Consider the following 137770-nt stretch of genomic DNA (forward strand, 5'->3'; position numbering starts at 1 on the left):
CTGTTGGCCTCGACAGGCCGCCGCCCAGCACAAAGGCGGCCATTGAAAGATCCAATCGTATTAACCCGGGGCCTCCGTGGCCTGTGCAAACACGCGCTGCACGTGCAGTGTGCCCAAGCGTCCTCGCGGGACGGTGACGTCACACTGGTGTTGACCGTCCAGAAGCGAGTGTTGAGCTTCATGAGAAAAGTCAATGTTCGAAGGGGCTGGGACCTTAGGCCCTAACTTAATTTCCAATAATAAATCGGACAATTCAAAACGATATTTACATGCAGTCGCCACCTGAGGTCCAGACGACGAGGGAAAAATAGTTCATGCATGTGCACGTGTTTGACTTTTGGATAATACTGCAAGAACACTTTTCTAAAAATACATCACAGACTGCTTACATCGTTGATTTCTGGTTGTCGCTACATATATTTCAGCATATACACAGCTCAAGATGCACAGAGAAGATTTGTAATACAGTGATACCTCGGTTCTCGAACATAATTCGTTCCGGGAGGACGGTCGAGAACCAAATTGTTCGAGAACCGAAGCAATGAAACCCAAAGGAAATAATGGAAACTGGATTAATTCGTTCCAAGCCCCAGAAAATGCCTATTTACTGGCCTAATTTGTATATAATATGTAGAAAAACATGAGTCTCAACAAGAAATAAGAAATAAAAATTTATTAAAACAAAAACAAAAAAAAAAAAAAAACAAAAATGTACAGTACAGTAAATTGTGTTTCATTTACTGTACCTGTGTTTCATTTACTGTACCTGTACCAAACTTTATGGCAGGAGGGAATGAATGTGGAGGGAGGAGGGAAGGGGGATGGTTATTGTCACTGATGACGCAAGCAAGGCGCGCTGGGCCGAATGAACGCCATTCGGCTCAACTCGGCTCAACTCGGACGTTCGGATGTTCGAGTTCCAAATATTTGTTCGGATTCCAAGACAAAATTTTCTCGAATTTCCTGGTCGAATACCGATTTGGTCGAAAGTCAAGGCGTTCGAGAACCGAGGTATCACTGTATTATTGAAAGCTTCAAATTTTGAAAAGGCCAGGAGTTTGAAAAATTGTCCTGGGGCCGCATTCATGAAACGAGGGGAAGTCGTTGACCTGATGAAATCAAGGGAAAGTGTTTGTTTCCAAATTTATAAAGAGGCGTCCAGACTGTGCTGATGTTGGTTTGTCTCTTGGCCCTGAGCTATAAAGCGGTGGGAGAGAATCTCTGGTGTAAAGTAACATTAAAGGAATATGGAAAGAGGTATGTCCTCGAGCTGCACATTCTGCCCATTGGTAACGACTTACCCTGGATGTATAAGGCTCCTGGGACCTAATTTGTGAACCAGTATAAGTTGTTTTGTTTTCCTTTGTTTGCTTGTTTTTTTGTTTTTTTTTACAGATACCGAAGTTATTGAAATCTGAGGTTACAGAACGCAGTGCATGGACTCTGATATCAGTCCAGGATACAGATCATCTATTTTTCAATCTGGCAAATCCTAGCGACTATTCATGCTAGAGATGTACCATGGGAAGCGTGTCCGGTATAACTAACACCGAAAAAAAAAGTTTGTCTATAGGCTAGTTGTCTCCACAATGAGGAATCAATCACGAACCTAGCAAAAATAAAGACAAAACAAAAAGAGGAAATGGCTTCAGGGCGCTCCTTATTGCTGTCTTTGTTACAGAATAGAGATCTTGTATTGTGTGAGCGTGTTTGTTTGCTGTGTGTGTGTGTTTGTGAGTGCGCACTATGCATGCAAGAATGGATATGATCAAATGTTTAAATGTTTTAAGCTGCATGGTAAGTTTTAGTTCGTTTATTCCTTGTTACTCCTCGAGGAGCATAGGGCCCAACAACACCTCGGCAGCGGACCCTGTATAAGGCAGCGCCCTTTGTGGGGCCCATGTGGCCCGATGTCCTTTGCCTCGCTTTCTACTCTTCTTGTCCACGTCTGCTTTGGTCTCCAAACTCTCCTCTTCCCCTAAGGCCTAAGGGTTCCAGTCAAATATGGTAAGGACATCACAATAATGACATCATACCATCCTTAGATGCAGTCACTTGTTTTCCTCTGTTGGTGTGGAAGTTCAAACTCCAAAATTCTTAAACGTCTCGTTTTTTTTTTTTTTTTTTTTGGCAGTTCATCTTGTGATTCTTGTCGATATCTACATTTAACACTACACTAGCTATGCTTTGCTAAGACATTCATCCACAGGTTATACATTTCTTGGCTTACCTGCTTAGAGTCTTAATGTACAACAGTTCTTTTTGTTGTTTGTTTGTACGTCTGTTGCAATTACCCTCAGATACACCAAACGTTCAAGTTTTGGTTTCTACAAATTAATTTTTTTTACCTTGCAGACATAATAAAATATCAATCATTAGAAGCCTACCTTTATTTTATGTTATGACAGATGGCATGCTATATTATTTTGCATTTTTCTCCCTCTTCCCTATATACAGATTATTAAGAACATTTGTTGATACACCACCCATGTAATCATTTGAAACGTTTATTATGCTAAAAGTATTGAGCTGTGTCTATGTTTTGAAAACTTATTTGATTGGCAGAGAAAGACTGCCTTTTGAAGTAAAATAATAAACATTTCATGGTTGTTACATTATTGCAATAAATCTTTGTAGAAAGGGAAATGATTCTCTGAACACTTGAAGCACAGTTGAGTTGTAAAATGATGTATCGTTAAATGTCTAGCATAGAAGCGGATCACCTTGTTTCGTTCACATCATGGGGAAGTCGCAGACCTGCTTCCTTCCCGTGAGCCTGCACTTTCCAGAAAAATTAACTTTTCGTCCTAGACGTAGGATTAGATTACTGCTTCATACATCTGAAGCCTGTGTCTGATGTGACTGAGAATGACTGTCACATGCTTCTCACGAATTTGTACTATCTGGTTTTGTGTTTGTGGTGTGCAGCTTGTGGCTGGTTTCCTTACATCCGGGTCTCCCAGTTCCCAGACTTCGCTTGTTTGAGAAGAAAATGCAACAAAATTTTAGAAGGGTAAGATATTTTAAAGGCTGTGTTATAGCTACGAGAAAAAAAGTTTTTACAAAGACTATAAACAAAGAAAGAGAATGTGTGTGGGAGAGAGAGAGAAAGAGTTGCATACACAAGGTAGCGGCCATCTTGCGCCCAGCGGGAGGCAGGCGGAGGGCGTGCACTACTTGACCCTGTGCGCTAGTCACGGCGACTACCTGCGCCGGCAAATTTGCTCAAGTGTGTCGCTAAGTCTGGACTTGTCACAAAAGCCACGGGACGTCCCCTCCTGGCCCCCCCTAGAGCGCCGAGCGGACAGGAGGATGCGGGGAGTGGGGAGTATAAGGGCATGATGGGAGGGGGAGGGACTGGCTGCTGGAGACACTCTTCAAAGGGGAGACAAGAGTGAAAGGGGAGACCACGAGGTGCAAAGGGATGGGCAGGCGCAGTCAGTGTGAAGCTTTGACGGCGACGCGGCCTGGATGGAGGTTAAAGATGAAAGAACCGCGGGTAGCTGCAGACCGTTGCTCGCCTGCTCTTCATGCACACCAACCACACGTGCACGACAGAGGAGCATGCGTGCGTCACTCGCTTAAAATAAAAAAAAGACCCTGAACTTAGTGTTTTATAATACCACGTGACTCGTAACCATCTCTTTTCATCAATTCACTTTTCTTTCTTTCTTTTATATTTTTTCTTTGCGAAAGCGCTCACACCCACGTCACACCCACGGGCAGGTATTTGCTCCTCAGCATCACTCGCGTTCGTCTCGCACGGGAAGACCACGAAAAAAAAGAGCTGGTGTTATCCATGTTTGTCATTTTATTTCTTTTTCATCAAAACAAAACATCTAGCACATCTTCACAACTACATAGAACACATCTTAAATAGTTACAGAGGGACGTACGACAGCCGTAGAGGACAGGTCTTCTTAATAAACTCTTTATTATTTTCATTTGTTTCTCTCTTTTTCTCTCGTCTGACCTTAAACGTAGTGACACCATATAGCCGCTAGGCTATTGCCTTGTTTTAAGGGGGAAAAAAAAAACAAAAACAAAAACAAAACACCACAGCAACTTACTAGAACAGACACTTCGGTTGGAATCATAAGTCACACAGCTGACCTCTTGGGATACGAACCTGTCGAATTACTGGATTTCGTTTTGATCTAATAACTTAAATCTGAAAAAATAAGGTTATGTTTTGTTTGGCAAATAATCTTTCTTTCTCTCACAGCTACACACACAAATTCTCACCATTTTTTTCATCCCTATAAACTTCTTTTATCTCCGCCTCGCTCTCACTCTCCTGACTGACCACACCACTCACACACTAACCCTACGTCTGCCTGAGGCCCACATCGACACTGAACTGGACATGAACGTGCTCCAGTGACGTCTCGGTCACGTTACATGTCAATATATATATTCTCAACATGAAGCACGTACAATGGGAGCGAACAAATGAACAAGAAATATATACATCGATGATTATGCATGCATTCTCTTGAGAAGAGAGGAGGAAAAACATAGCAATCAGTGATTGAACCTGAGAATGAAATAAAAAAGGAATTGGCAACGACCACTGTATGATCCACAGAATACTCTATCCAACTGGGACTGACATCGCGGTAAGAGGACAAAGGAACGGTCACTAAGGACGTCTGGTAACCATGGCAATCCATAAATCCAAGTAGTCAGGTTGATGTACCTCATAATTAGAAAACATGATAGAATAATTAATAATGGCATGCTAGACATTTCTTTTTGTTTTTCTTCTTCTAGGCAGTTGTCCAGCAAAAGGTTATCTGCTCTTGTTACGCTGACGCCATATCTACGCTGACGTCACACTTGTACACTGACGTCACAAGGACAGGGCTTCCCGTCGGCCCCGAAGGGAGAGAAGCAAGGGGCATGCTTTTGTTCAAAGACAGATTTGGAACACGCAGCTCATTCGAAGGACTAACAACAGCTGACAACATAAAAAATAATAAATAGATGAGCGAGTTGATAACCAGAGATCACATCAAACAGCCTGATCTCTAACCTTTGACCTCACCAAGTCGCACTTTAATTATGGTGTTTGTGTGATGAGCCTTCAAGTAACTCACACACACACACAGACATTCCATTCACCCAGCCCCGCTCAGACATGTATCACAATGATCAACTCATGAAAATGAATTGGAGATTAGGACGAACACGTCACAGAAAAATCGTTCCAAGACACCTACGTCACACACATCTTCCAGACGGAAGTAGGCAAGAGTGACCCACCCTGGGACAGAGGCTGGTGGCGCGGCCTGTATGCACACAGTAGAGCAGTGATATGTTATAATGGCCTTTTGCACACGTTCCTAACACTCCGGGTCACAGGTCACCCGTGACAAACGCGCTTCAGCGGCACGAACATCGAAGTGTGCACATCGATCTTAGCATCCATCATAACTTTCTTTTTTAAAAAATAATGCCTATTTTTTAACATTTCAGTCAGGTTTCCTCTACAAGAAATTACCAATTACCTTGTGGGACTGGTCTGCAAAACAGAAACAAAAGCAACGAGGCAAACTGTATTTACTGCATTTCAAAAGCATTTGTTTCTTGCGAGGAAAAAAGAAAAAGGAAACGGATGGAGGGAATAAAAGAACTGACAGTCGTGATTGGTTTTAGATACCAAACAGGGATGATTGCAAGGACGATAATCGTTACACATCAAAGACCGAAAGATCATCCCGCTCGAACCTGATATTGGGGTACGGGTACTCCACATCGTGTTTAGAGAAATCAAAACATATTTCCACCCACGATTGCTAATAATGTAACCTGTTGTGTCCCAGTAGCTCCACTCTGAAAAGGAATCAGCAAACCACATGTGACACGTGGACAGGTATTTTAGCTGATTGTCTGAGAAACAAAATATAAGAAGCTCTAAGGTAGAATGTGCGAGCACAAGCGGGGGCTGCGAGGTCACGTGACAAGCGATTGTCTGCCTGCCTGTCCTCTTCTTTATCCCCACGATTATTTTCAAACATTTTTTTTTTTGTCTTTTTACATTTTAAAGGCTATATATGCCCTTATATATATATAGCGCACAGAAATGACTTGGGCTGTAAACAGCTGCAGAGCAGAACGAATGAAGACACTATCAGATGCCCACAACAAATTAAAATACAGACACGTCACTTCCGCAGGAAAGTCATCGTTGCGGCGCGAGTAAAGCGTGGTAGTGCCACTTTAATCGTGTGAATGCAGATCCAGCAGGACACAACAGTCGACACTACAAAAGTTCAATGTCATCGGAAAGGTTCATATGACAGTTAATAAGTCAGGATATAAACCTAACACCTTGTCCATTGTTTTTAGCCTTGTCCCCGATCTCGGGTATTTTGCACAAGAGCGTCAGTTAAGAAAAGCGTTGCAGCAGCCGACAGACACGAAGCGAGAGTCAGACACTGTCGTCTTGTGGTTGGTTGGTTGTCTTCCCCAGGAACTTGTAGCATCCTTAATAATGTCCTTTATCTTTCATCACCACCTGCCTTTCACTGTTGTTCTTTCTTTGAAAAGAAAGTCTCGGCAGTCCCATAGCCTTGTCAAAGAGGATCGTAGTACACCGTCCCCACCTCCACATACACCCACTTCGCCGCCAAGGATTCGAACCTCGTGTTGTTGGCGTTCACGTCCGTGTCCATCATTCCTTCTGACGTCATCAAACACTGGGAACCCCCGGGGTAGGTAGATACACTGATGTTGACGATCGAACAGATGAGAATGGAGGGGACAGGGTTTGTAACTACCTGACAAACATCCCGGAGTCGTCGAACGTTCTCGATGCCGTCACATAAATCTGTCCTCAGTGACCCTCGAACGGCGAGCCAGTCCTCTTCTTCCTTCTTCTTCCCCGCTTCCCACCTCCCCACAACCAACCGCTAGTGCTGATGAAGCTGCTGCTGCTGCAGGTACTGACGCTCTTGGGCTAACCGTCACCACACCTCGGAGGCCATTTCCTGAGAGTGGTGGTGCGGGTGGCCGCTGGCTGCGAGCGACTGAGAGAATTGCGCCAGTCCGAGCGACCGTGCCACCCCGAACGGTCCGTCGTGAGCCGACATCGGCGGCAAGGGCTCCGGGGTAGACGAGGGAGGCAAAGGGAGATCACCCGCCAGGAAATGATGCTCCGGACCCAGACCTGCAACGACAGAAGAAAGACAATATTAAGCAGTGGTTACAAGAATGTTTGTTACAATATTACAAAACATTTCGCTTCATTTCAAGATTTACAAAGTATATTACTACGCAGATTACAGCTCTTCAGAAGGTAAATAGCATCTTTGCTGAAAATGTGTCTGGTGATGTGCATGTAGACAAACGCTGCTTACATATCTAGCGCGGCATCTTCTTTGAGATTTTATAATTATTATCAACACAAACAATTCACCAAACTTTTCTACAAATTTCTCCCGATTCATATTTCTACAGCTGCATTCATTAATGGACTTTCGGCTCACGACCTCGACAGACCACAGCACACAGTCCCACCCCACGCCCACCTGGCAAAGGTAGGAAGGGACTAACAATGCCTGTCACACTCCAAGAAGGGAGGTAACAACAATGTTCGCACGGCGTGACATGGGCCAAGCACCCGCGCATGATCTTGACAGGAGGAAGACTTCGAGCTGGTTGTGGAGGATCACGATGGTGGTGGTGTTGTTTTAGGGGTGGGTGGGATCGGCTGTGAACCGTGAACAACGCACCAGTCGCCGGTCTCGTGACCACGTGACCAGGTGGTGTATAGCTTTACACAAAGCACGTGTATCGTTGTACCAGGGGCGAGGTTGTCGCTGGTCCACACGTGTGTGCCAGGCCCGTGGTAAGCGGATATCTGCGACTACGTGATAGCGGTGCGAAGCCCTCTACGTGATCAGGGGCCGGTCGAGGACACAACTGAACGAAAACGAGCGGCAGGAGAATCGTAAATCAAACCGTCGTCACAGCTTAGGTTAGGGTCACGGGTCAGAGGTTAATCGTGGGGGTCTCAGCTGCGAAAGTGCGATACGGTTGATGGCGACCCGGAGAGTCAAGGCAAGCGGATGGTCAGGTTGAACAAACTGTTTTCACACGCACACACACTCCCCTCCTTTTTTCCTAGGTTGGGGGCAGGACAGCGACAATAATAATAAAAACCAACGACGACTTGTTTTCATTCTTTTTTTCATTGTGTCTGGAAAACGTGGGGCAAAATCCATTTTCTCAGCAGCCTAATAATCATGGTAGATGTTATGACACAATAGTGTCACGAAATGTATAACGAACCCGTCTGAAGAAGCCCAGAATAAACCCACCCAGTGGCTCAGTGGTTCAGATCTTGTCTCACGACTCTCTGTAAGGTACCCGACCTGACCGCAGTTAAAGGAGAAGTACACACAAGATAAGGTTCTAAGCAATGAAAGCGACACAAAAATGCGGAGACCTCATGACATCACCACAGTTTTCACATAGAATCTTCGACGACCTTTCGGCTGCCTTAAAGAAAGTGAAAAAGAAGACGAGAAAATACAATATGAGTTTCGGGAAATATAGCAGCAAAGGCGACAATTATTCAGGTGATGCTGGTGGCATTTTTTACCCATCCCTTTAATCATGCAACGTATATTGGGGTTGGGGAATTAAGAAAAAAAAATTATACAGAGAAATGTGGAAACAATCAGCATCTCGAGGTTTGAGGTTGGTGGGCTGCCGAGCAAACATCATTCTGAGGCAAGAGGAATAAACTTTTGGACGAGCAAGCAGCATGAAGACTTTGGTAAAGGTTGTCGTCCATGATCAGGTCTCCCAACCTTCCTTCCAACCCTACTGTCACACGTACGTACACACAGACAGAGCATGTGAGCATGCACATGCAAGCCATCGGCACATTTCACGTGCCCGCCGCCCCTGGTTCTTGTCTGGGCTCATCTTGACATGCCAGTCTGCGAGCTCCAAACAAACGAGTTTTCGCCGCATTTTGTTCGTTCCTGCCTGCAACCGCTGGTCGCCATTCATCACCCCGTCCCCCTCTCTTCCTACCCCCTACCCCCGGACGTTACCAGCGTGCTGACGGGAACTCTGGGGTAGAAGCCGGGGCAAGTTTTTCGCCGACCAGAATCGAGCATAAACAAGAGTGGGTAGACAGTCAGAGACATGTTGCGACGTTGCTGTGCCGCGCCTTGTGTTGCGGAGCTAATTGTACCAAGATGTATCGCTCGCCTCTACTTGCAATGGGCTGGAAAGCCGGCACATACATTTGTACTGTGTGATTTCCAGCCAGCCATAAGGAGGCGGAGGCAGGGAAAAGAAGAAGAGAGAGGAAAAAAACAGCCTCGCTGTGGAATCGGTTGCGAACACTACGCCGCCAACCAGACCTTCCTTCTTCTTTACCTCCTTAACGATCGCGGATGCCCGGGTAGTTCTAACCGCTGGCTATGTATTCGCGAATATCTTATCCTACATGAGTGAGTGATCTAAACAGCGAGTGACAAAATGACTGTGGACTCCATGAAAGTACTCCACTCTCCCCTGTTTCGTTCAACAGGACCTCACACTTTCTTTACTCCATCATAACCGCCGTCTTAGAGATCTCTCGTAATCCAATTCACCCCTCCCCAACAATGGTGACATAACCTTACTCCCCCATTCCCCACACACACCTCCCCACACCTTCCCAAATCTGCGGCTGGCTGTTGTTGCGTGCAGTTGCCCCAGCTCCCGCAGTCGGGATACCAACCACGCGCACCACGCATATTGGAGTGGATGGGCTGACAGACGGGAAAGCTTGTTTGGAGAGCAAAAACTGTGGGGGACTACAGCAGCTAATTCGGACCTGTCACGGCTGGTTTTTGCTGATCAAAAGACAGACCACGCGGCATAGCGGGGAGCGCAGACCATCACTCAAGCGTGTCGGTGACGACTACCTTTTATCTCCCCCTCTCTCCTTCGCTCGCTCGTTCAAGACAGTGCATTCTACTCCTTTACCCTGCGTCTCGGCATCTGCTCCTGAAGCATATTCCAACCAACCCTTCATTATCACCCTTTCCCAATCGTTTAATTAAGCTTTTCTCTTGTGCTAGTGGTGCAGCCTCCGAAATATCAACCTTCCTCACCCAACTACGCGTTCATTACACACATCAAAGGATCGAAACGGTATCCAGTAGCACGTCTAGAAAAAAAAGTATATTAAAAACTGCCTTAAAAATGTAGAATAATAATTAAAAAAAATAAACGAAAAGATTGTTTTAGAACACACCTAGCTGCAAGAATCTCATCACGTGCCTGTGAGGCAGGTCGCCAGAACGTGTCTAAAACAGAACGGTACAAACGGTTCTGATTAAACAGGAACTTGTTTTTCTTACCGCTTTGTATGACTTGACATTTGATTCACGCGAGTTTACATTGATTTTAGTAGTCTGCAAAAACAAACAAAAGTCCACCTTTGTGCGCGCGCATCGCTGTCTGCGGTACGTCGCAATCACGTTGCCGGCACGGACCCAGTTTGCGCGTGCACTGGAGCGCCGCCTAACGGCCCCGAGCAGCGTCAGGAGCAGGTAACTCAACACTGCGCGACCCAAACAGAAACTTTGACGGCACTCGAAGATAATCTCGCTCGCTAAAACCGAAATCAAGTCACACTTGGCCAGCAAACGGTCAACAGACGATGACATGTCGTTTGCATAACAAACGAGTGGCAAACGCCAGGCGGAGGCCGAGAGGTGATACGCCGGAAGTGAAAGGCGGATCTCTCACTGTTGGATCAATACGCCAAAGTAACCTGCCGTAGTTGGTTTGGGGGGTGAGGGGAAGGGATGGATGATGATGATGACGAGGTAGAAGCAGTATAGCGAGATCGTTCTCGATGTCAACAGGCCAAACTGAATCACCCAACACGAGGTCTTCCATTGTGGATGGGGTGGTGGTGGTGGTAGTGGAGGAGGAGGGTTGAGGGGGCTGAGGGAACAAAGAACCGTTGGGATGGTTTGAAAGAAAAGCGCAAGCGGTTATCGCGAGGAGAATGTGGCTGCACTATATCGCCGGGATTTTTCCAATCACAGTCCGACTCTGCTAGCGGCAAGACGTCCATCGCAGAGGCTCCGCGGGCGGAGGATTATGGGACGTCACGGACCAGAAAGTCCGGCGGTGTTTAATCTGACGATTAGAGTGTTTTGGGGAGACACGAACCATTTGCATATGTCTATTGACAAAGGTCAGGTTCGGTGTGCCAATACATCGCACGCGCCGCTTGAAAAGCACCGGTGCCGCGCTCTTCCGGCCCACGTCACGTCTCGCGCACAGGTCTCTTTTTATTAAAGAATCCCGGGTATCAGTTATTTGCCTTTCGGGGTGTCTGATTAGGACGAGTGCAAAATGACTGTTTCTTGCAGAAACAATGGCCTCGTAGTACAGCTTTTGTCTTTGACAGAACTGGCAGTCAGCATCCCCTCTCACCTCCGTTCCTCCTCCCAGTTGCAAAGGGGTTAGTACTATAACAACAGGGTTAATGTGCTAACACGATGACGTCAGTCTGAGTTCCTGAAATTACGGTTCCAGTGCATTGTTATGTTAGAACCCGGAAAATAGTCTACATTTTCATTTACCTCGGTTATGAGCGAAAATCAAACAACAGACCGACCGACACAGCCACTGAATAAAACATTAAAATTAAAGAAAGAACGAATTAGTAATTTAATTGGCTAAGGTCATTTTTAATTTTAAACTTTCACGCATGGCTTTGTAACAAAAAGTTTTATGCAAGTCACACACGCAGTCACGGCCATTACAAAGCTTAGTCAGGCAAGCTGATGTTTAACATTGTCATGTTCAATATGTGTGACCTGAATATTGGAATTAACACCATATTCTGATCGGGTGCTTTGATTTTATTCAAGAACATGAATCTTGAGAGAACAAAAAATGCTTTGACATGCTGAGGCATAAAGCTTCAGATGTTGTTCATCTTTTATTTGAAACCGACTTGAAGACTCAGTGTGTTGAATGTTTGAGAGGGACCGACAGTCGGGTAATTGTCACTGTGAGAAAGCGAGAGGAAATGTGCAGCAACAGGCTTGACGACCAGTGCAGCATCCACAGACGGTTCAGTCTAGCGTGTGACGTACATCATCAACCCTTCTGTAATGCGGGTGGGGAAAGGGGGTAAATTGCCGCAGGCCCATCCCCAGAATGAAGGCGATCCGTTCTCAGGGCTCCGCTCTGTAAGGAAATGCCGTGAAATATCAAACTGCGAAACAGTCTCGGCAAGAAAATATCCAAATCCGCTATGTCCACATGCGAGGCGATTACAGGGCGATCTGTGGTCCTTGCCGCGTCCTCATCCAGCCTGATGCTTGCCCTCCGTCCCTTTTCATTCTCCTCCTCCCACCCGCTGTCTTTAGGAACCTGGCCTGCTATGCCTTCCGTATAGTCCCCCCAGCCCAACCTCCCAAATGGTTCGCTTCCCTAACGCCCCGATCGATAGAACAGAGAGCAGAGATCAAACCGATCAGTTTGCAGATGGCTAAATCGCACGGGCAGCGATCAGATTGTGTTCAGAATCCGACGAAAATTAAACTTGCCAATGGCAGCAGCATCCAAAACCCTTGTCCCTTTGCCGTGTCCTCGGGGGAGCTGGACTCTCGCAGGCATTCGGTGACGGAGTTCGCGCATGCGCAACTCTAAATCAAAGCCAGTGGAGGATCTTTTGTTGTCCCGTGCATCCGCTTCCCTCCACCTCCACTCCCCTCCCGCGCCTTAGCCCTATCACCAAGCCCTGAGGCGATTTCGCAACCGACCTTCGAAAGGCTTTGGTAGTGCATAGCCGCCCTCCCCTACTCCTCCCGCGCCAGGAGGGCGTGGCTAGGGCCTGGCGCGATGGTGGGGCCACAGGCTTAGCCTGCTCGCGGCTTGGGTTTACGGCGCACAATCTGCTGTCCATGTCTGGAACTATCTGCAATCTGCCATGGTAAATATGTGCTGGGATTCTAATGGTAATAGCATAGCACGCAGCCTTTAGCCTCACGTCATCGGATCCTGCTATTGACCTCTCTCTGTTTAACTTGTTCTCTCCCCTTCCGAACCAGCTATCGTTTACCTCCCTTCCACCCTCACCCCACCCCCCGACAACACACACTCACCTCCGACATAAAGGTTTTTCAGGCGCTTCGAATCCAAAGCGGAAACTCATAGGGCAAAACTAGAACCTCATTAAAGCGAATGTTGTTTTGATGGAACTGGGCACTGTCAATGCTAAATTTCACAAAAGATTCACACAATGCCCTATAATGGATTTGAGTTTGGCTTCATTTGCTCAGAAGAATTGTTTCATTACACGCAGAAAGATTTTGGGTCTAGCGCCATCAAATCGCGCCAGATATGGACAGTGCGCACTCTGGGAATTAATAAAAGTTTAGGGACAATCCATTTGTTGACAGGGATCTTCACTTTTAAATGAAAGACAAGCGGCGGCCGAGGCTTCTCCGAGCTCAGTGTTTCAGAAACCCTTGTGAACGCTTCCGTTGTCTCACAGGTTGCAGACGACCGAGTGCGTTGTCTGCTGATGGTCATCGCTGGGAGCCTGGCGACAACTAATTACTAGGGGAGGAGGAGATAGCATCCTTTGATCTGTTATGTACTCTACAGGTAGGCACACCTGTACTAACTTCCCATGAAATGGATGAAAATGAAGTACTTCAGTCGTCTGAATAGTTAACTTTGACTACTTTTTCGTCGACAAACAGTACCACAAGTCAACAGCTTTTCGCTGGAGTTCTTACCAAACAGTCCACAAATATCAGGATATGTTGTCGGTTAAAAAGGTGGCTGTTTGCGATGTAAGTTGCTCACTGGAACGGTCTACCCTGGGTGCTTGGAATACCTCACGGACCAACCTAATGATAGGCGGGGTCCTTCAATACAGCAACATACAACCGTGACGATGACAGCCCTTCTCCAAGACCAGGGTCGTCCAGCTGACATCTACACGTTATAGTGTTGTGATTTGAGCTGGCTGCAGTAAATACCTATTTAAAAATTCTTATCTTTAATGTTTTACTCAGAAAACCCACAGTCAGGTTATTCTTTTGTTGTTTGCCGGGCACAGGCCTCTGGGTTTGTTTTTTTGGGTTTTTTTTTTCAACTGTCCATCACTTGCCTCTCAGATCCTTTCGTCTATTTACCTTTGTTTAGCCGTTGGCAACCGTTTCACGCCAGCAAACGCGGAAGCTGTGAACTTTTTTGTCACAGGATATACGTCATGCGAGAGAAAGAATGAGATGAGGGCCGTACGCCCACGTCCCATCATGCCTCAGTGACAAGGCTGACGTAGCAGTGTTTTGACTGCCGTCGAGCGCGTCTGCCATCCCCGTGTCTGGCATTCCATTCGAGTGACTGGTATTTCAGTCGTGACCCTAGCATTCCCCTCCGCTGACCCATTAACATTCTGGGCAGTCCTCCGCTGGACAGAGTGGTGTCTGCTTAACGACCTCAACGACTATAATCATCCTCTGACACAGCGACTGCTGCCTTTGAAGCGGAAAAGCGATGTCCGTTATAACAATGTATAGAATGACGATGGATCCCCCATAATTACACTTTAAAAATTGCTTTAAATAAATGAGGAAGTGTATATCAAACTAAAAGCCACCAATTCGTGGTCAGTTAAAAGTAACTTATCTGGATTATTGCGATCGAGCAAGGTGCCTACAAATAAATGGTCGTCTAAGCTGCTTCCGGGGACACTGCAAAACGAAATGATCTGACAGCACTGCAGCTGTTAAGCTTAGTTCTAATTGCAGTTCTCGTTGTGAAGACAAAGAATACACGAAAATGCTTTTTAAACAGTAAAGGTGGGATCTCTCTGTCGCCAGAAGCAAACAATGGCAACAATAAAGCTGACATGTCATGTTGACTGGATGTCCCCTGGACATAAAACCTGTGATCCAGTGACAGCCAGTCCTGGACATTCGACTTCTTAGAATACTCGATCGGTTTGTTGCGAATGGTCAACTGTGACAAGTGTGGTCAGTTGTGTGATTCGTGGAAAATACGTTACAGTGATGTCAGAGTGATGTGACTGTGACTACCGAACCAACCATGAGACAAAACACTGGATATAGTCGACATCCGACATTTAGTCACTTGATCTTTAACTCAATACCGATTCACATTAAATACCCTGGGTGTGCTGATAATCAATATTCGTCGTGAGGTCAAACTAACGCTGTCACTTTTTTGCTCAAGTTTTCGGACTGATTTTGTCATTATCCGACTGAGCCATCGCCATGTTCGAGAACCATATCCCGCATCGACATCACTAACTCCGAAGCTTCCTACAAGACACGAACCGTCCCAGGGGACGCCACCGTTCTCAGCCTGCTGGATGCGAGTGACCTTTCACAGTCCCGCCCCTGACGATGTCCTTGGAGGCTTCCGTGACGAAGCTGCTCTTCCTGAAGCCAGGGAAGAAAGATGGCCGCTAGGTGCGACTCTCGCGGGACGGTGTGTGCCGAGCCAGGGCAACATGAGCGCGGGGAGTTCACATGCTGTGACGAGAGTTCGCGTGACTTGAAGGCGGCGAGTAACGAAAGGTAACGAAGGGCGCCCCCCTTCTACTCTCCCCCGACCCCCGGGTGGCAGCCGCCTACCGCCTTACGCCTGCGGCAGCGATGCGTCTTCCGCTCCACCTGCTGCAGCGCCATCCTTAAACAGACGACTACTCGTCAACCTTCGAGTGCCGGTCTGCTTTGAGACTTGAATGTTGTAACGGTACCTTCGGTGGGGGATGTGGTAGTCGTCGTGACAATGGAGACGAGAGAATGTCACGACGATCCAATAATTGACAATGCATGATGGGATGTTGATAATGCAATTAACCGATAGTGAAGTTTCAGTCGAGACATGTAATATCGCTTATATCTTAATTATTTTCATAAAAAGAAAACCCCCTTTTCCTTTTTTTTTTTTTTGTTTGTTGCGTGTTTCCGCGATCCGAGAGACGGATGAGAACCTCCCATCACCCGTCCCCCCTCCTCATCAGCCGTTGGTTGAAAACAAAACAAAAACTGAGGCGACTTGCACACAGGGGCAGTTTGACGGACGGCAACATGTGCATAAAATTTCCGGACTGGAAGAGCGCCGGCAGGAATTCTGAGAGCGAGGCGCGCGGCAGTTCGGCAGTGCGCGTGCTAGGGGCTCTTGGTCGCATCAAGGACCGCTACTCGACCACCGCGGTTGGCAGCGCTGGCTTGTCTGCCCCTTGCCGCTGTCGGCAGCCACTTGTAAACCTCCGCCAAGCTCTCGGCTCTTGGGCTTCTTCGTGCGTTTCTCTGCAAGTTCCCTCTCTGGTTCTCTCGCGACCTCCGTGATTAAAACCGAATTTTACAGCTCTTGTACCTACCATTTTAAGTGACTCCGCTCTCCACCCGTCCCCCAAACCTTCCCCAACCCCTGCCTCGGCTTTCAGTGTTTTCTACTTCTGATGAAGTGTAGGGGGGATGACTCAGTCCTTCCAGACAAAGACACCTGCAGCAAAACGGCCTAACCCATCCCAACGTTCATCTCCTCATACTTGGTAGCCAGATGAAGCTGTGGCTGTTGCATCATTTATTTTTCATGCTGTCTCATTCTGTCCGTCTCTCCCAATAACGCATATTAGTGGTCGAGTAAGTGCGTGGAGGCAGTCTCTGTGTTACATTACGGTTCTTTCTATCATTTTACACGCGGTGGTTGTATGGTAGACAGAATCAGTCACACTTGCCGAAGTTCGCACCGAACAGAAATTATTTTATCAACCCATTCAGTGAAAATAACATGATCACGTGACCGGAGCAAAATGACTTCGTGTGAAGAGGTCAAACTCATGTTCTAAGGTGGAAGTTGTGACCAGTGGGAGAGGTCTTTGCCAGAACATTCGCGGCTCCAAACTATCTCTGCCGGCTTTAACGCACATGCCGATCTGGACAACGAGAGACGAGCAAATGGTTGAACTGACTGAAGAGGAGGGAGAAGCTAAGCACGCACACAGCATGCACCATGAACGACTAGATGTCAACATTGCTGTCAACCTATGACCTGTTGGAGGGTGCTGTTGTCCTTCTATTGATATGTATAACTCTTTTTGTTTTTAGCAATACTGTATACTCTGTTCTTGAACAATGCGACATTCAGTCTTTACAATGCTTGGCATCGCCATGATGTATTGATGAAACGCCGCACTTATGTGTGAACAATATAATGCCCCATAGCTTTAATGTAATTGTAACATCCACCCGGAACAGACGCCTTACTCTTTTGTTTATCATGCACTCCAAGCACCTTTCATCACAACCCACACTCCAGTTTCGAAACCGCAAAGTTATGACTTCGACTATTATTCTGCTTGTACTTTAACAACAGCAAACAAAACACAAAAAACAAAAACAAACAAAACAAATAAAAAACAAACAATACCTGAAAACACAACAAACCAAATAAATAACCAAACAACACGAGAAACAGTCTTGAGACTTAGCCAGCGATGGCGAGAACCCGCAGGGCGGGGCAGGGCACAAAATGGCGGTAATTTCGGTTGCCGCCATCGCCAGAGGTCCGGTCTGGAGGTGGCGGTGCTGAGACGCGGGGGCTGGGAGTGGAGACCGATTCCGCTCGGTAATCGACAGATAATTATAAAAAAGGGGCTGTCAAAACAAAATGATGGCGCGCCCGGACCCCTTCTCGCCGCTGGCCGCTGGCGGCACGAGCTGGCCCCGGGATCAATACTCGTTGATCCCCCGGGAACGACGCGAGGCGAGCGGCAATGAAAAAACAATGGGAGGATCTGTGAGGAGGGAGAGGATGCGGAAGGGGAGATCTCATCGTTACCAAGACAGGAGTCAAAGGGGTGGTGGATGGGTGGGTGTAACAGAAGGGTTCCTCAAAACTCCAAATCTTGAAAAAAAAGTGTAATGATGGACCAAGAAGTTTGGGACATTTTTTTTTTTTTTTATCGTTTACTTAGTCACCATTTGTTTGAAATGAAATTTTGAAGGTTTATTTCCGGTTTATTTTTCGTTCGTTCGTTTGTTCCGGAACTCAAGAAAATGTGAATAGCTTGTTCATCAGTAATAACTTTCCATGATTGTTTTCAAAAGACAGTGTGATAGTAAAATTTTCCTGATTGTTGCAAAAGACAGTCAAATAGTAATAATTCTTACTGTTCCAAAAGACAGTGGGGATAATTCCAATCCTACTCTGTAATAAAAGACGGTTACCCGCTAACAAACCTCTGAGAATGTTTAAAGGACATAATATTAAGGGTTATGATAAACCCTCAGGACTGTTTCAAAAGGCGGTTGCACTATAACAGGTCCACGAGTGTTCACAAGACACAGCAAAAGGAGCTTTGAACGATCAGATCTGACGGTTAAATTCTTTGGTTCTTCCTAATACAATCACGACATTACATCGCTTTGGCAGTCAGCATTGCAACAGAGATGGCGCTGCAACAGTCCGGAAGTGTAGCCGGAAACTGCGCTATAGCCAAGGCATGGAGCAAATCGTAAACCTTTTCCATGTGGTTGTCTCCCGTCTTCCCTACAACTACCGTTGACTCCTTCACATCAGACTGGCACCGCAGACCAAACACGCCACCCCGATATCTCATCTGGACTGTGCTACCCGGAATACAGTAGCAGCACCAGACACAACACACCGCCATTCGTACCAACCATCTCGCCCCTCCTCTCGGCGAGCGGAGCTGTCATCGCCATCGCGTCTCCAAGGGCCGCTATCATGTACGATTATCGCGCTTGGGGCAGAGTGGTCGCTCCTGGCAGAAGTTTGCCACCTCCTGTTTCTTTCGGACGATGCACGTCCCTCATGGACCATGTTTCTGTCTCAACCTCACCCCACCCCTTAGTCCCCAACCTCCATCTCGACCTCGTGCAGACCTTCCCCACCCACCCTGGCGTTGCTTTCTACTCGGTGGCTCGAGCCGCGCTAATTAAGTCGTCGGGAGCAAAACTATCGCGTCATCGGTTCTGTCGTTAGACCATCAATTATTTTCGTCCGCTTTGCCAGACTCTAGCGCACCAAACGCTGGCCGGCGCTGACCCTTTAGTGTTGAACAGGGAGGTAATTTGGATGAAAAGGTGCTGTCGGGGGGATGTGGTGGGGGCCTTCGGAGACGCAAATGTATTAAGCGGAGTTCATTAGCACTGAAAACTTGTCAAGCGGTCAATGTAAGAGGGCAACTGAAGGAGGGACAACACCTAATCGCGAAAATGGAGCGGAAGTGTGCAGACAGGCGCCGCAAACAAAGACTATGGACGGTTGCACAGAAAAAAATCAAACTCCAGACGGAGGGATGCGTTGGTTGACGAGGATGGAGTGGATGGGTGTTAAAATGGAGTAACTGAGATAGGAATCTGTGAGGGGGGCAAAGGGTGCAAAAGATGTTTTGTTTGTTTAGTCTCCAAAGAATCATCTTTGCGTGAAAATATTTCAGTGTTTGGATATCTGGAATAGTGAGTCTCAAAATGTACCCTGACATCTTTGGCGTCCTCTATGCCTACCAGCACTATGACACTCGGTATACGATGCAATTATCCTGTATATATCCCTCTATATTATCATGCATGCCATTTGATCTATGATGCTCAGTGTACCCTGTACCCAGGAGACCAACTATATCCAATCAGACACTGTATCCGGTCTTGCCAGTCACTTGCTTACTACACACCCAGTATTCCCAAAGAGTACCCAGTGGACTCAAACAGCGTCCCCTGTAGACTGAGTCCCCTGGGCCCGATGTACCGCTTGCCAGGGCCAGTAACTCGGGCTGGTGTCTTTGATTTATGCGATCATTTCCCTGGGCCTCTGCCTGCCTCAGCCTCCTCCGTGTCGCAGATCTTTAATTACAAATGGCTGATTGCAGAGATGGCTCTGGGTGATACCTCGCCGGCACCAAGCTAGGCAGCGACCCCACCGCCTGCTGACCTTGCCACTAGCGCCGCTTATCTGACGTCTGCTTCCACAAACGAACTCACGATCCTCCGCAAGTCTGTCTTTGTGCTGCCTTCAAATCACTCACGTGACTTGGAAGGTCACCATCATGGCAACTTGCTCCGGCTGCTCCTTGACGCACATTGTCAGCCATTGACTAGTTTGGTGGAAACCATCGGGTCAAACCAGGAGGTCGTTTGGTGCTGTCTTAGAGACAGAATGGGAAGAGACAGACTGACAGACAACATGGCGTCACGATGTTTGTGCTACTTGTGACAAAATCACTTTCAAGATGGATGAGCGATTGGACATTAGGCTCTTAAGCAAACAGACAACACTTGGACAAGTTTGGTCAATACTTGATTCTTGAAATCCTAGAATCCTTCTTTCTGACAAGGAGATAACCCCTGTTTGCCAGTCTTGGTCGCCAGGTTTGTGTTTGCCGGGTGGATGGCTTTGGGGGCCTCGTGCCCTCTGATGCTCAGTGTCACTACCTGGCTGGGAACGAGTTACAAACAACAGAAAACGTACCTGGTTGGTGTATTCCTTGCTCTAGGACTGGTGGAGTACCCTGGGTAGGCGGCAGAAAGTTGATAGCACCCGGACCATCCGCACCTTGTCCCATGAAAAATTCGCCATAAGGCTGAGGGTAGCCTGGATAGAAGTCTTGGCCGTTTTCTGCGGAAAAAAAGAAGACATTTGAGCATGACACAAGCAGTTAAACTGGACTTCGGTGTAATGAACTCAAGTAGAAATGATGTATGTACTTCTACTGACACTGGGATGGTGTGTGTGTGAATAGGTGAGGTGTGATGAGTGTCGAGTACCCTGAGTTCACACAGCAAGCGACAATGAATCAAGAACTACTAAATAATTGTTCTCAACCCCTCCTCCCCCAAGAAACAAACATCAACACCTGAAACAGAAACAACAATCCCCATCCCTCCCCTAAAAAAAAATGTTTTGTCCCGTCATGCTTTCTTGAACCATGATAACTATCGCCGGAAGCGCTGTGCAGATCCGAACACGCATGCGCGCTTGCACTCGGTTTGTCAGGATATAGATGTTTTATGCACATGTAAACTCCAGGACTGGCGATGAGGGGAAGTAACCAGGCACAGCATGAAGTTACTGCCGCTGATGGTACAACGAAGCACGAGCTCTAGTCCGTTTGACGACTGACGACGGGCAAAGATAACTGCTTTGTAAAGGGGCACAACTCACGCTGACAATTATGGAATTCATTTTCTCCTTCTCTCTCTCACTTGCTCACTCTCTCTTGCGAAATATTAGAGAGAAAATGGGTGTTGTCCCATGTCGCAACAGTACATTAGACAGAATTCTGGGTGTTTCAGGACCTAACCCTCTACTATATACGGGTGCGCGCATGCGCGTGTGTGTGATAGAAAGAGAGAGCAAACACTAAAAACCAATTTGCATGAGGTAAAAATTTGCCAAACTCCGTAGCTTAATATAAATCTTGCCTCATGCAAGAAAACAAAAGATGCGAAGTTGGGGTTTGGGGGAGGTGGGGTGGGTGGGTAACAGCGGGTGGCTGGAAGGAAACAGACGCTGGTTTCACGGTGACTCGGTGGGTTTAGGCACAGCGGTGCCCCCGTTCGTTAGCATCTAAAAGTCATTAGACGAACCGCTTCTGTCAGACAGGGGAATTAATACACCCCGCTTTTCTGACCAGACCCATTCGCATGCAAATGCCCTTGTCTTTCCCAGACTGAATACCCTGGGGAGGCGTCTCTGTGTGCGTCAGTCAGTGGTGGCGGTGCAAGAGGAGGTGGTGGGTGGCTGGGTGGTTATCGTTGTAGGAGACGTAGCAGGGGGTTAGAATAGCCTCGAGATCACACCGTCTTCTCCCTCGTCGAACTTAGTATTCTGACCTTTTGTCATCGCATCGAGCCCGCCCATGTTTGCTAACACTGTCAACGACATTTCAGATTCACTCTGTGAAAAAGTTGACATCAGGAAAATCGGCTTATAGGGCTAGGCGAGACTAGGGTGGGTGAGACGGCGTCGGCGACAGCTCGGGTACGTTTATTTATTTATTTTTCCTTGCGGACTTGACAGTGGCTGCACTGAATCATACCACTCCACCCCGATTTCTCCTCTCGTGTGATGCAGAGCCAGCGAGGAACAGTGCCGCGGGTAGTTTATGAAGAAACTTGGGTAGGAGAGGAATAGTTTGGGGTGGGACAAGGCTTATCAAGGATTTGAAATACAATGGGACAGTTGACTGGGGTGCGTTTCACAAGCTTATTGTTATGTTTTTTAGGTAGTTTATTTGATAACTTATGATATGGCCAACTTACATTATGTGCCCTCACTATCAGTATCAGGCGTATCACGTGACTACAGTGGGAGATGTCCTGTTAAACAGAGACTGTAAGATAAGGTGGCAGTTCCTTCAACAACATTTCGCCGAGTGTTCACGGCTGAGCATGTTCACAATTCCACCCCTAGGGCGCTGAAAATCCCAGCGTATGTAACACTGGGGTAGGTGTTAGGAACTCACAATGGATCATGTGGAGGTCACACCCAAATCACAACAGACCTTTACACTGGTACATACAAACGCTGGGTGAACTGCGCTCAAAGTGTCCAGACTGACATCTTTAGGATGGGAAAGGTCTGTCAGGTTTATTTATTGCGATCATTTCGCGCCATGATGGTAGAGGAGTCATTGGAAGTGGAAGAAACTGAAACACCCTGACCCCTGTCCCCGTCAACCACCCAGGCCACCCCAGAGAACAAGTTTCCTGAGAAGATTTCTGAACCGATGGCCACAATCGACTGGCGATGAGCGCTGTACCACTGCGCCATGGAGGTTACCGCTTGCGATGAGACTTGATGAGGGTCTGCCTTGAGGTCAGTCCGGAATCGGATACCACGGACGACAAACGTTTGTACGCACCCGGACTGTGCCCATCAAGGGGCACGCAAGCCAAATTCGGTCGCCACCAGAGTAGCCTCCCATGCGATGTTTTTTCTCTCTTCGTCCCCCCTCCTCTCTCACCTCCCTTTTTCCTCCATCTTTTCTTGGACTGAGTCCCTCCTTCAAAAGTCTCACAGCGCCGACCATCTCGCTTGCCATTGAAGTGTAATCAAGGATTCTCTAGCTTCCACTTCCTGCTCGTTGGGGCGTTACAGCGGTAATCGAAATCAGATGAACTGGGAGGTTTGCTGTTTCTTCTCCCCTCCCCCCAGTACCCCACAATCCCCTCCCACCCTGCCGCCCCGAGGTCTTCTCGACCCTCCTTCCGGGTACGGACTGAACTCTAAACTTTCTATTCCTACTTTTTCTTTGACATTTTGTCTTGACGATGCACTAGCTCGTGCGGGAGTCCCACCTGTCCTGCGACAAGTGATGACGCTGCAGATCATCTTTCTCGGCGACGGTTGAGGCAACGTGCAGGGTGTCAGGTCATGCATTGACGTAATTGTTGATCAACAATGCACACATCCTGTCAGTCACGTGGTCTGCCGCAACGCGTTCTCGTACTTTCCGAAATCCTTCCCATCAATCATTACTTTCATAAGCATGAAAGTTAAAGCTTTTATTTATTTCTCTTTGATATATTCGATTTATTGAGTTTGTGGATAGCCATTCTTGGATTCACACAACCATAAGATTATATTTTTTACATAAAAGTTTAAATCGAGGGTATATGGTAGATATTTTAAGATAAATTTATTTTCTATACAGGGAAGATCATGTCCAAGTAAAGAAGTAGATTACTCTGTAATATGTCAGCTCAACTATTTGACAAACCAGCGAGCACTAAACAAGCATGCACACAGACAAATACAAATACGACGGCTCATCGGTTGAAACATCTACCTCTCTACATGCATTTTCTCTTCCCACCCCATGTGTGGTGGTGAGTCTACTATTACCCTGTGACCCCCGTGCAATGACCTAAGACAACAAACGCGGTGAAACAAGAGTTGCTGACGTGTGAACTGTACAGGAAGTGCCGTGCAGGACTTGCAACATCCTGGTTACACCTGAGACTCCGCAACACGTGTAAAGCAGCAGCAGGGCGTTACGCCACCCGATGCACGTGATGCACGCTCGTGTTCCATCTAAAAACATCACTGCAAGACCCGGGTATCTGCGTGTGTTATGTGTTCGTACACGGGGTGGGGTAGGTGGCCACCACTGTCTTCACGCAGGTGAAAGGGGTGATTGTGTGTGTGTGTGGGGGTGATGTGGTGGTGGTGGTGGTGGTATTTGTCTTCACGCACAAACAAGGCGTAGGGGTCCCGTGTCGTGTCGCGCTGGCGGAAAGGTAGTAAAAACCTGAAACGCGGGGGTCAGCACCCTCCTTCCCCATTTCCTCGATAACACCTGCAGATGCGCCCCTCGCCGCCATCGCGCGCCCTCCCGGGCGAGCACGTGCTGCAAACAACGGGGCGCCCAGCCCTATAAACGAGCCGACACCAACGCTTACGCTGGCGACTCCGCCGAGAGAGGAGGAAACATGCGCGCGCATCAGAGCATAAAATTGGCCTGTGAGGGCGATGGTGAGCACCGATAACTCACTCGGCAGCTTTTGATAACGGCACTAAACTGGAGCTCCTGGGATGTTCCATGTCACAAAAGAGGCTCACAACTTTTTTTTTATTACTATTACTTCTACTCTGACGTGCGCCATCGGCTTGGGGTGGATGTGTAGGGTGGTGGTGGTGGTGGTGGCAGGCATTTCACTTACAACCGAGATTCCAGACACTGTGCAATGCAGCGCTAACAAAGGCGGTAATGGCATGATGATGAGGATGATGATAACAAAGGCGGTAATGGCATGACGATGAGGATGACGATAATGAAAGTCATACTTGTCTCCTAACATTTTTGTGTGTGTGCAGGTTTCTCATTTTATCTGCCAGGACAATCTGCTCGCAGACAAGGATGTTCCTCCACGTGCTCTATAGCCAAGCCCACAATGCAGTCTTCAGCACAACAACTGCGTTCAATGAGCAGAAGAGTCGCCACCCTCTGGAAGTGATATCAATCCCATCATCATTCGTCGAGGAACCAAATCACAAATTTGATTGGAAAGTTGATTGGATTGGATTTTGAAATGCGTTTTCTTCCCCGCTTCCAGGTAAAAACCGTCCGCACCTTGCTTGGAAGGATGGGTAGAGGAAGGTGTGGAGCACTTCACACCATGGGAACCTCTCTCAGCCAAACTAAAGCTGGCAGGCATGGCGGAGTTCTCTTTCTCTTGGAATCTTCATCCTAGCCCCTACACACCTATTGTGGAGGCCGGCCACTTTGTACACCTGACACGAGTCTATCCGCAGTCAGTGAAACAAAAAAGCCGGAATCTGAGTCATGAACAACAAAATTCACATGTTGCGAGCAGGAGCATGAATAAAAAATTCCCCAGCAATCCACTTGGAACACTTGGATCACTTTTAATGTTTTCAAGCATTCATAGCGCTATTGTGTTCATTAATCTACCCGTTTAATCTTTATTAACGTTTCTGTCAATACAAACATTGTTTATTTATGTTTACTATGCCCTAACCGAAAGCCATCTTAGTGAATGTCTTGGGCTCGGAAATGACATCCACTGATCTCGGGGTATAAATATATAAATTGTTGAGATTAGTTTATTCAATTATTTGTTATCGCCATGAAATGTTGTGTCTCTGAGAGAACTGAGACTCTAGAGAAAACAGAGTGCCAGGTGCCACAGCGGCTTCACCAACTACCTGCCAGGTGTGTTGACTGACAGTCGCAGCCTCATCTATAAGTCATGTCACGTAATGCCATTGCCAAGTGTGGTGTCAAGACTGGTGTCACACGAACACGTGACAATCCAGAATTGTTTTCCCAGTCCTGCTTCTCTAACACGCCAGTTACTTTGTGACGTGTAACGTTGTTGTTTACGTTGTCACGTAGTTGCTGCTGTTTACTACGTTGAAACAACGTTAGGAATGAGCTGCAAGAGAAAAACTGACCTTTGCCTGACTTTCACCCTCACCTTGCCGTTACCCGTGTTCAGTATACAGGTGACCGAGTCCAGAGTCCAGTCCCGTGTCGTAGTCATCCACCCACCCCCACACCACCCCTGTTCTGTTCGAACGGTCGTCTCCTCACCTGTAAAGGTATCCCCAGCTCTTTTCTTTGCCGCTCAGGTGTATGTCGGCTCACAAGCCCTGTTTGATCCTAACACCACATGTCCCTCCACCGCTGTTGACTTCGAGCCTTTGCCCTTAGTCGAGGGTGCAACGATTAATTGCAGGGGTACCCAGGTGTACCAGCGATTTGACGAGGCAAAGAGCCAGCCCGTGTTTTTCTTCTTAAATTTTTAATTTCACAGATCGCAATAGTGGCCAACACTGCACTTCAAGACAATCACAGTAAATTCGTTGCAAAAGCAGAGGTCATGGTGGTGAAGGTTGTGATGGTGGTGACGATGGTGACCTGTAATACTCGCGGTGATACTGTCTCGTTGCTTCATAGGTAAACCCGAACGTTTGGGTGATCTATCGTTCCACCTCTATCGAAGAAATACATTCCAGGGACTAGGGTTTCTATTGTTTACGAGGAAGCCCTGCCGGTCGTCTGCTAGCCGCGATATGTTTGTATATGCCGTAAGCGGCTGTTTTCATTGCTGTGACGACGCGGTCCCCAGCCTCTGCGTCCAAAGGAGCTGCGTCAATGCCCGGATGAATTCGAGCGACCTTTCAACCCAGTGCGTTGCCTTTGAAGTTTTTTTAAACCGACGCTACAGGTGAGACGAGAGAAAAGGGTGTAGGCGGGGAGGCAGATACCTGGATATACCTGACATACCGCGTTGTACATAACCAGCTAACAAGAGCTGCCGTGAGCGTGAAAAAACATTTGAGAAAACCTAGAAAGCCAGACTAATGTAAGCTGATCATGGATGAAAATGTCGCCCGACAAAACTATGAATTTTGGGAAGAGAATTTTGCCAGCGTAGGACGTGCGGGCCTACAAAAGCATTTTGGTTTATTTTGTTTAGTTCTTCGGTTCAAACGACAGATCGTGCCTCTGATGATTTGTAAAGCCAAATTTTCGTTGAGTCAATTTTCCTGTTGCTATGAAAATGCAGACAACCTGTTTGCTCGGGAGAGTGAATAGCAGCTGGGAAATATAACTTTCATGACGATGAAAATAATGATGATGATCGCACATGCAAGGGAGTCAAGAGATGAGGTGTGAGAAGACATTCTGAACACTTGTAATGTACCCTCCCCCAGAAACAACAAAACAGCAAAAACCTGGGGCACGTAGTGTGATTTCCGTGGCAACTCTCGTGTCCCTAGCAACTCACTTTTCTAGTAACCGACACCGCCGTTTCACCTGTCTGGTTGAGCAAACAGCTGTATCGGATCTAGGGGTACCCCTCTCCCTTTCCCGGTATCCCCGCCGCCTCCCCGACACGCCAGCCCTTAAGTGCGCTTCCTACTCGGGCCGGCCAACTCATAAAATACCCGTTTGTCGGTTCCGGAGCAGTGGTCAGGTAATCCGAGACATTTGTCACCTCGTAGGGCGACAATTTTGCGGGCAATTTGCTGCTTGTAAATAGGCGTTTTCGCCCGCGGTACCCCTCGGGTTGCAGGTGGGCGTCTATACCTCACGTGGGGCTTGTACCACATTCACGAGAGGAAGTACCCTCTACCCTCACCGACACAGCATTCTGCTACATAAATCTCTTTTGTGGAGGAAAGTGTCCGGCAGACATTAGGAGAATCAAGTTTCCTTTCAATGATCCTTCACGGCCCTGGAAGGACTCCCAAGTTGACAACAAGGTAGACTTTAGGAAAAACCCAGAGAAATCAACAAATTGATACAGCGACTCCCAACGACAACGACACATGAAGACAAAGAAAATCCCTAGGGAATCTCGACATATCGTTACCAGAAACCTTACAGAATTTTCTGTCGCGTCTCACCAGCCTTACAAACCGTGTAGAAAGCAATAGTGCAAGTAGACAAGTAGACATTACGACTCACACGACACGTCACAGCGACGCACGTGACAGTGACACAAGGGGAAGCCACTCGCGCCGCAGGGTGAAGATCGCCGCCCCTCTATAATATGGTTTGTCAGGAGGCCAAGCTGGGATGTACGTGCGAACTGATTTTACGTGCGTGCAATGGCCACTAACGTCTGTTGCTCCAAAGTGAGACGTCACAAGCCGCCATTTTATGCTGGCGTTTGTGGCCCGGTCCTGAAAGGCGAGAAGCGGGGAACTTCTTGGGGCCCACTTTTTTTGTTCTTTTGCTCGCAGGAGAGGCGCTGGGACAGGCGCGGGTGTCTGTTAACGGCTGGGTGCGCGGGATGACTGGAAGAAACCCAGGTCGGGGTGGTTAGAATAGCAGCGAAGCCATTAAATCAGCTGCTGACATTTGAAGATGCGGCATGTTGTCATGACGGCCGGTATTTTTTGAAAGAAACCCAGACCGGATTTGCTGATGACTTTAGAATATCGTAGGGCTTGTTTTTTTCCTTCTTTTAAAATTTAGGACAGTGACGCCGAATACCGTCCAAAACAAGGATGTCGATCTTGTTTTATGGTTTGTCGAGTAGTTTACCGTTTCCCGGAACTAGTCTTGCTTGCAGCACGTGCGGGTACAGCCTGTCAGGTGCTAAATGTAGAGTTAAATCGTTAATAGCCGAAGTCCTTAAACTCGGTGACCTTAGAATTCTGTTTATGCCCAACCACCCTGCCTTGAGTACACTTCACTGAAATCACGGTACTGTCAACGTTTCAATGGGAAATTATTATATTTGAACAATAATTATAACATTATTCAATGAAATGAATTATTATATTAGAATGCGGCATTTTCCTGGGTGACCTGACAACTAGTTTCTTCTAACGGATGAGGATGCCAACAGCGACCACTGCACACATTAAACAGCCGTGGAAGTGTTGACCTAGAGGTTGTCACAAATATTCTATTTTAAAACTTTCGGATGTCCTGAACATCCAGGTACACAGGGACCAATGGTCGCAAACCGAGAGGGCTGCCCCAAGTCACACGGGGGGACGGGTGCACAACAGGAGGATCAGTGGTGACATTGAGGCCCGTCGTGCTGGTCCTGGCTCAATCCCCAGACCCTCCTTACGGGCCTCGCTAGACACACACCGAGATGCTAATCCGCTGCCTTTCACCTGTCCCCAGGTGTGAGACAGCCGCGTAAATCTGTTGCCTGCGGCTACGCGAAGAGCCGGCTTTCCTTAGCCCTGTAATCAGAACAGAGGATGTGGGCAGGTTGGCCTTAGCCTTGTAGTCAAAATACAGACACGACCAGTCAGTCCATACCTCGAATGCGGATTTTGCTAAAGCAGATCTCTTTCAACCGAGAAACACTCAACAGAGCTTTTTTATTTGTTTATCAGTAAGCTCGAGATGTGATCCAAAACATCTCACAATCTAAGCAGTTGAAGGCGTTATGACAACTGGCGCAGGTCTCAACGACTCCGCAGCTCCGATTCTGTAGGGAACAGAAATCTTTGTAATCAGACCGCCTTTCTTTCGTGAAATATCAAGAGTTCGCCGAAGTCCTTGTAGTAGGAAAGACGATTTTCGTGACCTCCAGTGATGGTGAGGTCAGCCTCAGCAGCCCTACCTGCTGGACACTAGAAGTGAGAAAGTAGATGTTGGCTTCTCTCTCAGGTCAGGTCTCATACTGCTGTACCACCAACAGGACCACTAGCAACATCGCCATCACAAACAATAGCAAAGTCTAGGACAGGTTTCCGATGGACAAACTACAGAAACACTATCATCACCACCAGCAGCAGCAACCAGACAGCACTAGCAAGTGTAGCGACTTGTTTGAGCTGCCGGCCAGCGCCATGTTGACCGGACGTGCTGCAGGACAGGCTGCTGTGCTTCACGTGGTTTGCAGAACCTTAACGTGGGGGACAGGGGAGATAAATGCAACGGCTGACATGCCCGTATGTTCAGCCGCAAAGCCTCGTGTGACGTGTTTGGGCTTGTATGGGATGCGAAGGGAGGAATATCAAAGAAAAAAAATGTCCCCGGTGGAGTTGCTCGCTTCCAAGACTTTTACAGGTGCGCGTGCACATGCCTTTGCGTGCATTCCTCTTAAAGAGAGAGAGACAGAGAAGTCCATGTTTACGTGTCTTGTTCTGTGTTGACTGGGAGGCCAAAACTTCAGTCGGAATGTATAAAGCTGATTTGATTTTAGACAACTAGGAAATAAAGCTGACAGATTGTGATCTGTTGTGGCTGACTGACCAGTTGGTTTGCACGAGAAGAAAGTGCTTTCGCCCAGCGGCGATTTCGCACTATGGAAGAAAGGAAAGCTTAATGAACATGAACAAGTCAAGAGAAATGCTTGTGTCTGAACACGAGACTCATCATGTAAGACAATAGGATCCCCGCTGCGGTGACGACAAGCGAGTCTTGCCACTGCGCCATCGGGCATCCCTCACATCCTTCTTGGACAAGCGGGATGAGGGGACAGCTAGGGTTACACATCAGTGAGACCGCGAGAGTTTGATCAGAACAAACAGACCTGCTGCAGCCTGGAAGCTTGGGACGATGGTGGTTGTATAGCTCGCTGAGAACAGCCCCGCGACCCGTAACCGTGAGAAGTCCTCAAAAATGTGCTTGGAGAACCCAGACCTACCTCTCTGCCTAACTTTCTCTTAACTAATAAAAGCATACCTACTATCTTGTAGACCTAGTGCCTGTTCGAGACCTTTTCATCACAGAGTAAAAAAAAAAATGGAATTGAGCCACTAAAGCTTTTTTTTCTAAAAGGAATAATAACCTCATACCAAGGCTCGCATCTAGATACGCCATCAGGTTATGATAGTTCTTCAGGAGGCCTCTAGTCTCTTCCTGTAGGTCAAAAGGTCAACAATGCCACCCAGCACGACCCTGGATGAACCTAGAGGCGGAAATAAGACAAAAGACTGCCGTATCCCACCAAATAGTTTCTTCTCCTATTCCCCCTCCCCCAAATAATCCCCCAAAACCCCAGACTAATCTTTTAACTTTTTTGCACGAGAAGAAGCCAATGTGACTTGATAACGTACATTGAAATAAAACATCACCCCTCCCCAAAAAATGGTGTTTCTTTGTCGTTAAAGATAAGCAGTCAACCGTTGATCAATCGCCACAGGTTCATGTGAGAGACGCAGTCTTTGGCTGTTTTCCTTGGTCTGACGACAGAGGATTACTTCCTGGGCTCAAAGCTGGGGAGGCACATTCCTAAGTGACTAATAAATTATGATAATTGTGACAGTTATCATGAAATTATCAGCTTCTGCGGAAACTTTTGTTGACTTTGGCAGTGGCAAGACAATTTCAACCCTCGTAGTGAAAGACCAACATTCTCCTGTGTTTTTAAAAATTATTTTTCAAATGAAATAAAAACCCACCACAAGCACCCAGGGTGTATTACGAGGACTACGGCAGCCCAGGCGGGGCCTCGCTACAAGACAGGCCCCAACGCGATGGGGAGCGACACGCTCGCCCTCTGGTGTGTGGCGCTGGAAGCTCCAGCCCCTCGCGACGCGTTCGCCCCAAGCGTGACAGGTCGCGGGGAAGACAACCCCAGTTCAAACAGCGAGCGTAACCCGATACAGTCCGCAGCACAGCTCATCCACGAGGCGCACAGCAGCACCTGTGGGGGGCAGCACTACCTGCAGCTGCACGTGCATACCGTACAGGGAGGGTAGGACGCGAGTGTGTGCATGTTTGAAAGGACCCGCGTCTACGTCTGAACTACTTCACAGTGGGGAAAACTACGTGACGATCACGTAAAAAAAACGGAAAAAAGGAAACACAGTCGCTTTCTTTCAAAATAAAGAAAAAAAAATCACGCACACACAAACACGCTCGCGAACGCAATGATGCACACGTAAATATAACGTCCCCTTTTTTCAATGGAAAGATACGCACGATGAGAGACTGTGGGAAGTAATCGTTACATCTCTTAACCATTAAGTCGAGATTGCAGCCAAGGGTTGAGGGTAACCCATCTGATATCCCACAGTACACTGCGCTCTCCTACAGAAAGAAACGGAGCAAGCAACAGATTGCAGATCTGCACGCAGACACACAAACACACTGACATACCAGCGCAAGAAAAGCTTCCCAGTATTCATGGCTTGTGAAAACAGAAAAATGTTTTTAATCAGTTTTTCTTGGAATCGCTGCACCTTGACTTCGTGTTTGAGGTTTCTCGAGAAAATAAAGATAGTGCTCATTGGGAGCAGTTCCCGCTATGCGAGCGATGACCTGTGTGTCGAGACACGAGGAGGCACAATGACCACCGAGGTAGGGCGCAGCAGCAGCAGCAGCAGCAGACGCGATGGTCTGTTGGAGCCAAAATTAGTATATCTCGGCCGCCTCGGGATTCCAGCACACAGCTCGTTCTTTGTGTGCCGATGAGAAGGGTGATAACCACTTATCGCTGATGACAGATGGGGATCGTGTCAGAATAGAGACGCTCAAGCAAGGCCTGGGGTCGGCGTGCACGAGGGAGGCCTTAAGACTGGCGAAGTGTCCCAGGGCAACAATGTTTGATTCAGATATGCATCTCTACGACAGTGCGTCGACATCACGCGGCTCGAGTTTAAAAGCAGCATATCCTGTCTCTCTCATGTAATATGCATGTCGGATGGCTTCTACTTAGCCTAAATATAGGTCCAAGTGCGCAGTTTCTTGTCTGCTTCCCGAAACGATAAAGCCAATCGGAATTTAGTTCTTCGGTTTTCATCAGACTTTTTCCCGGACAGGCATATTCAGTTGTGTTAAATGCTTTATTTTACTTACCTCTTAACACTGGAAGCTAATAGGGCCACAGTCTATTGTTATTAGCCGACAGGGGCCAAGTGTAGAATCGTACCACCTACATCTGCACGCCTAGCTAAGCTACAGATGTTTCATAGTGTGAACTAGCTGCCAGTGTGTAAGCCAGATACTGCGACTGTCCACCAGAATGTGAACTTCGTCATCATCGCCAGCTGCTACTACACATACTTTGCAACGCAGGCATGACGATGGCGGGTACTGCTCCAAGGGGAGTGTACAAGGTCCAGAGACTTCCGTCCGAGTCCAGCTTTGAGCTGACATGAGTGGAGGAGGGAGGAGCAGGGGTAGGAGGTTTGCCAGCAGTGAGGGAGGCTGAATCAGCGAATCTCGATGATAGGGCAAAGTCCCATGAAACAGATACGTCAGCATGAGCCACCCATCGATCGCCGAGCTCACAACTGCCTTACTCGCATCACCATCACAAAATCGCTTTCCAAGAGTCAACCTGACCCTAGACTAGGATCAAGAAGACCAGCGCCAGGCCGTGAATAGAACTTACTTGAATGACATATCCAGCACCATGTGTCTCAATACAGTTAACCCCCTCCCCACCCCTCCCCAACATCCAACGCACACCCGTATAACGACTAGAAAAGCCTTTTTCAGAGGTGTGCGCGTCAAGGGACAACAGCCCCACCCTAAAGCCCCACTCGTTCTCCTGGCATGGGCGCCCACTGCCGCGTACCCGGATACGTGTGGTTGGCAGTCTGTACCCAAAGATAACCCAGGCTGTCTGTGGGGACTCCCCGCCAGCAGCATTCAGCGTGCGCCAGACTAGGAATAACACTGGCATTGTCCTGGCCGCACAATGGGCCCAGCGGGCCACGCAGCAGGGCCTCTGGCCTGCGGCCGCAGGAACCAATTGTTAAGACGAAGAACAACGGCGAGGCACCAGCTGAGCTCTCGGGGACCTTGGCCGAGGTTTGGAAAAAAGTTACAAGTTGGTACAGCGACATCTGGGGAGGGGACTGCTTCTGCGATTCTCGCAACCACCCTCCGTCCTTCTATATTCAATGGCTTCTATCTTTTTTCTGTCTCTATTTCTCTCTCACCCTTCAAAAAACCACTGCCGTTAAAACAGTAAATTTTTAAAAGGGTGCCGAAGAGAGTCTTTCATGAATTTTTCATTTCGCCCGCGGTGAAGGAAGTACGGGTAAAAAAGAAAAAAAATCTACAGTAAATATACCCGAAAGGCCGTGAATAAGATACGAACGGCTTTCAAGTAGTTTCATATAGGAGCTCTTCAGACATTTTCTTCTGGGTAACAGAAATTGAGATTGTCTTCCTTTACTTTCTTTTTAGGTTTTAACGTACGGTGTTCGTGGGGTGCGGACGGGGCAGAGGTCATCAAGATTCCTGCTGCAACACAACACGGGTGACTGCAGCACGACGTGAAGTGCTCTTGCGAACCAGGCTTCGGGTGAATCGTCTCTTGTAGAGATTCGTCGCCTCGCCTTGTTGTCTGGTTCATTGTCAAGCTTATTTTCTAGCTTAATGCCAACGCACCCACTAACTCACGACGGGTAGAGAGAATGAGAGAGAAATAAAAGGAGACGGAGGAAGCCGGACAAGTAAGGATCTTCATCTCGGCGACGTAGAAACGACGTAGCTTGGAGTGTCAGCTGGCGTGGCGAAAAGTTGGACCGTAGACAGCACAAACATTAGGTGTCAATGGCGTGAAGAGTCAACACAGGGCTGAGATGTTACAAGGCCAGCCACGGAATGTGGGCAACAATCAGGTACGTGACAACGGCAGCCATGGAATGTAACAGTCAGAGACACGTGACAAGGACCCCCCTTTAGAATGTGTAGGAACTGTTTGAGACGTGACAAGAACCTCCCAAACAATGGGGGAGAGGAGGGTGGCAGTTACAGGATGATTCAGGTCCACAGTCACCAATGTCCGCCACCTGTGTACTCACCAAAGTCAGCCCCCATGTATCCAAACCCAGGACCGAGCATGTCGGGACTGTCCTCCTCGCCAGGCCGCAGCGCCCTCATGCGGCGAGGGTTGCGGAAGAAGTGTCGGCGCGCGCCCAGAGCGCTCAACTGTTTCATCCTCCTCTCCTTGGATCTGCGGTTCTGGAACCACACCTGAAACAAACGGACTTTCCGTTAGTCATCGGCATGTGTCAGTACTCATCGCTGCTGGCAGCTGCTCATTGAAATGAGTTTTGAGTTTCTGAGCAGCACAGCTGTCAGTGTGCACCTGCATAAAGTCAGGTGAACCACTAATAAAACTGTTTTCATTCGAATCCTTATATTTATGACGATAAACGTGCATTTTTTTATTTCTTGTATGTCTGGTAACGGATCATTGCACAAAAAAATACAAAACAAAAACAAAACAAGCATGACCGCAAAAACAAAAAAACAAACAAACCAAAAAAAAAAAAAGAAAATACAATATTCTAATCATCAACAGGTGTTTGTTTTATATAAAACCTGTTTATTCAACACTTTTTTAAAGGATGTCTCTTTAACATTTCTGTTCAGGTTCAAAGAGACTAAAACGCCAGTTAGTAAAGTCAATTCACTAATGTTTTAATTCTTTAATTATAAAAATAATCATGTGGAAAAAATTCTTTGTACATGCGTGCAAAAAAAGTTTTTTTAGGTGGTTAAGCATTTCACGGCTATCATGAAATGGCGAGCACAACTACTGATATCACGGTTATCATATTGTTGATCAACACAGAATTTACTGCCATTGTTATTAAGTGTGTGTGTGAGCGCGCATGGGTGGGCATGTGTTTGTGTGTTTGTTATATCCATTTCTAAAAAGCTTTGATGATTTATCTGCCTATATTTCCTTACAATAAAATCTGACAGCTGCAACAATTTTCTTTCCAAAAGCTGTGCATGACATTCCCCCCTACACCTGGGGCAAACGTGTTGTGGAGTATTTTATTCTGTGGCAGAAGAAAGCAGCTTCCTAGCGGCAAATGTGTTTCCGTGGCGACCAAACCATAACACACACACCTAGTGTATTCACCTCTGTAGTGAAAGCTCAAAACACTTCCTGTCAGCACATTTTTAAAGCCACCACGAAGCCAAACTCAAGGAAAAATAAAATCTTCTCCGCCATAAACCGCAGTTGAAACACAGTTTAATAGTCCCGCTAACATGAAATCCAAAAGAAACGCCGGCAAAACTTCTTGCGGACAGATAAACTCAAAAGGAAAATAAAAAAAGCGAAGTGAACCACCTAAAAGGACGGCCATCAAAAGACAGCCAGGGCTGGCCAACGCTCCGGAAGTGGCACTACCGCACTCTTTTAGGGCCCCTGCTTCCCAGAGGGCGCTGGCGTCGAGTCACGTGACAGGACCGCGTGGACAGATTACAGCGTTTGGCAATTTCCCTGCCTGTCATTAAACCGTTAGGTCTGCAGCTAAGTGTCGCATAACCGTTAGCCATCTCGGGACGAGCTCATGCGTTGAGGACACAAGCGGCGGCGGTTTTCAGGAGGAAATTCGTTCTTGGAGCCTCTAAGCCTGCAAGGTATATTGCCGGTGAAAGTCGCCTATCGTCAATATTTGTCACCCAAACCTAAATGAGAATCGCTTAATTTTTTTTTTTTTTTTTTTTTACTTTTTTGAACGGAAATCGTTGTTAAAAGTGTTCCACACTCTGCGATTTCGATAAAGAAGGTTCTTTCAACTGCCAGTTACACCATGTCCTCTTGTCGGGTGTGGGTCGCTGTGATAAATATTGGGACTTTGTTGTCTTAACCCAACAATCACCAGCAAAACCACCTGAATTTGCGCCGTATTTGCGTTTGGGACGCATGCAAGTAGTTGGTCTTTCGGACAGAATTAGTATCACACACACACCTGTGAATATGTTGTTGAAAGGAAGAAAGTAGAAATGAAATGTATAAAATTTACCCATGGATGTTTATGGGTGGATTGCTGTCTATCTGCCAAGACCAAAGCTTAGCCTCTTTAAGTTCTCCGCTGTTAGTCTCGGCGAGCCTCAACAAAAAATGTGACTAAACCGGAAGCTTTGTAGTCTCATGCCTCGTTTTAGTAGTTAACTGGGAACAAATCGTCTGCCTGCAGTCCAGTAATACAAGTTTGTGATTCAACTCTCCATGACCTCCTGGCCATCTGTCGCAGATGACTGTTCTGTATAATTTAGATGACCGGCTTGTACAGCTGAGACAGCCAGTCCCTACAGTTCAGATGACCGGTCTCCACAGTTCACATGACCAGTCTCTACAGATGACCAGTCTCTACAGTTCAACGCTTGCATGCTGAGCGATAACATGACGAATGCGAGGCCACCATATCAATATCCGTGTCAGAATGTCACAAGAGCCGTTATTGATCACTGGACAGACATGGAGGCGACCAACAGTGACACTGACATCTGTTTTTCACAGCACGCGAGGCACACTTCCTACAGACACCGATCTGTTTACACAATAAAGCCGCAAATGTGATGGAAAAGACTATTCTTTTTTTTTTTTACAGATTTTTGTCAGTAGAATGACGGAACTGAAAACCATTTTTTTCTCTGGGGTGGGGGGAGACTAACATCACACTTCTATAGGGGTCAAAGGACGTTGGGAGGACGTGAAGCCACAGCAGGTGTGACAAACATCCTCAGCCACAGCATCGGACATCCTGCTACAGCTGTGACATCGTGGTTTCTGTGACTACACAGATATTGTTCTCTATAAAACCCACGACTGGCTTACACTACACGCTCTCTCGCTCTGGGACCCTGAGGGAGGAGGGGATGGGGCAGGGGCTATGTGGCCGGCCTCATGCTGAGCACAGCTCCGTCATTATCCTTCATCCTGCCATCGCTGGCCTTCAGCAGCAAGTCTCGCAACTCTCAGTCTGCACGAACAGGGTGCCCACGCCGCTATCACCACAGTCACCACCATCACCATAATCACCACCATTACAACCATCACCCTCATTACAACCATCACCACCATCTACTTTCACCAGCATCCGGCTCCACAAGCTTTTTTTTCGAAGTGTGTGTGTGGTCTAGTGGCAGTGCATCTCTTTTTTTTTTCTCAGTGTATCCCCTTCCTGCACCCTCCCGTCTCTTGACACAACGCTCGTCTGTATTGTTACAGTTCTCGCTCCACGAGGAGTTTGCAAGATGGTGTAAACAGTAAACAGTGTCGCCAGCAAACTGCCAGGCCGACAAGCTGGGTGAGATAGACAGGTGCCGGACAAGAGGGGGTCGGGTGGATTCATTTATTTGTAGCCGGTAGTTGCACTCGTCAACAGACCGATTGTATGTGTGACGTCACAGCTCAGGTGTGGTAAGCAGATGACGTCACGATGAGGCGTTGGGTGTATTCTGAGAAACGTCTCTACCTCCCCACCAGGCGCACCCATCGTTACTTGGAATGGTGAAGTCTACTGAGTTCTGAGTTGGTTTTTTTTTTTTTTTTCGTTACACAGCGAGAATTGCGAAATTTTCCGTTTCCTCCTGAAAATGTGTTTTGTACTGAGTGACATCCGGGTATCTTTTAGGGTCAGTAGGTACTACAAGTATATATACTAAAGCAATAAAAACAGTGGGATCTGAACTGATCACTCTTTATCCTCTTGCCAGTAAACATTGTCGAACATTCCCAGTTTGGAAGTGATGTCACCAAGACGATGACATATCAGCACAAACGTCACCCTCGTGTCGGCGATCACATGACCCTCACACTCGACGAGGGTGGGAGACTGGGACTGCAGGTAACGCTTGCGCCTGTTGTCATGGTGAGCACCCCTCCGAGACAACCAAGTAAATCAGAGATAAATACAAGCTGTGTGCAGTTTCATGCACGTGTTCCGTGTTTCTTTTTTCTCATATTTTTTTCTTTTCTGTTTTTTTAAAAGGAAACAGGCCGGCTAATGTTACCGTGCGCCACATGTGTTTCTAGTCTGTTTAACGGCACAATGCGTTCATTTTCTCCCAGACTTGCCGTTCTTGGCGATCAGCCGCTGCAAAGTGATACTCGCTACGAGTTATCTGCCTGATAAGGTGACAGAGGACCGTGTAAGTAAGAGGGTCACGGCTGGGAGAGGTCAGCGGCTACACCAGCAGACGGATGCCAGAATCGTTTCGATCCTCCAGGAGGTGCCAGGGGGAAGGGGAGGGTGTAAGTGTATAGGGCAAGCCACCTGCTTTTCTTTGTGAAACTTGTGAATTGTGTGTGTGCGGCTCAGTATTAGTCCAGCTAAATAGACGAACGAAAACTTGTTTTGTTGCAACACACAATTTTAATCTACGTCGCTGACACGTAGTGTTGACGATAGAAGGAGACTACGAACAACGATTCGAAGAAGAATTGTCATCCACGTCGGCTTCACGTTGGGACCACAGGTGGTGTTCTTAAAACTCTGTCCAAGCTCAGGTGTCCAGCTACTTTGTTCCTCCCGCAACCCGAAACTGACGGAGAGTTCTCGCACAATCACGTAGTTTTGTGTTGGGGAAAGCGTCGAATATCCCTGGTACTAATCCCCGTCGGCAGGGCCATTGGTGGAGTCACCGGCACGCCACACTTTACGACAAGCCGTTGAATAGATGTCGAGGGTGTGAGTCCAGGACTGAGCTAGCAAGCTTGGCACTACCCGAGCTTCGTGCAAAATATGTCAAGCCAAGGAGGCAGCTTTAATCATGATCCACCCCACCCACTCCCGCCTGCCCTCTCCCTCCGCCGAGAAGAAGACTTTTACCAGCTCGGTGACAGTTCTCCACTCTAAGGGTCCCCGATCAGATCCCCGGAAATTTGAACCATCATGCCACACACATGCACGGAACTCGGAGCTCACTGGCTAGGACCCCTGGGGCGCGGAGGGACCTTACCTACAAGAGCCAAGTTCCTTTTTCAGCTATCAACCCACCCAGAGTCTGACTTTAAGTTGAGTGGTACACAAGGGACGGGAAAGGATTTTGCGGTTCTTTTATTGCGACACCAATCTTTCCACCCTTACAATCGGTGTAAGCTTAGTCGACGACATATTTTTCTTCGTCGTTCCCCTCCCGCCATCCGACCCCTTGGCTCCTCCGACCACCGCCACACACGCTCGGCTTTTTTTAAAAGTAAGGGTTGTGAACGACGACGACAGTGCATTAGAGATAACACACCAGTGAGCTGTGAAATACAAGCATGAGGCTGGCATGAAGACATTATTTTCTATGCAAAATAAGCCGCCGTTGATGAGAAGAGCTTACAGAGACAGAAACTGAAGAAGAAGTGCCGTAGGAGGGATGGCGAAAAACGATCAGGCGTTGCTCCTGCAGGATGAGGACCCTTTGTATCCTAAGCAAGCTGTGGAGCGGCATGAATCACAAAAAATGATGTAGACACTCACCAAAGAGTTCCTTAATAGGACTACTTCAAAAACCTGCAGACATACAGGTCCATCTACACACATTATATATATATGTATTCTGTGAGGGTATCTTTTAGACTAGGATGAGGGTTCAAATCTCCTTTCCGTTGTTAAAACGTGTTCATGGGATATATATATATTATTCAGTGGGTGATACCAATGCAGGTAAAACAAGATACGAGGCTTCCAGCTAGAGTATTTTTGTCTCATTAGAACATAAATAAAACATAAACGCAGTCCGTCCATAGGATGCTACCCTGGGTCACTGTAGTAGAAGCCCTTTACCGAGGTCTAGAGGGAGCCTGTGTGCATGCCAGACATTTTAATGGAACAGACCGTTAGCTGTCTGACGTCCCATAACCCCTGACGTCATGGCTCTTACTGGTCCTTCCGGAAGTTGGGTGGTCAGGTGTGATGTGAAGAGTGACAGTAACCGCTGTCAGGTGTGAATGGCTGCGTTCACAGTATCGGATACACTCAGATAGCCATCAAAGTCACATGACTGGTAATTTTTTTAACATTTTTTTATTTCAGCGATGCTAGAGGATATCTGCAGCCCCACGGATAGCACCCTTGTTCCGTGTAATCTACGTCATTTTTACGTGACTCTTGAAGCCCTGTGGGTCTGACAGTTTACGCCGTGTTTACAAAAGCGTGTAGAGTGACAAGCCGCCCAGTGTTCGCGACTGAGATAACATCGCGGCAGCGGCAGCGATACGCGGCGCGGCATCTCGTGGTGCTGACGTGTGCAACACAGACCTACACCACCGCTCCCTCTCCTCGCTCTCTCGTTAGCCATCTGTCGTGTGCGTTTGTCGTGCGTCGTCTGCACACTACTCTCAGAAGGTTGGAGGTCAAAGTCAACCCACGGTGAGAGAGAGCGAGACGGAGGCGGGTAGCAAGTGCATACACATGGCTGGATATATAAAGATTAAAAATGGTCACGAGAACAAACAATAAATGCGACTGGAAATTACCCGACAGTAATAAAACCAACAACAATCTGGATCGTTTGTAAATTCTCTCCCCATATCTCACTGTTTCCTGTGTGTGTTGTCTCCCCCTCCCCGTAAGTAAGGGTCTTTCTCCGAAACTTTGCCCAGCTATATCTAGAGCAGGCTCAAGTGAGTGCCAGACGTGCGATGCACGTGCCAGAAACCGACTTCAAGTGCTGTGAACTTGGTAAGTGCAAGTCACTAACACCAAGTACATCGTAGCACTGCCTTATCACTACGCTGCAGAGAAAAGTGCAAAAGACAAAACGACAACAACTGCCCAGTTAAGACATGTTGATGAAATGCTGGATACAAGGCAGCAAACTGGTTGCCACAGCAACACTTAGCGACCTCACACGGTCTGAATGTAATAGTATGAGGAGCATTTGTTCCTGCAGGCCATGGGGTTGAAGTATTCCCACCAAAGGTGAGAATTACCTCCCCTCGAGAGAGGTCAGAGTTGGTTACCCTCAAGAGTGTAGAGATTTCAAAAAATAATAAAAATGAGGGGTGTGGGGACCAAGAAGGAGTCCTGCAAGGACTGATGGAATCTTTTCTGGGAGGTATTAGGGCGGTGTGTAGGTAAGCTACAGATTTATCTTCCCGGGAGTTTAACCTCTGACCCGTGCAGACGAATGTACTGAATCTGGCGTCGGCCACTAGTGGAACTTCTGTCTTCTAGTCACACCACACCACTCACTGCCTGTTCCATGCTTCAATGGCGCATGATTGTCCAAGCTTAGTCGATGTGGAAATTTCACACGGATCGACAGACAAGAAGTCTGCAGAAAACACAAAACACGGATTGTTGATTGTTTTTACCAACTTCTGGCGTGACGAGGATTAAAATCAACAAGCTAACGAGGTGCAGCCGTCCATTCAAACTGTCAAACAATAAAAGAACACTGGTCACAACATGATGGCAATATCGCATTACAACATTGTGTAGGTGGACGAACCGGAGGTACAAGAATGAACATAGGGCTAGCACTTGCAGACACAGGGGCTATTAAGGCTATGTGTTTATGGCCGCGTAGGAAGGTAGAGTGATTTTTGTAAAGATAACGGATTACAAGCTGTAGGGGCAATGGAGGAGAGCAGAGAGCTGAAAGAGACTTGCGGTGTGGAAACGAGATTAAGGGGAAACCTTTCACTGGGGAACAGCGCCAGCGGGTGTGAACACAGCGTTCAGTCGGGTATTGTACCCGTCCTTCCGCCCAGGTACTCGCCTGCCAGTGTGCTTGCATGCTCGCGTGCGTGTAGGTGACAGTGAAAAGGGTTGGGGAGTGAGAAAAGAAGTCCTTTCAATGCATTTCCGTTCAAAAGCATCTCACAGATGTAGCAGACTGTTTCCCGATGGCTGGAGTACAAATACTCGCGCAGCCCGACACTCTTTTTATTGCTGTTGTTATTATTATTTTCTTCACGAGCAGCCCCGTCACAACCTTCAGGACAGGAACAGAAAAATTTTTTTTTTCTTTTTCTTCCTGTGATGGGAAATAAAAATGAACGCCTTAAGCCGGGAAAGACTTCTTGTTTCAGACGCGCGCGCTAGGGTTACCTCACGGGAAGAAGGAGGTTCTCTATCGGAGGGACGGCGCCACATCAAAGAGGCCGACTAACCTGACGAAATGGTCCTGTCTGGAGACGAGAGAGTGGGCCACTGGAAAGAGGACCCTGCGAAGTAGAGCCTCGCTGCTGAATGAAAGCTGAGAAAAGTTTTCTTCTTTCACCCTCTCTCTCTCCTCCACTCCTCCCTTCACGGTGGGGGCACAGCAATGGTGCGGGAGAGAAAAAAAAATTTAAAAAAACCCGCCCAAGACAGTTTGCAGGCCGACGTAAACCATGTTTTGGAGTAAGCTTTTGACATCCTGATGAATAAGACGAAAAACTTGCCGCGCGCGCACATAGTGACGTCACAGGCTGTGTTTACACGTAACCGTCGGCTTAGGTAAGCAGCAGTGTGTGTCAGTGTGTGCGTGTGTGTGCGCGTGACTGTGAGTTTATGCACGTGTGCGTAAAATAAAGCAAAAGAGGACAGACGAACAGACAGAAAAAACTCAAGGAAACGAGAGATAGCGAGTGCAGAAAGTCCACACTACCCAACACACAGCTGTGTGCTTGACTTCCAACCTTCGTCAGCTCAGCAGATGTGCGTGGGAAAGCGCTTCTTGACTTTTTTTCCTATGACATTACAATTTTATTTCTTTCTCTGTCAATTTTACTTCTTTGTTTGTGCTTTAGCTTCTTTAATGAAATACATTTACATCCTTGTTATGACATTTGTACCTTAGTATTATCTTTTACTAATTTATTGGAATACTTTAACTGATTTGTTCTGAAAATTTTACCCATACATTTTTTTTCTTCTTACCAAAATTGTACTTTTTATTTTAACATTTTATTTGTTTCATTTGTTTAACGTAAGGTGAACATTTACTATGCACATAAAGTCTGCGTGTCAAAACTAATTTATGTCAGCTTTTCATCTGCATCATCGTCGTTCTCTTAATTGCTCGATGTTGGTGAATGATGGTCGTCATCAGCTTTTACGTCAGACCATCCTGGAGTTGCCCCCCCCCCCACCTCTGCAAGCACCGCCATCCAAGCGAGTTACTGCCCCTTGCTTTGTGGCTTGCCAAGAGCTGCTCGAGCATTCAACGAGTCCCTTCTGGGCTCAAATGGCGAACGAGGCTTCACTTCAAACAGTCTGCCAGGACTTGCCTCCTCGTGCCAAGCGTGAAACCATCTTCTTTAGGTAACCCATCCTATACGCCACCCACTTACACCCTCCACCCCACTTACACACTCATGTAAACCCCAAGAAGATATTCCCAAGCTGCGCTGAGAACTCGGCGTTTTTGATGGCGATCGTCTGCACGAGGTTTACGTGCTGCAGGAATGGCTGGTGGCGGTGGTGGCGATGTTGGTGGAGGTAGGTGGTGGCTGGTATTCGTGAAGCGCATTCTTTAGAAACAAAAACTTTTGACTGAACACTTCAGCCCTCAGCTGGTGGCCGGAGGTGGGGTGAGGACTATGACGCAAGAGCGAAAGATAGGACTCGACCACACGAGGGTTGGTGGGTGGGTGGTAAGGACCTGCTGGACTTCTTGCTCCCCCACAACACACTGTCACGTTACATCCATCAAGAGCATCTCCCCCACCCAACAGTCTACCCAGCCAACCTTGCCTTTTTACGTTAAAGGGAAAAAGCCACTCAAGCATCCCTGGCTGCAAGTTCCTGCCCCGTCAACTCCAGCACCATGTCAACGAAAACTGTGCAGACAAGCCATATTCTCGCACCTTTCTCCCTGAAACCCCAACCTCCCCAGCGCTTTACCCCCGATACCGAGGGGGGGGGGAGGAATCGACGGGGGCATGGCTCATCGCGAGCCTGACAAGCCTCCATGCCGGCCCTTCAATAAATCACGACGATAGGGCTAGGGCGCTTGGGCCTGGCCAGCGGTATCGAGCCTAGGTCGAGGCTCAGATGGCGGACATTAAGGGTGTTCAATGCTTGGCTGCCTGTTAAAATGAGACTCGCGCTCCTCGGGGACTGGGGTCTCCCCGTCATTAACCGATGCTACGTGAGCTGGAGCGATGCCGTTAGAAATCCCATTTCGCCAGCCCGCCCAGATGACTTGGCGAGATGATGAAGCTGGCCGCGGACCAGCGGCGGGCCGGCCACAGATGACCGAGACGGCAGAGGGCGGCTTGGAATGCTGGGATGCCTCGGCGTTCTCCGTCTTTGAGAAACGTCAATTGGACGGGAAGAAAAGGGGGTGAGGTGGGGAGGAGGACTTCAGGAGATGCTCAGACCTAAAAATCGCTCCCAACTTAATGTTTAGGAACATCCTTTTTACAAGTCACATGCTGTATACCTCCCGAGCTTTAAACTTAAAAACAAACGGAAAGTTTCTCAAAATCTCGAAACACAAAAAATACAATAATACTGCTGACAAGTCATCTTCCTTGTTGAGAATCGTGTTTTCTTTTAAACAAACATCAACTTTTCTGCGTTTCCAAAAACGGACGATACAGATTCACACTACCAAGGATAATTTTTTATGTTCACCCCGTTAATGAACTTGCTCCAAGGGAACGGCTCGGCATTTTTTCCGACTAGTGCACTCTCACCTTTGTCACCAGACTAGTTCGGTTCTCCATCCACCCCACCTACCCCATCCCCTCTCGTCAGGACGCCAAGCACGGCGCGACCCTGGCTGCAGGGCGGAGGGAGGTCAGAGTTATTATCCTCCCCGCACTCCAGGGATTCTGTCGCTCGGTCTGCGAGGGTCTGGTCCCAAGACAGAAAATTGCCTTACGCTTTGCGACCATAGAAGCCCTCACTGTTAAAAAAAAAATCGTCAGCTTTCTCCTCGAATTTCTCATCAGAATGTTTTATACGCTGAGCAACTCTCTGGGTCAATGAAAAGTGAGTATAAACACCGAATTGTTCCCCGTCTATCAACCCTCCCTTCTCTTCCCCCCTCTTCGGTAGTACACTAACATCTAGACGTGATTTCTCTGTAGTAGACTAGTGCACGTGCAGATCTATCATCGTAGCTGACCACAAGTCAATGAAATCAAGACGATGAGAATTGCTCTTGTCAAAGCTCTCGTCGCTAATGTTTACGTTGCAGTCCAAAATAATTTCCCCTTTACTGCTTGCTGAGTGTAATCACTACGTGATGACGTTACACGTATTGCAGTCCTGCACTAAATTACTGAACGTTGTCATCAACCTTTCACCTGCACTTCAAAGATTCCGTCAATGACGACGACCGCACGACGTTCACAGCGACCTCTCCGTCAGCAAGAGTTGCCTCGCAGTGACCAAAGCGCCATCTGTCACCGGCCCGCTGGCACCGAGGGGAGGGGAACAAGGGAGGGGAATATGACAACATCGCGGAAGTGGTGGCAGATAACTAACGATGCAAGGGGACGGAATCTCCTGCGACAAGGGAGGTAACTAATGACAGAACAAGAGCAAGAAAGTGGCGAAAGGCCGAGAAGTCGCCGAGACTCGAGACTCGAGGTCGACGCCCGTGTTGTTCCGTCGCCCGAACCACTCTCCCTCCCCTCCCCAACACTCCCCTCCCCCCTATCCCAGCGGGCGATGCGCCGGGGACAAGAGTAGCGCACGAGCGCTCAGTGGGTGTGCATCATGGCCGGTCTGGCGTGAGGCTGGACCCGCGTGGCCACGAGGGAGAGAAGCAGACGACAGTGATGAGCGGTGTGTAGCCTTGCTGCAGCCAGCGCCGCATACAGGGCACGGGAAACTAATGAGCAGGCAGCGGCCTTCATGTACAAGAAACATTCTGAGGAGAGAGAGAAAGAAAAAAGGAAAAAGGTGACGGGGGAAAGAAAAATTACAACACTAGGCGCAGGAAACAGACAAGGCTGTTAAGGCTGTTAGAAATGAAATGAGCAAGACACCATTGCCAAAACAAAAAAATAAAAAGGAGGAAGAAGGATCGGTGGTGGTAAGAGAAGACGAAAAATTACGGTAAAGTTATGGAGCGTGCAAAACATATTTCTCTCATTTTTCTGTCCCTTGAAGGTGAGAAGTGCATTTGTACTCGTACATAGATACACACGCAGACAAGCGAGCGGACGTACACACTAGGATGAACAAGCCTTGAAGGGAGATAATAGTCGGACAAACACTTCAGATAAGAGCCTGTCGTTAAAGACCCTTACCGGACGGAGTTTGGCCAGCAAGATGAGCTGTGCTCAGTCCCGGACATTAGTCACTCACACACACTTGGTCACGTGCTGGTCGACATATCATTAACAGTGGACAGACCACTGGGGTAAGAAAAGAATGGTCGGTGGTAGACTGAAACTCACAGAGAACAAGATGGCGAACACTCAGGAGCAGATGGCAAGCACATGTAAGGACAAAGAGGTTGGGGGGAGGGAGGATAGATGGCAGCACAGGAGAGAGAGAAGGGAGAAGAGAGGAAAGGGGAGGAAAAGAGTAGAAAAACCAGAGAGAGCGTCTCTCGTGACGATAACGACAGCGATAACATCGGAACAGTTGAAGGAAAACCACAATTTTGTGTCCAGGGGAAGAAAAAGGGAAAAAATGTTTGGAAGCTCAAAGGCACCTCTAGCGTGTTTCCAGAATATGCTGCGAGCAAGAGTTTATGATGCAAAAAAACAAAAAAAGTCTCAAATGAGCATGCAAATATATGCATAAGTTCCCGGGACAAACACGAGAAGAAACAAATCCGGAAAGGCCGTCCAATGAGACTCATCGACCGCTAGTCTACTGGAGGGCAGAATGAGGGGAGGAGGAAGGAAAACGGGGGATCGAAGTGAGGGAGGTATGAAGGTATGGTGGACGTGAAGCGTTGCAGATGAGGGAAGAGCAGGGTGGGGACAAAAGACAAGACAACTTGCAATGTCTCGAGGCTAGTTTGACTCGTCTTGTCCAGAAGGAAGCAAAATCATCTTTGTCACACCTTCCAGTCCAACACCAAACACGGAGACGAACACATGTACATACACACCTCTCGTGTCCCTAAAGTGGGACTTTTTTTTTTGGAACGGTTAGGATTTTAACAAAGCTGTTTTATTTCAGCCAGAAAAGAAGCCGAGGAAATGTGTCATGTGACACACAATGCCAAGAGCAGACGTTACAACAAACAACAGAAACCAGCTACAAGAGTCCTCGACCCCTGGCACCACGAGAGGCTCCATGCAGCTGGGCGCCAACAGGAGTCGCATTGTCGAGCCAAGATTAAAACAAAAAAAACAAACAAACAAAAAACGAACCAAAAAAAAAAAAACAAAAAAACAAAAAACAAAACACACACAAACAAAAAACAAAAAACAAAAACGGCTGTGTACATTTTTTGTGACCACCTTCGTCATCTTCCCTATTTTCTTCATCCTTATCGATACTTGCCGGAGTTGTTCAAACGAGATCTGATTTTCAGAGTAAAGACTGAGAGTTATGGATGAATACATTTAAATCGCTTTTAGTTGTTTTTACCCTTCAAGCCACTTAAGAAATTGTTTCAACAGAAGATCAACCTTCACTGCACTCATAATTAATTTGATGTTCCGTGATAGCGAACCTTCTCTCACCGTTGTCACTACGAGTGGATCCACTGTCCAGCGGCAGGCGTGGTAATTAGTAATTTAGTAATTAGTGCTCGCGACTTTACTAAGTTTTCCGAGGTTTGTGACTGGAAACCCCGCTACCCGCCGAATCCACCCTTACTTTATCACACAAGGTAACACTGAACCTGAAGGAAACAGTTGGCCTCCGCTTTTCTGGGTTTAGACAAAGTGAACCACTCTCCACTTTTCTTCGCTCTTGCAGGCAGTAGTCAATGAGACGATTTACCCCCCTTTCTTTAAATACCACCATTCGATGGCCTTGCCATGCATGCAGCCGCTGGAGTGAGTACCTTTGATCAGAAGCCAGCTCGGAGGAGTATAAAAACAATATTTGTTAGGGAGGGCACGTCAAGACGGAAGAACACGGATGGGGGGTTGGGTTGTGGGGGGGACGGGAGGGTTGGGGGCCGCTTAGCTCGTGCGAGTCTATGAAATATGCATGGGCTTTCCTTCTGCTGTTCCGACTTCTGCGACGTGCGTCAGCCCAGGAGGCAGCGGCCTGTGAGCGCCGCCTGGCGGCCCGTATTGACTGGACGACGACCGCCAATGTCAAGAAATCTGCATCGACGACTGGCGATGGGTCGGCCTGCCAGCCAGGCCTGGGTATGGGGTGGGGGAAACAGCTGCTTCACTTGCTTCGCCAAGTAATTGTTGTATTGGGGCCGTTGTTTTGCATTCGTTGATTACACCGGCAGAAGCATCTTGAGGTTAGGACGGAGGGACTGTCAACGGACTGGAATGCCGACATCATCCCCCCCACACACACACACTCAAGTGCGAGGTGTGGCGATGTGTGTGTGTGGGAGAGGTAATGATCCTCATAATTAACATTCTTTGTCAAATACGAGTGTGTGAGAAGGTGGGCAAGAGGGTATTACTTATCTCCCAGTATTACTTAAAATGTGTTGATGGTCATTGTTTACCTGCGATTCATTAAAGTGACAGAATCAGAAGGTCATTTCCGGCCTGCACTTATTCCAGCCCATAAAATACACCGGAACTAGTTCTAAGTGTCCCCAAGGATCCAGTCAGCCAGTGAAAGTCGAGATCCCGGTCAGTCAGAAGAGAGACCAGACCAGTAGGTCCAGTCAGGCAGTGACAGTCCCGACACTGTCTAGTCACAATTACCAAAGATTCAAACCGGGTACATAAGCTACAAAAGACCAGTGCCTTGCATTAATGTGTCTTTGTGACAACGAAGACCAGAGACTCTTGACCGGGTGACACAAAGTCCTTTCTTTTCTCCAACTCCTCTTTTCCTTCGCCACTTTTTTTCCTTCTTTAAACGAGAACATTTGAAAGATACTGAATCTTAACCAACTAACCGTCTCAATCAATGCGCCAAAACTGGAGACTTGAGGAGATTCACTCAATTTCTCGGGCTTCAGTTCCTTGTGTTCAGTTCCAGACTCTTCACAGAGCAGACGCCATCCTCGGCCCTGTAGGACAGCAATAATACTCACAACTTTTTTCTCTTTTCTCTCCAAACATCTAGCGGTCAGTCTCAGGCACCCATCGATGCTCGGGAAGAGGATATTTCCAGATACCTTTCTTCTGGTAACCTAGGCAACCGACAAGAGTACCAAGCCTGAGGATCCAAATTCGATTTTTGTTGGTCCCCCACCCCCGTTTTTCTTCCCCCCACCCCCTGACGAGACAAAGGGAGCGAAGCCTCACTGATGCAAGGGTTGCCTGCCTGCATTGTCCTTCCATTTGCACGTGCGATGCACGCGGTCAGAAGGCAGCAGCGCCCTCTCAACTTGTACCCACCAAGAAAGAATAGGACAGAAGAAAACACCATCCCAACGGAAATTCTTTCAAACGAAAGAATAATTCAGCGACAGATCACATTTCTGCAGATGGCGGAACGGACAAACTTTGCTGGGGACTGCGCCACCTTGAGGACATGCAACACCATGCTCCGAGAGTCACGTGCATTGAAGTACCCATAAAATGTAGTGAGCTAACAAGGCCTCTGGAGCCACCTTCACGTATGGAAGAAGAGACGAAAGTCCAAGCCATTCCCGATGTGTGATTCCAAATACCTACAGACTTTCACCATCTCCTCTGTTGCTGCTTTTCACACGTGTCCTGAAGTCAATGGTGGTCACTGGTCATACCCCCAGCAGCAATAACGTGACTCTACAATATACGAGTCACATCTACTTTTTTATTTTACAAAATTCGAAGTTATGTAAAGGGGTGTTTCGATATTTTCTCGCCTTCACACAAGCAGTAGCATACCCCGGGTGCGTTTCCACGCAATCACAAACTATGAACCACTCCGTGCTGTCGAGGGAAGTCTAAAGCGCAAGAAACGACGATATCTGAAAGCTCCACATCTTGACTGGGTGGACGGACCTCAAACTGGCATTCATTAACAACTTCCATTTTAACCTTGAAGCCTACTGGCAGGGCTCTGAATCACTGTTGTCAAGGGAGGGTGACACTCCCCACGGCGTAAGAAACAGGGTAGGAAGAAAGGGTAGGTAATACTTCCCAAATAAATCGGAAGAACTAGAAACTTCTGGTGTCAAACTTACCTCCCCATGACAGACTCACAAACCTCGTCAATGCGACAAGATACGATTTAAGAAAAACAAAAAGGACTCTGCCCATCTCAAACAGGAAATATCTGTTCACACACACATGTACATGTATGCACACACATTTAAGTAAGTGCCTGCTTGCCCAACGCTCAAGAAAAGAAGTTACAAAGAAAGAGGGAAAAAAAGAAATGAAAAAGAAAGTTGTTCAGCTCAACACCAGACACAGCCATCGCCTTGTGCCCACATCCTCCACCCGCAACGAGTTGTCTCGCCTTTTGTTCTCTCGCCTCCCTCTCCTCTTCGCGCAGTCATCGTGGACCATGTTCCCCTCTCCTCCTCCACCCACACTCCTCAGTTCCACAAATCAGCAGGACAATGGGCGACATGACCGCATGCAGGAAATGCAAACAAGAGACTATCCCAGATTTCAGGTCGAATCGACAGAGACACCCCAAAAGAATAGCTGGAGCCCGGCGAAGCCCTGTCAGGCACGAGACACGCGACACAACAGCGGTCTTCACGTCCAGCCCCGGACTTGGCAAGACACAAAACAAGCCCTTTCCCCACCCCCATGTCTCCCTACCCCACCCCAGTTCTTCCACCAACACCCACGACGGCACCGTCAGATGGCCCCGCTGGCGGATTTTCCCTGGACTTTCAGGCATTGAATGACTCGGTAAACCCTCGCCAGACTCTCGGCCAGAAGAAAGGAAAGAAGACACCAAAGGCGATTTCCAACGACTTTGTGGGAGGAAGGGGGAAACGATTGACCTACAGAAATCAGAAGCAAGGGCACAGAATCTCGTGCGCTTCTCAAAACATAATGCTTTTTGGAAAAAAAAAGGCTTACAAGACAACCCACTCCAATAGCTGCGATATGAAAGTCACATCAATGACGTTTTCTAGATCGAAAGTTTGTTCCATCTGTGTAGTATTCTGTGTATTCACGAAAAAAAAAAGAAGTAATATTCTAGAAGGGAGGTCCAAGTATTAAAGTATTCTAAACACATTCCCGTTTCCTCTTCTTCGTCGAAATAAGATAATTATTGTAAATTATGTAAAATGTTTTCAAATATAGAAACCACTTTCATTGTGAGTTTAAACACACACACACCCTCTCCCCTACAAAGACATGAGGATCACATCGAACACCTCCAGCTCGGCTCTCAAACAACAGACTGCGAGGACCTGGACAAGAAGGAAGCATTGTGTCGTCAAGTCTCGCGCTGGCATCGCGTCACAGACGAGAGCTGCAGAGGAAGAACAGTTTACGTGTTCCCAAGATGTTTACAAGGCTGGACACCGGTTGTTAGTGTTAGCGTTCTTTGAAACGCGCGGTTGCCTCGGGTGGTGGCAGAGTGAGCCCACAGGGACGCTAACAGTCCTTGGGGCCAACACCAGCCACAAACACGTAGAGGGAGCTGCTGGTCTGGAATTAACGTACCGATTGTTATCGAGCAACGACGAGACTCGGCTTAAGTTCTGAAATACGATGGCATGGGGTCCTAATTTTTTTTTTTTTTTTGGTGAACATTATTCCTCGATGCCGCCTATTCCAGAACAAACTGCACTAGCATTAGATTTTCTCCCTTTGTAAGAAAACATTATATTTACGAGTAGATGGGGAACTTTTATTAGTTTAAATAAACTGAGATGGGTTATTTAACTAAATAATCCGTTTGCAACATGACTTGTTTGTGTGGCTGCCGATCCTTTTCGTGATGTTGGTGTTGCTCGGGTTTTGGGGTAGGAGGTAGTGAGGGTAGGCCAGGCGCCGCACGCTGTACCCCGTACACACGTAGCAATAGAGACAATGGCTGGAGATGGCGGAGAGAGGGCCTGGAGTTAGTAAATGGCGGCGTTGACGTCCCTGTCATCAGCACAGGCAAGTTTCCGCCGCCGCCCGTCTGCCAGGAATTTCACACGCCGAGCTGCACGTGCAGTGCCACGCAGGGCCAACAAACAGTCGCAGAGATCCCCCTTCTCCTCCCCGTGGGGAGCTAACTCATCCAGACGTGAGTGCTGGGCCCTGAACATATATTTCTCCAACACATTCGTGCTCTGATATATGAAGTTTTCTACGGTTATTTATTTGTGCTCGAGAAATACCTATCTATTGATGTGTGTGTGTGTCGGTTAAATAAGGAGAAATAAGTATGGAAACCAAATTATACGAATTCCTGATGTTAGAAGGTTTAAAAAAAAATAGTACCGACAATAAAAAAATATTTTTGAAGCCTAATGAACATATTTTATAAAAACCCAGCAAACATTAGCTTCAGGAAATCGTCTAGGGCAGATGGCGGCCTGTGTTGGCGGGTGCAGACCCGAGGGTACACACCCCACTGCCCCGCCTTCTCTCACGACCCTGGATGCGCCCACTGAGACCTCCGGTCGCCAGCCAGCAGACCAAACGGTCCGGAACCGTGCCGCTTGCGCCCCGAGACCCGCCTTTATGTTTGGTGCAAAACACATAACATGCGGCTTTTCAAAGAAACATCAAAGGACATCGAGGCCGCACCGACCCCCACGAGCCGTGACAGGTACGTTGGCCGAGGGTGCCAGAGTTTGGGGATCCTGCCACAGCACCTCAGCAACTAGGAACGAACTTTACAGCCAGTAAGTCATTCTTTCTCTCTTACTTTTTTTCTCTCTCTCAGTTAAGTTTTACATGAGTGCTCATCGCAAGGGAAGTTAATCTCCCGTGTTTCCGCCACGGCGCGCTTTTATGACGCAGTCTCGCTTCACGAGACACTTGCGAGCTTTGGACGGGATTACGTGGTGGATGATGGCGGGCAGTGGAAGACAGCTATTAATCTAGGTCTGCTCGAGTGTTGTGCTTGAAAAATAAGTGAGAGAGAGAGAGAGCGGGTTGTCAGTCTGGCAAAATTATGAACCTGCTGTGAATATCTCTGCTCCTCTGATGAGGTTTGTGTGAAGGTTCGTATCCCGCTTCAAGACTTGGTTCACTCTGCTGCTATCTACATTGCCCCGAGAAAATGCAAAAATTTCTTTAATTCGTTGACCATCAGATATTAAGAATAAATGGATCGGGGGTCAAAGCTAAGTTGTTCTGACAGGTCATGCACTATTTCCCTGGGTAGGTGATCTCTCGTCTCCTTCAGATTCAGCTTCCCTGCTCCAAGTGGAAGTGTTTCCAATAGCCACGTCTGATTATGTGCGAATGTAAACCTAAACCATCGTTTATTTTCAGTATTAACCATGATGTTTCTGACTGTACAAGCATACCTCCATGTTTTTCTCCCACATAATCGCGTGCACTAGAGCGCGGCCGGGTCTGAAATGTCGCAGGAAGTCTGTGAGTATATGTTTTGACAGCAACACCAGGGTAGGGTTACAGACAAAGCATGGCACAGGGAATCTCCTCCAGTTCTTCTGCGCAACTAACTGCCGCTGCTGATAGGTTTATGTCTGGGAGGCCATCGCCACGGCACGAGTGTGACTATCTCCCTCAGGATCCAAGTACTGCCGGAGCGCTTTGGATTCCTCCCTCGTGCTGCAGTCCGTCCTTCCCTCGCGCGTCACACGTTCTGCCTCAAACGTTTGCTCACACTTCCGCTGTGCTTGCCAAAGATTGCGCTTGGATTTTGGTCACCTGGCCTTGTTGAGGGACAGAGGTGCACAGTTACCCTGGGTACCTGACCAGTTCCTTGCTGTTGTCAGCCATTAAACTTTTGTAGTAGGAAGCCAGATTAAGATCCCACCCACCACCAAAAAAAAAAAAAAAAACCCAACAAAATACCAAAACAACAACTATGGAGACAAAAGAGTTTATTATTTTTCAGTTCTCAGTCTAGGCAAGGGTTAAAACGTTTGACTCATTTCTCGATGTCCCCCGTGTCCTTTCTTGCAAAGTTTCGTCAACGATCTAAAAGCCAAACCCCTGTCTCAACTGTAATCTACCGCTCCACTCTTTAAACCCCTTATTTTCCCAGTGTTGTGCTTATGGTCTGTGATCTGTATTGACAAGGTTCTGTTGTGCCGACATAATGGCATTGACACAGCTCGACATACGAGTGGCATGGCCGTGGCGCTCACAAAGAACTCTCCACTCTCCTCTCAAAAAGGGTTGGCTAGCTTATTAAAGTGTCGACAAGTCTAGAGTGACAATTTTAGTTATAGTTATCGAACCTTGATACAGTAGGGGGTGCTCGTTTCCTTCCCCTCTCCATCACTCCAATCCTTCCTCCCCCGCGCCCCACCTCCGCCCCCGCAAAACTGAGGACAATCGATGGATGATGTTTAGATGCAGGATGGCGAGTGGAGCAAAGCTCAACTCTTGCGCGCCCATGCAGAGCTACTCCATCTTGAGCTGGAAACATGCCGCAGCCCCCCAAATGGTGAGAGGATGGAAAGGGGAAGAGGGGAGGGAGAGCCCAGTATCTTCTCATCGTGGTCCAACAAAGTTTGCCTTGTTGTCACTAATGCCAGATTGCAGCGATGAGGTTGTGGCTCGTTCTACCCCAACTGATAAGGTATTCTCCTCCCCATCCACCCCACTGAAGCTGGATCTGACATATTTTACATCCGGTTCATATATCGTTGCTATGGATTTTTTTTTTTGTCCCTTCATTGACAAAGCTCTATAAACGAGCAAATCAGCTCCCCTCCCCCAATCCTTCCTATCACAAGAGTTTGTTTCTCGCGACGACCTGATTGTCTTTCTGTTTCCATGTTATCAGGACTGTAGTCATCTGGACACGTGGCAAGCCCTCTTGTGTACAGTACAACAACAATGCAGCAGCATGTAGCAGTATGTATGTAATTCCGTATTATTGTCACCATGTGGTACAAGACAATAAGGAGAAGTATACAGGAGTATGTTGTCAGTATGTAGTACACTACAAAAACAGCAAAAACGTGTAGAAGAAAAATGAAAGGGTGGAGCCCAGAGAAAGGTGATGTTGTTTTGTCTACATTACTAAATCGACCTAGGGTGGACCAAAAAAAAAGAGAGAGAGAAATATGATCGTCTCCCTCCTCGAACCACTGGTAGAGGGCATAGGTCACGGGGCACGGGGCACAACATGCCTGATCTGAAACAAATCCCAGAGCAGATCACAGGACACAGATGACGGCGCCACGTGCACTGGCCAGAGACTGCACGCGAGTACACCAACCGTGATAAATGTTGTCAACAGCTTGTGGAGACAAGTCTTAGTCTTCGTCACCCTATTGTTTGGTGTTTGCTCACATTCAAAGAGCTGTGAAGGTGTCTGTATGTGCAGTGCGATCGCGAAGTCGGACATTGGCAATGACAGAAGCTGCAACTACTACAAATAACACGTTGTCCGTTGACCGGCTGACCTACCACACTAGATAAAAGTAGGAGACATTCTAAGGAACAAGCTATGTTTTTGGTTACTAAGGAAACCATACCCACAACAAAACATCACTGACAACAGTCGTAGGGGTTTTTTTTTCTTCTCTCTCTCTCCCCAACTGTATTTTATGCAAGTGAACAAACACGCACACAGATTAATACAGTAACCCCAATCTAACCCCTGAATACACACCATCCCCCCTACCCACCACTAAACCTTACACGACCAGCAGGTGAGTGCGTGGACAAGTGCCTCCTGGACACGTGACAACCTTCTACAGACACCCACCCCAACCACCACGTAACAGGTGCGCGAGCCCAACACCTAGGGCGCGTGTTTATTTACCTGTCTCTTGCCGCCGGCACGCGCTTCTCACCGGCTACGTTCGGTTGCGGTGCCAGCGACTGATGCCGGAGCGGTTCCTCGCGCAAGGCTTCATGGGAATGAAGTGTGGAGGAGAGAGGGGAGGGGAGGGTATCATGGTGGCAACACCACGTTTCGCCAGCGAGCCTGAATGTCCATGACGTCATTGCCGCACGCCATCTCAACCCAGCCCACTCCTTCCTTCCTTTGAGAAAGAGTTGAAAGAGACCGGAAGGCACGTGACAGGTGGATCACGCGCAAGCCACGTCACGTGACGCATGGTGAGGACGGCTGCCCCGCGCCAAGTTCAGCTATGGGCGGTCGGGCCAGCTTTTGTTTTCTTGTAATGAATTCAGCGGAACACGTTTTTACATTAAACAGTCGAGCGCCGTCTCTCCGTCAGCCAGAAAATTCGCCAGGAAAATATGGCCGCTTCCGAGGCCCACTCCTAGAAGCGATTCCACCGACATTACTCCATGGCTAACGACGAGTCGATGTGACATCCTTTCATGGTGTATGTAATACATCACACTCGCCATTTCGTCACCAGACTGTTTCTTCTTTCTTCAGACTGCTTCTGAACTTGTGTCTCCTTCCAACAGAATCGTTGTTGAGCAGTTCAGCTTTTAAGTCTGTGTGCATTCAATTATTAAACTCTAAAAAAAAAAAAAAATAAAAAAAAAATGGCAGTGGCGTCCTGTTTGATTCAAGTGCGACCCAGCTGTTGAATGGGCACCAGACTCTTTGGAAAAGGTGAGGCAGGGAGGATAAAAGGTCGGCACCGCCCTCACCAAAAAAATCAGTCCTCCAGATAAGTGCTCTCTCGAACACCTCACCCACCCCACACCCCGGCAACCATAACGTCTCGGCACTACATTTTACATTTAAAAAAAAAACACCAGCCATTACTGTCAATGGACATGTTTTGTTACATTCTGAAGGCGGAGAAATCAGATACTTTAATTTATAATCGTTGAAACAAAACCTACACTTAGTTCCAGACCTCCAGGTGTGAGCACATGCGACAGGCGCAAAGGCCAGTCAACTCGCACGTGCTAACCGCCCCGCCTGCACCAGATGGGCCACTCACCCCACCCCACCACCCCTCACACATATTTCCTCCGTGTGTACGCACGTACCGACACGCTCACTCGAGCAGCACGCGCTGGCCGGGGGGTTGGTGAACGCACTGTGCATGGCTGCGCTTCAAGACTCGGCCTTTCATCAACTGTCATCATGTTGTTATCTATTGTGATGGGCGCCGCGCGCGGATGGGAGTTGAGGGGCCCGACACTGTATCCATGCGCTGGCTGGCCTGTGTTTCTCGCTGCCAGACTGCTTGTGCCTCGTATTTCACGTGACCCGCCGACCCCTCGTCACTGCCTACCCCGGGTAATGTGTAAGCTTGCCGAGCGTCGATTTCAATTGCGCCGTCCTATCTTGTCACGCGCTGCTGACTCGCCTTTCAGCACTTGGCCAGTAATGATAAAACGGGGTATGGAGAGAGCGGTGAGAAAACTGCAAACAAGTGGCGACATGTTGTGAAACTTCAACTTACCTATCGACAACCCAGTGTCTGTCTGTGAATGTTTGGTTAGGGGTGGAGGGAGAAGATGGCTGCATGCCTCCATTTTTTTCTTTATAACAATTTCAGTTATAAAGGGGAAATAATGTGTGTTTGAGTGTATGTCCGCTCGAGTGAATGAATGAGAATTTTGTGTTTGTGTTTTTGAGAAAGAATAAAAGTTCTGGGTGAGAATGAAGAGACGGAGTTGACACCGAGGCTGATGGCGGTGCTGGAAACTATTGCCGCGGCACTAAGGCGATCGGCCTGTAAACCTAATCCGAAGTGAAGTCTTCGCAATAGTGAAAATACAATTACAGCAAATAACCACAAGTTAACTCCATTTCGCGCCTTTTGTTGCCGGCCTAATGCCACAAAATTTGGCAAAATTCACACTCCGTTTATGAAATTATGCTTTTTCTGTCCGCCGCGAGTGTAAAATCTGAGAGATCGTTCTGCGCATGTCATCCAACAATTCCTTTCCCTTCAAACCACCAATCATGTCCACTTTGTTTGGTGACGTCACAATCACGCTGAATTACTCACAACAATGTGAGATTGATTTGATTTGCTGAGTCTGAGGTCATCTGAGTGAACTTTTTCAATGTTCACGTGATGTCACGTGATAAGGCAAGGTCATGCGCACTCCGATCCTGTTAACGTGAAAAGTTAGACATTAGCGGGGTTACTGCCACAAATAAATAATATTACGAGGAATGTGATTTACATCTCCTGCACTATAAGACTTCTAAAGATCATCTAGTATTTTAAGTTTTGCCAACATTTCGCAAGAATCTGTGGCCGGTCCTGTCATCCTGTGTAACATCCGCCAACAGTGATATCTTTTAAACTGCCATCAGTAGTACGCTTCACTGTGTGACCGGGGTGGTCGCTGTGAAAAGCCCATCCCGACCCTACCCATCCTTATCAACACTTAACCTTTCTCTTGTCTACCCCTAACCGAGGGTTGCGTGCCAAGTATCTTCTCAGTGTGAGCATTCTCGCTTGAGACAAACCTCATCTTGGTCAGGCGAGGTACGCCAAGATGTGGAGGTGAGATCCAGTACTGAGACCGCAAGGTCCGGTCACACGTCTGTTGCTGTGCTGGACAGGAGGATTAGGGTGCATGGATTTACTACTTCTAGTCTTGATTAAGCAGGGAGGTGAGTGGGGTGGCTGGTAACCGGATAAACTTTACCGATGAGAGGAACTGGAGGGTGAAGCCGGGTGCTGGTCCAGTCCAGGTGTTGGTCAGGAAGGTCGGGTAAATGCGTGGTGGTCCAGATAGGTGAACAGGTACTGAGGTTTAAAGTGAATGAACAGATATTCTGAGGCTTCTCCACTTACCTGTCTACACAAATTGTCAAATAGCGAGGGCAAAGAAGCTGAGAGTTCGTTGGAGAGGATGGGTGCGTGTGACTGTGTGTGTGAATGTTGTTGTGTCCGTGACATAGATCAAGAAGACAGCCTCCGCGGTGAAACGCAAGTCGCTGCCCTCTACTAATAAATTAACCCACCCCAATGTGACACTTTGTGTTCCAACAATCCTCCATTGTCTTCACAGGACTGGGGTGCCCTGCTTTATTGGCAGACAGAACGCGCCCCGCTGACCCTCTTCTCTGGGGTCAGGGTACCCCTGCTGCACACCAACTCTCAGACCTGCCACAGGGAAGCTGGGGGTGTGTGTGGGGTGGATGGGAGAAGTGAAACTTGAAGTAAATGGTTGAAGGCAGGTTAAGCGCGAATGAGAAATGTCAGTAAGACCTGATTCGGATCGTTTTTGCTGCCGTCTGTCTTCTGTCTACAACGTCTTTTGTTTTGAGAGTTGGCGAGGTTGGCCTCCAGTCTTCTCGCCAAGGACATCTGCCGGGTGACAGTCGTCTGCTGGGGAATTGGAAACAGTGGTCTAATGTACTTGTGCAATGCAGCTGCAGCTGGCACTGTTTACGAATGGAAATTACAAGAAGAATACAGGAAGGTGAAGATAGGGATGAGTAGTACTCGGTCTTCACAGAAAGGAGAGGTAGAAGACGGCCATCAGCTCGGGTAACGGCTCGATGATGTGGTCTGGGGTGGGTGTGGATGGTGGTTGTTATGTAGGCGAGGAGTCAGCCGCTTGCCTGCCATTTATATCTCCCCCTACTCCTCCCTTTTTTTTAAAAAAAACTGGGACCGCCTTTCTGAGATCTATAACACACATACACAGCAAGCGCACGAGAGAGATAGAACTAGATATACACACTGCATCCACAGAATGCTGGGAAGAAACAAGAATTCCAGTCAATTTAAAGAAATTGAACTTTGGAAAAAGTGACAGCAGAGCGTGCGTGGCAAGATTCACACTCTCGTGTGATTTCTTCTCACAACTTCCTCTTTCTTTTCAGCGTTTGTCTACATTCACAACTCGCTCCTTGCCTCCCCGACTCCAGCATCCGCAAATTTACGCTCACAACTTGTTTCTTATCTCACCCTTTTTTCCACAGTTTTTATTCCTCGCTCACAAGTCTTCCTTATTCCCTTTCCCGTCCCACCACCACCCCCACAAAAAAAGGTTTCTACCCTCACAAGTCGATCCTTATTCCTCTCCACCCACCCTAATTTTTTTTTTCTACGCTCGCAAATCGTTTCTAGAAAGAGAGCACATGCCATGTTCATAAAGACAGAAAACAGCCTTTTTCATATTTAAAGTCTTTTTTATAGGCCAGGTCTCTAACTGCTTTTCACTACAGGTGGTAATAATACCATCCACCCAAACCCCAGAAATTTATGTCTTCCCACCAGGATGACCTCACCGATAGGCACGAGGCGGGCTAAGGTACCCGAGGCAGTGCTGAGCTCGCCGTGGTAGATCTTTAAGATTGGAGGAGAACAGAGACCAGGACACATGTTTTGGTCGGAGTCAAGCAAGAGCGCTCTCTGTGGTTGGTCCTTCTTGAAAGACCTGGCTTTAAGAGACTCTTGGAGCGCCCATGCCGGGCCCCTCTTCTTTTTTCCCAGTCTGCTTGCCAGGGCTTTCTTCAAGTTTTATGTCCGCGCCGTCACACGGAGGGGCCGCGAGGTGCTTGCTACTTGCTGGCGCTGGGATCGTCGGCCACAGAAAGACCATCAAGTCATGGTGTCAGTCTTGGCGAGTGCCAGAAGTCAACGGATATGATGATTAGAAGATTCATCCAATCCACAAAAATTATATAATGAAGGAAAGAAAGAAAGGATGGAAAAGACACCCGATTGACCACTGGTCGTAAATCGGATAACAGCGTCCACCCCGTGGGCTTCACTTTCCTAGTCTTAACAGTACCACTTCCGGGACACTAGCAACGACCAAGGTCAAGTGAATGCTTCCGGTGACAAGAGAGAGGCTGTAAAGGTGCACCTGAGGGCAGAGGTGACAACAAGAGGCTGCACGCAACTCCACGACCTGCACCTCTCTCGGCTCTGGCAGGCACCAGTCAGCCACCCAATCGTCTTGATTAATTGCCCCAATTAACAGGCGGCCACAGCTTCCCGCGACACGCGCAGCACGTGCAGCCTGCGTCCGACGTGCAAACACTGACGATAACGAGCGCAGAGGGTCTCGCCATTTCCTCGCGGACCCGAGATTTAGGCGAGACCTCAGTCCATGATGCCGGTACAACGCCCGCCTCCCTGCCACCCGAGGGGCAAAGCCAGGTTATATTTCCTTCTATGGCCTTTTACTCTATTGACCTTTTAAATTACGATGGTTGCAAGATTGCTTTTTCTGGAACCGGGTACATTCTTTTTCGTGATAAAATCGTCGGGTTAAGGCTTGAAACATTAAATACCTATTTAGCTGATTGCGGTGGTAGCAAACAGGGAGAATGCAAGTTTGGTTCCTACATGATGCGCAGATACATTCATCGTCGCTAAACAAACGACGAAAACGACCCTCGTCGAACGAGTTCTCCACGACCAGAGAGTCCATAGCCCGCCCGTGCAGAGGGCGCTGCAGAAGACAATGGTTTTGTAAACAACGAGTGTTAGAGGGAACAGCTTGGTAACTGGTCGCTCGTGTTACCAGCCATCTCCAGTCGCCGCTGCCGGGTGATGTCTGTCCCGGGCACGGCAGACCGAGTGGAGAAGCGCAGAATGAGAGGACACCCGCCCAGCAGTGATCTCGACCTCAGCCGCTGACCTCCAGCTCGCTCTCCACCCGTCAGGACGTTTCTATCGAACTCCTTCCCTCCCTGCTCCCTCATCTCCCTCCCATCCCTCTCCCCGGGTCCGCGCGTGCGAGGTGCCGGCCATTCGTGCTCCAGCTCCGTGTCACGAAGGGAGATAACTGTCGTGAATGCGAGACAACTCGTGCAAGGGCAGCTCCCAGAACGTGGCTGCGTTGTCCGGCAGGGAGGGAGGTGAGGGGCAAGCGGTACAGACTTAATTACACGGAATGACATGTTGCAGTCACGACAAAATATTAATCTTTCGCTTCCCCGAGAAGCTGGCTGCACCTGAAATGTGATGCCAAGTCGACAGTCCACCAACAACTTGTGACTTATCAAATAATTATGATTTTCTCCCACGGCAGTTAACGTCCGCGAAGACTGGTAAGGTAGATAATTACCAGCGACTTGGTTAAACTCCAGCGCCGCCTATGTATAACTAGAAAGTTATCACACACAACCCTCCCTTTCCTTTGTTATTATCAGTGATCTTGTTCACCATCCAGTTGAAATTATTGTCCTTGATTTCTGTGAACTGAATGCAAGATGTCTGTAATTAGCACAGCCTAGCATCCCAATGTGTGTGTGTAGGAGAGAGAGAATGAGAGAGGGAGGGAGACAGAGAGAACTGTCAGAAATAAACTAGCAAAAAAAAAAAATGAGTTAATCATAAAAAGTTGAAGTCAATGAATATATTATTATCATGACAGTGGCACACCTGCAGTGTAACAGCAACACACTCCAGTAACAGCGAGCAGCTGGCCAGGTCCTGTAGTAAACAGGTCACAATATTAATAATCACAATATTAATAATCATGTCACGATGCCAGTTTATTAATGAGGCCAGGAGGCAGTGTACCCGGCAAGTTATGAGATTCAAATTGCTATATTTTTCTCAAGTGTCACATCCCCTCATCCCCCTCTCCCCCACTAACTTTCCCCTATGCTGCACACAGCAAGGTCATGGACAGACAACCCTTGAAGACAGGGAGTTGTCTGCCTCGGAGGCCCACATCCTGGCGGCCCGAAGGCGACGTGGTGTTTGGACGTTCGTGTCCTCGCAGCTCCGGCGCAAGGGACGGCGGGAAATGGTAGCCGATGGCGCGCAGCCGATCGGCAGTGGCGTCCAATTCCCTTCATTTCCGTTCAGGCGCGAAAACTATCACATTCTGGCTTTCCACATCACGACCGCCAGCTGCAAGTCAAACAGAAGGGCGAGGGACCTGGGACAGACGCAGGCGGAGGGGTGGGAGGGCCGCAAGACAATAGGACAGAACGGAGTTCTGACTTCTGCGAATAAAAGTTCCATGGACAAGTGTGTGTGTGGGATGGGAGGGCGGAGAAAGAGAGAGGGGGATATGGAGATGTGGGTGGGAGGAATTGACCAGTGCTTGACTTGTTGGGGGGGACGACAAGCATGCGAGGAGACGGGTCTCCTGATCGACCTGAGGGGTTGTGGACATAAATAAACATTCGCTCGTTGTTTCACAAAATTTTACACAGGAAGTGCGAGGCGGTACGTGATAAATTTGCGATTCTTGCGAACCTTGCAGACCGACTGGCGAGCATTGTGCGGAGCAGGGAGACTGTCACTGAATACATCACACAAGGCAGTTCGTGTGAAGTCAACGAACTCCTCAGAAGAATAATGCAAACAGTAGGCATGGATACAATGGCTGCAATTATTCTTTTTTTCATATTCCCTATTTCCGGCTTTGTGGGTACAGATGTTTTAATTACTGCGATCGTCCAGGTGACTGAATGAGACAGCAAAATCGATCTGGCATGCTTTACTTTGCTAGATAAAATTAATTATTTTTAGATATAATCCTAATTGTTTGAGAGAGAAAGATGGGGAATAGCGGGAACAAAGAGAGACAAAATGTGGAATTGTCTCTGACGAAGGCATCAGAAATAAAATTTACAAGTCTAGAAAATGATCTTGAAAGTCTGTTTTCTATTCTCTTCATTTACTGGACTTGTTCTAGGCCAAGGTTAACCCCTCTTGAGTAGCCTTCGAAAGCCCTGTTCGCAGAAGTTTGTTGTCATTGTCCTGCACCTATCTTTTCTCATTGCCAAAGACAAGAACATCGGCGACCATTTTAAAGAGAGTTGTATAAAAGCAGTTGTGTCCCTCCGAAACTTACTCTGGAAGTGCCAGACATACTTTTATTTCTTGTGGCGTCTTGCTAACGGTTTGCAAGTAGCTTCATTCTCTTGACTAGAGGAAACATGGATGGGGGGAAGAAACACTAACATGATGTTCGTGTCAGTAAAGATAATTCTAGAACTCTTCAAACGAAAAGATGGAAAATGCATGTAGACACCTCGCCCTCCGCCTCGCCTGCTCACAGACCTTGGCGCCGGCTTTACGCACGTCATAACTACACACACGTGCAGGAGGAAAACAAAATGACCATTATCCTCCTTTTGATGGATAGATAAAAACAAATAAAAGGTAAAACAAGCAGAGCGTGCATGCATGTCTGGCAGCGACTTGGAGAGGAAGTGCAGCGGTTTTTTGGGCCGTTAGTTGTTGTCTTGCTCGCCGCTTTTTACCGCTTTTCCATATGCCATAAAGTCCGCTTTATGCGCTCTCATTAAAAACTCTTAGTCTCACTACACAGGGCTTCACATTAACGCTTAACGGTCTTCCTAACGTTCACCTCATCTTCAAGGGCCCTCCCTTCTACTTCCGCCTCACTCTTCCCCTCCTCCTCCTCCTCCTGCTCTCTTCACCCTTCCCACTCTCTCCCTCCAGCCTCTGCAGCCAGGCTCCTCCCTGCTCTGTTTTTCCGTCACCATCGATTTCAGATCATCCTTCACGGATACCTATCCTTAACATTTCCTTCCTTCCTTTTTCTCTCCGCAAATCGGTCTCTCTCCCTCTTTCTTTATTTTAATTTATTTTTTTATTTTTTTATTTTAGTTTTTGTCCTTCAAAGTCAGAAATTGTAACCATTTGGCTGTGACTGTCTTGACTTTTTAAATTTAGTTTCTTCTTCATCACATCCCTCTCCGCCTCTCCGGAGAGTCCGCCGCCACCATTCACCATCCTTAACCCTCGCCCTCTCTTATCCTCGAAAAAAGTTCTGTTTCTAATAGCCGCCTAAAATCATAAGCGATGATAAAACTGAAGGAGATAATAGCCAGGCAGCAGTTGGCAAGAATTTGCATGAAGACTAAACGAGGGCTACATCAAAAGAAGTCAACATACCTCCCGTAACGAAGACGGCGACGCTGTGAGGGATGAGGGTGGATAGAGTCGCGGTGAGAGGGAGGAGGACAGGGAGGGTTGCCTGAGCTCTCACAGGGGGGGAGCAGAGTGGGGGGACGGAAGAGGGGTGGGGGTGAATGGCGCACTGCAAAAAAGGAACCAGGGAAGGTTTTTTTCGGAAAGACGAGGTTTGATGGGAAAAAAGTTGTCGAGGTGTACATAGGAGGTATGGCGGCAGAATAATATATTACTACAACTACGACTAAACCGAGGATAGGTAGGCAACAAAAATTATAAATATAGACATGAAGTAGCCACGTGCAGGATAAAGGCATATGATCTTCTGTCTTCTGACCATCTACTTTCAGGTGAACATTTTTTTTCTAGCTGTAGTCTTGGATGTGTTGTCTACAAAGCCACCCACTGTCCCTAAGTCTTTCTATTCACTGTGTGTGTGTGCGCGCGCTCGCACGCGTGTGAATCCATCGAAGGCAGCGGTTCCATTTCACCGAGACTCTCGCTCCACGCCGTCCTGACGAGTGTGAACACCACTGTGAACACCACGCGCTACCAACAGTCGGATCCAATGTGAAGCCAGGCAAAAGGACTCTCGCCCCTTCGTTAGCCCTCCGTGTAGCGTCAGGCTTCTTCAGGCGGCTAAACACCTCCTACCTCCCCCTCACTCACTCCCACCCATCACTGGTCCTCCCCTAAGTGAACAGTCTGCATGCAGATGAAAGGGTCGCAAAAATAAGGGATGATTAACAAAACTGTGTGTAGAGGGAGGGTGAGGAACTGTCGTGGGGTGGAGCTGGCGGCAACGACGATATAGCAACAAGTGTGGCGTTCAGTCTTCGGGTGAATGGTTGTCTGCACAAGAAGGAATTATCAGACTACACTGTCAGAAGACAGAAGGAATTTGTCAGACTACACTGTCAAAAGGAATCGTCAGGAGGCGGAAGGAATTGTCGGGAGAGACGATGTGACCATTCACCCGTTTCGCGTCAGCGCTTTCTGGGTATGAGAAAGAGGGTAAGCATCTGATGCTGGCTCGCAAATAATCGTGTTTAATGAAAGAAACTGCTGACTTAGCCAACATGACAGTGAGTGGTGGCTGAGAAGTGTATGTGTGTGTATGTGCGCGTGCTTGCTTGCACGAGACGAGCGCGAGACTCAGTGAGAACGCAACACGTACGCTGCAAAAATGTCGATGTGGACAGAAAAATAGCAAACACTTAAAAGAAAAATAAATGAACAAACAGAACGAACAAACAAAAGAGCGAACAAGAAGACAAAGGAAGTAGTTGTGAAGCCCCTGGTGGAGCTGCTGGCCATGATGATGATGCTGCTCACCACACACCCTGTCGTGACGGTGAGCCCAGCAGCAGCTGGCCACGACAGACGCGGTGCTAGGGGCTGCAACTCCTGATGGAGATTATTAATGAAGCTCCCCCTCCCTGCCCCCTGTCATAGGCAGATGGTTTGGCGACTACCACCACCACTACCACCACCCCAGCGTCTCCCGCAGCTCCGCCAACCCCGGGGCTATCTTCCTGCCTCTGACTTTCCCTTGTCATGCAACCCACGTCACCATTGCAGGAGCCTGCGCGTGCACATCACGTGGTGTAAATTCCCACACACAGCTTCCTGTCTGCTTCACTTTTTCAAGAAACTTGCAAGCGATTGTGTTTGTGTGTGAAAGAAAGAAATAACAGAACAAGAAAGTGTAGAAAAAGAAGCGTTTTTATATGAAATGTTATTGTTAATATCGACACCCTTTGAGATTTTTAAGAAACAGAAGAGCATTTATTGAAAGCGGATAATGAATAAGATGAAATGAAAACTGTGAAACTCTCGGAGATGATGGCAGTCACATTTGAGCAACTCATTTCTCAACATTACTCTGAGATTGCTAGAGTAGTCATAACACATGGAGGTCAGAGTGCATCGAGGTCTTCAGAGCATCTTTGTTTCAGCTAAAAACATGAAACTTGCTTTGATAAACAAAACATTATGTGAAAACACTCCTGTAAGAATTTAAAACTTGCGAAATAAATTATAAAACGTAAAGCTTTAACAGAAGCAAAGGATGGGGTTCATCGTGACAAACGCACGGTATGTGGACGGGGAGCTCATCCGTCGACATTTGCCTCCCCTGATACACTTCAACATCATCGCTGTCATCAGACAGAACCTTTTAGTCTGCGTCGAGTGGTGACCTGCTCTGATGATCATCGCACGAGATTCAAAGCAATAAAGAAGCTCCCTCAGCAAAAATTTAAGTGCACAGCTCTTAAAATACTCGTCTGTAAGGAATACAGTGACGATGATGCTGATGCTGATGATGACTGCATGGCTGGTTCTTTGTGCATAAGTACACTGAGTGAATGAGTGAGAGAAAAAATAAGAGAGAAAAAACCAAAAGAAGGAAAAAAACGAATAGAGTGGAAGGGGAAAAAAACCAGAGACAGAAACGAGAAAAGGGAAGAGGAAAGCGTCGTGCTCCCCATACCATCCACATCAACAACATCGCCTACAACAGTTACACCAGCACCGCCCCCTACTCCCCCGCGCGTTTCTTCCCATTGTGACGCCCCATCCCCACCTTCCTGTCTTCCAGTTTTGCTCGCAGCTTTTGTTCTGCAGAAAGAGAACCAAAGAACACCGCAAACGACAGACAGAGCGAAGGGTGAGTTGAATAGCTTCCCCTCTTTGCCTGGTCCCCCTCCCGTCTGCCGTCGCCGAGGGGGGGAAGGTTTGTTGTACTATGGCTCCCTACTCCTCCCTAACTCCTCCATCCACCCTTCATTCCCCAGGCCAAAAGCTCAACTCTGTCAGTCGTGTCGCATTGTGCCGCAGTCTCGGCGCTGGCAAGTGTGGCTCGAAGCAGGGGTCGAAGCAGCCCCAAACGGTATATGATTAACTCATGAAAGGATTCAATCTGAAGGTGGTGCGAGTCGACGCGGCCTGGAGAATACAGCAAGGGTGGGCCCTGTCAAGCATGCCTCTCTCTCCCTCTTGTCTTTCTAACCACCCCACCCGTCCCCTACAACGGCCACCGAAAACCTTGCCCCGGTGCTTGGTAGGACTACATTTTTATTCTCGTGCCCGAGGACTTCTTTGTCAAACTTTCAATATTCTAATACCGCACTTTTGTACCCGTGCTGAATAATCCTACATTTATTTTCATGATCGGTATCCGTTCTGGCGGCGAGTCGCTGCTTTGTGAGGACACACACCATCGCAGGCAAGCAGCGTGTCTCACCTTACGCTGCTCGGGCTGTCGAGCTTTTATTCACTTTGGATAAACTCTCCTCTGTCCCTCGGTTTGTTAAGGGTGGGTTCTTGACAATTTATCGTCTAGGTGTCAAGAGACGCAGCGGACGACCGGGTGGCCAGCTCTGTGACTAAAGGTACGACAATGTTTGCCCTGTCTTCGCCTCTCAGCATCACACTGTGCTTGATATAGTTCTCCGAGAAAATGTAATTGCAATATACCCGAGAAGAGTTATGTACTATTTTCACTCCTGTCTTGTAGAATTAATAATTGTTGGTTTCTAATTACTTGTTGGTTCTTCTTGTGATTTATGGCCGTTGATCTGGGTGAACATCTGTAAGCACGCGTCTTTGTGTCCACGCGAGCGTACGTACGCATGTTATCATGTGTGTTCGTATGCCTGTATGTGTTGTGTGTATGAATATGGTTCTCAGTAGTTTATATAATGTATTCTTGGAGACAAGGAGGAATATAAACAAGAAGAAAAAAATGCTGAGAGAAAAAAGTTCGAGAAAGTGTCGTGCGAGTGCCTGCCTACCTGGATGACGCGCATGTTGAGTCCCGTTTCTTGCGCCAGCTGTTCGCGGATGTGGCGGGTGGGCTTCGGGGTGGCAGCGAAAGCAGCCTTGAGCGTTTCCAGCTGCTTGGCCTTGATGGTGGTGCGTGGTCCACGTCGCTTCGCCCCCACCTGGCTGTTGCCACCTGCCGCGCCGTTGCCGCCGCTGCCGCCGCCTCCGTTGCCGTTGCTACCTGGTCCACTTCCGGTCGTCGACGTGTTGGCGCTAGCGCCATTTCCGGTTCCGGCGTTGTCCGGGCTGGCGGCCATGCTCTCGTCACTGTGATTTAGCGGGCCTCCTCCGCTTCCTCCCCCGCCCACCGCGCTGCCTCCACCCAGACTCCCCGCGGCCACCCGGTCGCCGGCCATGTCGCCCATCGCCGAGTACGGGGAGTCGATGGAGGCGGGACTGGCATCCAGGTCTCTGTCCCGCACCTCCTCCTTGACCACGGGGGCGGGGCTGTCGAGTCCGTGCTGCGACAGCAGGTGCTGCGGAGTTGCGGCACCACAAGCACCGCCGCCGCTACCGTTGGAGTAGGGTGTGTTGGGCAGGTTGTTGTTGCTGCTGTTGAGGGGACCGCTGGTGGTGTTATTGTTCAAAAAGGTGTTGTTGTTGTTGGTGAGGGCGCCCAGGAGCGGCTCCTTACCATCCTGGGAGTTGGTGTCGCCGTCAAGCGGAAAGTCTTTGTCCGAGACGTTGCCTTGCGTGTCGATGCCGCTGTCCAGGTCGCCATCGTCCTCGGCATCCGAGCCTGCACGGTACACAGCAATAGACTTATTTTGACAGAAGCAGGAGACAGTATGGTATATAGCAGGAGACATGTAGACACAGTAGGAGAAAGCACGACAAACAGGAGACTGAACTACAAGGTACACTGCCACAGACAACACGACACGTGGCACTTAAAACAAGATAAAAATTTCATTCACAGCGCATCGTCCGACCCATATTTCCCTGTGCTATAAACACATTTCTGGGTTGTAACGAACCAGTTGGCGACTTATTTTCCTTGCACATTAATCATTTGAAGGTATGTGTAGTCTTACATAGATATTATCATTTTTGGGGGGGGGTTAGAGAGCAATCTTGTGTCTGCACCCTTAAGTTTACAAGTGTAGCGATTAAACTCTGTCCAAGACCAACGATAGGAAATTTGTCTTCAAGACATTTTTTTTTTATTACAAATAAAACATTGAAATCATTTATAATGTGGATGCTTTTCTTCTCTAAGTTAATCGTTGTTATAGGAAATTGACTGTAAATATCAAAACTTAAGACATATATCCAAACCTGAAAATGTTTGCCTAAAAAAGGGGGCTTAGCTGATATAAAGAAATTTTGTTTGGGGAATTTTTCATTTTACAATCGGTAATTTTTCTCTTTTGTTGTGTATTTAATTATTCGGAAACTGTTAAAAATAATTAGGAAAAAACAGAAATATAGGTAAACATGTACTAAAGTGTGTTTTATTTGAACACAACCTTTAATACATTATCTTAAAAATTGAGGCTGTTGAAAACTGTAATATGCATTCAACCAAAGATGCAAAACATTTCTTTTTCACAGTACAAGTCTTCACATAGACCATATCACAAATCAGGCGAGTCCTGAAAAAAAAAGCATGATGACACAACTGAGTTCAACTTATTTAAAACAAAAATCAGCGTTTGCATCATGCACCCTTCTAGAGAAAAACCCTCTGATCTAGCTAGGTATGTGATGAAAGTCCTTGTGACCAGCACAACCGCGGAAAGCAGTGATTCTGAACCGAAGACGTTAACTTTTGCTGTGGATTTTTAGGACATTTTTTTTTCTTTCCTTTGATTCTTTATCCTCCTCCTTTTCCTCCTCCCCTCTCACCAACAAACATCTAATCCTTTTCTCAGTCTCAGCTAGCTGCAGTCTGCAGCAGCCCTCGCTGCCTGACCTTTCCCCTCTGCTTCAAAAACAATTATTCGCGAACCATACCACCTCCCCCTCTTGTACAGCAGTCCCTCCCACACCTACTCCATCCTCACTTTCATCGCACACACACACACGTAACTACACGACACACACAGCAATGACTTCCTCTCCTGCCACCCACCCCACGTGACCAGGCGACGTGTCGGTGCCGCAGGCTCCCTAAGGCCACGTGACTTTGTCCTCAGCGCTCGCCAGACTTTTGAGACCAAGCGAGGAGGGATAGGAGGAGGAGGCAAAGAAAACCTACAGAATTTTCATGCAGTGCTCCGACTACTGTCTTCAATGTAACTCGCACAGTCTAGCTTCCCCGGGGACAACAGCGTCCTGCTTAATTCATATTTCATTTATTTATTTTCTTCTTCCTTTAAGAAACCACCTATTTTTTCTTCCACTGATTAAAAAAAAAGTTGGAATTTTTTTAATGCATGTTTTTTCTTCTCCCTATTTTTGTTTAATCAGTTCCGCTCGATTAACCACGCGGCCTCGTTAAACTTCATCTAAATTAACCCATTATCTACTCTTTAGTTGTCAGTACCTTCGAGTCAGTTTTACTATTTTCACTGACTAGCGGATGAAGATATTTTATTTATAAATTTTCATTAGGTTCTTAATGCGAGCAGAAAATAAAATATAACAAAAACATAGCAAAAAAAAAAAAAGAAGAAGAAAGAAAGAAGCTACACATCTCATGCTAGGAAAGGAGCGAAGAAGGATGCAGTAGTTTCCTAACCATGGTTAAATTTCTGGGTAACTGCAGGATGGGTGCTGACGTCCCAAACCTCCCCCACCCCCCCAAAAAAAAAACATCCACCCGCATCGCTGCAATCTGGTCATCATAATAACCGCCACTGCACCCCGCCAGTCACCTGTCCTGTCGGCGCCAACGTGTTGAGCACGTAGTCAGTAGACTGCTTCACGGGCAGCCAATGGGCTTCACCTCATTATTTCAAAGAGATTTTTGTCAGAAACGGTCACAACGCGGCACTTCAAGTAGTATCTTGTACAAACCTCAAAGCCCCTTTTATTTCTGCAATAATGTGGGGAGGAAACGCGATTTATCTATTAAATAATCTCCCTTTTTTGGGGGGCTCCAAACATTTAAATTAAACTAGACACTAGTTACATCTGACGATTTAATGTGTGTGGGTTTATTTTTTTTTTCCCAGAAAATCTTATTTTACAAAATATCGTCTACCGCATTTCGGATATGTATTTCATGTCTTATCTAAGCGCACGAACTGGGTACCGCTTAATTAATTTCAAAAATTAATCTTAAATTGATAATGTGATTTATTATAGTTTGTTTTTCTCATAATAAACAGAGTTTTTGGTAAATGTGACCATAAACTTGTGCACTTTCGTGATTACTGGCTTAATAACACTTTCTGCCGAACAAATATAGTTTTATTGCTGACATCAAATTATTATTTGTTTAATATATATATACTGCTTTAGCTATCTGAATACTAATTATACAACACTTAACTTTTCACATCTCACGATTTCAACTTAAAAACAGCGAAAAGCCACAGTTGACTCCATCTATAACTGACCATAGACTACCCGGTAACAGTAAAAAGGACAAAATATAATCACTATGACGTCGCGCACGCAGAATCCACTTGTTGAGCTTGTCAAGTTTTTGTTTTAGTAAAGTCAGTCGAGAAAAAGTTCAATCAAGCAAGTTCCTCCAAAAAAAAAAAAAAAAAAAAAAACTTGACGTAAGAATGGTAAAACAAATTCTAGCTACACTTGCCGAGCAAACCCCAACCATCGCATTGCATTTTAACAGCAGGAACAAAACTTATTTACTTTTTTTTTTTTTTAAGTGTATGGATATACTATCCGTAGTAAAAAAAATATTGACAAATAGTCCTCCACATTACACACCTAATTAACCTTCTACCTGAACAGATCCCCAATGATCCTTAGTGTGGGGAGCAACAGTTTGATGACGTAAGACAAGAGACCCGTTGCTCGGTCAGTCCACTAACGCGCATGCGCTGAAGATCGACTAAGCCATGCATGATTCGCTACACGCGACTTGTTGTCTAAGAATGTTTGGCGTCGTAATAGTAAACAACATTAATAAATAACACGTTTCAAAACTTGAGCTGATACAGTATATTCCCTTAATCCCAGTTTCCGGTGCCTGCGGTCTTTTTTTTTTTTCTTAAAATTTTTCCGTTGCTGTAAAAGCCGTTGTGTATCCCGCATCCCTATCGCAAATACTTTTTCCCCAGAATTCTCTTGTTACAAGCCAAGTCAAGTCATCAGAATTGTGATGAGTTCATCAGTTTCCAACCTGTCTTTGTTAGTTCCTCGAAAATAAAAATCACTCTCTCTTTCTTCCTTTTTGTCCTTTCTTCAAATATCTATGAAACTAATTTAAAACTTCGTAAAATGTTGCAATCAATTCTTCAGCTGATTTCGAAATCGTGGTGAGCCACGTGAAAGAAGTTATTTTATTCACGCGAAATTAATTTTTTTTAAATCTCTTCTCTGGAAATTTTAACGCCTGCTGAGACAGTTTATCCACCCCACGGTTACAAACGAATGACACAGGAAACTGGGGGCTGGGAAAGTAAAGATGATAGGTGTTAAATATTATGTGTTCGCGAGTAAAGGAAGTGCGTGCTCGTCCGTTCGACCGTCTGCGTGCGCGTGCAATGTCGTCTTACGTGTGTTTGTGCTTGTTTCTATGGTTACCTCAGTGCTTTTCAATGTGAGTTGTTACCGAAAAATAAAGCAACCCGAATTTTACATCTACTTTCAAATAAATAGTGTATACACGGATTTTTCATCGCGTAATGTTACTACGTCCAGCAACGTCTCAAAAATAGTCCACTCTATCTCGCATGTTACGTCTTACGTCTTAGCTCCGTGGAAGGGACGTTACCACAGCGTACACGGCTGACTGCCCCTTGGTCGTGTGACGCACAATTTACCCGACTAGTCAGCCCCGGGTACCCTAAAGCTGCCACGGTATGGCTTTCAAGGTGAAAGGCGAGAAATTTAGACTGTAGGAGGTGTGGCTTGCTTAAGCTGTCTCGAACCGCTGCGTGGTTGATAACGTTGGCGATGATGGTGGCAGGGACCTTGGGACGCCGCGAGACAGGGGCGTGGTTTGCATTTGAATGTCGGGGTCTCCAGGCTCCGGCAGCATCTCGCGTCATGGCGGCTGTTTACGGCTTTGCTCGCGCCATAAGTCACAGCGGCTTACTGCAAGGTTGAAGTCTGCACTAAGACCCAGGGGTCAGGCGTACCCACCCTTACCTACTAACATCACCTCATGTTACAGGAGAGCTCTCCCTCCATCTTCGTACGCGTTGTGGCTAGTATGTGTGCGCGCGCGTACGCGTGTGCGTGCTAGTCAATGCAAGGACAGGCTTAAAACAAAGATTTTGCGAGCGTCGAGAACTGTCCTCTGTTCGATCTATCATTGCGGTCCTGCGGATCTCGTTGACGCTAAATCAGTCATCTCAGCTGCTGATATCCAGCTTTTAAAAAATAAACTACAAAAACCCCCCCTTTCGTCATCATGTCGCCACACTCACAGAAACATGCACATTTCAATTTTGATGATGTGAAGGAGAAAGCAACACAACTTGTGGCTCTCGACCACGTTGAGGGATTGGGGATGGCGAACCTGCGAAAGGTGGGGAAGGGGAGCGAGACAGATTCATCGAAGACGATGCCGCAAAGGCGTGGTGCTGTCGCTGCTGCTGCTGCTGCTGCAACGACACAAGCTGTCTGGCCCGCCTCCTAGTCGTGCCTCACTGTATATGCGACTTCAGTCCTCCTCCCCAGCCTCTTTCTCCGAGTTACACATGCGTTGTCGTGTCTGCGCACAGTCTTGATGGCGCACCCCACTTCCTTCCCTTTCCTTTCGTCTTCCCCCGAGGACCAAACCCCATGAAGGGAATTGTGGGGTTCACGGCGTGTGCAGCAGGACCAAGACGACGGAATGGCCACTGCGGCGCGAGCAAAGGAAGAGGGAGGGGCCTGGAGACTTCTTTACTTATTTGTATCCTTACGCATGTCCCGCCGCCGTGACAAATGAGGCCGTAAAACAGGGCGGCGGTCTTTGAGGCTGAAGCCGACTAAATCGATGGCGAGAAACTGGAGCCCGATACAGGGGAGACAAGAGCGAGGGGGCACGATACTCTTGAAGGCTAAAGAGTCCCTCGAGGTAAGCGATACGGCATCCGCAGTCCGCTAGAGTCAGTGGCGTGTTGCATAGCACGTAGCGAATCGAGCGAAGCTAGCCTAGCGAATCTAGGGGTTAGCGAAAGCTAGCGGTCCCTGTGCAACGCAGTGTAGCCGGAAGCCAGAGTTTCAAGATGGCCGACTTACGGCGAGGTTTGAGTGAAGTCTTTGTTTTGCAAGCTACACCTCGCCATGCTGTGGCCAAGCCGTCGCAAATAAATATCGAGCTTGCGGCCCACCTGTCCACTGAAAGTAAATCAGGACAATAATGAAAATTCCAATGCCCACATGATTGGTTTCGTCGAAGTCATCGTTCCAGGATACTCGACATACCAGTTCAAATCTCACTTCGAATGTTGCCGGACGCCTTTGATGTAAGTTAACGTAATAAAATAAAGTAAAATGTATAAACTTAATGAAATATAATAAAAATGCCAAAATCAATTTTAAGGAATGTGAACGTCCAAGATATATATATATGCATAAATGTATCCACTACACATATCTATAATAATGCTCTCACACACAATAAACACAAACTTTCATAGAGATCTTTTGTGAAATTTTTTCAGGCTCTCCAGGCTTGGATTGAGCCTCATCTGCCACAGCAACGTGGTTCAACAATAGAACAAAGCTGCTTGCCACCTTTGTGGTTACTGGCACCAAAATCACCCTCCAGAATATATTCACCTATATTTGCCATAACACGTCTATAGCAAAGCATCCATCATCAGTGTCTGCTTTTCTCTTCCACCAACATTTATTATTTCATTATATAATTTGAATATTTTTGCATAAATATCTCTTGCATTTGTATCAACACCCATAATTTCTTTCCCATGCAAATTGAGGTCTACATGTCTTTGTGTCACCATCATTAATAAGTTGTCCACCATGTGCATATATTATCTATGTGCATTTATATTTATGATTGGTGTGATTTTGCAGTTGTGCTTATATGTTGTCTACATACTGAAGTTGACACAGCAGCAGCAAAGTATTGTCATACACCATATGGCTGTGTATTTTTTCATCACTGTGTACAGTTCTCTCCCAGCAACCTTTATTATTTCCATTGCATAATTTGAATTTTTTATACATATCTCTTGCATTTGCATCACCACTATGATTTGTTTTTATTCGTGTAAATTGAGGAGTGTGCGTGTGTTTAATTCCTGTCACCATCCTTAATAATTTGCTTTGTCACCAGATGCATGTCATGTTCTGTGCTTTTCAAATGAGTGTCACTTTTTGTGTTTAGCTTTGATGCAACACTTTTCCAGTTATAATTTCTCATTTGATTATCATGTAATGTGTTTATCATATAATAAATTTTCATTTGATTTTACTAATTCATGGTAGAAACAAGTGTGCTTCATTGTGTACATGATTATCAGGTAAATCAGGATTTTTTGGTTTTTAACGGTCACAGTGAAAAAAAAACCATTTGTAAGGGCGTGTAAGTTTTTTTATTTAGTACTAAAACCAAGACAGTGACAATATCCTTTATTCAGTAGGGTCGTACTAATAAACCGATACTGGGAGAGGTGAGGAGTCTCCTGAGACATTCCTTGCTGTTCTTGCTTCTTTGTAGGGGTGGCACATTGCTGGGTATTGGAGATCTCGGAGAGAGTGTTTACTGAAAAATAAATATTAATGAATTATGACCAATATATGGGCATGGAAAACCCAAATATGTCTAGCCTGTATGCCCATGATAACTGCTCTTGCTGGAACAGTGCATGAATACAAAAAGTTCCTAACTGAGCTTTTTACATATCTAGACTCATCTCTTTGTGGCAGAACAGACTTTTGTCACTACCCTCCCCAAATACCTGTAGGAAAAGAAGCATTAAACAATTAATACTTGAACTGTCAAATGTTTTACTAAATATGGCTATACTAAAATTATGCTTTACTTGCTTATTTATATTATAAATGGTTCACTCACCTTTTACACCCCCCAGTGATGATGTCAGTGGTGGGATGAACAAAGGGTCTCCTTCCAAGATTTCAGCCATTCTGGAATAGAAATTCCATCGTGATCTTCCCTGGCCCGTTTTCTTGTTGAAATCTAATATAGCTTTGTACCTGTTGGGATACAAGTACCAAACATGCTTACATATCATTATGTATCCAGACTAATTTCACACAGCTACCAAAAATCTCTACTAAAGCTTGGTTGATACTGGTGGGGTCTTGTTTACAGGTTAAATGAATGAATTGTGGTCACAAATAAATAAGAACTTGCACAACCTTAAAAACCTGCGATGTTTTGTTTCTCAGATCTATGGAAAAATGTTGCACTCTAAGACAGAAAGCCCAATGATTTTGTAGGAACTCACCATATTTTCATATTGCTCCATTTTTTTCTCAAGTGCTGCTGGAGCAAAGTGGCATCCTGAGGCTGCCATTTCCGAAGCAATCCTCTTCCATACCTCTATTTTCAAGTTGGAATTGCAAATTGTTCCTTATGTTTGGCATAAGTGTCCATGAGGAAAAGTATGCCCCTTGGTCCATTGATTTCCCACATTCATTTCTGTTAAAATATGAATCAATTAATCAGGAATAAAAACAGGAAAATAAAAACCAGAATAACATAGTGATATGTTTAGTAAATGCAACAGTATCAGATTCAAACTTAAAGCTTTGATTCTAAACATCAAAGAATAGGGTAGTTGTACTATTTTATTCTGTTGGAAGGATAGTTCAATAATGTGCACAATATTTTCATAGCTGGTTATTTGTGAAAATCATTAAGCCTTCCATTATAACAGCTCTTCATGGCATTTATAACACTGAAAAAATACCTTTATCACCACCTTCAGCCTTTTCATAACTTGAGATAATAAATTTTGGAACTAGAAAGCAGAAAATTAAAACACACACACAAGAAGCCGGTACACGCGGAGACTGCAGATTGGAGGATACTGTCGGGGCTACAAGTTGTTATAAAATTACTCTCGCTAAACATGTGAATATTTTGTCAACCTTCACAATAGGGTATTTTAAATAGCAATCGCTAAAAGACACCACTTTGTACACGGCCTTAATCGTAAAGCTCGTACTCGGCAAACGCCAATCCGACTACACATTGTCTAAAATTGCTCCCGCTACACAAATAAATATATGTTTCCACATAAATAATAGAGTATTTTTATTACTTATCATTAAAAGATACTTACCACTTTGTTTCCGGTCCAATACTCCTTTTTAACGGGAGCATCAAAGAAACTCTCATCTGCAAACTTGAAACCGACAACAAAGTCGGCCATTTTGAATAGCAAGCGTAGGACCTCCAGCGGCCGCTAGCTTTGCTACGCTAGGGGTCTAGGTTCGCTAGCTTGTAGGGGCGCGCTCTTTACACTTCCGGCTAGATTGGCTAGCTTCGCTCGATTCGCTACGCCTATGCAACACGTCTCAGGTAAATCCGAATAGAAAATAAACACGAACGTCGAGGTAGGTGGCGCAGTGGTCGCGGGGATAGGCAAAAAAAGGCTCACTTCCGCTCAGGGGAGATTAAGTGTCGCGGAAGGAAGAGGAAGAAGCAGCAGATGTCACCAGGGACCTGCGCAGTCACGTGAAAACATCCTCCTGGCAGAAATGTTAATATTTGTACAAGCTGATAAGGGGATGCGAAAGTTGAAATGGTGTTTAAAACAAAGTAAGGACCAGGTTGCAAGGACATGATTTATTTACTGCATTATCTGTTTATGACACAGACTAAAGTAAACGGCGAGGCTGTTATCGATAGATGGACGGCAGGTTTCTAACCGGAGAATGCGGGTTTTAACACGTGGAAACACTGTATTCATTTGTAATTATCTTGTCAAAAATTCCCCTTTTAAAAATAAATGAAACAAATTGTGTTATACTTGTCAAAATGTAATCCAAACACACATGGCTTGATATATGTTAATTCAGGTGGCGATAAAAACAGAGGTCACTTTTGAAAGTCTTTTTAAAGTCTATGATCAGGTCTGGGACCCGGCCACCCGGGTGTTGACAAACAAACTCTACCTGTTCACCTGAGCGAGCCGTGCAGTAGCAACTGATTGTCTCACCTGTCGCAAAACGACAGCATTCCAGAGGCTGTCACGTGTGTTGTCCCCACTCCCTCCCACACTACACACACATCACTTTACAGCCGCGTCCACCGCATGCGGCAGTCGCGCGGCAAGCGCCTGTCTCGGCTGTCCCAGGCCCTGTGGTCACGACTCGCCTGACAATTTGCGCCGCGCTAATTCGTCGCCCAGGGTGATTAGTGGAGAGGCACGCGACCAAAGATGATAATTTGGGCCTAATTTGTGAAATCGCGATGAAAGCTAATGAGATTTGGGCTTGATAGGACACTGAATTCTCTCGCAATAGAGCAGCCGGGGACTGCTAAACAGATTACGGAATAACAGCCATTTCATTCGGGCTCGCCGCCGGCTGCCGTTTGCTGCCAACGGAAAAGTCTGCGATCTGAGCAGCGCTGAGTGTTTGCTGGTTTGAAATGTTTGCTCGTGTGAAATGCTTGTCGGTGAAACATCTTTGTCGGTGTGAAGTGCTTCACGGTGAAAAGTTTCTGTGCGTAAAATGCTTTGTGGTGGAAGTATTTGACTTTGTAAAGTGTTTGCGCTTGTCCGTGTCTCACTAGTGTCGGCGCTTGTTTGCAAAATTCCAGGTAAAACCGTTGACTCCATCGACTTCACCTTGAAGAAGCACTTCCAGACAGTACGAGAGGATATGGCAAGGGCGCTCAACGGTAAGGCGAGAGTAGAGGTCAGTAGAGGTTGTCGTGACAATAACTAACAGAATTTTGTTGCACGGTGTAAGGTCATCCCTATTAACAACAGGTGATCTGCTGACCACTGTTGAAAAATTCTTTCCGATTTATTTGGTAAATATAAACATCACTAAGTCGTCCCCTTTATCCTTAATGTCATCTACCAGCTTGGCTGTAATTGTATTAATAACAGTGTCCGGGTTGTTTGTCGCAGGGTCCACAAGACGTACCGAGACTCACCCCCCAGTCGTGGCAGTTAGCCCCGAGGCAGTTGTGTTTGCTCAGGGGTTCGCACTTCGCGGGACAGAAAAGGTCATTGAGCGTCACCGCGGACTGCACTAAGCCGCCACTACATACATCGCTGGCAGGCCTCGGGTTAAGGCTAGGCACCTGCCAAAAAAAAAAACTTTTACGTTTCACGCGATAGCGCGGATTTTTTTGTATCAGCTATTTAGCCCTTGACTGAAGGTTCAAAAAATAGTTTTACTGCACTTGTCACACCATCGGTTGCCATGGAAACAAACCAAAATGGCGCCCAAACAAACATTTTAAAAAATACAAAACTTCGTCAATTTTGTGAGTAGACTCGAACTTTTATTTGAAATAGTTACTTAAAAGACAGATCTACATTTCTATGAAAAGAGATTTTGCAAAATCGGCTTAGGTTTTTTTTTATGAATTTTTGTTGTAAAACACTGTGTTAAATTTCAAGAAATTTTGATTAAAAACAGTATAACTACCAAACTACTAAATATTTCTTTAAAAATCGTTCATAGAAATGTTTATATATGTATGAAGAATTACTCAACCAAATTGCACGACTATATCTCTTGTCGATAAAAAGTTTTGTCCTTTTGAAGTAAACAGTCTGTACCCAAAACAAGAAACTGAGAAAACGAGGAAAGAAAAACTGAAAGTTTAGTAACTACTAAACTACTAAATATTTTTTTAAAGAGCCCTCATTTAAATGTTGACATGTATATAAAGAAACTCTCAACCGAATTTCATGACTATATCACATGTCAATATTAATTTACAAGCTTTTGAACTAACCAAGCTTACCAAAACAAGAAACTGAAAAGGCAAGGGAAAACAAACTAAAAGCTTAGTAACTACTAAACCACTAATTAGTTTTTTTAAAAGCTCTCATGGATATGTTTAGATATGTATAAAGAAACCTTCAACCAAATTTTAAGCCTGTAGCACATGTTAATATAAAGTTATAGGGTTTATAAGTAAACAAACTGTAACATAAACAAGGAACGGAAAAAGCGAGAACAGAAAGTTCAAGCTTAGTAGCTTTATTTTATCTAAGCCTTTCATGTAATTTACCTGTTGAATAAAAACTATAACCATCTTTCAATGTGTTACTACACATAACTTTAACATTACTAATAAAATTAATTATTTTGTTCATTTTTAGAAAAGTCAACATGGTTGTGTTGTGTACCCAAATGCTGACTTGGCTTCAGAGAAATACACAGTAATAAAAACATTGGTGTTTGCAAACATTGAGCAACACAGTTATAGGTTTAGATAGTTATATAGAAGTTCAGTGTCCACTAGCTTCATGGTTTTATGCCATCTATGGTCTTTTGCTCTCTAACATTTAGTGATGCTGTCTCACATATTGCTTTCAATTTTTGTAAGCATCTACTGAAGTAGCAGCATTAGTAGGAAACACTCTCATCTTTCTTTGCCTTCAGTTGCAGAGTGATGAGATGAACATCAAAATATAATTCTTTCATTAAAGAAATTATTTCAAAAGCTTGTAGCAGAGTATAACCTATTCTTGCGGCCCTATATGCTCCACTGGGGCGAATAGGAATAAGAAGAAGAACCTGTTCATGAAATCTAGAGATACATCATTTAGTGTACCAGAATTTGAGCAGCTGCTCATGTTCTGTTCCTCTGTATGCTAGGATTATTTTATGAATTACATCTGTAGTCACATGGATTAAAGATGTTTGATTTTTGTGGCTAGGTGGTTCTTTTTTTCTGTCAAAAATTTATGGGAAAAGCACCAGCTGTCTGGCCTTTTAGGGGGCTGACAATGATGTGCTCTCTAGACACTGAATGGCTTCAAACTTGACTAGATAGCAGTTTTCATTCTATTTTTTAGGAATGTTACACATAATTGTCTTCACACATTCTGTTTGTGACATTTGGTCGGAGAAAGACAATCCAACCCCCACCCAACCTTTGTTTTCTGTGCAAATGATGTAAGCTCTGTTTCCTTACATTCCTGACAAAGTACATAAATAACTAGCATTGCAAGTTGACTCAAATGTGTAAATGTTCGCATCTAGTCCTGATTACTACCGAGATTTGCAGCAGAAATGAAAACTTCGCTTTATTTTCAGCTCGCTTACCACATGACTGACGGTGATTTCGACAGCCGAATTCGGTTCACTAAGTTACTTTTTTTAGCTGCTACGACGGTCTAAGAATGTCCACGTGGTTTTTATTCTTTCGCACGTGGTATTGTGAGAAGAAATGAGCGTCTGACAGGCACAATGAACATTTAATATTAACGTTAATGTCCCAGAAAGAAAATACCCCAGCATTAGCTTTGAGTTACTCTCGACCTTGTTTACATCCGGAGGCCATGACAGTTGCCTTGTGGGATACCCGAACACTGCCGAAGAGTGTTCGTGTGACCTATGACCACGTCGAGGTCGGCGTTAGTGAATTCTGATTGGCTATATGCTAAGTATGTTACGCATGCATCCATATAAGGAAATTTCCGACCCTTTGTGTCGTCTAGAAAAGACCTCGTATCATAGCGTGGGGCCTTCTATGGGCCTTGAACCAGCCTTTGTTTGAAAGTTCATTCAGTGACCTTTCGACCGATATACGATGTGACGATGTTTCGCACGTGGTCGAGTGTGTTGCTATGTCCCAAACATTCTCTATTCTCGCTAATTCTGCGCTCGGGAAAAGTAAATAGGATAGAAGTAGTTATTTTTATTGACAAAATAGACATATTTCTAGATTGTTTTATGAAAATCCACTCGGTGAGTGAATAGAACAGACTTTGAACTTTCACAATATGCCATAATCTCAAAATGGCTAAATCTTAAAATTTTCGACAATTTTTACCCAGGTGCTTGGCCTTAAACGGCTGAAGGCAAACACCCAACCAGCTCACGACTGTGCAGGTCACAGGAGCATCCCGCCATCAGACGTGGCCATCCAGCCATCCATCCAGCCAGCGCGCGACCCCCACGAGCCTCCAACTGTGAGCCACCAGCCACTCACTGTGATGGGTAGCAGCATGAGGAAGACGTCATCATGACGACGTCAACTCCATGTGACGTAGCCTCGGATATGACGTGATCCCATACATGACGTCATTCTCATCTGACCTTTTACCCTAACACATGGTCTTCTTTAGCGACCCTACGCTCCATGGGGGTTCAAAAGGAATAAGAAGAAAACGGGTTTTTTCCCCTACACTCACAAACTGCAATTGAAAGACACATCAGAACACAAAAACCAAACAGCGTGGTAAAGAAAACCATTGTGATATAAAAAAAACCACATACACACACAAACTCACGCACATGCACACTCACAAGCAGAAGTAAAGACCTCCTTGTCGGCGAGGGCGTGGACCAGTCATGAGTGAAATTGTGGAGCAGATGCGATGTAGGAAACCTGTTTGGCCCTGAGGGCAGTCCTTGGGAGCGGTCCCTTGGGGGGTCGGGCTCAAAGATTGAGTTAGCTGCCTGGCTGGGGACATCACAAGGACAAGAGGGGGCGGACGGGGCCACGCCGCGAGGGAGGATTGAGGGGAGGGGTCGAGGGCGGAACGTAAGGACTCCCGTGGCGCTTGTCTGTGGATGTTGTGGGGGTAGTGGGAGGGGGCGATGAAAGGGAAAGAAGCACCTACACAAGGAAGGTAGCTTTGTGCTGTGAAGTGAGACCAGCGCAGGAAACCCCGCGAGTGTTTTTTAAGAGGCGTGTTCGCTCCCACGCACGAACACATGCTCAGACTGAATATTTGAGTATATCTATTTATACCTGAACACTTGTCTACCTGGTTTTGGGGGATTTTTTTTAAAAAAGATGAACAGGATAAGAGTGAAAAAGATCAGTAGAAGAACAGTAAGTAGAAAATGATTTTAGGATTATTTAGAAATGTGTTCATACGTTTACCTAAAGCTGCGTACTCCGTCTGCTTGTGAGTACCATTCACAGTAACTGCTAACATCCAAAATCATGCATCAGTTCCTCTCAAAAAAAAAAAAAAGGAAAAAAAGGGAAAAAAGAAAAAAAACCGTGAAAAAAAAAAAGAATAAAAACAAGAAATTCTTCTCCTAAAAGCGATAACTATTCTGAACATTCTTCAAAAAAAAAAAAGAGAGAGAGAGAGATGTTGACCAGATCGAACTCAAGTCACACGAAGCACAGCGCAGAAGCTGGAGGAGGGGAGGAGGGCGTGGTTGTGGGTTAAAGACCCTCAGGGCTATGAAGAGTTCCTCCACGGGAGAGAACTCCCTCGGAGAAAATCGAATAAGGCGCAAACCGCGCGACCAAATGTCATAAGATTGAAGGTATAATCGAATCGGGGGCGCCACATCTCTCTTCCACCTCCTCTGCTGGACTGGTGCTAATTTCTCACGCTCGCCGCCGATCAGCTCTCCAACATGGTTTTCTTTTGTTGCCAATCAGTGCTGGAGTGGACCGGGGAGTGAGGGGATGGAGTGGGTAGGGGGAACTTCGACTGCAGCCTCTGCAACACTACATTCAAATGCCCCTCGGGGAACATGCACGGGGGAAAGCGGTCCTCTCGACAGGGGACCCAAGATGGTGCTTTATCGTTTGGTCTTGTTTCCGCTTCGCCAACGAGTATGTTTAGTGTCACTTGGCTGTGCAGTGCTGTTTAGTGTCAATTGGTGGTGTGTGTTTAGTGTCAGTTGACAGTGACGTGTTGTTTTGTGTCAATGGACAGTGACATGTTGTTTAGTGTCAATGGACAGTGACGTGTTGTTTAGTGTCAATGGACAGTGACATGTTGTTTAGTGTCAGTTGACAGTGACGTGTTGTTTTGTGTCAATGGACAGTGACATGTTGTTTAGTGTCAATGGATAGTGACGTGCTGTTTAGTGTCAATTGGTGGTGTGTGTTAAGTGTCAGTTGACAGTGACGTGTGTTTAGTGTCAGTTGACAGTGACGTGTTGTTTAGTGTCTATGGACAGTAAAGAGTTGTTTGGTGTCAATGGACAGTGACGTGTTGTTTAGTGTCAATTGACAGTGCTGTGTTGTTTAGTGTCAATGGATAGTGACGTGTTGTTCGGAGTTACTTGACTGTGCTGTTGGGTGTCACTTGGTTTGGAAGTGTTAGTGTCAACTAACATGCTGTTTAGCGTCACTTGGCTCTGCGTGCTGTTTGGTGTCAGTGCCAATTAGCTGTGCCATTAGTGTCGTGCTATTGAGTGTCCATTGTGCTGTGGTGTTTAGCTTATCACTTCTTAGTCTGGTGTTGCTTATTGTCAATTAGTTGCACTGTGTTGCTGAGTGTTATTTGTGCTGGTTTGTTATTTACTGCCAGCCCTGCTCATCTTCCATAAGGAAAAGACACGTTGGAACAAAATTTAAATGATATTGTATCCAGATTGTTATTGTATTCCTAGAAATTGCGATAATTTACTGACACAGTTTGAAAACACGTTAACGACGTACGTGTGGCAGTTTGTGTAACGTTTCTGGCATCAGACCCTCACGTAATGTGGAGAATCCCTTGGCACATGCCGTGTTTGTGTAACAGAGTTTCTCTTGCAGCTTACTTGTGTTTTAGTTTTTGTACTCTTGGTTTATTTTGGTCTGTTTTGTTTGTTTTCAACTTTTCAGATGTCCGATCACTCAGTCTCGATGTCGGCGATCAGCACCTCGTCTGTCAGTTCCATGGAGGATCGTCTGTGTTTACCGACAGTTTTTCACTGGATATTTTTATCTTCCGTGTTTGTACACAACATCTGATAGTTTCTGCGACGACTAAGCAAAATCTGGTTTGCACACCCACTCAACCCTCATCAAAACCTAAAACTACATTCTGTACAAGCGCGTTATGATACCCCAAACTCCAGACATAAAAATATTCGGGTAGGTGAAACGCATCGCTGCATGAACTTTTGGGAAAGTGTGTGGAGTTGTTAGCAAACTCCACATCTTCAGGCTATAACACAATCACATCATAAGCCTACACGGCTAAATGTTTCTTAAATCTGTATCCGAGTCCTCGATTATATATGGGTAATACATTTCATTATTTAATTTTTTCGTGGCTCATTAATGTTTTGATTATTTAATTTTTTTCGTGGCTCATTAATGTTTTCATTATTTAATTTTTTTTTTTCGTGGCTCATTAATGTGGTCATGGTTTCGAGCAGCGTGTGCTGAGAGAAGTAACAGCACGCGCTTTTATATTCATTGTCTCGGGTGGGTCGGCACTACCTGCGACACCCGCATCCCACACCCGGCGCACGGCGCCGCGTTGCCTTGCCCACGAGCCCGAGACGGGTGTGCGAAAGCGTGTGCGGCACCCAGACGAGTGAGCCAGGTGTTGCTTACCTGTCTTGTCACGGCGGTCCTCGTATTTCTGGCACGTCGGTAAAACGAGGAATCCCCCTCCTCCACCCGTCTACCCCCCACAGTCTGCGCTCGAGTGCGTCCCGCACGACAAAAGAAACTGTTGCACCACACGCGCGGGTCGCGCGGCCTTGCCAGCACGTGACGCACTGTCTCCACGTGACGCACCAGTTCACGTGCAGCAGCTGGTCATCTCGGGTCTCACGTGCACCCTAGCCTTGTATCACCGGGGTTGCACAAGTTGCCAACAGTTTTCGCAAAGAGTACTGTTGTTGGCACGGCGATCGGCTTACCTCACTACGTGTGCGTTCATCCACGAACCTCCTCGTGTGTAATTAGCGAGAGCTGACACCTCCGTGAACAATCAACGGGGAGGTAGGGGATGTCATTGTACCGGAGGTAGGGTTCAAACTTTGGTCTCAAAAACGATTATACTTCTTAAAAGCAGTGTTAAAAGCCATATCGAGGGTTTTGATGACCACAGCCGAGCGGAAAATGTCGGCCGACTTTTTATTATTATTATTTTAATATAAACTAAAGCATAGACTTACCGCAAAGTCTACCCTGGCGGTTAGACTTTCTTTGTCTTCTTTCAAAATGAGCGCACAGTCATGGGGGTAAAAAACGGTGTGTTAATATTTTCAATTTTTGTTTACCAAAATTGGAAATTGGTTTACGATTGGTTTTAATAGTTTGACCCTTAGAACTGATGTTCTTAACCACACGTGGATCTCGCACTTCCCGGAGACTGGATGACTAGCACTGTCAAGTCACAGCCATGTCAGCACACACCAACCAACTTTAATAACTTTAGAAAAAAAACTGTGGCCACGCTGTTTTTAATATATATAAGTATTTTTAAAGCTGACAACCTTATAGGCCTACAAATGACTATTTTTATATTTTTTTACTATATGGCACTTTCAAGGTGAACTGCAGGATAGATAACATCCTACATGTCTGGGCGAACTAAGATGTATTGTGAAGCAGTGACATCATTGACATATGCAGTTTTTCACATAAGCAGTTTTTAACTAGCCCAGCTTCTCTTCAAAAATGCTTAAAAAACCACACACACACACAAGGCGGGCGACTACAAAAGCAGCAACTTCAAAGAGAAGCCGCCAGTGATGACACGAACGCCGTCAGCATGACAGTGGAGGCGGCTCCTTTCATCTACCTCGACACGTCAGACTGACGTGACTTCTGAAGGCATTTTTTGCCAGTCGTCTTGTTTGAAGGCAAAATGCCACCATCTTGCAGTGAAGTTGCACTAAGCACAGTTGACAACTTATGACTGTCAACATGCTAACTTCTTTAAACCTTCCTGACTCCACATTGTTCATTCATCTGTCACTGGCAAACTTTGAACCTGACCGTCATCCACAAATTGGCCTAATACAGTCACATTGGACTAAATAAGCTCATTCTAACGGTGCTCTAAACATCTGTCAAATATAGTCACATCTCAAGTATGTGGCAAAGTTTTCAAGACTGAATTAAGTCGTGAAGGATGTCATCATCCTAACGGTCAGCAATTACAGATTTCATCAAGTCTATAAGGTGCTCTTCTTGCATGGTTAAAGGTAGATATTACCACCTACCCCGACAAACACAAAAAATGCTTACCGGAAGGTAGAAGATTTTTCTTTGAAAAAAAAAGACGAGGAAACAGAATGGAGTTGGGGGTTGGTGGGGGGTTGTGGGGGAAGGGACAGTTGGTAGAAGAAAGCAGCAAGAAGTGGGAGATAACAAATGGCGGAAGACGGCGCTTCAAACACCGACTCACACTAACACCTTCCCTGACATTTAGCTTTTGGCCCTCCTAGAACTCGCCGTCAGGTGTGTGTACACGTCTTGCCGGGGCCACTCCAGGCCACCGGTCCTGCTGCTGAACTGGAAGACAGGGGCTAGCATCCTTCCCGGCATTCCCTGTCACAAGAGGGCAGGCACGCGCAGCCGCGGTCACGTTAAAAAGAAAAAAAAAAAGGGAAAAAAAATGAAAAGGGTGAAGAAGGCCGCTTGTCTTTGTTTGAACGCACCACGCGGACAGTCGCCGGGAAAGTCCACCCCACCCCGCGGGACTATTTTGCACCCCTTTTGCGCGCGCGCGGCACCCGGCGATGAGGGGCTCATCACTTGACACTTGTCCTCGCCGTCCAGAGCTCAAAGCCAGCGGCCGCAGGAATGTCGGGTGCGCGTGCAGAATGGGCGCGTCTCACCTTCATAGTTTCCTTAACTCACCCTCACACCCCACCTCCACTGCCAACCCGTTTCTTTTGTTGAAGTTTCCGAGTGCAAGGGTCCGGGTCTTCGGTGAACGTGGTCCAACGTGCAGGTAACCAGAATGCACGAGGGATGAACTAACATCACTACTTGGAGACAAGAAGAAGCGGACACAGATGTCAGTGAAAGCTAAAAATCATTATGTCTGCCGACAGACATGTTTTTTCATTTTTTTCGAAAAAAGTTTTAATTAAGAAGATTTTTTCAAACCGTGAAACGAAATATTTCAAATTCAGGTAATTTAAACACGCATAAATAGTGACGTGGTTTCGGTTTGCAAGCTGAGTAAGGTTTGTGATGGTGAGACTGCTGATTGCCAACTCAAGCCAGTCATTTTTCAAAGAACGTATATTTTTTTTAAGTGAGATATTCGACAATGTGTTCGGTTAAGAGAACAGTTAATATAGTGTCCATCGGCTTTGCACCTGGTCAGCCTCGGTTGTACACATTATTTTTACTATTATAGGGAGCCACGGAACAACATCTGGAAAATGGGAGGAGACCAGACGCGGTGAAATCGAGCCGAAGTTTGGTCGTGGTGTCAGAACTCTCTCACTCTACCATAAGTCACTACAACATTTACCCCACCATCACCACCACACACCTCCTCTTGCGATCCCTGCCTCTTCGGTTTCACAGGTGATTAACCAAGAGGCCAATCTACGAACGAAACTGAGGTGGACGCCATCAACCTCATGGTAAGAAGTCATTGAGCCCTGAGACAAGGAGGGAAGAGAACTGACAGAAATGTGTGGCAGACCCCATCGTAAAGAATAACACGTAGGCAGGAAAGAGAGGTGCTCTCCGATCTCACCCATCAACAGAAGTTGGGGTCACGCTGGTGAAGGTACCCGAGATCGAACGCCAGCACGCGCGTGAAGGGAGTTCAGGCAGGCGTGCACGGCAAGGGAGGAGGGTAGGAATTGGTAGGTGTCCCAACCTACTCCTCCTCCACACCCACTCTCACACACTCACGGGGACAGGGACCGGACCGGACCAGTCGAAGGAGGTCTTATCGGGTTTGGCGCTGGAATTGTCTTTCAATATTGGCACTAGAGCGCTTCATTTGCTCTGACATGGGTCCCGTGTTTGCGGCCGGCTCTCGGCTTTGTTTGCCGTATTAAAGTGGCGGGGCGTGTTAAGTAGATAATACAAAATCAATGTGGCTATAACAGCCTGGGATGGAGGGGCGACCAGCGAAACAGTGACCAGCACAAGAAAGACGCGATGAAAAGAAGAAATAAAAAAAGAAAGAAGGAAACGTGTGTGATGGCGAAAATACGGGAAGGGGGAGATTACTGGAGGGCACGCGACAGGATAACGGTGGCTGAGCAGTTCCTTTCCTTGGTCTCCAGGCTCTTGTCTTTGGTTGTCGTTCTTGACCCGGCGACGATGATTGTTCGGAGGATCTCCCCCGGAACTTGACATCTCGACCGCCAGTGTACACAGGAGGCAGGACCTATCATTACAAGACAATCCCAACAGCTGTGTCCGACACTCATTTCATAAACGTCAGCAGCTGGCAGCATCGGTTTACGAAACCTTAGGACATTGAGCAGCTAAGAACAGGACATTTCTACATTTCTACACTAGAGGTCTGGAACTGAAAATTGCCAGATTCATGAAGACGGGGCAATGTAACTGAAAACAGACAACCAGTCCAATGACTTTGTCACACTGAAAAATAATTTGTGGTACTAGACACTAAATGTGTAACTGAAAAATACACAACTGGTAAAACCAGAGGACAATGATTGTAAAATTGGAAACGGGCAACAACCAAAGATGTCTGACTTGGACTAAAGTCAAGAAAAGTTTACAGCCCAGGGCAAAGGTTAGTGGCCAAAAATGGGCAACTTGTTCAGCTCCTCTCTAACGAGCCCCTGGAAACAGGAGACATGAGGACAGGTCTGGAGCCCACCCCTGACTTTCTTTCTTGTCTGATAATCACAGTGCTCAGCGGAGTCTGCAGGAATATGGCGGACGAGTGAAACATGCTGAAGTAAGTGCATTCCGCGTCTTTGTGCTTCTTAACGATGTCGGGGCACATGTGTTTCACGCTTGCCTCCCTGTCACTCGTCTTGGGGAAAACTGCATCATCTTCTCCTCGTTGCCTTGACGACTGGGGAAAGAACTAGGAGCATGAGAGCGCGAAGGCTGCCGCTCAGCCCTTTGCCTGTCTCCCGCAAAAAACATAGGGGAAGGGGGAGGACATAAAAAGGGAGAGAATCGACTGGTTTTCTGCGTCCTTTGCTTGCTCTTCGGGGGCAGATAAATGTCAATAACTGTCAATTATCCGCCCTTGACTTCATCGTTTACGAACGCAGATGCTTAAGATCTGGACCCAAAAATCCTTGAATGTAATCAAAGATTCTTCAATACTTCTTCCACAGAAAAAGTCTTTTTTCTTTTTCACCCTTCTCCAAGTCTTTTTTTTTTTTTTATTCGAGCAACTTCGAAATTTTTTGGTATAGATAAAACACCCGAATGTACCGAGACTGTTTTCGTTGTGTAGAACTCCTTTTCAAACTAATTCTAGTAAACCAATATTTTATCCTTCGTCAAGTGACATGTTAGTACCATTGGTATCAACCTACAGTACACAACCAACGCTCGTGATTTCTCTCCCGTGTCACGTGACAGCACGACACTGCTTCGAGTAGAGGACGTCAGATTGTTAAGCAGAGAACGTCATACAGCTGACAGCCAACACCTGGGACTTACGTGGGGCAACTTTTATATATATACAACGAACCTTAAAATAAATTACTACAGTTGTATATATGTTCAGGTTGAGAAAGTACCTGTGACGTATGCTACTCGCCGATACTTGGTGCCACACACACCTTCTACCTGCTTTAGCATCAGACGGTCGAGCTCAGAAGTCGAAGGTGGATGAGGGAGACGGGGTTGCGGGGTGGGAGGGAGAGAAAAAGGGCCAGACATCTTGTTGACCAAGAAAGCCGAACCCGGGCTGTGTTTGCAGTCGGGAGGGCGGTGTGAGGCTCGAGTGGCCGCCGAGTGCGGACCGCTCGTGCTGACTCCGTGATGGGATTACGAGCACGCCGCACGCGCCGCCTATAGTCAGGCCGGTCAAGGGCCGCCACTCTCTGGCTGCTGTTTTACGACGTTTTCGCGGACTGGCAGCGCCCTCTGTTGTGTGGAGGAGGAGGTCCTCGGTTTCCATTCCGAGCCAGTTGACTTGATTTTGTTGTTGTTTTACTTTTTTTTAAAACATTGACTTTCATTGAAATTTGTATGAAAATCAATCTCTTTGTTGCGTAGAATTTAAGAGTTTCACACATTTAAGAGTAATCTATACTGTAAACAAGTATAAATAATTGTGAAAAGATTGTTTTATTCCTTTTCGCCTTTTTTACTCTTCCTTTATTTTATTTTCACATAGTTCATAGTAAGTTCATAGGTATGGATCTAACTGCTTTTTTTTTAAGCCGAGAAGGAAGAATAAATATGACACCATGGCACCCACAGAACTGCCCTTTGACTCGTGTCAGAGCCACAAGATGGCGGCGGGTGCGGCTCACTCCAGGCAGAGACGCGATTATCGAGGGCTGGGCGCGATGCCGAAGCAAGGTCTGGCGAAACACGACAAACTCCCGAACCGATTATCATTCTCTCGGCACTCGTCAATTTTCGGAGGCGATTAAATTTGCATCATGGATGGGGGGGGCCTAGGAGTTGTCTGCCTTAATCGCATTGCGCGCGCATGCGTGAGTACCGGTCTTTGAGGAGCGCGAGGCAAGCGGGTGGTCGCCCTTTGATTTTCAAGTGCCCCAAAAGTCATCTTTTTCCAGCCTGATAATGTTAGCTTCCGTGTGTGTGTGAGAGAGAGAGCTTGTGAGAGAGTGTGCCTGGGGAGGAAAACGGAAAGACGTCGACTCCAGTTTAAGAGAGAGAGAGGAGAAAAAAATGCCCGAGACAGGGAAATCTAAAAGAGCATACCGAGTTAAGAGTTGTCTTCCCCGAGTGTTTGTGTGACTGTCTGGTTTAGGAACGACAAAAAAGGTGGGGAACTCACAGTCCTTCATTATGAGTACGTCCAGTAAACAGTTGGGGTCCACAGACTGCTCGCACGGGGAGACAACTATCGAAGAATTATGAGACACGAGTCGTCTGTTCCGCGAACACCACAGTGACAAGTCCATCTATAAACCATCTTCTCCGGCAGTTCAACGGCGTATCTATGACGCTGCGGCCCCCTCCGACACCACGGGTGGGGAGACAGAGAGAACAAGAGAAGGGGCCGGGGGAGGGGGAAGTTGTCAACATTAAATGTTGGAGCGGGTGGGATGGCGAGGGCGGGTGGATGGGTGGAAATGTGCCACCGTTAGTTGTTCCAAACGTTTTCAGCAGTGGCCATAGCAACCGTGCACGCGCCCCACAGTCTGCGGACCAGGGGTTTGGTTGGGTTGGTGACGGCGGGCGACACGCCTGGGGTGGTGCGGCAGCCTGCAAGCTGTCGTGTACGGCCACAACGACGTGTGCTGTGCATGCTTTGTTGCGATGCGCTGTGGGCACGTGCCACGTTTATTCAGGTGTTGCACGTGCACACTGAAAGAGAGAGCGAGAGAGAAAAAAAGTGATTGTATGATGGAGGGGAGCGGAAAAAGTAAACGGAAATAGACTGTGCGTATGTCTGCGTGTTTAACAATGGTATTATAATAATACTAAAAAAAGCAAATATACCGGTGAGCAATGACGTATCAACACCAGTGACACACAACCCATGTGGTAGTGAAAAATTCCCGGATGGAAGAGTTTTTCCGTTTTACTTTTCCCACAACCAAACAGGTGTCAGAAAGTATCACTGAGTCTGAAACAATTCCAGAACTGCTGGATGTAGGTGTGGGACAAGTGTCGGCCAGCTGCATGGCCAGATTCCACCCGACAACCTCCAGCAACTTCTGTCACAACCACAAATAAATTCGGCCTTGGGATCACCGACTCGGAGCTTGTCGCCGCACTCCCTGACGGGCGCTGGAGATACGAGAGTTACAAATCCCTCCCGTCCCCTCAAGGCCGGCTCCATTACATCTGCCCCGAGATAAGGGCCGAGCATATTTCATACCCGCACTACACACTTTTTGTTGTCTCTATCAATAATTTATTTCGCTGTGGCTGTTGTGGCCGATTATTCCTTCTAATGTTCGCCTTCTACCGTGTATCACGATGACTCTTGACGCCTTGGTTATGTTCCTCAGATTTGATTTTTGTTTTTTTTTAAAAAAAAGCTTGCACTTTTATATCAAAATTACAAGGAGAGGTTTTACACAACCAACCTTATTTGAATTTTATTTTATTTAAAATCTCAAGTAAACTCGTTTCAGCAACAATACTTCTGCGAAGACTAATAAATACTAATTATTATTATGAAAGGCGAAGATATTTTCACGGTAATAGTAGTGAGTACTAATGTTGTTTTTGGTCTAAAATAAACCTTGTTACAATAACAAATATCTAGACCGTAAGGACTTCTGGTTGAGAAGCGCACTCGTGCGCACGCGCACACACACTCGCGCGCCATCTGGCTGAGAATGACATACGAATGAGCGCCAGAGCACGTTAAGGAACTCTGTCGGCACCAATGCATGTTATATGCTGACATTTATCCTTCCACAATGGCTTCCTTGTCGTCCTCACCATCTCCATCGATTTCGCATTAGCTCTTTGAGTCTTAGTTAGCGTCCGCATTAAGTGTTGTCGAGCCTGAAATGAGGATTTCCCCTCCCTTCACGAGGCCCGTCTTCTCTTTTTGTCCCCATCCCCTCCTCTCACATGTCCCTGGCTTCTGGAATCTTGCAGCCCCAGTTGACTAACTTTCCACACTTTAACTTTCTCTGCTAACTCTTCTAGCTAGTTTAGTCAGTTAAGTGTGAAAATTAAAATAATATTTTTCTAATTATAATTTACATATTTCAGGTGTATTATAAATATTTAATATTCAGATTATATTCAAATAAATATTCAGGTGTATTATAAATTTCTAATTTGAAAAACAAACTTCCCACGGTGCCTTCAAAAAAACATAAAGTAGTCATGTAAGGTATCTGGTTGTCACCTTGGTGTCACGATCGTCATTCACCCTTTAGTTGATTGGTATTGTCATATTCTGTCAGTCATCTGCGACCGTAGAGATAAGGTGGATCCCAGCTGCCCTCTTGTCCATGCAAGGTTGTAGTACTAGGTACCTACATACATTCCAGTCACCGGGCTGCCTTCGAGGTAGTCTTGCCGATGGTACATGGTTCAAACCCGGCCCGATATCCCCCCTCCCCATCAGATTCTGATTTATTTGTGTGATTTCAGGAACGAATAAAACCAGAACAAGTTCCCCACCTGACCTTTCATGGAAGAAGAGTTTTCGCGATGTCATCACATCCCAAACACCGCCATCACGACTGTCAGCATCCCTGTCGCGCAGTAAAGCGAACCATCCTCGCCAAAACATCTCAGACCCAAAGTTTACAAAATTTAAGGTGGGAAGAGGGGGAGAAAAAAAAAAACTTCACTCGCCAAGGGACGGGACTAAAGGGGGTGACGAGAGCCCAAAAGGCCAGGGAACGTTAGACGCACTTTCTCTGCCTGTCGACTATTAACTAGCACTTGGCGCACTAGAGTTTCACAAGCCCCGCACGGGGAGATAAGATAGCACCGCGCCGCCCCAGCCCTGGGAAGAGCGCCACGAGGCACGTGCTGCGGGGGTAGTGGGGTGGAGGAGAAGACAGTCGGGGTAGGGGGGATCCTAGAGGTCTTTTGTGGCCGTGCAAAGCTCGTCTTCACGAGATGATAGGGCCTGAGCGATGATAGAACGACTTCAGCGATAGCAGGCGGCGCGAGTGTAGTCGTATGTCAGTCGCTGGATCGGCTCCAACGGCCCCCTAACGTAAGGGCTGCATTCTCAGGCTCTTCCGAGTTAGTTTTTTTGAAGGAGAGGATAGAATTTTGTGAGGTCCTTTCTTTCTCACCCTTCTATCTCTCCCAGAGTACGTGTGTGTGCACGAGCGCTCGTTCGTTCTATTTTATTCTTTTTTTTTTTAAAGACCGCTCTTTTCCTCAAAAAGTGATTCCCCGACAATAAGAAATGATGTCAGTCTCACAGGGATTTATATTTTTGTCGGAAGACGTGCGCATAAATAATCTCTACACAAAAGTGTAAGTGGGAGGGGAGAGAGAGAAAGGTGGATGGGAGTTGTCAGGTTTGTGGGTTCGTTATGAGAGTCCGTTTCCCCAGCTCTTGGTGTAAACACAAACACAGTTTTCGTGTCATTGTTGTTCGAAGCCATCAGAGCTCGCCTATTCAATCGCTAAACATCGACCGTTCTCTTTAGTGTTTAAAAACCGGGAGAGAAGAAACATGGAGGAGCTGCTGGAGTGAAAAATTGTCCGTCCTCCACGAGGCCTGTGCTGTCAAAGTGCGTGTGTGCGTGTGTGTGAGGGGGTGGTAGCAGCGTGTGTGTGTGGCAGACAATAGATTGTACACACAGGTCACAGGTCAGACGCTCGAGGTCATAACGTGATGGAGAACATCCCAGAATTTTGTAAACGGCAAGCACGAAATATTTCAATGTGAAGAAACGCAATTCGTACGCACTCGCACTCACACACATATAGAAAGCAGACGTAAGTAAATTTTATCTTACGAGTATATTCACGACAGACTCTCGTCTAGGCATCAGACTTGAAAATCTGTAGCCATACCCAGGTATATTTTTCCCTAACCTGTAACAGTAACGATGTATGTGTTATGTTTGCGACATCGATACACGTGTCGTGTCTATGTCTCACAGTGTTCAACCTCCAACATCGGGTCTAAATACTATGCCATCAACATAATGTGTTGTCCTACCGAGCCACCCGTGTTATAAAGGGTCCACTATGTCGCCATGTTTCACACTAGTCTCTTGACACCATTGTCATTGACCTCTTGTTGGGGTCTCATGACCCCATGCTAAAATCTAGTCTTTTGTGGCTATGTTCTCCACTAACCTCTTACCCCCGTGTTTTGCTCTAGCCTCTTACCCCCGTGTTTTGCTGTAGCCTCTTACCCCCGTGTTTTGCTGTAGCCTCTTACCCCCGTGTTTTGCTGTAGCCTCTTACCCCCGTGTTTTTCACCAACCTCGTGTCGCTGCTCCACTTGTCGTGGAGGCCGGAACACCCGGCAGTGGGAGCTGCAGGGCCTCTTGGCCAACTGGCGCAGCTCTCTGACCTGAGGATCAATGGCCAATCTGCCCTCGAGAGGCTCAAGTCTGGCTCCTCTCCACCCTGGTGGCAACTGTCAAAGACACTTCTCTCTTGACGCCGCACCCCTTTCCCCGTTTCTCGCTGAATCTTCCGCATCCCTCCTCCCGTCTCCCTGGTTGCCCTTCTCTTCCTCTATTGAATACTTTCTTTTGGTCGCAGTTTTGGATGGTAACCGCGTGTCTTACTTTTTATTTTAATTTTAATATCCTCTATAAAATTTGGTCGTTTTAGAATTTAAAAAAAACCCCTGTTCTCTGTTTCAAGTTGAGTGTGGCTTTGTGATTTTAATATTTGCACTGAGTACACGGATGTTTATTTTGGGTACTTAATTGTTTGTTAAATAAATTGTGTCCATCAAATGCTTTTGATTCAGGATAGTTTTATATAATAATAATAAAATGCAAAATTTGTAAAGCTCAAATCACACTCCTAAGGAGCATTTCTTAGCGCTCAGGAACAAGAACGAAACATGGACAGCATACGGAGGAACAGGAACTGAATTATATCTGGAAATCGCGCGAATTATTTATTTGTTATGCCAGACATGACACATATTAGTTTTTCAAAATCAAAAATGCTGCACAGTACTTTCTACTTTTTTGCTAGTTTTTTTGTAAAATATATCAGAACATTTTTTTTTTATCTGCCAGTTATCCTATTCGTCAGCTAGGGGAAACAGAGATGCTGCGAGAATCGAAGACAAAGAAGAACCCAACCCCTTCATACTTTAATCTCCATCTCGACTGGTCCGTCAGCTTGGAGATGTAGACTAAGACTAACGTGTCGGAGAACTCGCCCCTGGCGGTAACAGACCGGAAATGACGCGAAGGTATGGCGCCTCCTGTTTCCACAGACCACTCTGCCACTCCGCTGCACCAGTCGTGTCGGTAAATGATGTTCCTTGAAGTACCTGCGATTCTACTTCACCCGCTTCCCAACCCCCAGTACACGAAAAACCGTTCCTGTAAATTAGAAACCCAAGCGATAAAAACACACCCTCGTTTTCCTTTAAAAAAGATTTTTAATTATAGGTCGTGGTGTTGAAATTAGCATTAACGTGGGTACTTACTGTAGCGGTCGTGGGATGTTGCCTGCTCCACTCACATACACACTCACACACTCACATACACACTCACACACTCACTATCACTTTAACAAACCAGGGTCACATCGTTCGTCTTTTCCGCACGGCTTCACAAACGTTCGAGTGTCATCAAAAGGTCTACGCGCACCCTTTAAATGTCAAAGAGCAAGGAGGTCAGTCGGGTTCTGCCATGTAGGTAGGGACATATTGGCGTTTCTTGAAGTCCACGACTGGACAAGCTATCCGCCTGTCGTATGTGATTAGACCGGCTCCATGCCATCGCGCCCCGTCGCACGAGGAAGTCATGAATGAATAATTCCCCGAACCTCAGTCATCCTAAAGTACCCACCGAACCATTCGTAGCTTAAGTAAATAATGATGCAAGATTCCACACATCAGTAAACTGAATAGAAATAAATCAGGGGTGAATATACTTACAGCTACGTCACGCAGCTGTTACTAGGATATTTTTTTAACCATCTAGAAAATCAGATTATTTGTATTGCGATAGCAATTATCGCGAATAACTGTGAAATGTCGTCTGCATGAAGGTGTTAGGTGAGGTGTTGCGACCCCCGAGGTCGGGCTGCAAGCAGCTGTGGACGCTGACGCCATGAAACAGGATCTGATGTGGTCACGTGGACACACGACATCAGGTGCTTCGGACATTTTGTGTGCCATCGTCAAGAGCAGAGTGTGACCGACAGATAAAGGAGAGGTGGGAAAAAAATAATAAAAGGGAAGAACAAAATCGAAAGGGACCTAAGTCTTCTCATCGCCTCTTCACCACGCACACTGCCAACTCTTCATTGAGTGTTACCTCATTGATATAATTGTGTGACCGTTATCGTCTGCGAAAAAACAGAATTTCTGTTTTGATAACTAAACAAAATACTGCCTTTAAAAAATTGTTTTTGAACTTTGTCATCTACCTATTAAGATTGAACATTATTGCTTTGTTGAGAATGTTACTAAGAGAATGATATAATAAAAAAAAAATTAAAGCTGCTACTCAATTAAGCTAGTTTTTTAACATTTACAAAATAATTTGTTATTATCTTTCAAATTAATAAGCGAATTTTTGCATTTATAATCATTTTACGGTGAAGATTTTTTCAATTTCGTTCCGCCCTCCAGGACACATTGATTACAAATAAACATTTCATTTTTTTTAAATCCTACTTCGTTCTTTAAACGCACCGCGTCAGAGATATACAAAAGGGGAAGGTAAACAGCTTCAGGCAACAGTTTCTTACAGAACATTTCAGCGAACTTTTTGCTAGAATGTGACAAAGCGAATGTAGGATACCTGTAAGTCGGACTACTTGTACATCACAAAGTCAAGGCGCCAACGTTTTTGCTCTCAAGTAGCGGCAGGATAAATTATTGTAAAGCGGCCATATCTGAGTGAAGTATTTAAATTTAAATATTCTAAATATTCTGCCAAACTACTGCAGGCACCATCGAAATTCTTATAAAAGCCGCCAGTTAAAAGATTATAATCTCCAGCTTATTTTTTAAGAAGTATTCGTTGTGGGGGGAAAAATATCAAACCTGAAAATATTTTACAAAAGCACGCATCGAAGTTGATTTTATTTTGTATCGATATTTCCTTTCCATAACCTGTGTATTGTTTGTCTTCATTACAACTCATTAATAACATAAACGCGAGACTATGAAATATGAAGTTAATTATACAAACTTCATAAAAAGTAACTTAGTAAATATATTTCTATCAAAACATTCTGAAACACGTAAATATACCAGGACATAAAACTGCTCAAAACGTGGTTTCAGCAACAAATATTTTCGGGGAGAAAATTTTTTATATTTACAGAGAGGATGAGTACACCTATGGGTGTCTCAATCCTGCTACTCCTGGGGGGCAAACAATACGCAGAGTACACGAAACAAATAAATAAGATGAACAGTGGCAGTTGGCTCTAGAAAAAGTCAACCGTGTGGGGTGCGAATCATTCACATTTGGAGTGTACCCGTGCTACTTGTGTCACCCAAGTATGTCGTTAAGAGTGTTTGCTATTTCATCAATAATTCATTGACCCTTGTCAGCAACAACCCAGTTCTATGTAACAACAGCAAGAGCAAAAAAAATAATAATAATAACTAAAAATAATAATCAGCATAAATTCATGTGCATGCAAATGTGGGGCGAGAAGGCAAGCACACAATCAAGAGAAGAGCGGCAGAGAAAGGGAGAAATAAAGGAGAAAATGGAATTATTCTGACTTGTGAAAGAATTTATTTATTCGTTTGTTTATTAATGCTAGAAATAAAAACAGGAATCTACTACAAAGAAAGGAAATCGTGGGGTCAACAGGTCGCGACAGCAGACTTTATTATCACGGGGATCATCAGGCTGTAACTGAAGGGAGAGACTGAAGTCAGAAATATTCTTATTCATGACACAAGTGGCGGTTAGATAAATCTAATTTTAAAACATTATCTCTGTTCTCGATGACCAATCACATCGCACACAATAATGACGAGGACAGCGAGAGTACACACATACTACACGTGCATAACTTGAGCCTTACCTTGAAATTTACTACTGAGGTAGTCCTCTTTACAAATGAACTTGTTCTCGTCCAGAATGTACAGTTCCTCACCAGTCGACAACTGCTTGCGACACACCATACAGGTGAAACACTTGAGATGAAATACTTTGTTCCGCGCCCTCCGCACCAGGTCGTTGGGCGAGATACCCTGCGTGCACCCGGCGCACTTTGTGCCGTAACGCCTGCAACACACGGACAAGGGACAAGGATGGTGGTACGGCAGCTTGTAACCTCAACAACACAAACAATAACAATACACACTAATGGTCATACAATGTCTGTCTCGTCAACAGCACATAAACAATAACAGTCAACACTAACGGTCATATAAAGTCTGTAGCGTCAGCAACTCAGTGATGTGAATAGCTATGAGACAACTCAAATGTGTGTTGCACAGAACAACATTGATAAACAACACTGATGTCTGATATAAGATTGTCCCCCCCCAACCAAAATAAAAAAATATGCCATATACATTTTTAGCCGAGCTTAAATGGTCACGGCAGTGAAGAACTCGTCTGATGATAACAACGACGATTTCGTCTGATTTCAAACGCGAGGGACGGCAATGGGGCTTAAAGAGGATGAAAGCGAGAAAGAAGATGTTCTTACCACTTAAGAACAAGAAGAGAGAAGAGATTTAACCCATTGTAAAGAATTTTAAGAAATTAAAATTTAAAACTTACACTTGTTAAAATGCGAAGCAGAAACACTCAGAGAGCTTTATAAATCTGGAGATAATGAAAAAGCAAAAAACATTTCCAGAGGAGAAGGAAATGTTCTGGGAAATGTAGGGGTCACTGCGGAGTTCTCCACAGAGCCATGGCCATTTTTGTGACCTGAACTCTCCAGGGTCAGAGCGGATCTGGAAGACTTGCAGTTTGTAAGCAGCCTCTCGAGAAGTAGCCAAGAAGCCGAGGACAAGAACTCTTTTGACTGCGCCGAGTAGACTCTCCTCCCACCCTCCCGCTTCCGTTATCACCTCCCACGTCATTCTTTTCAAACCTGTGCAGCGCACGTGCAAACTGCGTTACCTGAAAACCTTCTGAATGCTGGGGAGCCACGAGCGTGCTGTCACCCGTGCGATGACAGGAAACGGTATGGGAGGATGACAATTTGACATCCTGTGTTCGAAATCGGCTTTATTTTGCTGTATTTTCATGAGTTTAAAAAAAAAACTTTCTCTCTCTCACATCAAGATGAAATCTCGTGAAATCTCACCACTTAACAGACTGTAGTCACAATACTTTTCTGACATGTTGTATGACAGATATATTCAGCTGGTAGTACTGGCCACATACTGTGACACCCCAGCAGGGACGTGTCGCATCCTATCCTTCACTTCCCCATCCACCCCTGTCCTCCCTACTCACAGTTTACTACCCGACAGACGTCTAAGGAGGGTGTGTCGAGTCTTTACTTCCTTTCCTCTCCCCGCCCGTTCTAGAAATAAAATGATACTTTTCAGGGTATGTCTTGGTGTCCCAACCTGTAGGTACCCAGACTTGCCTTAAACTGTTAACTGAACCACAGACCTCATACCCAGACGTTCAAAACACAGCAGCGCGAGTTTCCTCCCGTAACTCTTCCAACAATCGCGTTGCACAAACTTCAAACGACGCGACAATAATTCGCCACTAACCCCAAGAAATCCAGCTACCCGTTATTTCTTTTATTTATTTGTTACTAAAGCATTTGTAATGTTGAAATGCACTTTGTAGCGTCGGCGTGCTATTTCAAGTCATTCACAAATCAACTTTACCTACATTTTTTGGCAATTCAATAACAGTAACTATTCACGTGAATATTACTGTTTCTGGCACACGTGCAAGCAAACACCTAGGTTCATACATGGTCTCTCTATTTAAAAAAAAAAATGTTCAGCCGCACGTGTACAAAGGGCGACAGTTGGGATCCGGACCATACTGTAGCACACAGCGCTTACAATGGACTGCACCTGTCCCCCACACGACTAATCTATCAGTGTGTACAGCTATGTTCAAGCCATCAGTCAGTAAGTATCGTGATTATTATCCAGCAGCTAATTAACGGTGAACAATAACAGAATGGATTCTCACCCCACCCGACACCAACAGCTTGTGGCAACCACGAGACCGTGGGTTCCCCCCTCCCAAAAAAAATATAAATAATAAACCAAAACAAAACAGAAAAAAAGCAAGTGTCGTAGGATAGCAGGGTACGGGTGGCATTTTGCTAGTTCATAGAGTGGAACAGACAGAATGTTAAGACTCATCATCCAACATCCACCCTAGCCATCCAGGCCACCCGCAAGTCAGAAGCACTGCAACAAATGCGTTATCTGTCCGTTTCCTACATCTTAAAAAATAATAACAAATAATGTTAATATATTGTGTGTGTCTTGAATCTTTTGACAAGTCTTAGCATCTGTGTCCGGGTGTCGGGTAGGAAAAAAAAAAAAAGAAAAGTTGCTGGGAAGAGCCCAGCGCGCTCCGCTCCCGTCAGCTGCTCCGAGCGGCACCCGACTCAAGGCCGGAGCGAGGCCGGCTGACACTCGGGTACTGTTTACACGGCTCCCCACCTTTCATCCCCGTCTATCGCACCCGCTACTGCACTGACGCCGACTGCAAGTGATGTTTGACAAGAGCTACCGCTACATTCACTGCTCAAGCTCCCGGCAATTAAAGAAGGCAGAATATCGTGTTCAGACCTGAATTTTAATTAATCTTCTTCAGCGGCTTTTGCAAACACCCGGAACCTACTGCTAATTCCAGTTGGATGGTCTCAAGAGACTTCACCATTGCTCGCGGGGTAGCAACTGATAAATTTTAGTTTATTTTTACAAGTTTACAATTTCCTTACTTCATCCTCTTCAAATTCTCTCTTCATTTTAATTTTTTTTCATTATTTAAATGTTATGTAAATCTTTCTTACCACTTTATGTACCTATGTACCTACTTTTCCCATATTCTTAAAATTTTTTTCATCTACTTTCAACATCATTCGCTGTAATATTTCAGTTTGCCCACCTCCCTTATTTTCCCCTTTCCCCAAATCTTATTTCCCTGACAATTTTTCACACACTTATTTTTATTTGCTTTCCTAGTTATCTCTGATTTATTTTTCTTGTGTACCTTGTCACCACTACTATCTCTTTTGTCTTCTAATTTAATCTTCATTCTCCTCTCACTCTCTTTGTTCCGCATGTTTACTTTAATCAACATTGACTTATTTGTAAATTCAATAGCTCACTGTATTATTTACTTGATCTGACTTGAGCAATTATTTGCATGGCTTTTGTCCAGAGCTGTGTGAAAGTTTGCACTCGTGTTTCTTATTTCTGACAGACTCACTTTAACAATTTCCCATCACTTTATTTTATTTTTATAAACATTATCTGACTTTCGATTTTTTTCCCCTTGAGTCGTTCGGTTCAACTATCGTTGCTGCAGGTCTTTTTTTTTTTTCTTTTTTCTTTTTTTGTAGTCGGCCTGACAAAGGATTCTCGACAGACAACAATGTGAAACATTGATCATGGCATCACCTGTCACGTGCTGAGACTGCACTCCCTCTAACCTCACGCGCTACGCACGCCGCAGTGTGACAGCTGTGTTTCCACAAGTGTGACCGGGGGTGTGTCTGCGAGTCTGCGTGTGAGCAGGGTGGGTGTGTATGCTGTGTTACTGCCAATATGTTTTTATACACGATGTGTACCTCCATGCATAGCAGCTGCTATCAAGCCTGGAGAAATGCCGGTAATTTTTGTTTACACTTGTTCCTTGTGGAACCTATGTTAACACACTCGCGTGAGACAAAGCGATGATAAACAATGGCTGGCATCATGAGCGAGGGTAATATGTTTGTAATATGTTTGTAAACAAAATATAAAATTTCTTAAGTCTGGTACATACTTTTCAAAATGGACCCGCTATGGTTCAAACTGAAGACCACAAGAAAGCTAGTGGGACTCAGGGTAGGCGAGATGAGCTCAGGACTTGAAGCTGTGTCATGTCGGGTATGTTGGCAGCACGGGCTGAGACTTGCCCGGTTCCGTTCTGGGCTTGTTTAGCACCTGACGGAATGTGAGCGGTGCGCTTGCGTTATCTTCTACCCGGTTGGCTTTTAAACTCCGCGATTTTTTGTATTGAGTTCGATGATTTTTTTTCTTTATGTGACACTTCACTGAGGTCTTTAACCGGAACATCAGCGATCCGGTGTAGCTCCTCGGGTACGAGACAAAACCAAGCTTGTACACCCGGTTAGGTTGGTGTACCGTGCCTGGCGCTGTTTGTTTACTAGTACTCAGCTTCACAACCAAACAACCCTGATTCTGACTCCGTGCGGGTATTTTCGGTTACTATAGAAGGCTTTTTTCTTAAACTGCCGGTAGATGAGGTCGGTATTGAAAAAAAAACAAAAATGTAAACAACTGTTTCGAATCATTTCGCAATAACACGCGCTACATAGATAGGACATGTCACGATGTCTAGCTCACGGTCCACACCCTCGCCAGGTTTATAAAAATCTTTCCCATTAATAAAAAATAAAAATAATGCGACTTACCTAATGATTTCCCGACTACTAATTACACCCTACCCGATACAACCACAATGAAATCAAATTGCAGATCAATTAGAGGCTATAAATGTCGACTTTTCCGTACTATTAATTATCTCAGAACCTCACTAAGAAGTGCTTATATGGAAGTATCAAAAGAAAATACCGCTGCCCGCCCCCTACCTCCCATAACTGAACCTCACTAAGAAGTGCTTATATGGAAGTATCAAAAGTTAAGATGATAAACATAACAATTCCTAACTCACCACTATAACCTGTCAGAAGTCTACTAAAAAATGGAATTTATTTTTTGGGACATAGAAAAGAAATCTGTTTGACATGTTGATAGGAGAAGTGCTAGAGAAACATGACAGTAACAACGATAAGACAGAGGATGAACGTGAAACAGTTTAAACCGTCATAGAGTAATACTTTAACCCTTATCACACATAACGGTCATACACACCCGATAGACTAGGGCACACTTTAGTTCAAAGGATACCCGTAAATATATAATGTGCAGTAATAACACAAAAGACTTGCCAGACACGTCATAACGAACATTAACAACCGTGAGATGGAAAGAGGTGAGAATTAAGCGCACCTGAAGAAGTCCGTCCGGCAGTACAGCTGGCCATCCCGAAAGAAACATTTCTCCGTCAGGTTGGCCTTGCACTCGCAGCACTGCACACACTTGGCATGCCAGGCCCGGTCCAAAACGTTCAGGAGGAAGCGGTCCAAGATGGGCCGCTCGCACCCTGCACACTGCACCATGGCCGATCCTCCCAGACCTCCTCCCCCTCCTGGTCCCCCAGACAAGGCCAGTCCAGGGGTGAGAGTGTGGAGGGGCCCCACCTTGCCGGCTGATAGGTCCACGGCTGGACTTTACGTTGACGCTGGTGTGGTCGACGTAGTCAGCCGACCGCGGCGGGCACCGACGATAAAGACGATGTTGAGCAGACGGGTGGCTGTCTTCTCTTCCAACAGTATAATTGTAACAGTCAGAAGAAAATTTCCAGCTGTGAGGAGGGCTAGATGCCGTCAGCAGTACACCACAATTTCGGACGATGATTCCCGAGTCAGTACAGAGAACAACAGCCTGACCACGTCATTCACAATTCAAGCGATGTGTACGGGTGTGCAGTAACGGGTACTACAACGACAATCCTTTAACGATCATGTCGGCAGTACAGGAACTCTCCGCGCGGAAAAACATCGAACAGCTGGATTTAGTCGAAAACACAATAGAGACCTGCTGCTGCTGCTGTTCGTTGAGCAGTTACTGGATTCCTATGCACTTGAAATCTTCATCTCTACCCGACGTCGTCTTCTGTCACTGGAGAAAAAAAAATCCCCACCCGGTCACGCTTGGTTGAATACACACGGAAGATCCTCGAATTATTTCGACCATGCATAAGCTTCACCCAGGCCAGCTGTGTGTACTCTCATGTGACAACTCAAGTTCATTTCCTCAAATTTCTGTGTAGGTCAAGCAGTCAGGTAGACATCTACAGGTGGATGTAAATACACCCTTGGTGCTGCTCCGGGCTCGTCAGGACTGCCGGGTAGAGCGAGCGAGCGGAAGGTATGCGGCGACTGATTACAATCACAGAAGAAAATCAAGTTTCCCAACAACTTCAAAGCGCGACCGCGCAGGTAGTCCTCAACACTGACGAAGGTCGTCGTTGTCCACTCACCTTACCCTGAGTAGACACTCCATCCGCCCACCTGGAGTCTGGTCAGGGTACGTGCGACGATCTCACAGCGCGCGCAACCCCCCACAACACACATACACTGCACCCGGGATGAGCACGAACAGGCAAAACGCGACGTCACTTGCCAGCAGACGGGTATGAACAGCAACGACTGACAAAACTACCCGCACGTCGACAGACGAAGTTGGAAGAAAGTCTGCGATGACGATGACGACGACTGGCCCTTCACGTGCGACTGGCGGACTGCGCCACTGTGGCCTGCCTGGCTGGGGGAGTGCGGGGCAGGTCTAGCAATAAGCTAGCTCGGGTTTCCGTGTACGGCTGGATCAGGCAACGGGTTGAGCGGGTTGGCTGCTTCGCTGATTGTTCTACCTTGAATGACTGACACACAAACCCGGAGAGAGCGAGCGAACGAGAGAGAAAGAGAGAGGGCGTCCGCAACAAGACTTGGCGAGGGTTCAACTCCAGAGGAGCTGTGTGTGAGAAGAAGGGGGCCACTGCTACTACCACAGCCTGGACACACACTTCGCCATCCTTGTCGACTTGCCCCAACGCCCAGCGTCATGTGGAACCCATGCGTGACAACAAACTTTGTAAAGAGAGGAAGACCAAAGAGGCGTGGCTTACTCGGCTTGTCAATCTTCCGTCTCCATAGCGATCGCCATTTCTTTTCCTCCAGACCCAAACTAATTTTCACCGTTTTCTTTCTTTTTTTAAATTCGTTTTTTTCCTTCAGTAAAGGATAGATAAGAACTAGATAGAAAAAACAAGCGTGGCTGAGCTCTACAAGTGTTCTAAACCAGTCTCCACGCAGTGGAAGGGAGGGAGGACGGCCACGAGAAGTATGGTAAGTTACGATGTGCGTGGCTGCGCCTTCGCCAAAAAACACCGCCCACTTTCGCGATGGCTGACAGGTCGAAGCTCCGCCTACTCTCGCACTGCGCGGCCGCGACCAACCACAGAAGGGATCAAGATTGTAATCTCCACACCCTCCCCGGCCGCGTGCGAAAACCGATGCCTCGCTTCAGCCAACACCAAAGCGCAGAAGCCCTCGCCATCCGCTGTTCCAGTGGAGTCGCCGCCAGTGTGCGTATCATAGCAGACCGTCACAGAGTCCCCCCATCTTGCTGTCTTCAGACAAGCCATCTTCCTTACAAGGCGTTTATACTTTCTTTTCAAGTGGGTTTCATAAAAAAAAAAAAATGGCGGTCGACGATAAAGGCAATATTTGCTCAGAAATCTTAGATCAAACAAAACCGAACAAGGGCGAGTGGCGGGATTGTATTGTCCGCCGCAAAAAGGGGGAACTCTCTCAACAAGGTGTTTCAACCGCCGGATCCAGTGCCTCGCGCACTTGAAGGAAAGCTCGAGAATGCTTCTTCGTAAAGGAGGCTCGCCAGACGTCACACGGAGACCGGGTGTACGTAACATTCTGTGCAAACGTTACTGGACAAACACGACTGGAGGTGTGAGGGGCGGCGGCTGGTCTCCTGTACAATGGTGTAAACAAGTGGAGGCAAAGTGCGGGGACCCGTCTCTTTGCTAGAGACGCTTGTCACTAACGTCCACTTCGGTTTGTTAGAGTTGATAGGTTAAGAGAATTACACAAAAATTAAATAAAATGGATGTCGTTGACATTTGGCAAGGAATCTCTCTAGAAGGACTAGATGACAAATTGACGAGGTATGTTACCAGCTCTGCATACATGACAAATATTGGCAAGACAAACTGACTAACCGTTGGAGTGCTGTAGTCGGATGGAGAGAGTGTAGCAGTGAGGGGTGTGTCTGGACGATTCCGTGGTCAGTGAGTACAGACTGCATGTGTGTTTTCTGTTATCGTCTACCCTTTACTTACTAGAGAAATGGAGAAAAACGTATATAACTGTACCACGACTGTGCATATCATTGTACATAAAATATAACGACAAACACAACAAAGGGAGAAAAAGACAGCATCACCAATGGGATTGATTGAGAGTATGCATTTCTTGCTGTTGCTGTCGGCGAGATGACATGCAATGACACGTTGCGATTCCTGTATTTGGGGCCTCCGAGACTGAGTATTGATTTTTACTGGAAAATTCGGGGAATGTTGTCCTGTGTGTGTTTACACATGCAAACCCATGCAAGCGCGTGCGCGCGCACACACAGTTATACCTCCTGCACCGGTGAGGGGAGGGGTAGGAGGCAAACACTTGATCTTTACTTGACATCTTGACCTCATGTTCATAGAAATGGACACAGACTGATACAGAGATAAAAATATATGACACACGTTTATTCTGATAATTATATATTTGTTTATTGCTCATTCTAAAAAATACTTTTAAGAATTGAAGGAAACATTTGTGTTTGTTTATTTGTTGTTTTCTTGTTTGTTTGTTTGCTAGTGCATGTGTGGAAGAGGATGTGTTTGTTTAAACACATGTGATTGTTATTTCCATCACGACTCAAAGCATAACGGCTTAATGTTTGTTCCTCAATCAGACGAAACATTTGATTTGTTTTTGTAAGTGATAGTAAGAATGAAAGTATTTGTAGGCAGAGAACTGCAAGGCGACGGTTATATTATATTATTTGATCCTGGGAAATATGTTGGGGGTACCAATTACTGATGACCATTAATTTTTTATTATTTACATCTTTCCCTCTGTGTGTGTGTGTGTGCGCGAGCGTACCTGTGTTTTGCTGTTCGTTTACTGAATAAATGTTTATATATATATCTGAATAGCAGGCTTTCGATGTTTTTAATAACACTCAATGTGAAATTTTAGTTTATAACCAATGTTAACCCCATGAACACCAAAGCAAACGAAGATAAGTATAAAGAACAAAATATACAGTATACAAAATACAAACAATGAGAAGAACTGATTCCCTCTGGCACAAACGTGTCAGTTCCTTGTAGCACGAGTCAATTGTCAAACAAAATAAATTACCACAAAGTAAGCTAGATAGGTATCTTCCCAATTGTAACCTTACAAAATAGTCAAATGCCGACGAAAATGGCAATAATGTACAATGATGAGGTCACTCGAAATGTGTTAGAAAGAATTGACTAAATATTCTCTACTTCAGCAATTTTGAGGAATGAATTTTGTTGTTATGTCCTGTTATTGCACTGTAATTGTGTCAATGTATTGATGCTGGCTTTTTGGAGGAAGAAAGGTCACGGTTGTTGCAATGAGAAAAAATATTCGAAAAAGGAGTTAGAAATACACAGATTAATGTGATTGTGTACAACAGACGTTTCCACACATTATAGATGTAAATTTAACTTTGTCACGCCACATATAGATATAAAATGTAAAGATGTATGATAGATACAGATGTAAAGCCTGTCACATCGCACACAGATGTAAAGCTTGTCACGCCACATGAGCAGACCATTTGAGCCACCTGGGCCAGTGTAAAGACCGCTAGGTTGTTAAAATTGCCCTGTTGCCTCTTGCCCATGATTTGGCATTACAGATGAAATAAAGAGTAAAAGGAAGGAAGAAAAAAGCATGCATCCTGTCTCAACTCAAGACCTGTGAGTCTGCCTTGTGGCAAACTGTAGCACTGCGCTACTGGATTTTTCTATTCTAGATTCCTCTCACCTCTGACCTTATAAACCTTACAGCAACTGAGTTTTAGTATGAGATTTTAATGCCTTGATAACACAGGTATGAAATTATGATATACTTATATTTATGATTAAGTTTAAGAACGGTTGAAGGCAGGGACGGTATCTGGCCACTGGCCTGTAACTGTGAGTTAAAATAAGGATTAGCTGGCTGGCTGCTTGAGAGATTCTCACAGACTCAAGAGTATTTTCAAGTGATTCAAAGCGCCCTCGTCGTCAGATGACAAGTCAGTCATAAGATGCAGAGGATCACAGAGCAAGCTCGCCTTGTTCGCACAACAGACATGTCAGACGATAAAAACGATTGTTGCAAGACAACAGCTGTTCACATATCAGTTCACTGGGACACAAAATTATTCACAGGACGCGTAAGCTCGCCGACTGACAGCAGATGTCCACACAACTAAGTAATTACCAGACACAAAAGGGACTATCTCAATATTCATTTTGAGGACTCAAGATGTCCGCGAGTTTAGAAAGGTTGCCACGTGACGAAAGACGGTTAGAGGTCTGTCTGATGTAAGGTCAGGACACCTTGTGTGCCACCGTTGTGAGGTACCTGTCCCACGTGGCCATCAGTCGGCTACCCTGCTCCCACTCTCTGTGACAGCGTCGTCCAAGCGGAACGGCACGCACCTGTCCACGAACGCCAGGGGAAGACAAAGCCACTGTCAAGGGAGGTAATTAAGGTTACAAATGACCAGGGTAGCCGCTCCAATCGTCAACTGAAAAAAACAACACAAACCTCTTTCCTCTTCGCCCCAAACACAACACCCGCGAGTGCTCCAAGCGGTCGGTCCCTGAGCTGCAGGCCTGGGGGAGAAGAGGGGGAGCGGAGAGGGAGGAACTGTTATCATAAGTGAGGGCGTTCACATCAAGCTATACACAGCCTTACGTGAAGAACCCCAAAGACAGGCTGCCACGGGTAGACGCAGATACACAAAGGTTGGCGGTCACCTGTGAAAGTGGTCAACAAGGGTTCTGACTGCGGTCACGGGGAGGGCTCGGGGATTACACCACACCAAGGGTGCCTGGGAGCTCCCGCTGCCGGCGACTGGACACCGAGCTGGTCCGATGACCTAAGCACGTGAGTGGATGACGGGTTCGGGTGTCTGGTTACCCGAGTTAAGTCAACAAGAGGCGGTGGTAAGCCGAGTTCTGTTGTGACTGCGAACGGAGAAGGGACAGGCCAAGAACAACAACGACCGCAGGCCAAGAACAACAACGACCGACCATTGCTTTTCATGCTTCTAATAATACTGAATCATAATTATCATAATACCTTAAATATTTTCTGGTTCCCCTGAATCCCTAACACCTTTACCGCTCTCTCTCACTCTCACTCCGTCTCTATCTCTCTTAAAGAAATTCTCTCAAAAAACTTGTTAAACCACGTGTGATACTTTATAGCTAGTAATTAGGGAGACGAATGCTGAAGAATGTTTTCTTAATTTTGCGTCACCACTTGGGTCAGAGAGGTCATCTGCCATGAAGTGCAAGGCATTATGGGATGCTTCCCCATACACTTCCCTCACGGCGCCTGACGACAAGAGACACGTGACAGCATCAGCTGCGTCAACACTGCCCTCGCCATAATCAAACATACAAAATTCCAAACGGTAATGCGAACCTTGACTTTAAACACTCTACAACCACACACATAAACATTTCAGATCACTGATGTTCGTTCACCCCATGCAATCCCACAGATGGCCATTAATTGTCGTGTGACTAATATAATATTACGATATGAAAAAGACTCGCGTCACACGCACACACAGATTTACATACTACATACACAAGGGCATACGTATACACACACGTTCACGTACATAATAATACACACTGCACTGTGCTCATCTTTGATATGAATGAACACAAAGACAGAGAGGGAGAAAAAAGAGAAGTAAAAGAAGAAATTCGTCTTCAGTCACTCTCTAGCCACTTGTAGGGATTAGGCACCATGTAGCCAAAGTTCTAGATATGTATGGCAGTAAGACTCTCTAGTCTGTTCAAACAAGAAACAGCCATGAACAAAATGTCCGCAGTCGAGAGCGAGTCTTTTCTCCTTCACTCCCACCACCACCCCCGCCTCTTAGAGTTTTTCTTTCTCGCACCAACCTGGTAATAAATGGGATATCTTGAGAGACATGCAGAGAAAGCATTAGCCACCCAGATACCCGACGAGGTCTGGTTTGCTTATTTTCACACCGAGCATTAGACTCCGCCCTGCCATGGTGCACTGACACACTGATGACACACTGATGACACACTCAGCGCCAGCGCTAATGGAAAGTGTCTTGGCTTGCGGCATCTCCGGCCACAGACGTCTGGAACCGTTGGTCGTTATCGCCCGATCAAGTCCTGGCATCCTCGGCTGATGCTGACACCAAGATTTAAAATAACAGAACTTTGTGAGTACCTTAAACTACTTATCATAATAACAACTATAACAATAATCAACAGTATTAGTGGTCTTCCCTTTGACGACAAGAATCCCCCCCCCCAAAAAAAAAAAGAAAAAAAGAAGGAAGAAGATGTACGTAAGCACATTCACACAAACACAAAAACGAGCATACACACCAACAAACAAGAGTGTCTACGGTTTATGTCAAGATGCTGCATTTTAACAGAAGTATAAAACAAATGTTAATTAAATACGATGTTGGGGAGTAATTTATCCAGTCAGCCGACTGGTTGCTCACAATTATTGGCCGTATCACCCCATATCAACCCAACATTAACCTGTCAGACGACGATGCGTGCGATGTCAGCGGGAGGACACGGTCCCCTCCACGTGGCGATGAATGTCGTTGGTAAGCGTGGACGCACCAACGAATAATTATTCTTTATGGACCTGTGCGCACGTGTTTGCAGCACTTGTCATAATCAAATTTCAAACTGAACTTTAGAAACGTGTTTAACAGCTTTCACCTACACCTTAGCCACCTTCTTCTCTCCCTCTGTTGTTCATTATCTTATTCTTTTCTTCTCTTGCTTCTTGGTAGTTCCTTTGTTTGTTTGTTTGTTCATGTATTCATTCGTTAATTCTTTTGTTTATTTGTGTGTTTGGGTTTGTTTGGTTTTTTTTTTTTTTGGTGTGTTTTTGTTGTTGTTGTTTGCTTGTTGTCTTCTTCCTTTCCGTCTCAAATCTACACAGTTGTCTCTCTGCATTTCTTTATTTTTCCGTCCTTTCGCTCTTTCGCCCTCTCCATCACTCCCCTTTTCATTCCCTTTCTTTTCTTCCCTCTGTCCCATTTTATCTTTCTCTCTTTTTTCTTTTTTTTGATTCTTCTTTTTCTTTCTCTCTTTATTCACATCTCTTTGCTATCTTCATTCTCCTTCTTTTTCCCTCATTTCTCGATTTGTTCTTTCCTTCTCCTTCTTCCTCCCTATGGGTCCTCGTCTCCCTCTCAAACGAGTTAATTAACTTCTTGAGTCAATTTCAACACCTCTTTGAGCAGGTCTGGTCTCTAGGAGCGCGCCACGTTCAACTCTGAATGAAGTGTTGTCAGGGAGCCTGGAGTCTCTTCTGTATATTCCCTTCTGTCGGCGGTGGTAAGATGGAGTCATTGTCATGTCACACAGTGCGTGTCAGTCAAAGATGGAGTCATTGTCATGTCACACAGTGCGTGTCAGTCAAAGATGGAGTCATTGTCATGTCACACAGGCGCGTGTCAGTCACAGGAGGTGGTTAGTGGCAGCCTCGTCTCCTCTCTGTTGTCAGGAAGGCAAAGCAAGGCAAGACAAGGCAACTATTACGACATCGCCAGAGAAAAGGTTAATTGGGAAAAGTGCCCTTTGACCTGCTCTGAAAAAAACCCTTTGTTCCGATTACAAACGGTGATGTAAAAACTAATGATTTCAGTGATCGATGAAGAGGATGTTGGTGGCGATGATGACTGACCGATAGAAGTAGAGGGCGGGAGAAGTCACGGACAGAGGGGATGGGGAAGATGCGGGTAGAAGCCACCCAGCCTACAGCGAGTGTGGGCCGTCAGCTAAAGGCGTGGACACTACCCGGACATCAGCAGCATGGCGGCGAGCATGCCCGGTGCCCCCAGGACAAGATAATGGCGCCCCCTCACACGGTTCCTCCGACCTCTGGGTGTCGGCTTTCGCCATGTCAGAGCCACGCTTGTCCTTTTCCCAACTCCTCTCAAACCCCTCCACCTCTCTACCCCCGCCCTTTCTCCCCAGAAAGAAAGGGGGCCCAGAATGAACAGAATGTGGGTGTTGAATAATGGCAAAATGAAACTTGTTTTAGAATAAAGATAACAATCATGCGTTAATAAAAGTAGCTCTTCTCCTAAATTTTTTGTATACACGCATGTCATAAAAAATACTTGTTTTATTGTTACAGAAACACTTTTGATACCATAGTAATTGTAATTGTTGTGAAAGTGGTACTTGTAACATGTTAGCAGTGGCATTATTGTTTCTAGGCACAGAAACATGAAAATAAACATTCACAATGCCATCTCGCCATCATCTGTAAGATAATAATAGATGACGGCTAAAATAAACACCACTTGAATTTAGACACAAAGTTGAGGATCAAGATAACAAAACGCAGTGCCGCCATCAGTTTTTCGATTTTTTTTTAATTTTTTATTTATTTATTTTTTTTTACAAATTTCATATATTTTTTATTTATTTACTTTTTTTGTTAAATAGAAAAAAAGTTGCTCGACCTACAATCTAACCACCGGCTCCACTCAAAACTGCAGCCTATGTATTTAATTTAGGATGATTTGTCTGTGGAATGTATGTGCACGCAGCGTGTGCAATGACGTGTTTCTAAATATAGCCCGTGAGCTGCGCTGCGGCTACACGTGGGGTTCAGGACAGGTAACTCTTAATGCCTAACTCCTGTAATAAACGGCGCCTGCTTCTCTGCCCATGCGCCAACTTTTCCAGTCGGTTCGACCCGCGATCGTTTCACGCTTGCAAGGCTCGGCACGCAACTCTTGTCACCGATTGCAAGGCTCGTCTGCCCCACGTGATAGTCGGTCCCTGTGAACTCTCGCCGGTCACACGAGACTGTCAGCGAGGCGGGCGGCTCAGTCATTACCCGAGCGCAATAACCGTCGTCTGCAGCAGTCGTTGTCAGAGTTAGATGCTGGGATGCTGTTGCGCGGGGGTCAACCACAGATCTGTCGAGAGACGGGAGGAGATTTGGCAGCGCACGCCAGCAGCTTGTTCTCGCCAAGCCTCGTTGCTCACTCGCATGCAGACCGAGGCCAATACGTACTTCCGGTTGCGTGCTTTCAAATCGAAACATGGACGGTTTTGATATCGACCAGATTTTGCAGGTAGAAACTGAAATTTTAGAAAAGAAAATAATGAAAATTTTTTTGAAGTTAATACAATAGTTCAAATTATTTGTTCTTGATAAGAATTACATTTAGGAAAGTTATGCGTTATGCAAAACCGATACAGCTGATAAACGAGAGCCCAAATTCGAACCTTTTATCATTTGCTTGTTATTTTGGGGTATTTTCATTCCTCATCTCTAAAGAATTTTCTTATTGGTCTAGTAATTTGCATTTTTGTAAAATTATTAGCCGAGTATTTTATCAGACAAAACGATAGACACAGGTACAGATGGGTACAGTGAATACATTTTTCTTGCAAGTTCAATATCCAACACTTTCAGAAACACAAAAGGACATCACTAATTAGACTGCAGAAACTCCAGCAGAAAATTATTAGACTTAAGGCAAACAGAGAGAACACGGGGACTTTTATCAGAGTCCCTCTCGTTACAGACCTACGCTCCTCGAGGAGTAACAAGGAGTAGAGTCCCTCTCAGATGACAGTGATTCTGTAAGCACTCACATCTTCGCTGAGCAGAAGAAAACTCGTGAAACTACATCCAATCACAACTTTTATTTGTAGACCTCGGAGGGATCTTTTCAACCCTTTACCCTCACACGTGAGAATTAAATACAAGAGTGAAGCAGTGCCTGACTTCGGCCATGACCAGCATTGGACTCCGAACACCCTTGGCAGTTCCAAACCACATTTTGCTATTTTATTTGCACCACTCAGCTCGTGATCATGTTGTCTTTCATATAAGGCTACTACTTGATATAATCATAAAACAAACTACAACATTTAACTTTTTTGGTATGAGGTGGTGATGGTATGTTAATGTTAAATACGCAGTAACATAGTGTGTTGAAAAGGGGAATTGTTTAAAAAAAATTACTTCACAATCAGAGCAACTTGGTCGGTTTAGAGTGCATAATTACAAAAATTCAATAAATCTATTAATTAATTTATTTACTTTATGTCTCGGGTAGATGAAAAATGGAACTGAAGCCATAATGTTCCATTGTGGAGCAGACATACTCAGGCTGGGAGGCTCACCGTGGTGCAGATAGGTCAAGATAAAGTGAATGTTTAGACTAGTGGAGACATGTCATACGGTTTGCTGCTTACCACAGTGAAGATAGGTCAAGATAAATAGAAGGAGTAGGCCAGCGCGCGTATCGAGACTGGAATCTGGAGGCTGCTGCATTCTTGTCAAAATGTCAAAATGGTGTCAGCTGTCTTCCCTCTTGCAGACTTGTCAAAAAGTAACCAGCAATCGCATGGCTGCTACATCGTGTCAGGAAATAGGTCTTCGATGTTTAGGCTGGTGCAGACATGTAAACAAAATGAAAGATACTTTATAGTCTCACTTTCTCGGGGGGTATGTAGTTAGTCAAAAGACAATGGTCTGAACAACACAGAGCTATCTCAAACTGGGTTGCACGAAGATTTCTAAGAACAACTTTTCGGAAGAAGACGAATTTTTAAAAATTTTTTTTTTAAATGTACAACCGAGCAGTCTTTAGTTTTTATTCACTCCTACACACCCAAAGAGGACTAACAATAGGCAGACTTTTGTCATCTGACATATTGACAATCTCTCTAGTATATTTCCCCCCTCCGTCCTTCATCCCTCCCCCAACTTTCGATTCCCTCCCTTGTCCTTCTGTCTTCTCCTTTCTTTCTTCGTCCTTTCTCTCCTTCCTTCTTCCACTGATGTGACTCATTGTTTGATTCTGTTTGATCCTCCCAGCTTCGCGGATCCCTATCGCGCGCGCTGTCTGCTCTGAAGCTTCCTCCTCTCTCGGCATCCTCCATCCACCCCACTTCTTCCTCAAGAACCTGTCGTCCCTCCCACCGTATACCCCTCCTCTCCCACCCACCCACCCCCAGTACCTCCAGTGATACAGCTGCCCATCTGTTTCTGATAGGAACAATTAGCTCCCTTAGTCCCCTGTGCGCCAACACGGAGGCCCAAGTTTTGCAGTTGTCTTTTCTTTGACGTGCCCCTCAGTGTAGTCTTACCCACTAGTTGGCGGGTTCCATTAGCTTCTCCTCCCTACAGGAGACCAGAAAGGATTTTTTTATTTATTCAAACAGCGCGATGTTTTACAGTAAAAATAAAGGAATAGTTTTTAATCTCCCTGATGGCTGCAGAAAGTTTTGAAGTAACAAGAAAACGAAACCTTTTTCCCTGTCTCAGACATATTTATACTTATCCACATGAATAACATTAGTGTCATTAATAAATTATTTATAAAATTAAAAAAGGGCAAGAAAAAGGACGAAAGAAAGAAGGAAATGGTAAAAAGAAACTCTAGCCAGTCCCTCAGGGTTGATCAGTCTGGACTAACTGTAAATGATACTACGCTACATAGATAACTTGATATTAGAGATGGAGAGTTGTTTCCCAGTGTAGCTACAATGTGATTGTCATTACATTCATTCTTTAGATGTTCACAGTTCACACTCAGACGTTACTACATTTTAAAGCTTTCCTGTCAGTCTGTTGTGACCAGCTGTAAAAGTGTAGCTATATGCCTCTATATGCAATCACCAAATTAATAAAACTACCTACTGTATGTAGGCACACACAGCCACAAAATATCATATAACTCTTTCAGAAATTCTTTATTTTACGATTCACTTTTTTGACAAAGTGGCAGTCATGTTCACCATCTTTAACGTGTAACAGAGCGAAACATTTCCATGGAACATTCAGGTGTGAAAACATACCCACTCCCTGGCCTTGTTCACGTGTCTATCGAACCTCGTCCCAAGCAGGCTTCTACTGTTCGAAACTGAAGACGGAGGTGAGGATCTCGGAATATCTCGCCCGATTTTCGGTATCAACGGCATCAAAAGCGCAAGTCGCCATTCTTCGGGCGGTGTCTAATCAAATTTAGTCTCCGCGGGTTCCGATCCCACGACAACTGCACGGACCGCGGCGCCAGACGCACTTCCCGAGTAGCCGCGAACCCTAGTCCCACTGAAAGGAGAGGCGGCGGGGGAGGAGGAGGGCCAGGGAGGTGATGGGGGAGTGAGAAGAGGTAGCGGGATTGTGCAAGGAAAAGGTTTATAGGCGCGAAGACCTAGCCGCTAACTTTTAGTAGAAGCTAAGCCTGAGGTAGAAGGAAACGACGAGGAATTTCATGGCAAGCGTGGTGGTGGTGGTTGTGGTGGTGATGGTGGTGAAGTGCAGGGAGGATTATGTACGCCAACTTTTTATATGCTGACGGTGAAATAGATAAAAACTTGCTGGAGCTAAAATTAGGTAGTGGGGTAGTGGGAGAGAGGAGGAGGTAGACGAGAGGATTTTTTTTTAAATCAAGAAAACGTAACTCTTGGTTGGTGCTGGCTCCGGTGCTGCCAACTACAGCTTGAAGGGAGGGAACTGGTCGAAGGTTGTAGTGGGGGGCAATGAGTGGATGGGGGAGACGCAGCGAAGGAGGTAGCAAATGTTTGACACCGTGGGAGGTAATAACCCCCAACAAAGACTAGCAAAACCAGTCCTTTCGCTGTGGGATTTCGTCGGCAGAGTACTTTCCCTTGGATTACGGTCGGAGATCAAAGCCAGGACAGGGAGCCATCGTTACTTCAATGTTTTTGTGATCCTGAGACCATAATTTTTGTACTTCTTTTAACTGGTTTTGGTGCTTCAGCAGGTGCTCCCATGTGATGTATTCATCCACCCTTTTTATGTTGTTATTTTGTTACCCAGAGAAATTCACGGGTTTGGTTGTTTTCTTTTTTTAGTTTGTTGTTTTTATTTTTGTTTTTTAGTACTATTATATACATATACTTAGATGTATTCAAATGCATGTTTATTAAATTTCTTTTCTTTCAATGCGATTCTTTCAGATTTTAACATTTTCTGACATTTTTAGTCTTTTACACCATAGTTTAGCGGTGATTAGTACAGTATAGATATATCTTACACATACAGCACGTAGTATCTATTTTGCTTATGATGTGTCAGTTAGGTATTGCCATGAATTATGGAAACGCTGTTTTGTAAAAAAAAAAATTGTTTTAAGGTGAATAGCACACTTGATCTGTCGACTATGGACTACACGTGACCCACTCACTACCCGTTCAGCGGTCAGAACTGCGCAGTCACGCGACTGCAAACTGTGACCTTTGACACTACTGGCTTACTGTGCCTAAATACACTTACATCATCGAAGAGGTAAGTTAATGAGAATCGAAGTAATTAGTTGATGTCTAAATAAAAGTGTAACTTCATTATAATTGAAGGCTTTGGGTTCTTATTGTGCACAAACGAGAATTGTCGAAACCTTTTTTTTTTTTTTTTTTGTCACGTTAATCGAATATTCCAGAATATAGGAATAGCCATCGTACTGTAAATTAAATCATTTATTCGGGAACATATCGTGCTCTGTGTTTTCTTTAAAATTCCGCCTTCCTAGTTTCGTTCTACTGGTAATATTGGCTGTAAAGAAATGTTTAACCCACGGTGTGTCATCTTGAGGGAGTATTCATGCTTACTCACCCTTTTTTGAAAAGACCTTAAAAAAAAGAGTGTGTACTATTTTTCTCGTTCATCAAGTACCACAGTGTGCAAGCGAGTCGTTGGCCCTGCGGAGACCCCGGAGGTCCGGTTACCCGCGCTGCACGCATGCACAAAGGCCCGCTACTGCTGCCTCTCCACGTGGAGAGCCTGGATTACAGATCTTTGCTTCTTCCCATTGACCACCTCACGCCTTTCCAGTTGCGCCTGCTCCTCTTCGGGGTGCTCGGTCAACATTTGAGCAAGCTCTGACTTCGTCCGGCGTGTGACTTTGTATTCTCACCCGTGTTCCGTCCGGGTAGATGCAAAGTTTCTTTTCTTTGATAATGAATGGACCATCGCTGGGTTTGTTGGTTAGATCACTTTTAGACGGATCGTGGTTTTAAGGCTGTACACGTGCCCCAAGGAAATTCGCCTTCTTTTTTTCCCCCTGTGGAATATGATATGGCTACAGCAAGTCACGTGGGTTTAGGGAGAAGGGTGGTTGTACAATACGCTCACCTCAGCACACAATCCTGAGTTCCTTGTCGGCACATGCTGGTGCTTTGCTTCAACAATAAATGTGAGCAGGCAGGCTTTGTATCTTTGTTTTTCTTTTAGCTTGTTTAGTCCACGGGGTTTTTTGTTGTTTTTTTGTGGGGGGAGAGGGGTTACTTCCCATTCATTTTTTTTCTTTGTTGTCAGTTCTTTATTATCCCCTCTTCTATTGTTGTTTTTATGACAAGCGATCGGTCGCTTCACGATTTCTTGCATACAACTGTAGTCCCGTGGATGCATCTCGAGGTCCTTCACTCTGTAGGGTCACAGGGTATCTAGGTCTCATAGTCTCTTCTGTCAGAGCAACATCAACAATCTAAGTGTACAAAGTCCACAGGGATTGCTGAAATGAGAAAGCAGAAGGCAGCAGTAAAGGACAACCAAGAAAGCAGGAAGACTAACTGCAAACAAAAGGACAAACCAGTACAATAACAAAACCAACAGAAGCACTCAGGACACAGATGAACTCCAGCAGCTGTCACACCATGAGGACAGGACACAGCAACCTCAACAGTCACTTCAAGAGCATTGACATAAAAGCTTCATCTCTCTGTCTGTGTAGGAGATACCACAGCACTGCCCGCCATCTTCTTCACTCTACAAACAAAAACGACAAAAGACAAAGTCTGGCTCCCAAAGGCCTCCGTAAATGTCAAGTTTTGGGGTCACGCCAGACTGTGGAGTTCACGGCTTGCCCGGGACAGAGGATACATAACATACAAGATACATTCACTCGAAAGAAGAAGAAGAAGAAACAGTGACATGCGGATATTCTCCAGTTTGTAGGGTCACAGAGAGTCAAGACCTTGTCGAGGTTCCTAGTCGATGGCCAGATCAGATACCAACAGCTTCTGTCAGTGCTGTTACTTAGTTGAATCGACCTGACCTCAGCATACTTCTTAACTTTAATTTTAAAAAAACAGACGCTCGAAATTATCTCCCGTTCCCTTTTGAGGCGACTGATTGTCACACGATCGGTGGTACCGTCTGATAGTCTTGTAGTCGGGCATTGTGACCACCATTGGTTAACTCCTGGCTCACAGCAGCACAGAGATTATAACAGTGTGCACGAGACCGTTTTGTTCTGTTCTGTGAAGAGCAGCAAAACACGAGCAGTGAAGTCTGTGGGCACTTGTCAAGACCAGGTGAGCCTGCAAGGGAGGAGGTTGGCGACATCCGTTGTCTTCCTCACAACACGTATCCTTTCGCGCAGGGTGTAAACATACTCTAATGAGGAATTCCCCTCAAGTGAAACCCCTGTATATGCTGTACTTGTACCATCTGGTCCATCATCGTCACCAAACGACACAAAAGCAGGACTTGTGTAGTGTAGAAATAATCAGACAAAAAACTACAAAAAGACTTGGAGGAGAATGGCTTTCATGGTGGGCGTGGGTCTGTGTGTCTCCTTTTCACACGCATGACAAGGAGACACCAACATTCCCACATGCCCCTGTAAGCCCAGAAATACACCGCGTGCACCAAGCGGAAAGTCCTTGGCCGGGTAGGACCACCCCGAGAGCGGAGGGTGCGTCACGGCTGGGTGGCGTTGCCTGGACGACGGGTGGCCGCCAGCCGTCTGCATGGGGCTGTCAAGCTGTCAGGCTGGCCACGTCGTGACACGGCCTTGAGCATTGTTCCTGCTGGACGGTCTGTCCCCACCCCGGGTCTGGCAAAGCCGGGTGACGTAGGAGGGCGAGGGACGTTGCTGCTCGATGGGAGGAGCGCGACAAGGACTGTCTTTCTCGTCGCTTTTGTGACCCCTGAACCCACTCACTTCCGACCACTGGTCTCCGTATTCACCAGCTGAAGTGGACAAAGATGCACGCAGCAACTTCTCTTCCTAACAGCTTCACAATGCTGTGTGTGTGGAGGGGAGGAGGCGAGGGCCTGGGGGATGTGGTGGCGCTGAGAGCTGACAGCTCTATAAACGAGCAATTTGGCAGTGCTCCACTGCTTCCGCCATTTACGCAGCATTATCATCCTCTTCCTCTTCAACGACGACCGTGGACTTCGGCGTTCGCCCAAAACTATTTTTGTTGGCTTGCCATCTCCATGACTTTCGGGTGGAAGGAGTCCTGAAGTGGTCTGTCTCATGGATGTTAGTTAGCATTGACTGTCAACACTGCTGGATGAATTTTCGGTGGGTAGTTTGTCAGCGCCACTGGATGGTTTTGTCAAGCTCAATTTGTCAGTGTTACTTTGACAGGATGGTTAGAATAGTTACCTGTGAGTACTGTGAAACTTGTGTACCTCTAGAGCAAAGGAGTGTGAGTGGATGCTCCTCTGTGCTGATGTCCTTCCAGTGAAATAATGGACGACTGTACTGTACTCTACTTGCTGTACAAACTAACGATTACCTGCAGGAGCGATCACTGGGTGTGTGAACTGTGAAGTGATTTCCCTCAGCAGAAGACATTGAGTCAGCCATGACAGACTGCGTGTGGAATTGTAAATGTCGAGAGATCTACCCGTACATCCGAGACAATGTCAGGAGTATCTCGAAGGCTAAGTATATTGCTAAGACAACAAGAATCTGGTGCTGCTGTGTCATGTTCTAGCCAACTTCTAACAGGCCTTTGCACTTGCATGAGTATGTTTTATTTTTTTAATTTAATTTTTCAATCAAGTTTTAAGTAAATTAAAATAAACCACATGACTTGCGCCATTCAAAATTAACTTTCCTCAAAGGCTTTTTCCTTTTATACTGGTAGAAAAGAAAGTATATCAGATGGACCATAACAATAAATAAACAAGCCATCAAATAAACAGACAAGCTATTAAATGTTCCACCCTCCCTACACACACTCCCCCGAGATATTAGCGGTGGCTGTTCTCCACGTGCACGGAAAGTGGCTGCACGTGAGTGAAAGGGCAGGTAATTGGTGCCTGTCACACGCGGAGTGACAAAAACGTCATGTCCACGTCACCGCCGATGACCGAGTGCAGGTGCACGTGCACCACGCTCATTTCACGCGTAGTCGCGCGGGTCGTAAACAGCGCACGCGAGAAAAGTTTACAAAGGATCTAAAAATAGCGCCGCCTGCACGTAAATGAAACAGCGGTTCACAGTCGACATCGGGAGGATGCTAGCAACGGAAGGCGCAGTCGGCCGACACCACAGCAACGATGCTGCGCGGGACGCTGATTTTTTTTTCCTTTTTTTTTCTTGTCCTAAACTTCCCAGTGAGTAGCTTCGGACACGTGACCATCATTGACCTCGACACCTTAATTTCAATCGTTGCCTTGACAAACGACACCGTGAAGCCTCGAGATGGCGCTGTACAGGACAACGCGTAAAACTAGGAAGAAGTGCGGAGAAGCGGAAATAGGTGTGATGACGTTTGTATTGCGAGTGTAAGTGTAACTTGCATGCTTGTTGTACTTTTTGTGTTCAGACGAGTCCTTGTCCTGACCAGATACTACCACATGCAGCTGTAAAGCAAAATCGAGCGAAAACTGCAGCAAGAACTCTGGACCGCACCTTATTTTCATAACCTTTGACCTCCACTGGAAATTGGGACGATGAGTGTTCATGTCCCCTCACTGAGTATCTTAAAATCGGACGAATTACAGCCTAATTAACAGGGTTGTGGAATTATTTAAAAGGAAGAACAAACTGTAGGTAATCTTTAGGAATGATCTTGTCAGTTTATTAAATTCACTAGTTTCAGACAGAGGCTTCAGGAAATAATCACACAGCAGTTTTGTTGACTAGCAGTTTAACTGTATGGTTTATGTAATTCAGCAATATTTTTCTCGCAGACATGTTTTCTGCTTCATTTTTATCTTTGATTTATTTATTATTTATAAATACGTATAGTGGTCTAAAGTTCATGCTAATATTATTGGGCGCTAACTCAAAATCACAACAGGCCGTACTTGACCATCAAGTATTTTTTTTTAAAGCGCCATAGTTTAAAACTGTAATAAATAATAATAAAAGCAAACAACAAAATAAAATAAATATAATAATTAAATAGTAAATAAATATTCTGTCATAGACAGTGTGAGAAATGGTACTTAACTGAATACATAGACCACAAGCCATAACAAAAAATATCGACGGTTGACAGGAATCCGACACCAGGGTCATGGGGGACAGCTGAAAGGTTCGCATCTCTTTGTCCGACATGAAAGTGATCACGTGCTTCAGGTGGTGGACCTTCCACACACGTTCTGTGGGGGCCAACAGGGGAAGAAGAACCTAAAGGTTGATACTAATTGTTATATATACAGACAAGAGTAAATAATTACTTGTTAGTTTCTGACAAAATACAAGTGTGTGCTGCTCTTTCATTCGTCAGCCTAAAAGATTTTTGTTTATTTCTTCCTTGAGTTTGGATGATTGCCTTTCCCCTATATCTACAAGCTATGTACCATTAATCGCTTTCGCTTCTAATAATTCTTCTTTCATGTTTATTGCTTATGTTCCTATTTGTTCTGTTCCTATTTAATGTAAATTGACTCTGTATAGTGTACTTGTAAGGGAAACATTTTTTGGGTTTGGTTCGAGAAGAAATGTCTCGATGCTTTGTAATACCGTGTTGAGGTAATGTGTGCTTCATGCTGCTGTACAATCTATCATTGCGATTACACGATTATGCTGTTATTAACTAATTTATTTGATTATTTTTAAAATAATGTTTGTTTTACTGCACATGGAAGTTTTCGTTTGTTTCCACACCGTCATTTCTAAATTTTATGTACAGTGTGTCGGCAACTTTCATGGCACTAGAAATTTTTTCAAATGCATTTTAAACCTAAATTTAAAACAAATGAAGTGTCTTAATTTTTTATTCATTATATTTTTTAAACTGTATTCTGCCTGCAGTGGTACTACGATATACAGTCTTGAACGTACGCGGATTTGGACCAACATCCATGCTACTGGAGACTAATTAAGACTACTGTACTTCTGTGAAATTTTTGTTGGCACTTCTACTAGATCATCATCATGGTGATCATGTGCGCACAGCCAACAGGCACAATTAACCAAGGAGCACATAAGAAGAAGCAGACACGAGTTCATATAAACAGATTTTGTTTCATTCGGATTTCTACAGAACTGTTTAATGTTTCCATGTCTTCGAAATTTGAATCCCTCTCCTCCTCCTCCCCTCCACCACTGAAGTGTGTGATTAAATTATTCTACTTTAGACGAATCTTCCTTAAATTTGTTTCTGATATTTAAAAAATTGCTGTCTTCTTCATTTCGTTTTGTCGGTTAACAATTAAAACATGATGTTCAAGCGCTTTGCCCCGTCATTCCGTTTCACAAATATTCCGCTCTGTAATAAAATGTTTTTTATTGGTAAGCCGAATTGTGTTTTTTTTCTATGATATATCCTTAGAAAACTTCTGATCTGACCTGCACTGAACTATTTGACTTGTGCTGAATTAACATTTAATATTATCAAGATTAACGAAAAAGCAAACTTAATACAAATAGAGAAAGGTTAGAACTTACTGAGTGTAGGTAACCTAGACCAGTACTTCAAACAAAGTGGAATGATGAGTTAAGAGGAAAAAAACTCGACACCGTGATTTCTTTTAGACAAAGGCTTCCTTTTTCTTTTCTCTATTTTTTTTTTTTTAGCAGCTCCGTTTGAAAGCTGGAGAAGACCACACACACAGGAAGCGGCCATAATTACATCGTCCAGTCTAGCGATCACTGACACCTTTCCACCCGACGACCCTGTAATTTCCGACCCTTATTCACTTCAGGCGAGATCCAGCATGCAGTGCGTGTGTGGGCGTGTACGTGTGACGTGTGACACGTGTGTTTGTGTGTGTGTGCTGGGGGATGCTGCAGGGGAGATAATCCCAGGTTGCGTCCCTTGTGAAGGGTAAATAGTTTTGTTTACTTCACAACTTGACTGTGGTGCCTGAACGGTGTGAAGAATTTGACAAAATGTACAAATCTCATCGCACTGGAAGTGTAGTCAAAGATTTGTGTCCATAAAATATCACACAGAGACACGAACGCACGCGCGCACATACACATACATGCATAAACACGCGCGCGGATAGATGACAAAAATATAGACAAAAATATTGTTGTACGCAACATGTCTCAAAAATAAATAAAAACCAGCAAGAATTAATTTACATCAGTCAGGTAGCAAGCTCCATCCTCGTGTCCTGTTTGTGGTGGCTTCATCAGAAAGGTCGCGGGGTACACAGATAACGGGAGATCAGTCAGGGTACGTCCCGAGGTGCGGCCCACCTCGTACGGTGTGACTATGGACACCACCAGCGACAGGACAGAGCAATCTATCAGCACCTACAGCCACAAATCAGCCAGCACAATCCGAGTTTCAAAACAAGTCCCAGGAAAGGTAAACCCCTATAACCCGCTCTCCACCCGTGTAGGTGACGGAGTAGGTTATCTAAGGGCGTTCACCTGTTTCTCTCCTGCCGAGCCTGACAGCGACTGGGCGAAGTCTACGACACTCCTCCCACCCATCTACCCACCCCACACCGGGACTGGCACCTCCAGCACCTGACATCTAGTGAAAGAGGTCCCAACAGGTGCAACGCGGTCGCCTCTTTCGCGCACGAAAAAGAGACAGTTAAACGGGAGGGGGAGGGAAGAGGACGGACACGTTACGTGACTAATGGTCCCCCACCCGTCCTCCAGCACGGGGACTCGAGCTGCCTCCGCCCCTCCTTCCCAAACGCTAGCCTGTTATTTGCAAATTACCCAGAGTCGCAGTTTGTCTCCGCCGTCTCGCGAGGAAGATGAATGAACCACGTGTCCAGTGTCAGATAGATGGGCCCGTGTCACGCTCAGTGGGAACGGGTGGGTTAGACGGCAGGGTGGGTAGGGGTATGGAAGACGAAGGGAGGCTGGAGGGGCGAGTAAGACAAGGGGAGAGAATGCTTACATTGCGACTCGATCGCGTCGTCCGTGCGTGTGTTGCACATCAAAGAGAGGCTGGAGCTGAGGACAGAAAGTTCGTTTGAGTGAACTGATGCTCAAGAGAATATTTACAGGGATGCAGGACGTGATCAGCTGAAAACAGGGATCGAATGTTTGATCAACAGATGAGATGTTTAAAAAAAAAATTTTTCTATGGGATGAATGGAAAACAATCGCGGTTACTATCATCTTCCATCTATAATATCTATAATAAAAACTGAATGTCAGCCTCGTTTTCGTGTCCAGATTCGAAATGCTTATCGTTGACCAGCAACTTACAACCGTCCCCTGCTACGTCTTGCACTGAACGGTTGTTGATCGTCTCAATATTCTCTTCATCTCAAGATCTTCCGAAGGGTCTTCGGGATACGTCGTACCATATAAACGTTTCCGGTTTAACAGCTGCTTATACATTGTACATAGAACTATAATGTCTACTTATATAAATAATTAGGAACCGGCCATGTCTTGCTGAAGACTGTAAAGATGTGGTATACATGAGAATGTTGTTGACGGTCACAGACAGAAGCAACTGTTGTGTCACGTGATGAATAAATCTGTGGTCCCATCCCACACTTTTGTTTTCCAGCTCGTGGAGCTATGTGTCTATGTGATACGTTGCGTTGTTACTGTCAGTCTTTATTCATTCGCTTTAGTTCCCTACTGTATAAGTATACAGCTAATACAGATTAAGCAGAATTACACTCGATGGCTGGCACGGCGCAGAGTTAATAGAGAACGGCGCAGAGTTAATAAAACAACTGCGCAGCGTGGCTTTTTCTTTTTTTTTTCTCTCTCTCTCGTACTGCCATCTTGGCCTACTCCCTTTCCTTCCTGCTGCTGTCTCACTTGTTAGCCACCCCGTAATTTTCCCCGCATCCCCCTCTCGTGGCCTGCCCGTCACGACACGCCGAACACTGGTCATTACGCCGTCCATTGCCGCCAGGCAACTGCCAAGAAACCCGAGTTTAGAAAGTGCACGTGCAAGCCGCTCTCGCCTGCGCGTGGCCACCCGCTTTCCTTGCCTGTCGAGCCCAGAGTTGGGGACAGAGTTGGAAGTGGGAGTGGAGGGTGGAGGCTCCAAAGACTAGAGGGTGATGTGCGCCAGAAACATGATACCCCGCCATGTTTTATTTTCTGAATTTTTTTCTCCGATTTTTGTCTTTAATTTTTTTTTTTTTTCCTAGCGACGAGGTCACCAGCGTGAACTTGAGGACGGGTTGCGTACGTTTGTTTGTATCTCGTAATTCAGATGAATGTGCATTGAAAACCCACACCCACCCATACACCCTTTTCTAAGAGTAGAGTCCCGACAAGCGGTTTATTTCGACAGTTCTCATTGTTTTGCTCTTCTTTCACCAAATATATATCTATGTATAAACGGGTAGCTTGCTGGTCCCTTTCCCAGTCGCTGTCTGTTAAATGTTTTTATATCAAGGGTTTGGTTCTCGAACATCGATTAAATACGCTTGATTTTTTGACGAAAACATTTCTAGGGAACAATGTGTATTCAAAGAAATTGTGTGTTGGTGTGTGTGTTGGCGCTCGGGGCATGGGGTGGGGTAGGCGCTAAGGTTCGATTACGCATGCGCAAGCGAAACTGGACGTTGTTGCTAAATTGGGGCAGTAAAGTTTAGATTTTTCGTTTCTTTCCACTTGCAACAATGGCAGCTGCTTACGGATGATAGAGCCGCTTGTTGTCCAACTGTTATTGAGCGGACGCCCGTCACCATGCTAAGGTGCGATTAAAGAGGCTTCGGTTATGATCCAGAGTGGAATTATGGGCCTTTAATGACCCGGGTGAAGGGATATTTCTATTTATTTCATTTTATTATTTTTTTAAAAGGCCGCTCAGGTAAGGTTTATGGCATCACGAACGCCCACTATAAACATAGTTGTTCCAGTGTTGAGAAACATTTGAGACTGAAGACCTTTTTTAATGTGCTGGCAACTCGACCTGCATTTGCTGTGCCGCCATCTTGGTGGGTGAGAGCCGTGCAGTGAGTGGAGCTTGGACTAAATCTTACCCGAGTCCTTCACATGCATTGCGACTTTCGTGTTCCTTCAGACTCGAGGCAGGAATCCGGCTATCAGATTATTTTTAGAACCAATGCACAATACATTTATAGAACTTTGTAAAGGTTTTAACAAATAAGATACAACTTAATTTCTTCAGCACATTTTTCACTTGCAATTTTTCCAAAATGTTTCGAAATTTGCTTGTTTACTACAGTTTTAGAAACACGTTGCGAAACTAGCCTCTGACCTTTCCTGGGTCAACCTGCACATTACTAGAACCTTAGGCTGATAATAATTATGATAATGATGGTAATGGTCATGTAATTTATGTTTTAGATGGACATGTGTGAAGATTATAACCGACTGTCCTGCTGCTGCTGCTGCTGCTGCTGCTGCTGCTGCTGCTGATGATGATGATGATGATGATGATGATGATGAAAGGCCAGGACTGAAGGAAGGCCCATAGTTTTTTTTTTAAATTGAGAAATTATAATAGTTTTCCATTATTCGTAAAAAAAAAAGCGCAGAGTTTCAATATCAGAATTTTGTGGTTTGTATTCTTTCTCCCAGTTTCCGTCAGCAGCTCCAACTGCCAGAAACAAGTTATTCTGTCCTCGGTGAGCATCACTGGCCGTTTGAGCCTCCGATATTCCATGAATAACGCAAGACGTCATAGAAATCCCTCCATACAAAAAGGGGGAGCAGGGAAAAAAGTGCAGCATATCCGGTTTACTGAAACAACCAGCATTAAGCACGCGCCAGTTCAAGACCTCGTCCACACCTGTTGTAGCAGAGTGCCCTCCCCTCGCAAAGGGAGATAATAGGAAGGGAGGAAAGCAGGGCTCGTAATGACACTTTTACCTGACGCCGTGCGACGGTTTGTAACTTTGGAATCTTCGTCTCGCCGCCGGCCATAATCCCAGGGGAGAGAACTCTAGTCACGTGCGCATGCCTGCGCGGCGGATTGGATGGACACTAACACTGCAGAACGCGGAGTGTTTGGTTTTTGGATGAAGGGAGATGCGCTCCTGCAAGAAAAAACTGGCAGAGGAAGTTTATTCGGTTTTGTTTGCGAACGGCGCTGAATGACAATGTCGTACACAAGGGAGGGAATTAGAGGAGGGGCTGACTAACAGAAAGGTCTAGGGAAGGGGGTAACCAAGGGGACGAGGCACAGTGAATGATAGAAGGGAAAAACGAAGAAAAGAAAAAAGCGATAAAAGAAAGAGAAACTGACACTAGTGATAAGTTAGGGGAAAAGAAAGAAGATAATATACAGGAAAAAAAGTACAAAGGAAAGAAAGATTAAATGAAAGATGAAAGATCGAAACTAATCAACTGAAAAGATACTGATCAGGATCGCTCTTTCATCCTTTTTTGTATATACCAATATGCTTTAGGCACTGTGGGATATTTCTCCAGTTTTATGACCAAATTGTGTGCTGAGGGATCGAAGAACGGAACCTGGAGTAAAGTAAACTGTCAGGATTTTCAGATATTGGCCTTACCATGACACTTTTCATTAACCTCATGCAAATAATTCACGGCATCCTGAACCTTGGATGCACTTGAAAGTGCAGATAAAAGTAATGAATCCTGAAGACTTTTGTAGTGTAGAGTTTTATTTTTGAACAGGACAGTGGTACATGCTCCAAATGAACGGTTCATAGAAATAATTCTGTCCTCTATAAGACGATACTTTAATCTTCAATCGTTGAGAACTTCTCTCTTCGAACACTATTGTAACTGCTCGACAGGTCAAAAGTTTATACATACTACATAGACATACATTGATACATACATACGTGGGTAGAGTGTTACACGAACACACACAAGCGCAGATAATGTGATCCTACAAACCTCGTCAGGGATAGACCATGAAAATAAGGGGAGTAATAAGGAAATTTTCATAAAGCGAAATTCGAGAAAGGTAAACAAAAGTGTTGGAAGAGCGCTCTCCTGTCCTGGCGAAGGAGAAGATAGGAGAAGGAGAGAAAGAAGGAAAAATCAGAGGGGCCGGATGGAAAGAGATGCGAGGGAGAGGTGGGGGAGGAATACGGAGGGAGAAAGATAAGGGCTAAAACCGATCACACATTAGGAGAAAATGAACAAAAATTAGAAAAGAGAGACCGGCGGAGGAGAGGGGAGGCTGACGAAAGGAAAGATAAAATGAAAGAAAGAAGGATAGAAAGAAAGAGATGGTTCATAAACTTGCAGCCACGGTGACAGGGAGCGCCGGACAAGGGCAGTAATCGAACTAGGTAATCAGCCTGCGCCCCCCTGCTGCCCACATGCTAGACATCCGCCGGTCGGTAATAGCGCGCGCTGCTCGCGTGACGTCACCTTGCGTGAGGAGCGTGACGTGACTGCGGCGCGTCACCCCGTCGCCCGCATGTCAGCGGCGGTCCGGCCTCTGCCTTCTCCTCCCTCTTTCCTCCTCTTCCCCCAACCTGGAATTACACTTTTCCTTCCCTCGGCCCGAGTCCTGCGAACACAAGACACGCGCAGACCTGGCCAACAAGGGAGACAATTAAATGACAGCCGTGCTGCTATTGTCCAAAACCACACCCTGGCCAGTCAGGGTGATTTTTCGCTACCTTGACAACAAGTATTGAGCCTCAGTGGATGCTCACATTTGAGTTCTTAAGTCGGCATCATCGATGGAGTGACCGAAGTTGTTTTTTTTGTTGTTGTTTTTTGTTTTTTTTTTTTTAGCAATTTCTAGTATATGGGAGGGAAAAAGTCCACTTTCTTCAAAAGATTGATGAGCGCCATCTGGTTGCCCATAATAAACACCACCCTTCCTTCTTGACACATCGACAGACGATTACATCAACTCAAAAGCTAGCATCAGTCAGGGGAAAAAAAATGGAAGGGCGACTTTCGGAGATTTGTGGTAAGAAAGGATTTCCCAACCCACCCAGTGAGTGAGCAGAGATCATTGGCACCCAGTCTCTAGACACAAGACACATAACATGATACACCAAAAAAAGTCAACAGCTGTGACATTGATGGGGTATCACTCTGAGAGGTATTTTAACCACCTTAAAAAAAGTTCACTAAAGGTAGGTAACCATGGTTATGCAGTGATAGGAGGGAGAGAGGACATTTCCTAAAGTCAAAGCTCGTTGTATCTTACGGGGAGAATAATGGAAGCTTTGATAAACACAGGACAAGAAAAGCACCGAGACCTCTGTCCATTGCTATCTACCCAAACCTGGTGGTGCCCCTTGTGCTTGCGATCTGCTAACAACTGGAGATGCCTGCGTGCGTGTGTTTCTAGACTCTGTCCCGCGCCATGTCTTTTATTAGCTGACGGTTTCCGTAGCACGTGCCTGCCGGAACTTTTGCCCGCTTAGAGAAGTGCCCCCACCGACAAAAACGTCGCGCACGTGCTACACGCGTCTCCTGCGCATGCGAGCACGTGCGGCTCGTGATTGGTGAGCTCCATCTTCCCGCCCCCGCAAGCAAGAGGAGACGAGGGAAACAAATGATACAACTTTATGCCGCGACCTGACGAGGCTGTCCCCCCGACCCTGCATGCAGCCTGCAGCAGCAAAACTGTCAGCCCACCTTCTCGCTTTCCCCGGAGTGGTGTGTGTGTGACAGAGAGAGAGAAGGAGAGAGCGAGAACGAAAGAGAGAATGTTTCTTAATTAAGTTGCTACTTAAAGACCCTTTATGGGCGGCATATTGAAACAATCCTCGTCCGTGTATCGACTGACTCAGTGATGTTCTAGCCTTGTTGCGACTGATACCGTGGAAGATTATCTAATCTCTTATCGAAATGATAATCTCTTGCTAACGACAAAGCCCGTGTAAGGATACCAAACAGATTATGTCCCAGAGAGGGCACCATATAGATAATGATTTCTATGGACATCAAGTAAGTAATGACACAGAATACCAAGTACATGATGATGTAGTCAGGACATCAAACAGGTACAGGACACCTAATATAAATAAATATTTAAAAAAACACAGCAGCGACACCAAATAGATAATGATATAGCAAAGACACTATAGAATGATATAGTAAGGTCAGCAAATAATATAAAATGACAAAGTAAGGGCATCAACAATATGCTGGCAGAGTAAGGTTACCAGATAGATAATGGCTCTATCTTTAAGGACACCAAATGTATGATGACATAATAGATAATAGCTCAATAGACAATGACACAGTAAGTGCAGCAAATATATAGTGGCTCTGTAGAATGCCACATAAATAATGCCTCAATAATGACACTGAATTTCAAATAATCGTTCCTCACCCCACACACAAGAGAGCACAAACATTTTAACGAGGCTTGATGAGTCTGAACAACAAACTCTCGCACCCTTCAGAGACATCAGAAGCCACACGTCAGTTAAAGTGTATTTTATTGGGTAAAAAAAAAGAAAGAAAGAAAAAAAAAAAAAAGAAATCAGTTAACAACACATTTCTGGGACAAACTAGCGACAACCTTCTGTTCCTGTCAGCAACTTGGAGCAGGAGTCCATGATGGACTGGTACTGTTCTCCGCTGTCTTGATTAAACCAGGGAAAAAGCCAGTTCTTGAAGATTTCTCACACGAAGAAATGTCTTCAGCATGATCATTCTGTCTCACAGAAATGTTTTTAACAGTAGGTTGTCACGCAAAGAAATCGCCATCGTAAAGACACATTGCTGTCGCGTTTACAGATGTTGCTGACTGCGGACTTTCTTCACCTGATTGGATTGAAGCCATTACGTGCTAGTAATTTTACAAACTGAGGTAAAATACCCGTTCCTTCTGTCAGTTACAGATTTAAACCACCGACCGTCTGGTATATAGGAAGATTTCAGAGATTTATGTCTATGAGTGACCTTCACCCCACATGATGGCTTCGACCTCTTCCTGTTTTGATGTCGGCTCATCCCTAGATAGGCTCGATGTAAACAATGTCTGTGCTTACTACGAAATAAAATTGTTGTCCAAACATTGCTGGTAAATTACATTCAACCTCAGTTTCAAATGACCAGCTTTGAATTTTGGAAGAAATGACTAGAATGTGAAATTTCTCAGCGACCGACGAGCGCCTCTAGTTTCAGACATTTTAATTCTACAAAATGTCAACGTCCACCTGCCTGACCACTCTGCTTTGAATATTCTTCTTGTTCCTACTCACCCCCAGTCGAGCATTACAAAAACAAGAACAACACAGACAACATTCTTAAGAAGTTAATGGGAATACCAGGTCGTTGTTTTTCCCGATGACAGTCACAGACTAAGATGTCGATGAGACAGGTCCACAGACAGGCATTGACCTACAGCAGAAGAGGTCAAAAATCAGACAAGCAGACTTAAGAGTTATGAGAATGTCACGTGATCACAAAGTAGAAATTGCAGTTTAATGTTGAAAAAAAAAATCGAAAAAGCTTGATGCAAAAATAAAAATTACCGCCATGACATATCTACGGTTTACTAATCTAAACGAGGAGATGTTGAAGAGGAAAGTAAAAAGTAAGAAGTTCCACATCAACCACAAACCATTTTTAGAAGTCAGTTTTTGAGTGGAATACAATTACAGTTAATGGCATTTTGCACATTTTTATCAACTCTCAACTGAACTAAAACGCTAAATTTAAAATCATAAGAAGTGAAGCTCAAACATTACTTTTTATGTGAAGAAGGACTGCCGAGCCCCCATTTTTACCCGCCTGACCAACTTTCACTCTCGGGTGTGCCCATTCTCAGGTATGTGTGAAGCTATCAAGCTTTTTAAAAAAGTTGTTAAGTACTTGTAATCCGGGCTCACGTCCTCCTCTCTGAGCGAAATATTGAGGACAGACTGCAAACTTCAGCAATCTGCAGAGGAAATGAGCGATGTTTGTGCTTCAGCCATGATAACGAGAAGGACCGGAAGAGCCTGACACGATATCTCTCACGAACATAATTGAGAAAAGCTCCATGGGGCGAATAGAGGGGCGAGATTGTGTGACGTCACATTGGTGCTCGGGTACACTGAGCTAACACGATTCCAGTCCCACTGGTTGCACATCTTCCCATTCTTAAACGAACGAGATAAACTTCGAATAAATGATTAAAAGGAAAGGAATAAATACAACTAACTTTAGATGTAAATATTATGAAACATTAGCTAAATCTCTGTATTAATTAATTCGCTATGCATGATAATATGTAAACATTAAACACACGTACGAGGTTAGACATTAATCACTTGACACGTGAAAGCATTTTCGCAGTCGTCTCACACATATGTCTGAAGGAAGAGTAAAGACTGTTGCGGCACTGACCGCATGGATGACCGACCGTGATGTCAGAGGGCGCTGGGGAGCGGCCAACCGCCAGTGATCGGTTTTCACGCAGTCAACACCGTGAAACTGTGAGACGCACGAGTTAGGGGCCGGGATGTGGGAGGGAAGGTGGGTAGGGAGGGGAGGTGATATAGGAAGAAGGAAGGAAGGGTGAGGCGAGGTGGGGGTGGGATGATGAAGCTGGCCGCTCATATTTCTGGACATTAATAGACCCTCATTACTCAATTAATACAACGCGAGAGGAGCATCCAATTTGCCCGCCACACGGAGCCGGACAAGGCCGAGGTAATTGTATTGCGGGGCCGCCGCCGTCCTCCAACCTCGCTCTCATTATCTTTACTGCACGCATGAAATTGAGACTCTTGTAGCAGCGATGATTTAAAGGTCTCTCCGCTGCATCCATCACTTTTTTCCTCCCGTCTTCCCTTCTCTACCTGACCCACCCCACCACCACCCGCTTCTGTTATTTGTTCCTTTTCCGTTCTTCATCGGCTTTCTCCAATGCTCCCGTAGTTTCTATTACCTCTTCTTGTTTATTTATTTATTTTTTGTTTATTTATTTTTTGTAAATATCTGGACGCGTCTTTTCTCCTTTTCCAACCCCTGCTGAGGAGGAGAGTCAGTCAATAATGCTCCTCCCCCTCCTTTTCTATTCCACAGTCAGTTAACTATATTGTCATCTTATTTTTCTCTTTTTTTCTGTTCCTTCTCAGCTTATTCTCACCAACCGTACAAGTCAGTTCCTCCAGCATCCATCTGTGCGAAGAAGAATGCTGCATCCAAAATTTGAGCAGACAACTTGGCATGGTTTTGTTTACAACTCTAAGACGAACTGTGAGGTGGGGAGGTGGGAAGGTGAGGAGGTGAGGAGGGAAATAACTAAAAAAAAAAAAAACCGAACTTCTCGCACGTTAGTCACGTCTGGTGCAGTCAGACCAGGTTTCCCAGAGTCCTCTCTGGTGATGTGGTCACACCGTCAGCGCGCGTGCGACCACGTGGAACGGAACCAGTGGTCAAGAACTAATCTGACCATCTGCCCAGGCACAGTCCAAGTCCGGTTCCAATCTTCCCCTCAAAATGTCTTCTGATGGTGGCTGCAGTGAGAGACTCTATTGCTGTTGGCCGCGGACCTGAT

General features: G+C 45.9%; 1 protein-coding gene and 1 long non-coding RNA gene across 2 annotated transcripts; both read right to left on the reverse strand.

Moving 5' to 3' along the window:
- Positions 1–3793: 3793 nt before the first annotated feature.
- On the reverse strand, positions 3794–110091 carry LOC112561552 (LIM/homeobox protein Lhx5-like). Its single transcript, XM_025234111.1, has 6 exons — positions 106267–110091; positions 101106–101308; positions 69361–70130; positions 34762–34933; positions 20518–20664; positions 3794–7171 (listed from the first exon to the last, which is right to left on the reverse strand). The coding sequence occupies exons 1-6, from the start codon at positions 106434–106436 to the stop codon at positions 6969–6971; spliced, it is 1665 nt and encodes a 554-aa protein (XP_025089896.1). The 5' UTR covers positions 106437–110091; the 3' UTR covers positions 3794–6968.
- LOC112561553 lies at positions 76921–78987 on the reverse strand. The gene is made up of 4 exons (XR_003098688.1): positions 78739–78987; positions 77899–78092; positions 77505–77644; positions 76921–77192 (listed from the first exon to the last, which is right to left on the reverse strand). It is a non-coding gene; the product is annotated as an uncharacterized LOC112561553 (long non-coding RNA).
- Positions 110092–137770: the final 27679 nt, after the last annotated feature.

The sequence above is a fragment of the Pomacea canaliculata genome, linkage group LG4, assembly GCF_003073045.1.
Source record: "Pomacea canaliculata isolate SZHN2017 linkage group LG4, ASM307304v1, whole genome shotgun sequence".
Classification (NCBI taxonomy): Eukaryota; Metazoa; Mollusca; class Gastropoda; order Architaenioglossa; family Ampullariidae; genus Pomacea; species Pomacea canaliculata.

What these genes read in the sequence shown, in the direction of transcription:
- LOC112561552 (XM_025234111.1), bottom strand. Translation starts at nt 106,436, where the DNA reads ATGGTGCAGTGTGCAGGGTGCGAGCGGCCCATCTTGGACCGCTTCCTC. An exon ending in TGCCGGACGGACTTCTTCAG is followed by an intron (nt 101,309 to 106,266) that starts GTGCGCTTAATT and finishes CGTGTGTTGCAG; the next exon opens with GCGTTACGGCACAAAGTGCG. An exon ending in CCTCAGTAGTAAATTTCAAG is followed by an intron (nt 70,131 to 101,105) that starts GTAAGGCTCAAG and finishes TGTACCGTGCAG; the next exon opens with GCTCGGATGCCGAGGACGAT.